The sequence below is a fragment of the Prionailurus viverrinus genome, chromosome B1, assembly GCF_022837055.1.
Source record: "Prionailurus viverrinus isolate Anna chromosome B1, UM_Priviv_1.0, whole genome shotgun sequence".
Classification (NCBI taxonomy): Eukaryota; Metazoa; Chordata; class Mammalia; order Carnivora; family Felidae; genus Prionailurus; species Prionailurus viverrinus.
The window spans coordinates 168,730,379-168,874,557 of NC_062564.1; the positions used below are offsets into that span (position 1 = coordinate 168,730,379).

At 36.4% G+C, this 144,179-nt stretch overlaps 3 protein-coding genes across 7 annotated transcripts; 2 read left to right on the top strand and 1 right to left on the bottom strand.

Annotated features, from left to right (window-relative positions):
* Nucleotides 1-1,155: 1,155 nt before the first annotated feature.
* Nucleotides 1,156-32,044, top strand: GNPDA2 (glucosamine-6-phosphate deaminase 2). 2 transcript variants are annotated; one of them, XM_047855038.1, is made up of 7 exons: nt 1,156-1,287; nt 4,409-4,570; nt 11,503-11,604; nt 13,073-13,255; nt 19,335-19,519; nt 25,408-25,582; nt 31,026-32,044. In XM_047855038.1, exons 2-7 carry the CDS (start codon nt 4,447-4,449, stop codon nt 31,085-31,087), a joined length of 831 nt encoding a protein of 276 aa, XP_047710994.1. In that variant the 5' UTR covers nt 1,156-1,287; nt 4,409-4,446; the 3' UTR covers nt 31,088-32,044. The 2 variants fall into 2 exon arrangements, with proteins under 2 accessions (XP_047710994.1, XP_047710995.1); XM_047855039.1 differs by lacking the exon at nt 1,156-1,287 and adding an exon at nt 2,631-2,772.
* A 3,165-nt stretch (nt 32,045-35,209) lies between these two features.
* Nucleotides 35,210-57,592, bottom strand: GUF1 (GTP binding elongation factor GUF1). Of its 2 annotated transcripts, none has more exons than XM_047855033.1 (17): nt 57,233-57,592; nt 55,662-55,773; nt 55,179-55,327; nt 54,827-54,907; nt 53,895-53,972; nt 52,520-52,603; nt 50,624-50,688; nt 49,412-49,615; nt 47,438-47,577; nt 45,811-45,934; nt 45,324-45,456; nt 44,351-44,494; nt 43,320-43,453; nt 39,950-40,051; nt 38,409-38,528; nt 36,782-36,818; nt 35,210-35,543 (listed from the first exon to the last, which is right to left on the bottom strand). In XM_047855033.1, exons 1-17 carry the CDS (start codon nt 57,395-57,397, stop codon nt 35,406-35,408), a joined length of 2,010 nt encoding a protein of 669 aa, XP_047710989.1. In that variant the 5' UTR covers nt 57,398-57,592; the 3' UTR covers nt 35,210-35,405. The 2 variants fall into 2 exon arrangements, with proteins under 2 accessions (XP_047710989.1, XP_047710991.1); XM_047855035.1 differs by lacking the exon at nt 57,233-57,592 and adding an exon at nt 57,091-57,228.
* Nucleotides 57,593-57,684: 92 nt separating this feature from the next.
* On the top strand, nt 57,685-104,230 carry YIPF7 (Yip1 domain family member 7). Of its 3 annotated transcripts, XM_047855036.1 has the most exons (9): nt 57,685-58,005; nt 68,812-69,029; nt 70,187-70,327; nt 73,191-73,297; nt 79,238-79,354; nt 88,065-88,223; nt 95,965-96,112; nt 100,471-100,652; nt 103,820-104,230. In XM_047855036.1, exons 4-9 carry the CDS (start codon nt 73,200-73,202, stop codon nt 103,980-103,982), a joined length of 867 nt encoding a protein of 288 aa, XP_047710992.1. In that variant the 5' UTR covers nt 57,685-58,005; nt 68,812-69,029; nt 70,187-70,327; nt 73,191-73,199; the 3' UTR covers nt 103,983-104,230. The 3 variants fall into 3 exon arrangements, 2 of the variants coding, with proteins under 2 accessions (XP_047710992.1, XP_047710993.1); XM_047855037.1 differs by lacking the exons at nt 95,965-96,112; nt 100,471-100,652; nt 103,820-104,230 and having other exon boundaries at nt 88,065-89,203; XR_007151444.1 differs by lacking the exons at nt 57,685-58,005; nt 68,812-69,029; nt 70,187-70,327; ... (2 more) ...; nt 88,065-88,223; nt 100,471-100,652 and having other exon boundaries at nt 92,920-96,112; nt 103,820-103,955.
* The last annotated feature ends 39,949 nt before the right edge of the window (nt 104,231-144,179 follow it).

Genomic DNA, 144,179 nt, shown 5'->3' on the forward strand with positions numbered 1-144,179 from the left:
GATTGTATTATTCCTAACAGAACCCTAAACAGTGTTTCTAACGGGACATTAATAAGGCCACCCAACCTTCTTTTGAGTGATTGCTGTCTTAACAACAGCTTCCCTATCTGTGCTTCCATCATTCCCCATCCTGAACAAAGATCTATGATACCCAGTTCATAGCTGATTCCACTTCCTCTACCCCTCTTAGAATGATTCAGCACAAGTCCATATCCTATTACAGTCTTGTAGGAGCCCAGGACAAGCCGCCTGGAAATGTACCACAATGGTATATTAATTATTTTGAATTGAAGCTACTTGGGGAAAAATCCAGTGCAAGGATACTGAGACCCTTGTGTATCACCCCCAAAGCAGGAAACCACTCTGCCATACTCCTCCCTGTACTAAGAAATAAAAAGACACCTTTATCCCCAAAGATAGGGACTTTAAAGTAGAGAAAGCTGCAGAAATAATCCTTGTTACATTTTGACCAATCTACTACCTCAGCCCCTTAGTAAGCTCCCAAACTCCTGTTTTCCTTATTCTGTAAATTCCTGACAATTTTATTGTGTTTGTCTAAAATGTATAAAAACTGCCTGACTTGGTCATTTCTTTGGGTCCCAATTTCTGTGCATGGGTAATAAAACTTTTATTTTTCCTCCTGTTATTCTTTGTCACAAAAATTGAATTCTTAAGCCAGCTAGCTGAAAGACTGTGAAGGGTAGAGGAAGAATTCTGCCCTACAGTGTCCTACAGCTTATTCCTATTGAGCCACTCCAAGGCTTCCCAAGATATACGCTTCGCTTTTCTGCAACATGTAACAAACTTAACTTTGATGAGCTTATTGATAAAAGGCTCTTAGCTGTGCGTGCACAGTAAACATTCAATAGCTTAGAGATGAATTCATATTGCCATTATAAGCGACAACTTAAGTAATGCTTATGTATGAGCACTGCAGCCCTACATACTAAGTTTCATAAACCCAAAGAATCTACCTCAATTCAACCTCTGAGAGTTGATAAAAAGAATAGCGGCAAGGTACTGGCCCAGGAACCGGAGAGTCCCAAGTAGGATGGGGCTCCTGCCTCACGGAAATCGTCAGGACCTCAACACAGCTCATCCCTAGAGAACTAGAGGCACGCGCATGCGCAGCACCCTCAAGCTGCGCTGCCGTTCCTTCAGCGCCTTGGGTTACATCCGGGTCTTTGGGCTTCGCGCTACTCTAGCCGGCTGGGGTCGCTCAGGGTTGCTGGGTGTTGGTTGTTTCCGCTGTTCCAACGTCGGAAGTGCGGGTGGGTGGGCAGACAGGTGAGTCGGGGCCGGGGGGGGGGGGGGGGGCATAGAAGGGTAGTCGGGGCGGGGGGGGTGGGTCGTTGCTCCCCTGAGTGGGCTTTGTGCCGAGACGGGGACGCGCGGCCCGGCTGATTGGGGTCCCGGGAGCGTTGAGGCGGGGCGGAGGGTGGGCCGAGGCTGTTGGTGCTCTCCGGAATTGGGCCTCCGGGAGGGGCTTCCTATCTTTGTTTCTCTGGCGGCTTTCTCCTGACACTTGTTAAAAATCAGTAACAGCCATCCTCATTTGTATTCCTTATAGTTTGCGGACAGATAGGGCCCAGCAGGCATGCAGTTGAGGTGGGTTTGCAGCCCTGGCCTTCCGGGCAGGGACCTCAGCCTTCTCTGCTGCTTCTCCCCCATCAGGGATGCGGCTTCCGCGTCCTGCACTTCAGCGACCTTTTCAGGTCAGGTTGTAGGAAACAAGCACAGAGCAGGGATTTTGTAAATTTAGATGCTAGTGTAGATTCTAGACTAACTGTGCAGCCTAAGTCGTGTGGAAGTTCCCATCCAGCTCTGAAGTTCTGAGATTTGTATTCAGCTGCCCAGTCTCCAAGTTAATGCACATTCAGAATGAATCAGCACCAGAGGAAAATGAGGGAATGGAGGGGGTGCCTTGTCATTTTTTGCGTGTTATCTGGATTTGATGTCGGAGAATTGCCCAGAGCCACAGCAGTTTGGATTGATGAGGATTGTCAAAAACTGGCAAAAACACATTTTTTAATCTGCATTAATGTGACAAAAACATTCTGATTTCCTCTGCTTGGGAGGTTTTATTTGAGACTTTTGTAATGAACTCGGAGCTGTCTGAGGAGTTTAAAACAAACAAAACTTGCCTGTACCCGATCTAAGAGACTTAAGAACTTCTTTTAATGAGGTCGATTCCTGTGGTGGTTTTTTTTTTTTTTTTTGAAATTTAGCCTGATTTTAATAATCAACCTGTGAGATTTCTAAAAGTGCAGATTCCCTTGATCTCATTTCACATCTGTTGAAACACTGTGTCCAGGGAGAGGAGCCTGGGAAATCTAGATCTTTAAGGAGCATCCTAAGTGATTCTTACATAGCACATCTGGAGCAGGGATCTTTCCGTCAGAAAGACCCTCTACCATTAATAGCTTTATAACTTAAGCAATAAATTTCTGAGTTGCAGTTTTCTGTATCTGAGAAAAGAGGATGATAATTTCTATCTCACAGACTATTCAGTGATCCAGGCCCTTTAATAATAGGGCCCATATCTTAATCATTTTTGTGACTACAGAACTTGGTGGTTGGCGTTTAATAGGCCCTCACAAGTATGTTGAACTGAGAAAAAGAGATCGTATTCCCAGAAGACAGAAAACACTTGGAAAGCTCTAATGCCCTCCCTCCGTACCTTACAGGTTTTTTTTTTCCTTTTTATGAATAATGAGTATGCTGAATATTATTAGAAGTAAGTGTATCTCTTGATGGTCATACTTGTTAGAAGTAAGTATACCTCTTTATGGCCAGAAAATATTTCTGATTCTTGGTGTAACTTTGAAATTGTTTCTAGCATTAGATCATTAATGAATTTAAATACAGGCGGAGTCCATTTGTTAAAGTGAATTTATGACTTACTATGTACATTATTGTCTGTAAATGCTATTTGTCTCTTGTTACTGTGCCAGAATTCTATACCATAGTGATCATAATTTCTTGTTACTATTCCAGAACTCTGAATCATTTTGTTCTCAAGAATTTCATTCAGATTTCATATATTCACTGTATATGAGTTGTATATTCATATGAATTGTATTTTCATATGAATTGTATATTGTATATTCACCTACTATTCCCATTAATTTCAGGAATTTGATTTATTATCGTATGGAAAGTGTATGGGAACTCAGGATTGCTGAAGCCATTTGTAAAAGGATTGGTGTGGGTGACAGATCCATTTAAATATGAAACTAAGAATTAAATTCTGGAAACTATGGTTATAGAACACAGTGTAAATATTACAAATCTTGTCGATGTAAAAATAATACATTTTACAGAAATCAGGGGTTGTGAGGAAGTGTAAGAGTACAATTTTCATATCTCTCATGGTAGTAGGTCAGTCTACATTGTCTGAAGTGGAATCATAGTTTTTAAATGACTCTGATCTTTAATATTTGTGCAGCATTTTGTCTTAACCTTAGAGTACTCTCTAAGGAACTAAAATTGCTTTTTTTGTTTTTAAGGAACTAAAATTGCTTTTTATGAAGAATTTATTTTTTCTTCAGAGAACAGCAGTTTTAGTTCACTTTTTCTTTTGTTTAAATTCAGAAAGAATGAAATGTTATGCTTTTTATTAAAAATGGCATGTCTATTATGATCTCATTATTAAAAATTATTTCTATACATTCTATTTATATGTGTGCATTAAATAGACATCTGGAATGTTATATACGTAATGATAATAGTTTTTTAGTTCTGAGTTAGGATTTGGGTTGATTTTTTTCTTCCTCTTGTACCTTTCTATATTGAAAGAAATTTTTAAGAAGTGCAGGCATAATTTTTATAAAAACATTTAACACAGAGAGGTTTGGTTATTACGGTATTTACAGAGAAAGTTCTGGATTTTAGTAAGTAACCTAAAGGTTGCTGAGTAATCATTATTAACATTAACTTGCCTTTAAAAAACGAGAACTGCTTTGTTTGCCTTTAGGTTTGTTTCATGTTGCTTTATATAATATCTGTCAGGACAGTGTGCTATGCTATCTTACAAAGACTTAAATTTGCGTTGATATGAATTCTTTGTCATTTAGTAACTATGTGACCTCAGTTAAATTGTGTGAGCCCTTCTTCTCATCTAAAACTGGGTGTTGTAAATATTTACTTTAGAAGATTGTTGTATGCATTTAAATTACCTAGCCCACTGCCTAGAACCAATGTCTGTTCAAAAGAGAGCAGCTGTTATTGCTATTTTAAAAGTACATATTGTATTTATATATATATATATATATATATATGTATGTATATATATATATATATATACGCATGTCTTTCTTAAGTAATGTTCTTAAAGTCATTAGTATATTACATTTCTGTTTGAATATCTGCAAATTACTTAAAGTGTTCTACAATGGAATTTTCTCAGGTTAGAACTACTTGTCCTGGAAACTGTTCATCACCATAATGAGGCTCGTAATTCTTGATAACTATGACTTGGCTAGTGAATGGGCAGCCAAATACATCTGTAATCGCATCATTCAGTTCAAACCTGGACAGGACAGATATTTCACACTGGGTTTACCAACAGGTAATACACCATTTTTTCCATTTTAGATACTGAAGGTCATGGGATTGAAGGGTTTCCTTTAGTAAAATATGTTTCCCCTTTATTTCTTGCCATATCACTGATTGAACATGTTAGTGTATACAGCCAGAAATGTGTATATCTATCTAGTATCTATGTTTCATTATTGTTTCTTGTATGAAAATTGTATATCACTTACCACTCTAAAATGCAAAAGGAAATTTCTTGTATTAAAATTATACATCACTTGCATCTCCAAAATGCAAAAGGAAATATCCTAAGTGATGGTCATAGTATTTTTTGTACCTTTTTCTAGTAGTCTTTTGTTTTTAGGGATTTTTTTTTTTTAATTCTCAAGTTAGTTAACATACGTACATACATGTAGTCTTGGCTTCAGGTAGTGATTGATCTCTTAAATATGACACCCAGTACTCATCCTGAAGAGTGTCCTCCTTAATGCCCGTTACCCATCAACCCTCAGTTTGTTCTCTGTTTTCGAGGGTCTCTTATGGTTTGCTTCCCTCTCTGTTTTTATCTTATTTTCCCTTCCGTTCCCCTATGTTCATCTCTGAAGTTTCTCAAATTTCACATATGAGTGAAAACATATTAGTCTTTCTCTGACCGACTTATTTCATTTAGCATAATACCCTCCTGACCCATTCACATTGTTGCATGGGCAAGATTTCATTTGTTTTCATCGCCAAGTAGTATTCCATTCATCAGTTGATGGATATTTGTCCATCAGTGTATCCATTCATCAGTTGATGGATATTTGGGCTCTTTCCATAATTTGGCTGTAGTTGATAGCACCGCTATAAACATGGAGGAGTATATGCCCCTTCAAGTCAGCATTTTTGTATCCTTTGGATAAATTCCTAGTAGTGCAATTGCTGGGTCTTAGGGTAGTTCTAGTTTTAATTTTTTAAGGAACCTCTACACTATTTTCCACCATGGTTGCACCAGTTTGCATTCCCACCAACAACAGTGCAAGAGGGTTCCCCTTTCTGCACTTCCTTGCCAACATCTGTTGTTTCCTGCGTTGTTAATTTTAGACATTCTGGCAGGTATGAAATGATTTCTCACTGTGGTTTTGATTTGTATTTCCCTGATGATAAGTAATGTTGAGCATCTTTTCATGTGTCTGTTTGCCATCTGGATGTCTTTAGCAAAGTGTCAACTCGTGTCTTCTGCCCATTTCTTGACTGGATTATTTGTTTTTTTGGGTGTTGAGTTTGGTAAGTTCTTTATAGATTTTGGATACTAATCCTTTATGCGTATGTCATTTGCAAATGTCTTCTCCCTCTCTGTCAGTTGCCTTTTGGTTTTGCTGATTGTTTCCTTTGTTGTGCAGAAGCTTTTTGTCTTAATGAGGTCCCAATAGTTCATTTTTGCTTGTATTCCCCTTGCATCTGGAGACATGTCTAGTAAGAAGTTGCTGTGGCCGATGTTGAATGAGGTTTTTGCCTGTTTTCTCCTCTAGGAGTTTGATGGTTTCCTGTCTCACAGGTCTATCATCCATTTTGATTTATTTTTGTGTATGGTGTAAGAAAGTGGTCCAGCTTCATTCTTCTGCATGTGACTGTCCAGTTCTCCCAGCACCTTTTGCTAAAGACACTGTTTTTTTCCATTGGATACTCTTTCCTGCTTTGTCAAAAATTAGTTGGCCGTATATTTGTGGGTCCATTTCTGGTCTCCCTATTCTATTCCATTTATCTGTGTCTGTGTTTGTGCCAGCACCATACTGTCTTAATGATTACAGCTTTGTAATACAGGTTAAAGTCTGGAATTGTGATGCTTCCTGCTTTGGTTTTCTTTTTCAAAATTACTTTGGCTATTCAGGGTCTTTTGTAGTTCCATACAAATTTTAGGATTGTTTGTTGTAGCTCTGTGAAGAATGCTGTTTTTACTTTGATTGCATTGAATGTGTAGATTGCTTTGGGTAGTTTTGACATTTTAACAATATTCTTGTGATCCAAGAGCATGGAATGTTTTTCCATTTCTTTGTGTCCTTTTCGGTTTCTTTTATAAGCTTTCTATAGTTTTCAATGTACAGATCTTTTACCACTTTGGTTAGGTTTATTCCTAGGTATTGTATGGTTTTTGAGGGATATTGCTTTTCCTATTCATATAATTAGTAGAATTAGTCTTTTCAGTAATCATTAAGAGGTACCAAAAGTATGTACTATTGTCTCTTCATTTCATCTTCTCTGCCTCATATACTCTTACTATCTTATTAGCCCTTTACTATTCCTGTGTGTATTTTCTTTTTATTATAGAAGTATTAAGAGTGAAAAATTGAAGACTGATATGTTTTCATGACAATAAACATTAAGTATTAATTTCATGTTTTATTGTATTTAGTTCACTATTAAGGTTTTTCTTAAAAATTAACCAAGTAGTGATATTGATCTCATGATCTCACTTAATTTGATATTGTTGACTTCCACAGCAAAGGGTATTGGACCTGGAATCAGAGCTGCTACTTTCTTGGTGACTGCAAGGCATATATTCCTCAGCCCTGATCTTTGGTTTCCTTACCTTTAAGAAAGATGAGGCTATTAATAGCTGATAATGCTGTTTGAGGCACAGATAAGGTGGTGCTCGTTCACTCCTTTGTGTACTTTAATACTATGTGAATTTAAGGTTCCCATAAGTGTGTCTTATTTAAAACAGTATTTTTTTCCTTCTGCTCCTTCCCCCATATGTGCTAACTACATAAAAGCTACAATCATAATTTTTTCCATTTGTATAATTTTCATGAAAGGTATTGTTTAGCTCATTCATTTGTTATTTTGCTTTTGTCTTTGGTCCAGGCAAAGGAGGCTTTGTAAAAATTGTACACACCAGACTGGCCCCCTCAGCACCCACATTTTTGATACATGAGCCCCAATGGTTGAATATGGCCTCTGTATCTGTTTGCTTACTGCAAACCAGGGCTACACTCAGGCTAGTTGCTTTGATTATTCTGTTTTAAATACGATGTATAACTAAACAGTAATTTTAGCTTAGGGGCAGGAAATCTTCAAAGTCACAAATGCAAGCAGTCCTAAACATGCTTTTGTGTGTTTAGATCTACAACTTTTGCTTTAGTTCTAGATAGTCTAACTGCCTAGTAGTGCACTTGCCAAGGAGTATTGTGGAAAACCTTTGTGGATGTTTTTCACTTTCCTCCTTCGTTGACCATTGTCAATGTTAATCATGCTCTCTTCTCCTCCTTGCTTTTGAAGTTTGAATATACATTTCTTTTTTTCTTTTCTTTTTTTTTTTTTTTTGAAAGAGAGGGTATGAGTGGGGTAGGGGCAGAGAGAGAGTGGAGAGAGAGAATCCAAAGCAGGCTCTGCATTGTTAGAATAGACACTGATGCAGGGCTCAAACTCACAAACCATGAGATTGTGACCCGAGCTGAAGTCAGACGCTTGACCAGCTGAGCCACCCGGGCAGCCCTGAGTATACATTTCTGTAATTGCAGACAGCAGTATTGTAATTCTCCCTCCACAAAGCACAGTTTCTGGGGAATATCTACTTGGTATTTATTGATGTGATCTTAACAAGCTTCACATGTAAGGGCCTGCATGCTTCCTGCCTCTCAAACTTATTCCCTGATTCTCTTACTCTGAATCATGATAGGATAATTAGACTGCTTATAGTTCAAAGAATAGACCTGAACTTGCTGGCTTTACTTTCACTCATGTTGCTAGTATATTAAGTAATGAAAACTATGTGAGCCTTGGAACCAGACAGAATCTCTTGAACCTTTGGCCTCACTGCCATGTGATAGTTGGCAAATTCCTTAATCTTTTTGACCCAATTCTTCAGTCCTCAAAATGGGAAAGATCATGCCAATTTCCCAAGGTTGTGTGATTTACATGAGCTGATGTGTAAAAATACCAGTATAGCTAAGGGGTGTTTGGGTGGCTTAGTCAGTTAAACGTTCAACTTAGGCTCAAGTCATGATCTCATGGTTAGTGAGTTTGAGCCCCGCGTCAGGCTCTGTGCTGACAGCTCAGAACCTGGAGCTTGTTTCAGATTCTGTATCTTTCTCTCTCTCTGCCCTTCTCCCACTTATGCTCTGTGCCCCTCTCTCAAAAAATGAATAAACACTAAAAGAAAATTTAAAAAAAATACTAGTATAGCTGTCATAAGGTAAGCATACAAATGTTATCTCTCAACCTCCTCCCTCTTTTATCTGTTCTCAATTACAACTCAACCCTATCTTTGACTATTGGAATTCTACCCCTTCTTCAAGACTGATGAAATGTCATCTTGTTTAATCCTTCCTCTAACAAACAAAACTGTAATCTTTTCTTCTTTGATTTACAACAGTTCTGCAAACTTCTTATAAGTTATTTACAACATTTTTATTTGTTATGGTTATTTGTATTTGCCTAATCTTGTGAGTTTTTTTTAGGATAGAAACAGTTTTAATCTTTGTTTTATCTGTATCATAGTAAACACTTGATAATAATTATGTTAGTAAATTTTGCAAAGTGGGCACTAAAATGAAGTTTCTTTAACCAGTTCACTATGTACCAATATATTTCATTATTTTTTTCTTCAGCCACTTTGATTAAAAACTAGAAAGTGAGGGACGCCTGGGTGGCGCAGTCGGTTAAGCGTCCGACTTCAGCCAGGTCACGATCTCGCGGTCCGTGGGTTCGAGCCCCGCGTCAGGCTCTGGGCTGATGGCTCAGAGCCTGGAGCCCGTTTCCGATTCTGTGTCTCCCTCTCTCTCTGCCCCTCCCCCGTTCATGCTCTGTCTCTCTCTGTCCCAAAAATAAATAAACGTTGAAAAAAAAAAATTAAAAAAAAAAACAAACTAGAAAGTGAATGTGTTATTTTTTGTCATCACCATTGTGACTTTTTTTTTTTTTAGTTTTTTTTAACGTTTATTTATTATTGAGAGACAGAGACAGAGAGTGAGCAGGGGAGGAGCAGAGAGAGAGAGGGAGACACAGAATCTGAAGCAGGTTCCAGGCTCTGAGCTCTCAGCATAGAGCCCAACACAGTACTCGAACTCACAAACCACGACGAGATCATGACCTGAGCTGAAGTCGGAGGCTTAACTGACTGAGCCACCCAGGCGCTTCTCTTTTTTTTTTTTTTTTTATTAAAAAATTTGTTAATGTTTGTTTATTTTTGAGAGAGAGGAAGAGTTGAGTGAGAGAAGGACAGAGAGAGAGAGAGGGAGACACAGAATCTGAAGCAGGCTCCAGGCTCTGAGCTGTCAGCACAGAGCCCCAGGTGGGGCTCAAACGGAAAACCCTGAGATCATGACCTAAACAGAAGTCGGACACTCAACCGACTGAGCCATCCGGGTGCCCCAACTTCTTACTTTTTTTATTCATATATTCTTAAATTAAGGAAGGAATCCTATAATTATTCTCCTGACACCGAAACAAACACAGATTTGTTTATGCTTCTAGAAAGGAAGAAAAAAAAAGCAATTTATCCATCTGTTAGATAAGTTTTATATTAGAGGGCCATAGTTCTTAGAGATGGAATTATGAAATTTGACCATTAAATTATTAATTAGAGTTGAAAACAGTATGTTTTCTTTAGTTTTAAGAAATTCTTTTAGACTTCTGTTCTCTGAACCTATACGATGTATTATTTGCAGCCACTTGTATTATTCTTTCATCTCAAGTGAAAAGCAGTCTTTTTACTACTCTAGAATTCGCTTTGTATTTTTTTTTGTTGAAGACTGATTACTCCTGTCATATTCTGTCTGCCACTTTAGCAGAAATTTTGTGTGCATGCGGTTTTTGTTTTGTTTTGTTTTTTGTATAATTTGTTTTATGATGATGAATAGATTAGGAATTAATCAATACTCCAGCTAGGATTGGGAGGGCCAGGTCACTTGTTAAGGATGCAGTCAATCTACCCTTCCAATTTGTAGTTAAAATGAAAAAATACAGCAATTTTAAAAACAGAGGCTGTCTTCAAGTGGCTTAATTTATTTTTCTTTATTGTCCATGTCATGTAGCACTATCAAACTGATTTCAATTTTATAAAACCTGTAAAACAATCACATTTATAAAACAATAAAATCAAGACTCAGATGAAGTATCCAAAGCCAAGATCCCATTTCCCAGAAGTCATTTTACTTTATACATTTTAGCTAATACATGCTGAAGATAACACAAAATAAGACACAGAACCTCCAGTTAAAATCATAAAGGCTAAGGTTCCTCAATGAGTCCTTGCCAAGTTCTGAGTCTATTTTGAAAGTGGAGGCAATACTTAAATTTAGCTCTGGTTTCCCTTTTGATTTCATTAAATGGTCAACTTGACCTATTTATATATCATTCATGCTACAAATCCTTCTCTAAAAAAGCTTTTTCTCAAAAGGTGGGGTGTTTATTTTTCTTTTTTTTTTTAATGTTTTTTTTCAACGTTTATTTATTTTTGGGACAGAGAGAGACAGAGCATGAACGGGGGAAGGGCAGAGAGAGAGGGAGACACAGAATCGGAAACAGGCTCCAGGCTCTGAGCCATCAGCCCAGAGCCCGACGCGGGGCTCGAACTCACGGACCGCAAGATCGTGACCTGGCTGAAGTCGGACGCTTAACCGACTGCGCCACCCAGGCGACCCTATTTTTCTTTTAATTCACATATGCTTCCTAGAAGTTTCTAATCTTGGAGTATCCATTATTTCCAAATATTCAACAACTCTAGAATCATTTTCCAAACTATAATTTCTTTTGACAGATTTCTAGTTTTCTTTAGCAAATTCTACTTTACTAAGCCTTAAGGTACTTTGCAAATGTGTGTATAATTCAAAAAATATTTGTTAATTGAATATGTATTTAAATGAATAATGGTTTCCCTAGTAAATTAGAAATAGAGAATATCATTAACAGAATAAAGTTAATATAAATATTTTTAAAATATATTTTTCATGTTAAGTTGGAAAATGGAATCTTTATCTGTTTTAGGGAGTACACCATTAGGATGTTATAAAAAACTAATAGAATATCACAAGAATGGAGACCTTTCTTTTAAATATGTGAAGACCTTTAACATGGATGAATATGTAGGTAAGCTGTGTTTGAATATATTATTTGAATATGTTAAATAAAAAGAATATAGTTTGAGAATTAATACATTATTTGAATTTATGTTTTGAATGTAATATGACTATTTCTAGAAGATAATGTGCTGCCTTTTGGTGCGGTTGGGGGTTTATATTAAAAACATCTATATTTTTGGGGGAGGCGCTTGGGTGGCCCATTCGGTTAAGCATCCAGCTTCGGCTCGGGTCACGATCTCACGGTTCGTGAGTATGAGCCTGAAGTCAGGCTCTGTGCTGACAGCTCAGAGCCTGGAACCTGCTTCTGATTCTGTGTCTCCCTCTCGGCCCCTCCCTTGCTTGTGCTCAGTCAGTCTCTCTCTCAAAAATAAATAAAAACATTAAAAAATCTATTTTTGTGATGCCAGCATGATATAGCAGAAGGAATATGGGACTAGAAATCAGAAGATCTATATTCATCTTGGGTTCTGCCACTCATCAGCCATGCAGCTTTGAGCCAGTCCCTTCACAGTTCTTACTCTTTTTTTTTTCTTTTTCATATTTTATTATTTATTTATGAGAGAGAGTACAAGCAGGGGAGGTGCAGAGAGAGGGTGACAGAGGATCCAAAGCGGAGTCCGTGCTGACAGCAGAGATCCCAGTGCAGGGGATCTCTGAAACTCATGAGAAACTCATGAACCGTGAAATCATGACCTGAGCTGAAGTCGGATGCTTAACCCACTGAGCCACCCAGGGTTGCCTCCCCCCGCCCCTCTTTGTTTTTTCCTAAGGCAGAGTTAAAACTGGTTTTGTGGAGATGGATTGAGTACCATGTATGTAAAAGTAATTAGTAAAATAAAGATTTTTCAGATATAAATGTATTTATATTTATGGCTGTGAAGATTTTATGATTCATTGTTAACTTGCTTAACAGGGAACACAAGAATACATTTTTAATGGTAGCCCAAATGATAGTCAAAGAACTGTTAGGATTCAGTATACTTTGCTTGCATGCAGGAAGAATAGATTAGAAACATAGACCAACATTTCAGAGGTATGGCAGATTAATTTCTGTGGAGCTTAACACAAATCAGTTCCATTGGTAAAATTTTCTGTGTTTGAGAAGTGAAGTACGGTGATTAAATGCATGTGAACTAGACTTCTGTGTTTGAATTCCAGCCTCTCTGTGAGCTGTGTGACCTTGGGAAAGTTTACTTAATTTTTCTGTGCTTTTGATGTTCATCTATAAAATAGGAATGATAACAGTATTTCCATAGATGTTGTACAAATTATTTGAACTGATACATACATGTAAGGTGGTTAATACAATGTCTGGAATATAATGAGCGTATATTCCACATAAAAATGCCTTTAAATTGAATATGGTTGTAGAAAAGTTATATATTTTAAATAGCATCTGTGGCTTAATCAGAAAAGCAAACTTTGGATTTATTCCTAGAAATACTTACATTTTTATATATTAACTTTTAATTTAGGACTTCCCAGAAATCATCCTGAAAGCTACCATTCTTATATGTGGAATAACTTTTTTAAGCATATTGATATAGATCCAAATAATGCTCATATCCTTGATGGGAATGCTGCAGATTTACAAGCAGAATGTGATGCTTTTGAAAAAAAAATAAAAGAAGCTGGAGGAATTGACCTTTTTGTTGGAGGTATGTAAAACATTTTGTCATTACTCTTTGTGTGATGTGGGGAACACCTGTAACTGTCTATAATATCCATACTGATTTTTATTTTTTATTTTCATCAACAGTAATCTTAAGGTTCTAAGTTAGAATTGTTTAAATTATATCTTGAGAAATAAGTCCCAATGCCTGCTAAACTTTTCTATTATCTGTTTAGAATTCACAATTAATCACATCTTACAAAATGCATGCTGTTTCTTTAAATACTATTCTTACCTTTTACAATTTCTTTACAATTCCAGCCCAGCTTTCTTACCAAATTACAGGGTTGAGTCTCTAAAAGTTTGCATGTGGAACAGATAGATTTTGGCATTTCTGTACTGATCACTTAAATGGCTTCATCTCACTTAAAAAGTCAGTTAAGAATGATATAAGACTTTATTATCACCCTTTAGTTAATATGAACTAAGCTGTATAATTATCTTTATAAACTCCAAATAAATAAATGTTTAATTGGCTAAACTCCACTTAAAATATGTATATATGTATGTATACATATATGTGTATATACATATATATACACACAAACATACATATATAATATATACACATGCGCATGCGTGCACATGTGTGTGCATGACATACCATTGAAAATAGGAGGAATGTTTTTTCTTTAATGTTTATTTATTTTGAGAGAGAGAAAGTGTGCCCACTCGCGTGCATGCGAGTAGGGAAGGGAGAGGGGCAGAGAGAGGGTGAGCAAGAATTCTAAGTGGTGGAGCCTGATGTGGGCCTGGATCTCATGACTGCAAGATAATGACCTGAGCCAAGCCAATATCAAGTGTTGGACGCTCAGCCAACTGAGCCACCAAGGTGCTCCAGAAGTGTCTTTCTTTGTAATGACAACATGTTTTTTTTTTTTTTTAATTTTTAAATGTTTTTTTTTCAACGTTTATTTATTTTTGGGACAGAGAGAGACAGAGCATGAACGGGGGAGGGGCAGAGAGAGAGGGAGACACAGAATCGGAAACAGGCTCCAGGCTCTGAGCCATCAGCCCAGAGCCCGACGCGGGGCTCGAACTCACGGACTGCAAGATCGTGACCTGGCTGAAGTCGGACGCTTAACCGACTGCGCCACCCAGGCGCCCGACAACATGGTTTTCTGTAATTATTATGAAGCCTGTGGGACAGCTAATTAATTACCATAAGAATAACATCAACTAAACTGGAGCTAAAATTGATTTGTGCCGGAGTTTTTATTATGCAATTAAACATGCCAAAGCTCTAAGCTAACATTAAGTTCTCTGGATATATCTTATATTTAATTTACTAGAAGATTGCTTAAAAGTACATGAATTAGATCTTTAGTAGAGCTGTACGTTGACGTTAATTTATGGTTGAGGTGGCCAAGTATGGTTGAGGTGGTTGATTGCCCTTGGGGAAAATTTGGGTGTTACAGTCAGGCATAAATTTGCATTCTGTTTTGGCCACTTATGATCTATATGACTTTGAGAAATTTATTGAAGTTCAGTATAATTAAGTCATTTGTAAAACAGGAATTAATATTAACCATTCCAAAACTTGTGAGAACTAACTATGTTATAACATGTAAAACGTCTTGCATAGTGGTTGGTATCAGTCCTCTCTTTCTGAACTGTAGATGCTGAAATAATTGTTCTGTAGTTTATTGAATTTCCTGCTTTTTTACTGGGTTACTTCTAAGCGTATTGAGTGAGATTGAAATTTTCTCTTTGAGGAAATTTTTATCTCCACATAGCAGAGCTGGTATCATTTACTTTCTTTTATAGATGGGATGGTTGTTCTCTGAGCAAGAATCCAAGCTAGGCTGTTTTGCTTTTCAAAATTGAAAGTTATCTATGTTTTAATAAAATTTGCTAATATTTCAGTATTCCTGGAAAGCATTTGCATTCCAGTTTTGTCCATATGGCTTAATTCTGAGATAAATTACCATTTGTACTTGTCAGTATCAAGACTAAGGCAGTTTGTATTGGGGAATGTTGAAGGAATGCATTCCCCATGCATTCTTCATATTTTCTAAACTACATACCAAAATCAAGTAGAATTACTATAATGTATACCTAATTACTGTAATATAATTATACATAATGTGTCTATATTTTAGTTATATCAAGACATATTTGCACTCATTTACCGTCATACAAAAAGGCATGGTAGTTATTAGAGGTTCATTATTAAACATGGCTTAATGAAAAATATCTTGTTTACTTTTTCATTTGAATATCTTTTTTCCTGTTAATTTATTTGCCTTACATAAGGATCCATGTGACAAATCCCTTGGGGATTCAATGCTAGGAAATAGAATTTACTGGGGTTGGGGGGAAAACATAAGAACTAAACTCCATTTTCTTTTTCTGTCCGCTTCTCAGAAAGCATTTATAACTTAAAGTGATGTGTAAGGTTGAATGTCCCTTGTCAAAGATTTTTATTTTTTTAGGTTTATTTATTTATTTTGAGAGAGAGAGAGAGTGGGGGGGAGGGGCAGAGAGAGAGGGAGAGAGAATCCCAGGCAGGCTCTGTGCTGTCACCTCAGAGTCCGACGTGGGGCTCAATCCCACGGCCCATGAGATCATGACCTGAGCTGAAACCAGGAGCGGATGCTTAACCGACTGAGCCACCCAGGTGCTCGTATCAAAGATTTCTAGTAGGACTTTCTTCTTTCCCCATAGCTTTAAGTCATTTCTCATTTCTTTTTAGATTTTGGTATATTACCTTACTATAAGTCACCTTAGTTTTCCATTTGGAACAGATAGAGTATAAATTATAGTTATTTATGTTTATGACTGACTCTTACTTCTAGAAAGAACCTGTTTTCTAACCAATTTTTGTTCTTAAGCTTCCTGTAGTCATTCTCCCCTGACATATATATATGTATATAAAAAGATGATTTCCTTCCTCTTACATTAACATCTTCACTGTAGTCATGTCATGGTCAATTCAAAGGACATAATTACTCTGTGTATACAGGGAGGAGGGTTAGCTTATTGCATTTTCTTTGAACTTTTTCCTATTTGGGGGTACCCTATTATTGGATGTATACTCATGAAAGAATCTCATTTGATTCTTTGCTTTTGTTGATCAGGGTTTGTTATTGGATTTTCAAGATGAGGCTTGGTATCTGGGTCTTATCACTTACCCTTCTTTTGTTCCAGGGTTTGTTGGTTAATAAAAACACTAAGAACTGAGCCAAATGGGATCAAAATAACAGCCTTAATAAAGGTAAAGTTGGATTAGAGATTTCAGGTTGGGCTTGAGGCCAAAATGGGTTTTCCTATTCCTTACACCTGAATTTGAAATAGTAGGATAAGAAGAGCTTAAGACTATCAACACATCATTTCTTACTCCTGGTAAATAGAATAGGAATTCCCTTTCCTCAGTAGAAAGGAAAAAAGGAAAATGTATAATCTCTGAAGTTCTCATTCTTTCTGTGACGACAGATTTGTTAAGAGAAAGAGCAAAGTGTGTCGTGTAATCCCTTACCTACCCCCAGCAATAAAATATACAAATATGAAATTTTATAAATAAACTAAGGTATTACTAACTTTAAAATTATTTTAAGGTACTGTTTTTAAAAAAATAAAAATAAGACAGTGGGGAAAACTTTAACCTTCTTCTTTGGTTACATGATTAGATTCTTTGGTTTGAAAGTAACTGTGACTTATTTTGGGACCAAAAGTGAATTAATTGGAATGATTCTAGGCTAACTCACAGAATTTGGAGACGGGTTGAAACAGCCAAGTCTTTGGAAGAACAAGAATGAAGGAGCCTGAGATCTCCAAAGTAGGAACTCATGGACCCTCTCCTGCAGTGCTATCATCAAATACCTCAGCTCTAGATACCTTTTTTCTTTTCTGCATCCTTGCTCAATTTTCAGAATTTCCTGAGAGAAATTCTGATTGTTTCAGCTGGGGACAAGTATTTATCACTAGACCACAATCATCCTCCCTCAGAGAGATACAGAGTAGATTAAGGTCCCCTCCATTGTGAGGGAAGCAGAGCAGTGTAGGAGGAGGAGGGAGAAAGTATACTGAGCATACCAAAGAATAGCAACCATCTGTTCATCTCTTCAGCCATTATTTATTGAGGGCCTCCTATGTGTCCTGTATTGTTCTAAGAGGTAAGGATACAGTAATTAAGTAAGTAAGTAAGGTTATAGAGAGAGAGTCCTTACGCCAGTGAAATTTACATTCTACCCCACAGAACTTTAGGGACATAGGAAAGGCATGTAATCTAGATCGTGAGGTTTTAGAGATATTTCATAAAGGTGCTAATGTATTAGGTTGACTTAAATACTGAGAATTTGCCATGGTTGTTACATTTCATGATTATTTTAAAGAAAGTTTTGTAAAGCTTTATGAAACATTCTGAACGCTTTTAAAATATATCAGGAAGCTCAATTTCTGATAGTTACTCTTGGTTAGTAAGGGGCTGTATTGACACTACTGATAATTTCAGCCGTACTGTACACTTTTGTATGACCCACATCACCACTGACAACACTGGTGTTGATCCTTGAGGACTTCCTATTTTTTCTGGAACTTTTATTTTCATGGTTCTATCCTTTCTTCTTTATACATAAATAGAAAAATGTAAATATTTGCACCGATGTACACTTAAGAGGAGAAACAGAACAATTTTACCAATCTAGAGAGAAATTCATATTTTTAATTTAAAAATTTTATTAACAAGCAGATATACACTAATGGAAAAAGTCCATACATATTAACCACATGTAGGTCAGACTTTAGGTCACCACATTAAAAATTTCTAGAATGTAGTGCTTTGGTAGCTTATATCTGCTCCCTTAGATTTCATTTCTTCCATCAAAACCAGGTTATTTGTTGTCATTTTTGCTTTGTTGTAATCTGGGAGAAATTGGTTAGACTTGTAGGTTAAGAGTCAGTAAAATACACATATCTATCATTAAAGTTAATATGAAGAATATAAATGTAACAGATATTTTGACTCAGAATGTATGAGTTTATTTTTTCATTGAGGTTGCCAGAAATCTATTAGAGTACCCATGTGTAAAACTTGATTTATTCATGCTATAGAGATTCTTCATTTTACAAAAAGATTTGCTTCCAATTTCATTCAAATAAGGAATGTCATGTTCCCATCTATTATTTAGAGGCGATCCTAGAATATTAGAACTGTCAGTATGTCTGTTTAAAGCAGTGTTTTCAAGTTGTAGTTGTCACCCATTATTAAGTCATGAAATCAATATAGTCATTCACATTTAGCATTTCCCTTTTGTGTGTTTTGCTAATGAAATAGAATTAAATAGAATGGCTCCTAGCAGGGTAAGTATTGTTTCATGCATTCTTGTTTTTAATTACTTTGGTTTGTGTTTATGTGTTTACATGTGTACTACTAGATTGCAGTGTCAAATATATTTCTAGTCAAAAAAGTCTGAAGCAAACTACTGCCCAGTATTATCCGTTCTAGACATTTTTGTAAGTGAGGAAACTGCTACAGGGAGGTCCAGTAGTTAATGGCCCCATCTAGACTAGAACCAAGCCAAGTTAAAGTATTAAACACCACTGTGTTAGGCATCAGAAGATTTAGATTTCAGTTTTGTCTCAGTATTTACTAAATTGTTATCTTGAATAAGTCATGTATTACCCTTGAATGCCAGAGTTTCTTTGTTTATTTTTGAGAGAGTGCAAGCGGGAGAAGCTTGCACTCAAAACAAAGCGTTGAGCTCAAAAACAGGTGGGGAGATGAGGCAAATAGATAGGCCTAATAAGACTATCTTAAAGATTTTTAAATATGTGTTGTTGAGATGCAAAAATGCTTTATAAACTGTGAAGTGTTATGCTGATATAAGGTAATACTTAATTTTACTGATATTACAATCGTTCTTGCTCAGTGCTAAGCATGTGGAAAACATTGAAATACTTGTTGAATCAAATACAGGAACAAATATTTTCATGCAGCATTAGATATTCGGCTATCAAATAAAACAAGGTGAGCGTGTTTATGACTTTGCTCTTTAAAACAACTTGAACTTTGGGAAACCTTATTTACTTTATGTGTATATGTGTATGTATACTTCTTTTAAAAGGAATTGGTCCAGATGGCCATATCGCTTTCAATGAGCCAGGATCCAGTTTAGTGTCAAGGACAAGATTAAAGACTCTAGCGATGGACACCATTTTGGCAAATGCTAAATATTTTGATGGAGATTTATCGAAGGTGCCAACTATGGCTCTAACAGTTGGCGTGGGGACAGTGATGGATGCAAGAGAAGTAAGAATTAAATATTCTTTGATGTCTATAGATTTTGGAGGAAATACAGCACCAAATAAGTGATATTTTGGTTACATCCTATTCACAATGTAAATTGTTTTCTAGCTTTCAGTAGCTTCTGTAAGTCTCATTGCAGTGTTTAAAATTTAAATTAAGTTTTTGTAGCTTATGTAAACTAAGAATTAGGTACCATCCCTTTTGGAGTACTGCTTCATGTGCCTATTCCTTGCGTTACAGTTTGGGTTTCTAAAATTATACTGATCAAATGGTCTGTTTCTAAGTGAAATAATCTGGTGAAAGGACTATGAGGCTAGTTACAGCCCTAGGCTGTAGATAATTTTGGAGGCTTGGGATAATTCAGTGTAAAGTACATCTTGACTGTAGGAGGATAGCCAGTTAGTTTCCAACAGAAAAAGAACCCGTCTAAGGCTGGATCTGTTCTAAATTTGGTATACTTAAAAAGACAAGAACTCTGCACAGACCTTCCCTCCTTTTTAATTTTTTTTAAAGAACCATCATGTTTTTTAAAGTTTATTTATTTATTTTGAGAGAGAGAATCCTAAGCAGCCTCTGTACTGTCTACACAGAGCCTGACATGGGCTTGCACCCACAAACTGCAAGATCACGACCTGAGCCAAAATCAAGAGTCAGACACTTAACCAACTGAGCCACCAGGCGCCCCCTAATTTTTTAATTTTTAATTGGGCTTTCATTTCCTTCCCTGAGAATAAGAGAAAAAATTATAGTCAGCTCATGATTCTAAGTGGCTACATTATATGGAAATTCTTTTGTGGCAACAAGATGGGATAGGTTTTGAGTAAAGTGTACAGAAAAGTTATGATGAGTAAGTAAATGATCTTAATGTAAATATGTCTAGACTTTAACGTACACCTAGCAACTATCATTCAAAATGTAGTTTTTCATGTGGAAGTTATCACTTCCACTATATGAAGAAAGGCCTTTCAAGGATTGAAATTTTATAAGTTGAAAGAAGATTTTAGAGCAATTGTATTTCTAAAATATGGAAGTTATACAAATAGATTCCTTCCATTTAAACAGATTAAAGTTATAACGTACTTACATTAATTCTTAGAATGACCAGAGGGTTGTTCAAGTATTGATTTTCTTTTGGTCAGTTTTTCCAACAAGATTTTATGATGCCACTCACTCACCTCACAATTTTCACTCCTAGCATGATTATAAATCATTATGGCAGAACTATTGTAGGACTCTTATTTTCCCAGGGGCCTTAGTACTTTGATTTTTATAGCATTCTTTTGAAATAAATATCATGTCATGGTACTTAATGATCTTCTTATGTTTAATTTTAAGGAGCTTAATGTACAGCTTTTCATTTGCCAGTGGTATTAGCTATGATGTAAGCTGCTCTTCAATTTCAGTTTCATTAAGAACAAATACATTTAAGGAGTGCCTGACTGGCTTGGTCAGTAGAGCATGCGACTCTAGTCTCAGGGTTGTGAGTGCAAGCCCCACGTTGGGTGTAGAGATTACTTAAAAATAAAATATTTTAAAAAATACAGTTAAGGGCGCCTGGGTGGCTCAATCAGTTAAGCGTCCGACTTCGGCTCGGGTCACGATCTCGCAGTTTGTGAGTTAGAGCCCTGTGTCAGGCTCTGTGCTGACAGCTCAGAGCCTGGAGCCTGCTTGTAATTCTGTGTCTCCTGCTCTCTGCCCATCTCCCGCTTTGTGCTCTGTCTTTCTCTGTCTCTCAAAAATAAATAAATAAATGTAAAAAAAAATTTTTTTTAATTAAAAAATACACTTAATAGAACTTTGAATCAATGTATGGGGCAGATGCTACTGTTAAATGGAAAGTACATTTGAATAGGAAAGTAAATTCCTAAGTGGTTAATTAGTTCATCACTAAGCAGCGTCATTTTGGCAACTTGGTTAATGAAGACCTCTGTACACACCCTGAAGGTGACACCCTGGAAGTTATTACAGGTTTCTTTAAGATTGGGAATTGTCAACTAGATAAGGAACCACACCCGTCACTACTTTATCACTCTTTCCTTGGCTTGAGGCCTTCACACTAATGGTGTGTGTGAAATGCTCTACTTTTCTGGACCTTGCTTAGGTGAAATGGCACCTTGCAGTTTTCAACATTCAGAAACCCCTTTCTTAACCATAATCCTCATAATCAGAGTTACTTTTTTCTATTTTCTCTCAGACCATTTTTCTTTTCCTTTATTTGCACTTTTCACAATTTCTGATTGTTCTTGTATGTTTACTGGTTTAATATCTTTTTTCTTACTAACTTACAATCCTGTGAGTTTATAGGTCATATATATCTAGTACCTTACAATGCCTGCAATATAATAAGTATTTAATAACTTTGGGGAATAGTTTTAATGCATTATGTTCATGATTCATGTTAGACAAGGTTAGTTCTATCCACAGCTTGGTTATTTACTTGAACCATCAGATCTGATTTTTATTGACTTTTGGCTCTATGTCAAAAGCTAAATCTGCCTTCAAAGGATTCAAATTTGTTTTTACTGAGGTATATTTAAAGATATTGTCATATGTTCTAAAGGTAATTTCAAAAGAAAAGATAAATTTTTTTCACCGTTGTAACATTTATATTTGTTATATTATTGTAATGCTTTAGATATTTATTCTTAAGATGACATAAGAAAAACTAATAAAACTTAAAAATCTGCTTTTGATTTTGTTGCCTTACTGGAAACCACTGACGTCACCAATGATTTCTTCATTGCTAAAACTGGCATCTTCTCTGCAGTTCTGGTCCAACTGGGTGTCTTTTCATCATCTACGACTGTTGACCATTCCTTCCATCATAAAACTCTAGCATTCTTCTTTCTTTCTGAGCATTCCTTCTCAGTCTGCTTCCCAGGCTGTTCTTCCTTCATCTGCGTCTTGAATATTGTTGTTCCCTAGGGTTTCATCCTGGAACTGTATATCCACTCTGCATGCTTTAGAGCATGACTTTTTTTTTTTTAAATAAGTCAACAGCAGTAACTTTTTGTAACATTCTTTCTGTAGTTTTATTACTATTCCAAAAAGATAAAGTACTCTCAGTACAGTAATAATAATACATATCTTTATCTTAACTTTCTGAAGGTTCAAGTTTCATATTTCCAACTTCTAGCTGACATTGAGATGTTTAAAGACTCCTTATATACTTACACTGTCCAAAATTTAAATTTATCTTCCTACCAAATTTGCCTTTCTCTTCTGAATATTCCCTCTCGGTGAATAACAGCACTCACCATGAAGATTATCTGAGCTTGAAACATGGGTCATTCTCAGCATCTTCTCTACATCTAATGAGTCACCAAAATCCAACTATTTAATAAACTACCTAAAAGTAAATAAGGATCCTGCCCTCCCTCCATCACCACTGCCTATTAAGCCTATATCAGTTTTTTCAAGAATTACTGCAAACCCATTTTAAATCATGGCTATATCCATTCTTTATCACGTTCTGTGTGTTACAGTCTGAATTATTTTTTTCAAAACCATAGTTCAGTTTATTACTTACCTATGTAATTAAGAGTCTCTGATGCCCTATTATTCTATCAAAAAATGAAGCCTAGCCTCTCTGCCATAAAAAGATTCTGTATTATCAGATCTCCACCAGTGTTCAAGCATTTCCTTTCATTTTCCTATACTCCAGCCTTATCAAATTTCTAGCTTTTTACTGACCACCCCATAACTGTCTGACATGCCCCCTGTGTGGAGCTTTCCTGCTTATCTTTAAAGACTTGGTTTCAGATAGGAGCTACTCTAAAGCTTTTTCATGTGAGAAATACTTTCCTTGAGAATACTGGAGTGCGTAGAGTAAAACTAATCACATATCACCATCAAATTACATTCCGAGAGCAACATTTTTTTCATTTCTTCTAGATATATCTTCTTAATTCTCAGTTAAAGGTTATGTATGTCTTAGGCTTGCTTGCACACACACTAATGAGTAATTCTTCATCCCACACCGGACTTTCAGCAGCTTCCTTTCATTTCACTCTTTTCATAATACTCTGTATTTACCCTTACTCATTGGTAAATGTTTGTCTTTGTTTTTTCACAGTATACATTCAACATAGAAATTTGTTGCCACTTCTCCCATTACTATTTTACATTATTTGCTTCAGTAATGACAGTTAGCTCATATTGTCTAATTGGCAGACCTTTTAACAGTTTCCTTATTTCTCAAGAGACAATCTAATGTAGTTAAGGATATAGACCCTGGAATAAGACTTGTTTATATCTTAGTCTTACAGGAATATTGGGCAAGTTACAGAATATCTGTGCTTCTATTTCATTTTCTGTAAAATGTGAATAAGAACAGTATCTCATGCTGTTGTTTTGAGGAGATAAATGAGGTAATTCAAGGAAAGTGCTAAGTTCAGTGTTTGAACTTTGTAACCACCAAATCATATTTTGATGGTGTCTTAAAATAAAACTTGAGAAAGTATCCTTTATGCCGTAATCACTAGATTTAAGAAAGCATGAAAGAAACTTGGTAGAGACTTCTCAGGTGTTAGTCTAAGGACTTCTGCCAGATTGCTGAATAATCACTTAGGGGACCCTGGTTCCTGGGTCCTAACTCCAAACATTATAAGTTGAAAGGATGAAACAAAGAACCTGTATTTTTTTTTAATGCCTCTATAACACATATATTACTCTTAAGAAACAAAACAATACAAAACACTGGTTAATAATATCTAGCAGGGAAAACTAATTAACAAATCTGTTAATCTGTGTTATGCTTACCTTATTATATCAAATACAGTTTTTTAAAAAAACAAAAGCTTTTATGTGATGATGCTATAATGAATTTTCCACTAGCCTAGATCTTTATACTTAAGAACAAGAAATCTCAATAAGAACATTTGTAGAAATTCATACATATCTCTCAGTTCATGGGCTCTAATAGTAATGAGTATGTATAGCTTCAAAATGAAAAGTATTAAATCTTGATAAAATAAGTATAGTATCTGTTTCATTAATCTTTAATTTCTTCCTAGTTTAGAAGTGTGGTTTTAAAATAGGCAAAGCAGAATTTTTATGTTGTTACAATATTTTTGAATTAAAACCACCTTAATATTCATTTTTTAGTTAACCATTACAATGAAAAAAAATCATGTTTGAAAGATTACATATATTGTTTAGATTAACTTATAAAATAGAATTGATTTAGTGCTAAAAATGGTAGGGATTCATTCTGATGCATAGCCACTTTCATTTGCACATGTTCTTTGAATTATAGGTTGTAGGAATTGGGGACCAAGAGCTTGGATTTTCTATAGTTCATAAGGGTATTCTCAGTCATGTGTGCTTGAAGGGCAGTTCTTGCATTTAAATAGATCCCTAATCCTTTTTTTAAATCTAGTTTTTGTTTCAAGACAACTTTAGATAGCACATGTTCAATGAAATAGTCTTTAGGCTTCTTTCTCTTACTTTCAAAGTAATATCTACTGTATTGCTTGTCTGGACTAGAGCAATTGGTATATCATTCTTGGTTATATAAATTCTTTGCTGACTTGTAATTTTGCTTTTGCAAAACAGCCCTTTTCTTTCTTCTTCATTCTCCCAGGGCTCTTCTGCACGTCAGTATTTAATATACTAATAACTATATGCATTATGGTATATTCAGTAATACTCATTATAGAGATACTATTTTACTTTCATAAACCAGAAGAGAGATACAGTTTATGCTTTCCTTTAATCTTGAACAGAAATAAAACTCTTGAACTGTGAAGAAATATGTAGCTATTTATTTTTGTTTTGCCTTCAGAAGAATATTGGTGCTAGCATCTTTGTTTCTTAAAAAAAAAAAAAAAGCTTTTTCGTCATTTGAAACATGTTTTAAGAATTAATATGTAATGGTCATGATTTTCCAGGTAATGATCCTCATAACAGGTGCACACAAGGCATTTGCTCTCTACAAAGCAATAGAAGAAGGAGTAAATCACATGTGGACTGTTTCCGCTTTCCAGCAGCATCCCCGAACTATTTTTGTGTGTGATGAAGATGCTACTTTAGAATTAAGAGTTAAAACTGTGAAATACTTTAAAGGTGAGCATTGAAATTTCAGAATCAGATTATGAGGACGTTCCATTATAGATGACAGTTAAAACTTAATGAGACTGTGGAGTTACATCCTGCACTGTGCCTATTGAAAACTGGCTTTTTACCAACACACTAGCCAGTTTTGTTTTGTTTTTTAAGGAAAATAGAAAAGTCTCACTGCAGATAATAGTTGCTTTCAGAATATTTTCCTATTTTTTTCATGAAGAGAATCTCTTCAATCTGTATTTTCAGTGAACAATATTTTTCTTGAATCCAAATTTAATAAAATATTTACTTTCATAATTGTATATGCAAAATTAAATAACCCAAAAGGAAATGTATATATGTTCTGATTTTTCCATTGTTTCCCTGTTCCATCTCCCTCGCCAAGCTATGTTTAAAATAGAACCTAATCAGCAGATAGGTTGGGTCACCCACTATCTCATCTAATCTTCACAAATTCAAATTATTCCCATGTAGTAATAATGGTTCTATGTCAACAGTATGGAATAAACTCTGCAAGTGAGCAGGGTTTGACTGCCCAGACTTCTGCATGTAGATTTTCCTTTTGACTCTTCCTGCAGTCTAGTTCAGTAATTCTTAAACCTTGCTGTACCAGGTTTTATATATGAAACCACAAGTGCTTGATGTAATGGGTGATTTAACAGGTTTTCAAGGACTATACTGTTTAGAACCTGTTCTGTGCTTAAGAGTGAATTCCACATATACACATAAAAAGCTGTATAAATAGGTGCTCTTTATAAAGTACCTGTAGCTGATACGAAAATATAACTGGTCATATATATAGAGACACACACGTCAGTAATTCACAAAGTATGTAGTTATGTGTAATACTGTTATTACATGAATGAATATGTATTTTTAATTTTCTTACTCTAGTAACTAGGTATTTATTTAACATGTATTAGAAAAAATATACTGAACCAATCAAACCTATATTTCATGAATATAATTGCTTGACAGGGCTAAAGAAGTTACCATATTTTATTGCCTCCAAGACACATCTTTTTTCATGTTTTGTCTGAAACTGGGATGTGTTTAAAATTCGTGTCACTGTCAGTTACCTGGTAGCATTTTTTTTCTTAATGGTACATAAAATAATGTGTGTCTTATAGTCTTCAGTGTCTCATTTATGAAATATAGTATGTAACTTAAATCATGTCAATTTAAAGGAAATTTTTAAATTAACTCCATAGTTCATGTAAATGTGTGAATGTGGCAGAAATCTTGAAGGTGATGCACAAATGATGGAAGTTGGATGAACAGTAAAAAACACAATTTTGATGTTTATATGGTTTGTATTTGTACTTAACTGTTGTGAGCATTTTCCTATTTTACTAAATATTCTTCAAAAGTAAATTTAATGACTATATAATAGTCAAGTAGATGTATCATAATTCACTTCAACATTTCCTTATTATTTCCAGTATTTATATTTTCATCAAAATTACTTTTTTTTTTTTGCCAAGCCACACAGATATCAAATTAAACTGAAAAATTTCTGTTTAATAAGTTGAGAGGTAAAAGCAGAAATATCTGTCATGAGTTGTGAATATGACAGAGCTCTTGGATGGAGTTTTACCCATGTATGTAGTCTTTTGGATTTCATTACAAATACTAGACTCCTTGAAAAAATTAACAGGAGGAATCCCCATTATCCACATATTTTATTTAATGCCGGTTTTAAGGAGATTCTTTTTAACATTCTCATATTTTAATATACCAGCAATCCTCAAACCCCTGTGCTTATCAGACTTTGTCCATTTGTTTTTTATAGAAAAAGTTTACATTTTATGTGAATATTTAATAAAATACTCAATAGCCTATAATAATTAAATGACCAGTCACTATTCTAAATGGATTATACTTGATTTACTTAATTTGCACAATTCTATGAAGTGGATACTCTTATATAATCCCATTTATAGATGAGTTAACAGGCTTAATAGAGATATTGTCACCCAAAGTCAGTTTGTATTTGTAGAGCGGGTTAAGTGATACCACGCTTATCTGGAGTCTAGGCTTTTGTCCACTCTTATGCTACCTCATAGAATAGGTATAAATTGGCTATCTAAACCATATTTCTGTTTGTTTGGGTTGTTTTCATACTATAACAACTGCTTCCAAAAGCAATTTTAGTTTTTCATACTAAAATAATTGCTTCCGACCTATTTTAAAGGTAATTTAAAACAGGAGGTAGGTGATTATATATATTTTGTTCTTTTAATTCATCTATCAGATTGTAAGCTCTTCTGAAACATCTTGAAGTGTAGACTATGAGAAAATCACCGCACTGCTCTTTTGAAGACACTGTATTTTGTACCTCAGGGGAGCTGCATATATTTCTGAAGAGGTTTAGGGTATCGGCCTCAGTCAGGGTGCCTCCAATATGGAGAAAAATGGAATTGAGATCTTGTTCATGTTATATCAGACCTCATTTCATAGTACGGTATTTTAATACAGGGTAGAACTGAATATTCATAGGTTTATGCATATTCAAATGTAGTTTTATATATTTTCCATATCTTCATTGAGTCATTCTATCACTTCAAGATGTACTGGAGAATATGAATCTTGTGGTTACCGTCTATAATTCTTCGTATTGTGTTCACATCACTACTTTTTCTTCTGCCATCACTAAAAAGTGCCTAAAAGGGTTCTAATTATTTAGCTCTCTATGAAAATCTAGGTTAACTGCATCTAAAATAAAAATCATTAGTTAATGGAAGTTTATTTCAGTATACAGGTATACCTTTTAAAAGATAGCAGTAAATCACAGGAAAATATAGTTTAACATTGAATGTTTTCTGATTTGTTTTTGCTAATTTTATATAAAACTTATTTTATGTTAAGAGAATATATTTTCAAGACATCATCATCATAGTGAACATTTTTTTGGCTTCATCCTTTGTAGGCCCTGCTCCAATAGATTGACAGAGGTCGAATGAGTTCAGATTGAGCCAAAACCATAAAACTGACATTTAGAATCTATGGCATTTCACTTCTTCTGGCAACATGTCAGGAAGTCTATACGTTTTAGTATTCAATTTATTTTTGTCTGTTAGTGATTTAAATAGCAATGATTTGTTTCTATCAAATTCTTGTATTGAAAGTTGTCAGTTTAACCTTAGGTCATAGTAAATTCTTTGTGTCCTCCAAAATGCAAGTAATAAAATTTTCAAAATAATTTCTAGTTTGGAAACAGCCTTAAGTTTAAAAGTTACAGCCAATATATAGTTAAATCTTATAGAGTTGAACTTTTGTTTATTTTGTTTTGTGTTTTAAATCTCTAATGTATTATCTCCATGATCAAAGCTGTAAGTAAATGATAGATGAATTGTATCAAGTAGAATGAACCTTATTATAGCTACTTCTCCATAAGAGAATACATCTTCTAAACAAAGTGGCTAAAATTACCTTTGTCTTTATTGTTCCCTCTCCTCCTGGCTTTCTCTAGTCCCCATTTTACTGCTCTGTACATATTGGTTGTTGAATTAAACTTTTCAGTTAAATCCTATTTTAAATAGGAGATATCATCTGATAGTTTTTATTAGCAAATATTTCTTCTGCACTATACACATTACCTTTTAGTGTATATTTTTGGTAAACATAAAGTATATTTACCAATTAGTGTCATCAGCCAAGGGGCTTAAGTGCCTTCAAATACATAGTCTCCCATAGTGTTAGCAAAAAGAAATGTAACAAGTATCCCTATCTGCAAGTAGGTGACTCAGTATCATAACAAGTTGGCTCATTAAGTGATTTGAGAAAATAAAATGTATTTCATTAAAATAAAAGCTCCATAGAGGTGGGGACTTAAGTTTTGTTCACTGCATTATTTCACTGTCTATAAGTTTGCTTGGTATACTGGAGGCATTTGATAAATGGTGGATAGTCAGATAGGTAGATAGATGGGAGAACACAAGACTATGAAACCATCTAAGCACTGAATTCTATAAATAACCCCATGAAGTCCAAAGGATGTTAAATAAGGAGAAAGAGTTAAATAGCATAGTTTAACTTCTAACTTGATAGGATTCAAAGCCCCAGAAAATGGATAGTAGCATTTAGATTGGGAGGAAATGGCAAAAGCAATAGCACAAATGTAAGGAAGAGCTAACAAAGCAGCAGAAAAAGTTCCTGTTAATAGAACAGAGAACCATTAAAGTGTATTGATAAAATAGGGCTAGATTATACTTTTTTTTTTTAATCTCTACCCCCAACGTATGGCTTGAACTAAACCCTGAAATCAATACTCACCTGCTCTTCCCAACTGAGCCAGCCAGGCAGATTATACTCCAAAAATTTTAAAGCAAAATGGAAGGTAGGGGTTAAGAGCAAAAAGAAAAACCAGCGTTCATGTCATGGCTCTTCACTTTCTGGGTCATGGGCCACTTTGAAAATATGGTGAAGAGACTGTCCTCAGAAAAAAATGCACACATGCTCACACACATTCGTATATTAATGTGGGAGATTCAAAGACTCCTTGAACTGTCTCTAGCTCTGTTACATCCTAAGAGTTGGGGCTGTACTTGATTTCTGCCAGGTGGGCAGCTTCCAGTTCTCAGCATTTGGGAGTCAGAGACGGCTCAGTACTGACTGCTCTATTTTTTCTTGTATTCTAAGTTTAACTCTTTTGTTAACGTTTAAATATGGATTGTCCAACTTTTTTTTTTTAATGTTTATTTATTTTTGAGACAGAGAGAGAGTGCAAGTGGGGAAGGGGCAGAAAGAGAGGGAGACACAGAATCTGAAACAGGCTCCAGGCTCTGAGCTGTCAGCACAGAGCCCGACGCGGGGCTCGAACCCACGGACCGTGAGATCGTGACCTGAGCCGAAGTCAGATGCTTAACCGACTGAGCCACCTAGGCGCCCCTGGATTGTCCAACTTTTTAATAGTACCTTGGATTTTTTTTCACTAACTTCCTTCAGTGTGGCTTATTACTGTAAACACACACGCCAAAATAATGGAAAATAATTTGCCAGACGAATGAATAGGGTAATACTATCCTAGTGTAACAACAGTTCGGTCCCTAGCTGGAGTCTGGTAGAGGAAATGCCAGAGGATCAAATTCAACACACTTACAGATACAATTAAAGTGTATTCATCAAGTCAGTATTCACATTTGTTAGTTTTGTCATACTGAAGATCTGAAGGCAAGAACTGCTTCTACTTCTGGTTACTCCCAAAGAATCTGTACACATCCTAGATCTACAGCTCCATAAATACTGTAAATTGCTGTTTGCTAGGTAGTTACAACTAACCATTATAGAACATTTCTATTTTCATTTTTCAATAAAACTTTATTCTGTATCAGACAGGAAATGATATACTTATTGTGTCTTATAAACTCTTCTATTTTCTAAAGTAAATGAGATATAATTCAAAATTAAAAATAAAACTAGAACTGTGCTTTTTTTCTTTAAGGTTTAATGCATGTGCACAATAAACTTGTGGATCCACTATACAGTATGAAAGAAGGAAATTGAAGGAGATTGGAGCAAAATTCTGCTTGAATGAACAGAACACTTTTATAAGTAGATGAATTTTCAGCTATGCAATATGATAAAACATGGGGATTTTTTGAAGACTGTCATTTTTGAAGTCCAATACCTATATGTTGAACATTCCATATTTACAATGTGTCCATTTTATACTAAGGTTTAGGAGAAGTAGTTGGCTCTCACAAATAGCTGTTATTGTAAAGTACAGAAGCCACACAGCCACTCTATAAAACAGTGCAGAAATGAAATGTCTGTTTAAAAATTTCAAGTCATTTTAAATGTGAAGAATATACATCAAGTATCATTCATATGAATCTGGTGGCATTCTCAAGAATTTTATTTTTTAATCACATAAAGACACTCCACCTTTCAGATTATCAAAAAATCATTGCAAACCTTTAGTTTTGGAATGTAATCTTTGTATTTTCTGTGCATTACACACAAGCTTTTCTGCACGTGGTTGCCTTAGCCCCTTCCTGCAGTGGCATCTGGACATGAAAAGTCCTGCTGTATATTGTTGGAACAGAAAATCTGAAGAAATGACAGTGCCTAAAAGTACAGTTTACGTCCTTTTGGAAAGTATGTATAAGTGCATGATTTTTGTGCACCACCTTCTACAGCACTTTTTTTACAAATGTGCTCTTATTTTTATTTAATGACTTGGGTTCATGCTTTTAATAAGTATTTTGGCAATTATGAACTTTATACCTAGCAACACTCTTAAGGAAATTCTTTTGAAGACAATTTTCTGATTATTGTTAAACTTCATAAATGATTAGCTTTATTCCTTACTTATATGTCTAAAAAGATAACATGATAAAGTATATATAAAAGGAATTACTGTAAACTATTTTAGATTGCCATTAACAACTTGCATCATTAAACTGCAAATAAAACTATTGTTTTCTATCTTTAATTCAAATAAAGCTTATAATAAACAAATGCTATCTAAATTTTATTTCCAGAAATGAAACTGAATACACACATCTGAGAGATTCCAACATTAATAGTTGTATTGAGCCTGCATTTATTTTTGTTTGTTGCCATCATGCATTTGGGGAGATCTAAGTGAAAAGGCAATGATTCTACCTATAATTTCTTAGTCACTCCTTGGGGAATAAAAAACGCTCCCTTCTGCATATTTTGCACCTAGAAGAACATTATTTAACATACTTAATTAAGCATACCTTAATTGAAATGTGATTGAAATGTATTAACAAAAATTAAACAAAAATAAATATAATGTTTAAAATAAAATATGCTTTAATTACAGGTAATGCAGTTATAATAACCTTAAGTGTTACAAATGGTCTTTAAATGACTAGTATGTCAGTATAATCTTCCAGTCACACACCTGGTAATAAAATTGTACCGTTTACTACAAACAATCTTAACTAAGAATGTCCTAGTATTATAGAGAAATAGCTAAAGATACCTGTTTTAGTACATGGTTCAGTAGTTAACTTTTGTGCTTTAAATGGCATAGCTGAAACACAGTTTAGAACATCTTACCATCACTGCCCCTGATGTTAGGTGCTGGTTTTAGGTTCAGGTCCTCAAGCAAACTGATTTCTGGTGACTCTAGCTCCCTAGCTCAGAGGCCAAGCTGCTGCTAAGTAAAGAACTAAGAAGGCTAATAGATATTTCCACAAGGCAATAAAATATGGTAGCTAAGACCTGGTGGGGTTTGGATAAAGAAACCACTGTTGGGGCGCCTGGGTGGCGCAGTCGGTTAAGCGTCCGACTTCAGCCAGGTCACGATCTCGCGGTCCTTGAGTTGGAGCCCTGCGTCGGGCTCTGGGCTGATGGCTCAGAGCCTGGAGCCTGTTTCCGATTCTGTGTCTCCCTCTCTCTCTGCCCCTCCCCCGTTCATGCTCTGTCTCTCTCTGTCCCAAAAATAAATAAACGTTGAAAAAAAAAAATTTCAAAAAAAAAAAAAAAAAAGAAACCACTGTTTAAATCCTAGCTCTGTCAATGACACTGGCAATGTGGCAGTCTGAGCTTCTTGCCCTGTAAGATAGGATGGTAATAGTATCTGTATCTTGACTGTAGACTGAATGACGCAATGCCTATGGAGCTCAGCTCAGTGGCTGTCACATATGAAAATCAATAAATGGTGGCTATTCTAATACTCATTTACATTATTGTAGTATCTGCAAAAATCTTAGTATAGCAAGGTCCTATCAGGGATACACTTAGAAGGCACACAACTCTAAACCATGAAAATCATCTGTTTGGTAGAGTGACCAGGGGAGAGAACTTAAGCTTACATTAAAAAATTTGAAAAATATATTTTATTTAAGTAAAATTGCTTCCTAAAAAGTCAGAGCTTAAAGGAAGAAAATTAAATGTGTCCAAATTCTATGCCTGCTAATAAAACACAAATATTACATAGTACACACATGGTGTATACTTCATGTCAAGTACCAACTTCTTTCTCCTGAAAGTAATGGTAGAACAGAACACTCTGTATTAGAAATTATATGTAAATGCTCTTCTAGTTTCAAATATACTGCCATTTTCCAAAATACTGTTACAGAATTTCATATTTCATCTGTTCTAATACAGCTAGAAGAGATAGGAAAGATATCTAAGGTTATATAAGGATGAAATCACAGGTAATTAACTTCTATACACAATTTTAATAAATCCTATCTTTTCATAATGTAATAACCTTAGTATAACGTATCAATAGTCTTATCCCCAAAAGACATTTACGTCATTCAGTACATTCAAGGTAGAGGACAAAATTAAATAGCTAAATTATTTCTCTTACTGTAATACCATCTGCCCTCTCATTTGTTCATTAACTTGGTAAACATGGTAGTTAAAAGGACATATTTATTTATTTATTTTTTATTTTTTAAACGTTTATTTATTTTTGAGACAGAGCATGAATGGGGGAGAGTCAGAGAGAGGGAGACACAGAATCGGAAGCAGGCTCCAGGCTCTGAGCCATCAGCCCAGAGCCCGACGCGGGGCTCGAACTCACGGACCGCGAGATCGTGACCTGAGCTGAAGTCGGACGCTTAGCCGACTGAGCCACCCAGGCGCCCCAAAAGGACATATTTTAAAGCATGACAACCATTTACTGCCTGTGTGACTTCAACTAAATTAACTAAAGCTCAAATTTTCAATTATGAAATCTAGCAATTAATAATATTAATACTGCTTGCTAATACCAAATACCCATCATTTTGCAACAATGCATTTTAATTATAAAATTAAGACAGTTCCTACCCTTAATTTTAATTTAGATGTGTATATAAATTGTCTAGTTCCAAATATTTATAAAGATTTTAACAAAAACTAAACAGTGCATGTCCAGCTAGTATGCTATTTGACTTTATTTAATAACTCCTATAAATCTAAATTTATCCAGCTAACAATAAATTGATAAGGTGATTTTGAGAATATCTTGGGGTTGAACTAGAGAGAATCTTAAGTATGGGGCCTTTCAGTGTAAGAAAAATACTCATGGGGCATCTGGGGGGCTGAGTCAGTTAAGCGTCCAACTCTTGATTTCAGCTCAGGTTATGATCTCAGTTTGGTTCGTGAGATGGGGCCCCATGTGAGGCTCTGCCCCAACAATAAGGATCCTGCTCAGGATTTTCTCCCTCCCTTTCTCTCTGTCCCTTCCCTGCTCATGTGTGCTTGCTCTCTCAAAATAAACTTAAAAAAAAATATGCGTGAAAACAAAATAGTTAAGATTCACTAAGTACATACTATTGTGTCATACACTCTTCTGAATATTCTAAGCATACTATCTGATATAATCTTTCCAACAACCTATGGAGGTAAATAATAGTATAATCCTGGTTTTACTAAAGAGTAAACAGAGATTAAGTAACAATCTACCTTGCCAGTGAGTGGTGGAACAGAAGTTTGAAACCAGACAATATGGCTTCAGAATCCAAGCTCTTATCCACCTACTACTTCCTTTTCAAAGAAAAGCTAATAGGTTATTTTTGTTTATTTTTGAGGGGGCGGGGGTGGGGAATGAGTGGGGAAGGGGCAGAGAGAGAAAGAGAATCCCAAGCAGGTTTTGAGTCGCTAGCACAGAGCCCGATGTGGGGCTCGAACTCACAAACCGTGGGATCATGACCTGAACCGAAATCAAGAGTAGGACACTTAACCGACTGAGTTACCCAGGTGCCCCTGCTAATAGGTTATTTAAACCCAAAAACCCTGAAAGCAACAAGCAAGTTTTATAATTTTCACTCTGTTGTCAACATATACAGTTACTAAGAAAAAAGATACACAAATTTTAATTTATGAAAATTCATTATATTTTTTCCAACAATTACTTATCAGATTGTGTCTTTAGAACTTTTATAAAAGCATCTCTTGGAACTTCAATGTTGCCAACTTTCCTCAGTTTTTTCTTTCCTTCTGCTTGTCTCTTCAAAAGTTTCATTTTTCGGGTAATATCACCACCATACTGAAAAATATTTTTAAAAATTTGAAGTCCAACAAATTACTCCATAGAAAATTAATCATACAATTACATACAGACATCAACACAACTACAATAACCTTACAATTATTACCCATGAGATACACATCTGCAGTTACCTTTCTAATCCTTTCATAGATCTTAATTTAACATCTTCTCAAAGAATGATAAAGGCTTTATTTATATTTTGGATGAGATGAAACTCACCAGTGAAATCTAGTACTATGTTATGCATGTCAAAGAAGAATTATCAATCCTCTTACTGATTCAAGTCTTGAAATTTTGCATCATTTATCTATAGTCCAATAAACTCACATAGGCACAAATGTGCCAGTCCCTATGCTAAGGATTTAGAAAAGGCATTTACTGGTGAATTCTCATAACTGAGTTAAGAAAACGTTTTAACAGAAAAGACACCTCAACAAAGCAATATAAGAGAGGTGGATTTCAAACTGCCATACTCTTCCCACAGTCATTGTCTTCAAAATCTCTCCTTGGAAATTAGGTCAATAATGTTATCCTGATCTTAACTGTTACAAAATACTATCTTACACAGTACTTAATATAAGGAATTTTTTTTTTAATTTTTTTTCAACGTTTATTTATTTTTTGGGGGGACAGAGAGAGACAGAGCATGAACGGGGGAGGGGCAGAGAGGGAGAGAGACACAGAATCGGAAACAGGCTCCAGGCTCCGAGCCATCAGCCCAGAGCCTGACGCGGGGCTCGAACTCATAGACCGCGAGATCGTGACCTGGCTGAAGTCAGACACTTAACCAACTGCGCCACCCAGGCGCCCCTAAGGAAATTTTTATAAATAAGATGGAATAAGAATGTTATCAAAATGAATATGTTAGTCAACCTGAGATTTACCTATTTAAAAAGAAAACTAGGGGACCCTGTGGGGCTTAGTCGGTTAAGCGCCCAACTTCGGCTCAGGTTATGATCTCATGGTTGGTGGATTTGAGCCCCACGTCCAGCTCTGGGCGGAAAGCTCAGCGCCTGGAGCCTGCTTCAAATTTTGTCTCCTTCTCTCTCTGCCCCTCCCCTGCTCACACTCTTTCTCTCAAAAATAAATAAACATTAAAAAACAAAAACAAAAACCTAGAGATGAAATAAAAAGTTATTGTAAAAACAATGGAAACCAATATATTTATACTGCTTTTGACTTTAAACCCATAAAATAGATCTATTATTCAAAGTAGAATACAGGTCGATACGTACACATTTTGCCAAAACATTTTTCCTATAGGCTTTCACACTGTAAAAGAGGAAATTTTATATAAAATTACATAATTTCATTACACTCTTTAAAAGTACTTTATTTTCAAAAACAATCTCTCCTTTACTAAAGATTTAAATGATCATGTTATACGTAACTAAAATTAGCTCAAATGCTCTAGTATCTATTTGGGTGTATTTGACATAAAATAGAAAATGAATTCAGCATGAACATCAACATAAATTTTATTAAGAATAAAAAAAGGTCAAGGCTTGTGTGTAGTCTTGATTAGGCCAAATTCAAGCCTTAATTATATGACCTTAATTATAAGAATTACACAAAGTAATTTCTGGCTCAACCTAAAACTACTACTAAGCACTACTACCAAAAAATTTAAAAATGGTTATCATCGCATCACTAACTCTACAAAATGGGGGTTAAGAGTGACTAGGAATATAAAGAATATATTATTTTTATAAAACTCTTTTCTGGGAAAACTAATTTTAATATATCCACTCAAGCAGTTATAAACTAATCTTTCTATAGGGCTTCTAAAAGGATAAGAATTAAGAAATTTCTATAGCATTTGGTGGAAGACAGGAAATTTGAAAAAAGCTCCATTTATATATATTCGTAGGATATAAAAATCTATTTTTTTCCTTTAAGGTATTCTACTTCAACACACTTACGTTAGAATTATTTGATATTTTAAATTGCACTTTCCAGGATGTTCCCTGGTTATCAATTCCTGACCAATCTCCGGGTATTCATGAAACTCAAAACAATTAACTAAAGCAAAATTGCGTTAGGAAAGAAAAATTCGTTACAAATACAGGCATAAAATTTATCCAAAGACTATATAAAAATGGTGGTTGTCACTTCACCACTACTGACACATGCAAGTTTGGGTTTAAACCACAACTGAATAGCAATTTCCAGCTAAGGAAAGACTTCTGATTTCCCAGAAGTCAAGGAAAGAAATATGCTACCAGATAGTTCTTGCACTTACTGTTACTAGTAGAACAGCTTATTCCATGTCCCAATTTATAGACCACATATCATAAAAAAGACCAGTTTCCTACATCAATTAGCCTATTTTCCATGTCTACTGAATCACACAATCAATCTACAATGCAAAGCTTAATACATTAGCATTCTTCTCTCATCTTTCTGATTTATAATTCTGCTAACTCTGAGGAAGTAATATTAAGTGCTTTAAGTAAAAATCATAATTTAATTTTGTCTTTTGGAAGAATATCTCCAACAATTCTTTTTTTTCAAAACTTCTTCAAAAGTTTCAGTTGCTAGTAGCTTATACACTATTCCTAACTCAGGAAATTCAGTAGTCATTCAGTAAAATGAGTGGAAATAAAGCAATTCCTCAAACCAATGTCCATTATGTTAATAATTATACATAATATAGCTTAAAATGTTAAATTTAAGTAAATCATTATAACAGTCATCACTTAATTAAACGGAATTAAAAACCAGTTTAGTATTTCCCCGAGTAGGAATAAAGCTTAGGCCAATGAGAAGTTAAATTTTTCAGTATTATTTCATTCTTAAGTCATATCATTTCTAACCATTTATCATTTCTAAAACAGGGAACAAAAATGAATTTCAACTCACGTTTCTCTTGCAATAATTTTACTTCCAATAGCAGCTTGAATTGCTATCTCAAACAGTTGCCTAGGAAGAGAATCCTTCAGACGTTCACATATGTCTTTGCCAACAGAGTGTGCTTTGTCTCTGAGAGAGAAAATGCAACTATTTACACATCCTAAATACAAACATTTAAAGTAGCTTTCTAGGGGTGCCTGGGTGGCTCAGTAGGTTAAGGGTCCAGTGTCAGCTCAAGTCATGATCTCATGGTTCACGGGTTCAAGCCCTGAGCCCTGCATTGGGTTTTGCGCGGACAGTGTGGATCCTGCTTCAGATTCTTTGTCTCCCTCTCTCCCCGCCCCTCCCCAGCTCATGCTCGCTCTCTCAAAACTAAAAATAATAACAAAGTAGCTTTCTAGACTATATGTATAATAAACATAAAGGTGATTTCTTTCTTTTTTTTTTGTATTAATCCATTTCTTGTTTTAAGTAGACGCCACGCCCAGTGTGGAGACCAATACGGGGCTTGAACTCACAACCTGAGCTGAGGAGATCAAGAGTTAAGAGACTGACCTTGGGGCACCTGGGTGTCTCAGTTGGTTGAGCTTCCAACTTTGGCTCAGGTCATGATCTTGCAGTTCACAAGTTTGAGCCCCACATTGGGCTCTGGGCTGACAGCTCAGAGCTTGGAGCCTGCTTCGAATTCTCTGTCTCCCTCTCTCTGTCCCTCCCCTGCTTGCACTCTCTCTCTCAAAATAAATAAATAAATAAATAAAAATAAAAAAGAGAGAGACTGAGCCACCCAGGTGCCCAATAAAGGTGATTTCTTCAGGAGGTTCAAATGGAACTCATCTGTCATAAACATCGCTTCTCTGTGAATGATAGGACTTCTCTGATTGCAAAAATAACATGACCTATTACAGAAAATCTAGAAAAACATACATAAAAACCATTCCCCTCACCCATAGAAAACCAATGTTAAACATTTTAGAATCTCTGTGTTAAACATATATCCGTCCAGCTATTTTTCTGCATACATATTATATTTGTTATTTTACAGTTTGGAACATAATGTATATATGTTTGGCTTTTTATTTAGTAGGCATTTTTGTCACTTAACAGTACTCCACAATATAGTTTTAGAATGGTTTAACATAACATGATTATTAAACAAGTGCTCCATTATTTTTATCAATCTGCTATTTGTTCAATGTGTAAGGTATTTCATTTTTCATTATTAAAAATTTTTTATGAAGATAAAAACTTGTTCTCAATTTTAAACCTATCATGAAGTTTAAAAATCATTTATTTTGTCCTATTTTGGTAAGGAAAACATTTCTTTCCATGACACTATCCTTTTTTACTATAATTCTCTTCTTTCATATTTAATAGCTTGGAAAAAAGAAGCATGGAAAAAGAATGGAAGGAGAAACTAGTACAAGGAAATTTAATTAATTACTTTTAAGTTTTCAAAATGTCATTGTCAAATAAAAATGATCAATAATTTAAAAACATGTCAAAAGTGGTAACTTTCACATTCCATGAATGCTAATTTCTATTCAACTTACTTGTGAACAATAGTTACCAGCTCCTCTACAATATTTCCGTTCAGCAGAATATCCATTTTTACAAGTTCTGCAGTCTGGTAGCCTGCATCTTCATAATCAAAACTATGAAGGAAAAATATCCAAGTGGTAGATAAACGTTATACTTCCCAACAGATTATTTCTCTTTGCAAAACATCTTTTTTCTTCCCCTATCCTCCACCCAACTTTCTATCAAAATATTAAACATACATTTCACATAAACAAATCTAAATGACCAGAGTGAGAAACAAACTCCCTCATCTTTTCACATTTATGAAATGAGAGGCAAAAGCAAGGGGAACATGCTTTATGGGGGAAAGGAAAATAAATTGGTAAGCCAGTCTAGGAAAATGGGACAATGAAGGCAAATGTCACATTCTTCCCAATGTTTCCTCCCAACAGCTGCTTGCTGGCTGTAGACAATAGTATATATTAATTCTCAGAATTTCACTAAGTTTGGGTTTCTGTTTAGTTTTCTGTTGCCAGTTAAATAAATGTTATGGCTTTGATAAAGAGTCATCATAAATAAGACTTCCGGACTTCATATATTGCTATTCAGTTTGAGTTTGCTTTTTTAGGGATGAAATGAATTAATACATATAAAGCATTTGAACAGTACCTAATACAAAAAAAAAAAAAAACAAAAACAAAAAACAAAAAAAACAAGCTATTTAGAACAGAGCCTAGCTTAGCACATAGAAGCACTTGGTTAGCATCAGCTGTTTACTATTAAACAATATGGTCAAAGCTTATCATGCCAATTAAAACCGTGTTAACTTACAAAACTGAGGTCTAATGAGAAAGAAAACTTTAATTATGCTTGCATGTCTTTTCAGTTATGGATAAGAACGTGGATAGTCCTAAACTGTCTTAACTGGAAAACGAACTCATGCCTAGAGTTGCAAATGTTTGGTTTCTAAAGCTTTTAGCAGGAAGGTGACAAGTTGATACTCATACTCTCTAAAACCAGATTATTATCAAGTTTTGCTAAATCCTTTTTCTTCAACAAACATTATTAAGCATTTATTATATACCATCATAAGTACTATGCAGAACACAAACAGAGGTAAGAAGACCTAGACATAGTCCCTAGATATCACCTGTTTACAACTTCAAAAATGTTCTGTGCTCCAAAAATTTACAATTTCTTCACTCATTTTTTCAAAAGAAGCCATTATACAAATGTCTGTATTTCTAAGCCAGCCCAATGGAAACCTAACCTCTATTCAAATATTCATTCAAGTGTACCACTAGAATGAAGGAAACACATTTAGAATTCCAAAAGGCTACTTGGGGTTTGAGGGCAAACAGGTCTATCAAAGTAAGTGTCAGAAGCAGCTTCAATATAGTCTTTATATAAGAAAGGAATTTCCTCTTCTGACCCAGCTGCAGAAGATTCTTGCCACTTGGTTTAAGAGAAATTGTTCCTAATCTCAATCCACGAGAAGCCGATAACCTAGGCTATGATGGATTTTTTTTTTTTTAAGTAACGAATTGACTGCATATAAAAAAGATACATTTTGAACATAAGAATTACCTCAATTCTGGAAGCTGGCATTATTTTATTTTTACATAGTTCAAAATTAAACATGTTCTCTCATTTAATCTGAAATTTAAGTTTCTAAACTAAAAGATTTTAAGATCACTTAATTCACACAGTGGTATCCAAATGCAAACTACAATTGACAGGCTTTTGTTTCAAATGTTATTTATAACCACTTAGCTTAGTGATCTTTTAATTACAGTAATTGTTTAATAACATGCTGCCTCAATTCATTTTAGTTTAAATCCCATTGCCACTTATTTAAGTTCTTGTCTGAAAGAAGACAAAGAAGAAAAATATTGGGTGACAAAGCAGAAAAAATAATTTCTCAATACAAACGCACACAAAGAATACTCCTTTGTATCAAGGGTTATAATGACTTTTTCATTAAAAAGCTCCTTTCATAAAGCTAAATTTCCAGGTCACTGTAGCATGTTCTTTGAGTATTGTAATTTTTCTTTGAATGTGTTTTTTACAGATGTGAATATTCATTTTCCCTTCTACTCCCCCAGCATATTCTATATTTTCTTTGTATTCCAATATATTTATATTCCAGTAATTTATATATTTATAATTAAGTTAAATATATTAAATTTGGGGCGCCTGGGTGGCGCAGTCGGTTAAGTGTCCGACTTCAGCCAGGTCACGATCTTGCGGTCCGTGAGTTCGAGCCCCGCGTCAGGCTCTGGGCTGATGGCTCAGAGCCTGGAACCTGTTTCCGATTCTGTGTCTCCCTCTCTCTCTGCCCCTCCCCCGTTTATGCTCTGTCTCTCTCTGTCCCAAAAATAAATAAACGTTGAAAAAAAAAATTTTTTTTTTAAAAATATATATATTAAATTTATTTTATATTTAAATAATTTATAATTTAAATTAAACTTATATTAAATATATACAAATTAAATGTATATATATTTATAAAAATATATTTATATTCCAGTAATTTAAGATTTCAGGATACTCAGGGCATCTAGAGTTATTTACCCCAATATAAACTATTCCTAAAATGCTATGCATTGAGTTGTTACTTAGTATTAAATCTTCTTTCACTTCTAGAGGGCTGTTGCTCCATGTACTCCTGGGGATGAGACCATGGTTTTCACAATGTGGATCACTTATTCCAGGGAAAAACAAGTTATTAAAGTGTTCACAGATACAAGGGCACACCGACCATTTTTTACAGACTAAATATGTACTTCTGTTTTCCAAATGTATAGAGGTGCTCTTAGGATTACATAACTACAAATACATATTAAATGTGCCACTGAGATCACAGTAGCTTTTTTTTTTTAATGTTTTATTTATTTTTGAGAGAGAGAAACTGAGTATGAGCAGGGGAGGGGCAGAGAGAGAATGAAACACAGAATCTGAAGCAGGCTCCAGGCTCCAAGCTGTCAGCAAAGAGCCCGACACGGGGCTCAAATTTACGAACCTCATGACCTGAGCCAAAGTTGGACGCTTAACTGAGCCACCCGGGCACTCCATCATAGTAGCTTCTTGAAATTACATATAATTCTAAGGGACTGGGGGAGTACACTCTTTTTATCAAGGGGATACTACAATATTTTTTTTTTTTTTTCCTAAAAGCAGGGTAATAGCTTGATGAATCAAAGGAACTCATTCTTCCATAAGCAAATTATGAGTACTCCCTAACAATTACAAGGTTGCTCCAAGACTTTCTATCCTTAGAGTGGTTTCCAACTATCCTCAAGAGAGCAGAGATTATTAAATAAATAGAATATTAGAATACTCATGCTGGTCAATATTTCAAACGAATTGTCCAGGTATCTCAATTTCTCATTAAATTTTTACCTAGCATATCCAGAAGACAGGGATTTCAAAGAATCATAAAAATCCACCACAATTTCATTCAAAGGGAAAAGATATTTAAGCATAACTCTATTTTGATCAATAAATATCATATTCTTCTGAACTGCTCTTCGAGCCTAAAAAAGAAAAAAAATGTGTTTAATGATAACCTATTTAAATGGTTTAAAATGAATATAGAAAGAGGTTGATTACCAATTTAAAAATTTCCTTACAAATCCTAATAAAGAGTGGCAAAATGAAGGAATATTTCTTTAATGGTCTACTAGAATTCTGAAAACAATACTTATAATACAGAGGACTATTTTGTATATAACATATTTATTACTAAAGCTTTTAATCCTTTGTCTTTATCTAAGAATTTTATCTTTTTAAAATTACATAGTATGCAAAAATAAACCAAATGTAATTATAGATAAAGTAAAAGTTCTAATTTCTTGGTTTACAAATAAAAAAACTTAGGCCCAAAGAAATTAAGTGACTGACCAAAGTTTTCTAGTTTGTGAATACAGAATTAAAGTGCAAGTCCACTAGTAATCATTTTAGAATTCTTTCCAGTACAGGTCAGAGTATTTCAATAGGTTTGTTTTGAGGACTGTGATTTGTGGATTAAGTCATTTATTACAATGTGGCAAAAACTTGAGTCAAAAGTCTCAAATATTATAGTTATCCTTCAAACTATCCTCAATTTCAAGTACTAAAAAGGCTAAATTATTCTTTCAGCTAGTCAGCATAAATAAGCATCAAGTTTCTTTCCTTTGCTAAACTATCAACTCAGTAAATTAAGACAGATGATCAAAATTGCAATTCTATTTTATCTTACTTAAAATCACTGATTTTAAAAGTATAGATATCTATACACCTCTCTCTTTATATATACACATGTAGATAAGACCTTTGTGAAAATTTCTTATAAATTCAATGTGCTCTGCAGAAGGAAACCTTTCAAAACCTGAGCAGGAACCAGTTAGGGAGGACTAAATTTACTTTTATATTAAATTGTATTACATTTATACCTGGCAAAGCATCATTACTTTCCCAGTATATTCATCTGGTGTGATAATGGTACCCAAAACAACTGGCTCCAAATATTCTGTTACTTTTGATTTTTCAGGGAATTGTGCAGGATTGATGATTGTAATTTCCTTTTCTCTGTATTCCTAAAAATAAGAAAACCACCAATAGCTAAGCAAGATCTTAATAATTACATTTGAAAATTTTCAATTTTTACAGTATATGCTAGCATTTACTTTGTTATTGCACTTGTTGAATAAAAACAAAATAATTCCTCAAGGTTAGACTATTAACTTAACATGCTTTATATTTTAAAACTATCGAATTATAACCACTTAGTTTTTCATAAGTAATATATTGTGTTCATCGACATTTACTAAACACATCTCATGTACCACTTAGAAATAGTATGATGTAAAAGTACATTTTAATCTGCCCATTATAAGGCATTAGCTTCCTAAGTTAATTTTGTAGGAAGATATTTACAGATGCCAATGTTAAAATTTGTTTAGAATGAATATATTGCCACTTAGATGGAATACAGTATTGTCTCTATCATTAACCTGAAATCTAAAATTTCCTACAGCCAGATAGCAATAAATGCTTCACTTTTCATAAGATAAACTACTTATGACCAAAATTATATTCTTCATTTTTGTGCTAGATTTTGAACAGTATTTAAATTACTAATTCTACTTTTTACTCTCAGTAACAGGCTAATATTGACAATATACAGATTTTTATCAGGTTAAGAAAAATACTGCATGGATTAGTTAAGCGGCTTCTTTATCATTAGTCATAAGGTAATTCAATTTTTAATGTCTACTAATCAAGAAATAGCTCACATAATAGCTACTCAGCTAATGGTGTACTAAAAAGTTTCTCTTGCATCCCGCACGCACGCGCGCGCACACACACACACACACACACACACACACATTTAGTTTTCCCATGTATGCTGGTTCACAACAGTACCTTTATCAATTTTGCTGATGAAAGAACAGCTTTATATGGAACAGTAGGGGTTGTCAAAATTACAGAAGCATTATATTCTTGTTCTAGTCGCTGGTTGAAAACTTCCATGTGCAAAAGTCCAAGAAATCCCAACCTGGGGGAGAAAAAGCCAAGCTCCAAATATCTATGTCTCAGGGGTCTAGCTCCTTTGATGAACATAGTCTTACTTTGTGGAGGAAGGGTAGAATCAAAAGTCATTCAAGCAATTCACATCATAATTAAATGCTGTTATTAAATAGGACTCAAAATTTCCATTGGGATTCTATTTAAAATTGCTATAAAATTTACCCACAGGACATGAGTACAGGGTGAAATAGGCAGATGGTTGTTTTAGTTAGCTTGACACTAACAAGAACTTATCCTCGGTAATCAAATGTACAGGAGCAATACACCACTTAAACTTCATTTTTCAATAAAAATCTGACACTACGGTGTAATAGAATCTTACCTCCAGCCAGCACCTAAGGCAAGGCTACTATCTCGATGAACCGTCACACTGGAATCATTTATAGTCAGTTTTTCTATAGCACTCTTCAGATTATTATATTCAGATTGGTCTATAGGGTACATTCCTAAGGATACAATGATTTCTAATTATCACATGTGAAAATATGCCTAAAAGCTAAATATACAATGCTTCCAAGATCAAAATTAATCATTTACCTTTTAAATTACTTCCCTCCCTATATTTCACTGACCACAAGAACTGGCATGCTAAAAAAACTGAATGTTAAGTTACATTGGCTTTAAATATCTTTAAGTTTCAAAGCCTTATGAATTTACAACTGGATTCACACTACAAGTGATTTTTTTATGTGTTTGCACAAATATAATTAAAATAAAGAAGAACCATGAAAAATAAACCTATTGTAAGAAAAATATATTTCAAGAAACAAAAGTTAAAGACATTCCACAGCTACAAATGAAACTCCATTAGTAGATAAAAAAACAAGTAAAAATAAAAACTACACCAAATCCTTAATTCTTCAGGGCAGATAATCTATTAAAACCAAAGATATGATTGACTTTGCCTAAAAGTGGGCATAAACAAACTTCCTACTTCCCAGTGCAAGATCCTAAATGGAGAAAACCAAATGCTAGATACCCAGCATAGAGTAACTTAATGACGTTCAATCAGGTGTTTCTTTTTTAAACGTCTGTAATACCACACAGTAGTAAAAGGTTGTGAAGTTATACACAGGAGGGGTAACACTATCCCCACTATCCACTATCTACACTAGCACTGTACAATATATTTTTTTTAAGTTTATGTATTTTGAGGTGGGGAAGGGGCAGACAGAGAAGGAGACAGAATCCCAAGCAGGCTATACGCTCAGCATGAAGCCTGATAAGGGGCTTGATCTCATAAACAATGAAATCAGGACCTGAGTGGACATCAAGTGTCAGATCCTCAACCAACTGAGCCACCCAAGCACCCTCAGCACTGCACAGTATTAAAGAAAGTCCAACTAACAGGAAGGCACTCAGTAAATGTCCACTGATAATTAGTGATAAAAACATCCTAATTAGAAAAATATTCCAGGGGCTCATGGATGGTTCAGTTAGTTAAGCATCCCACTGTTGATTTTGGCTCAGGTCATGATCTCCCAGTTTGCGAGTCCAAGCCCCGTGTCAGACTCAGCACTGGCAGGCAAAGCCTCACTCTCCCTCACTCTCTGACCCTCCCCTACTCATGTTCTCTCTCTCCCACTGCCACCAGCAAAAAGTAAATAAATACACTTAAAAAAAAAAGAGAGAGAAATATTCCAAATGTAATGACTTACTCTCTAGGAAAACAAGAAGGAGATTCATATTACTATGTTCTTTCATACATCAGGTAGCTTATTTCTTAAGCGCTTGTATTTTTTAAGTTCTAAAAGTTTAGGAAATGATTTCCTACATAAAGTTTCACTACACATATGAAATTAACTAATACACATGAACAGCACACAAAAAATCTAAAAGAAGCAGAGAATTCTAGTTTAGCTGTTATTTAAAATGAGTATTTCTAGTAATTTTTATTTCAGTTTACACAACAAATTGGCCCTCATCCTTTGAATTTGTGAGCTCCTCACCTGCAAATACCATTGGTTTCGCTGATTTAAACCCAGGCAAGGGCTCCACTGGTTGTTTATGTAAATACAATGTATCTCCTATTTGTGCTTCAGTGACATCTTTCATCCCAGCAATCAGATAGCCCACCTGTCCTGCATATCTAAATAAAATTATTATATGGAAATATTGACTGCTTTAGTGTTTCAAATGCAAACTCATAATTAGCTCCACCTTTCCAGGAAATTATTACACTTTCCAAACAAAACCTTGTCTAATTCAAAGTAAGTATTACATATCACAATTCTCAACGCTAAGGATTGTCAGCAAAAAAAACATACCATGCTTTACAATCCATTATCAAGGACCTCTGCAACACAACAAGTCTATGGTCTTCTTCATGACTCTGCCCACCTTTGCAAATTAAACAACAGCTTCTAAAATATAATGTAAACACAGTAAAACTAAGTGCAAAAACACCAAATGCTTCCTATAGTGTAAAACACTTTTATTAGTGAATTGTGTCACAAATGTACTTAAAAAAAAAAAATAGATTTTTAACCAAGCAGAAAAATGTGAACTCTTAAATAAATCTGACGTCAATTTGACGTTCCTGTTATAGGAAAAGAGCAGATCCCAAAATTTCAGAGTTTTTACCTTAGTTCTAGTTCTTTTTTTTCTTTAAGAAAATTTCCTACATGATAACAAACTAATTTACATTTAGGATAAAGTACCAAAATCTTTAGTGAAGATACAGTAATAGTCAATGTTATGATCTATATGATGTAACTGAGACCTCAATTTGAGTAAAATTAAAATAGATTTTATGACTAGGGGGGTCATGGGTGGCTCAGTCAGCTGAGTGTCCGACTTTGGCTCAGGTCATTATCTCATGGCTCGGGGGTTCGAGTTCTGCGTCTGGCTCTGTCTGAGTCTGACAACTCAGAACCTGAAGCCTGCTCCCAATTCTGTCTCCCTCACTCTCTGCCCTTCCCCCGCTCATGTCCTGTCTCGCTCTCTCTCTCAAAAATTAATAAACATTCAAAAGAAACTTAAGGGGCGCCTGGGTGGCTCAGTAGGTTAAACATCCAACTTCAGCTCAGGTCATGATCTCACAGCTCGTGAGTTCGAGCCCCACGTCGGGCTCTGTGCTGACAGCTCGGAGCCTGGAGCCTGTTTTGGATTCTGTGTCTTCCTCTCTCTCTCTACCCCTCCTCCGCTCATGCTCTGTCTCTATCTCAAAAATAAATAAACATTAAAAAAAAAAAGAAACTTAAAAAGAATAAAAATAAAATAGATTTTATGACTCAATTAAAAAATGTAACGAGCAAAATAGTGCTAGTTTTAGACATACAAGATTAAACGATCAAGTGTGACTATATACCCACTTAATTTACTACCTTAATTTTTACAGATGAGGAAACAAAGACCTTAGAATGCTCCAAGTATGTACTAGGTGATTTATCCCATCAGTACCCAGAATACTGATGGAGTAGGCAGGCAAATATTTGTAAGTGAACTCAGAATTCAGTTTTTCGCTAAACCCCACATGCCATGGATCCCAATCAAAGTTTTATCATGAATTCCATACTAAAGAAAAGAATTACCAAATTTTCTTCACTACTTTTATGTTGAAAACTCTAATTATAAAAAATTAAGTATCAAAACTGATACCCAGTATAATGTGGATATATATGGGTGACAGAGCCATCTCTTTCATTGTCTCATCAAATATATCAATATAGGACCCAATGTGCACTAGGATCATAAAATTTGTCACAACTAGTCAAAGGGAATAAAAATACATCAAATTTATACTGTCCTTCACACATGAAATTCCTTTTGCAAAAGCATTTAATATTTAATTGCATTTAATGGTAAGTTTTTTGTTTTTTTTTTGTCTGAGTTACAAAATTGGGACTAAGGATACCAATCTAAGAAAGGCAGAGATAGAAACACATACAAATGTATTTTAATTACTATTGTAGATTACTTACAGTTTATGTGCTGGCTGCTCATTAGGATTCAGAACTCCTACTTCATTAACTTCATGTATCTTTTTAGTATGTGCAGATACAATTTTATCTCCTTTGGAAACCACTCCATCAAATAACGCTACATTGGCTATCACGCCCCTATACTGGTCAAAGGTGGAGTCAAATACCAAAGCTCTCAGGGGGTTTTTGCGATGTACTTTGGGACTATTAAAAATAAGGAAAAACACACACACATAACAAATTTAAAATCTTAATAAAATGTCTATTTTCAACTCAAATATTATGCTTAATTTACTCTTATACCTGGGAAAGGCTGATAACTGTCAAGATAAAAACATCTTCCCATAAAGTACAATGCCTATTTTTAAATCAGTTTTAATTCAACCTTAAGTTTTAATGAATGTTTTAAAATGATTTATGAGGGGATGCCTGGTGGGCTCAGTTGGTTAAGTGCCTGACCCTTGAGTTCAGCTCAGGTCATGATATCACAGTTAGTGGGGCTCATGGGATTGAGCCCTGAGTCAGGCTCACAGCATGAAACATGCTTGGGATTCTCTATCCTTCTTTTTCTGCCCTTCCCCAGCTGGCATGCACCCTCTCTCTCAAAATAAATAAATATTTCTAAAAAAATAGGGGCACCTAGGTGGTTTAGTCGGTTAAGCGTCCAACTTTGGCGCAAGTCAAGATCTCACAGCTCAGGAGTTCGAGCCCCAGGTCGGGCTCTGTGCTGAAAGCTCAGAGCCTGGGCCCTGCTTTGGATTCTGTGTCTCCCTCTCTCTCTGTTCCTCCCCTGTTTGTGATGTTTCAAAAATAACTAAACATTAAATAAATGATAATAAAATTAAATAAATAATAAATAAATAAATAACTTATCCTCTCCAACCACAAGAATGGGCTAATCTAAAATAACACATGGGTGGCACCTGGGTGGCACCTGGGTGGCTCAGTCGGTTAAGCGTCCGACTTTGGCTCAGGTCATGATCTCGCGGTCCGGAGTTCAAGCTCTGCGTCGGCCTCTGTGCTGACCACTCAGAGCCTGGAGCCTGTTTCAGATTCTGTGTCTCCCTCTCTCTCTGACCCTCCCCCGTTCATGCTCTGTCTCTGTCTCAAAAATAAATAAACGTTAAAAAAAAAAAAATTTAAAAGAACACATCAGACTGACAGTCTTTATACCATTAAAGACAAACTATAGAAAAATAGCAAAATACTTACGGAGGTATTCTTTCAATGACTGCCTGAAGAACTCTTTCAACATTTGTTCCAAGTTTAGCAGAAATCTAAATTTAAAAAAATAAGCATTTAAAGACTATTTTTCTGCCTGGTGACTGAGTTTTATGATCAGAAAAAAGAAAGAATTCTAACAGTTATCAATTTAAAGAAAGTAGTAAAAGGAAGCACAAAACTTTTACTATACGTCAAGTGTCCTTCCATTACAGTTGGGTGACTCTATAGTTCTTTAATTAAATTACAAAAGCATTCTGATTATGGTATTGAAAGAACAGCGGTCTAAGTGTTTTAAAAAATCTGAGTAGTTATGACTCTGTATGGAATGCATGACTTTGACCAATACGTATTTCTTTGAGCTGCAAGTTCCTCATCTAATAAATGATTATTTATATTTTTCCTAAATCTCAAGATTGTCACGTGAAGAGAATAAACAATATATGTGGATGATAAGTATGGCATTCCACCTAAAACACCACAATTTGTTAAACGAATATCCATGACAACACCTGTCTTATTCAATTATTTACTATGCTTACTACTTTCTTTACTTATTAAATGACTGTCTCCCCAAGGAGAATGTAAATACAATGAGACATTTTTCTCAGAGAGATGCTATGATGCATAGTAACTTAGGGAGGCCTCTCTGATGAACTGAGACAGGGGTCTTGTCTATTCTGCTCACTGCTGTGCTCCTAGCTGACATCTACCAAATAAGTACCTGAATAAATTTTGTAAAGATGCATTAAAATCAGAATAGTTGATTACACTATAATAAAACATAACCCAAGTTATGAAACCATAATTCCAGGACTGCTTTATGAGGTCCCTCTTTATAATAAAAAACATTAAATTCTGTGTATGTGTATCTGTCTCTAAGGAAAAAAAAAAATACTGCTTTTCAGTTATTACAATGTTGTATGTAATCAACCACTGTGTTAAGGTTAAGTAGATAAAAAACAGTTATCACCTGAAATATGCCTTTTCAAAAATCAAACAAGACTGAAAGTGGAAGCTAAACATTACATTGTTGCACTAACATAGTTACTACACAAGCACTAGCACAACAGTTTGGTTGTGGCTATTCAACACTTAAATCATCATTTGAAAATGAAAATTCAAATTAACTTGGGGCACCTGGGTGGCTCAGTCAGTTAAGCATACAACTTCTGATTTTGGTTCAGGTCATGATCTCACTGTTGGGGAGACAGAGCCCCAGGTTGGGCTCCACAGAGCATGAAGCCTGCTTGAGATTCTCTGTCTCTCTCTGCCTCTCCCTGATTTGTAACACATACAAATGTCTTAAAATTGGTTTGAACCTGCTCATCAAAGGAAGTATTTCGATAGGGACAAAATGGCTAACAAGAAATACTACTGCAATCAATTGCAGAAGGCCTACATTTTAGTCTTGGCACATTAGCTCTCTAGATCTTACTCTTAAGAATGGGATAAAATCTTTGACCCTTAGTTCTTTCAACTGTATCTCAAGTGGGACGCCTGGGTGGCTCAGTCGGTTAAGCATCTGACTTTGGCTCAGGTCATGATCTCACAGCTTGTGAGTTAGAGCCCCACACTGGGCACTGTGCTGTCAGCTCAGAGCCTGAAGCCTGCTTCAGATTCTGTCTCCCTCTCTCTCTCTGCCCCTCCCCCCCCCAAAAATAAACATTAAAAAAACATTCTTACAACTGTATCACAAGAAAATTCCTATCTGTCATAACCATGTAACAAGGATTTCTGGGAGGATCAAATGAAATATGAAGAACTTTGTAAAACTATGAAAACTTCAGGACTCTCAAATACTATGAAAGTTCACTAGGCCAATACCTGAGATTTTTAAAAGTATAACTATGTCTTCACAAAAAAAAAGGGGGTGGGGTATCTTACCTTAATACATTCATCACTTGGAATATCAAACACTTTTTCAATTTGTTTTTCAACCCTTTCAGGATCAGCATTCTTCAGATCGATCTTTAAAAAAAAAATCATTATGCCTTACTTAATGCAGTAAAAATAAAATGTATTACATATTAATAGTATTTGGAAATATTTAAAAGCATACTTATAAGCTAATTGATCCCTCTATTTTTCTTTTCAAAAGGGTTAAAATAACCTAGATACAGGCAATACAATTTTAACAAGTATAGCCATTGAAAAACAAAGGGCAGATAGCAGGGCGTGCAAAAAATTTAGGCAGCTGGCAACTCAAGGCAGGAGAAGTGTTCAGTAACAATTTGTCAACCAAACTGTAAACTGACTTTATAAGTTAGATATAACTTATGGCAACAAACTGTCTTACCTGTAAGGCAACTTTGCCTCTTTTTTTTTTTTTTTTAATTTTTTTTTTTCAACGTTTATTATTTTTTTTTGGGGGGGACAGAGAGAGAGACAGAGCATGAACGGGGGAGGGGCAGAGAGAGAGGGAGACACAGAATCGCAAACAGGCTCCAGGCTCTGAGCCATCAGCCCAGAGCCCAACGCGGGGCTCGAACTCCCGGACCGCGAGATCGTGACCTGGCTGAAGTCGGACGCTTAACCGACTGCGCCACCCAGGCGCCCCAACTTTGCCTCTTTTAAATTTAACTCCAATATCAAAAAATTCAACTAAATGCAATGCAGATTTTTAAATTAAGATTCTTTATTAGTTTTAAAACATAAAAGTTAAGGTTTAATAACAGTGCTCAGTTTAGCACTTATGTTTCATGTATTACATTATTTCCCCAAAGATTAGAAGTGCCTTTTCTTTTCCTATCCATGCTTTATTTTTTTTATATTTATTTTTGACAGAGACAGCATGAGTCAAGGAGAGTCAAAAAGAGGGGTAAACACAGAATCCAAAGAAGGCTCTAGGCTCTGAGCTGTCAGCACAGAGCCCGACAGAGGGCTCAAACTCACAAACCATGAGATCATGACCTGAGTGGAAGTGGGAAACTTAACTTACTGAGCCACCCAGGCACCCTTCCTATCTATGCTTTAGTGTAACAGACATATTTTGGCTGCCCTGCCTATATTCCTTTCCTGCAGAAATAGCCCTCAATCCCTCCATGTAATTCAGGGAGAGTTTCTTCTAAACTACATGTAAGGATACAGGAATTTGAGCTGCAATTCTATTCTGTGCAAATTCAAAGAAGTAAATCCTACAAATATATTTAATATAGAGTTGAAGATCCCTCATATTAAAATAGTATACCAAATAATCAAACACTAAATTTACTTTTAGAAGGTAAAATAGTAAACAGCACTGTTGTCTCATTGGAATTACCTTGTTTATAACTGGAATTACCGATAGCTGTGCTTCAAAGGCAAGAAAGAAGTTTGCCACAGTTTGGGCTTGAATACCCTAGAAATAATAAGACACAAGATACTGATATGACCATCTACCAACTATCATAAAACTTGTAATATAATACCATCCCACACATTTTCCCCAAAAGCAGAGGTATAAACTATGGTATCTATACTTCCATGCATCTGGATGATTCCTTGTGAAAATTCCTTTCATTTCAGGAAACGTTTACGGGAGGACACTGTTAGGACTAGGGACAAAAACGTGAAACATGAACCCTAAAAGCTTACCAAAGAACACATTCATGCAGTGCAGTTTATAAAACCCAGTACTATACATATAAGGTAGGCCTTGACCTTCCCTGAAAAGATCAAGAAAGGTCTAACACAACAAAGACATTCAGGTTTAGAATGAAAAGTTTATGAGAAGCTGAAATACATCAAAAGCTTACTTTAAATAGTATATCACAACTCTTACATCATCACTCAATATGTTTTTATGTTTATCTTTATACCACAAAAGAACTTAGTAATGTTATTGGCATGTTTCTTTAAACCTAGCATTTCCCAAATTATTACCCTAAAATTATCCAAAATGACTTCTAAAATAAATTCATTTTCAAGGTCTGCTAAAAATTAGTATTAAAACCCCAAACTGAGTTTTTGGAAGGATAAATCTCTTAACAGTTCTGATCAGCATAGAATGTTTAAAATATGGACTAGTCCATTCCAGACTGCTTTAGTGCAATAAAACTTCAAATTAACAGGACCAAAGCATATGATTTTGGTTAACTAATATAATAAATCTTATTTTCAAGCGTAAACATTCTATTTCCAAAATATATTTTAAGGAAAATCTCTTGAACAACCAAGGAGCATGTCACACCACATAAAATTAAAAGTACCTACCTCATTTGCATCAACCACAAGTAAAACACCCTGGCATGCAGAGAGGGACCTGGATACTTCATAACTAAAATCCACATGGCCCTGAGGAACAAAAATCATTGATACTTCTGAAGTTAGCCATAATTATTTTTTTATGCCAAACCTACTGACTCCTCTTGATAGAAAGTTAATAGGTTTCTTTTTTTAGTGGATGCTTGCGAAACAAGTTACTCAAACATAAGAATACTGAGAAAACAAAAAGCAAAGTTAAGTGTTTATTTAATGTTCAGTTCAAAAATTGAACAAGGATTTGTTTGCACTCATAATACAAGGCTGACTTTAGTAATAAAGACAGAATTAATTCTCAACTTACCGGTGTATCAATGAGATTTAAAAGGTACTGCTTCCCTTCCCAATTATAGAAAAGAGATGCTGTCTGTGCTTTAACAGTGATTCCTCTTTCTCGCTCCACTTGCAATTTGTCAAGAACCTGCTTATTATTTTTTGTTTTATCAATTGTGCCTATAAATAGAAATAGTTATTGGTACCTCTAAGAGCTTTTAAAAAGACACAATACTGGATACAAAATTAAACCAGGTGGGGCACTTGGGTGGCTTAGTCAGTTAAATATCCAACTCTTCATTTCAGCTCAGGTCATGATCTCACAGTTTGTGAATCCCCACTTGGGATTCGCTCTCTCCCTCTCTCTGCCCCTCCCCTGCTCAAGCTCTTTCTTTCTTTCAAAACAAATAAACACTAAAAGTTTTTTTAATAAAAATTAAATTAAAATAAAACTTCAAAAAGCATGGTAAAAATAATGATTAATCACTCATGGCCATTTATAAAATGAAAATACCTGTTAGTTCCAGGAGCCTGTCAGCTAAAGTACTTTTGCCATGATCCACATGTGCAATGATACTGAAATTTCTAATATTTTCAACAGAGAATCTAGACATGTCAATTTTTTCCTAGAAAGAAGAGAGAAATGAAACATTTATGAGTATACATTTTGCATGATAGGAAACAAACATACTAATTCAAAAATGTTCCTTTTGTCTTCTTTGAACAATTTCATTTATAACATTTATATTATTCCTCTGACAATAAAGAGATATACAGCTAAACTCTTATTACAAACAATTGACTAAAATAGCACTCATCAAATACATGAGTTTCACTGTTAAGGTGATAACTTAGCTAATTAAGAGTCCCTTATAAATATTCCCACCACTGAGAAAATGATTTTCATGAATGAGGAACCCAAGACACCTAGAGCTCCTGAAAAAGCTTAGAGCAAGCACCTTGTCTAACAAAACCTCTTGAGGCCAAAAACAAAAACATACAAACAAAAGCTACAGAAATGTTTTAAGGAGAAAAAAAAAAAAAAAAGGAAATTCTTTGCCCCCATAATACATTTAACCAGCAATCATATCTAGTTAAAAACCTGTGCTCCTAATATTATCTTCAAAAGTTTTATTTAAACAAATTTTTGTTGTTGTTTGGCAACTTATTTAGACAGAGAAAAAAGTTTTAACATCCGCAAAAAACTCTCAAAAAACAAACAATAAAAACTCTTATCACTTAAAATTTAAAAACATTTTAGAATGTGACTCCTGAGTTTTAGTTGCATACATCATCTTTAATGCTTTAGGAAGCCTCACTGCAACCTGCTAAAAGTGGGTATATAAGTAGAGTATGTCTGGTTTTTTGTACCCTAAATATTTTATTTTTCCAATCAAATCTGTACTTCATAACCAGCATTAAAAATTGGAAAATTACAGTGAAATCCACAATAGTCGTGACCTTTATAAATGTTCTAATACAAAGCAGACAATGAAGGTGCAACTTACATGTGAAAGAAATTCTAAGAAAAAAACTAAACCTAATTTTTTTGCCCAGTGGATTCCTCCTCCCCCTCATCTTTCAACTGGCATTCAATTAAAAAGATATACAGGACCATACCACTTTTAAGAACTTGAAATTGCAACATAAATTCATTTTACATTCCCCAGGCATTTTAGAAAAGGGCAATTAATCATATTTGTCTTATTTTTTCCAATTACTCATAACTTGCATCCAGCTACTCTATTTCTCTGCCTACACTGTATTTCTTCATAGTTATCAAACAGTGCCTCCTCCACCAGAACAAAGGCTCAGAAAACAAGTTTGTTTGGGGTCACATAAAATAAACAATAGTTACCACATTACAAACTAGGAAAGTCAGAACGTGACTTGTCCAAGGTCACATTGGGGGAGTGGTGGAGGATTCAGAACCCAGAGCGCACCTTGAGCTCTCAGCTTTGCCGCCTTTAAATAATCGCAACCTGCGTCCACAGGTAGTTTAGGAAGCCCTTCACGCCTCCAAATCCGCCAGGAGGGCCCTCCCATCTTTTAAAACAGAGTTAATCAGAGCCGAACGGCGGTCACCTTGCGCTCAGCCGAGCTGTAGAGCCTGTCCCAAGCCCTGAACTCGGCAGGGGCCCCACGGGTCGGCGTGGGAAGAGGCTCCAAGCGCCCCCGCTGTGCGGTCGCTGCGGCCCACACTGCCAGCGCGCGGCCGTTCGACCAGCCCCGACCCACAAGAGTCCACATCCCTTCGCGCGACGGAGGCGTCAGGTCTGCACCTCGAGACAGTTCTGCGCCATCGCCGGTAGCGCGATTTCCTACAAGATGCCCCCGGCTAAGATCCGGCGAAAAAGACCTAAACCGTTTCACACCGGCGGAGAAGAAAAGCTGCCGGGGACAACTCCGCCCAACTAGTGACTCCGGTGCGACACAGGGGACGCAGCGCCGCCGTTCGGCGCCTGCACGTCTCCCGACGTCGTGACGCCGGCGTGCCTCCGCGCGGGGCTGTAAGGGAGTCACGTGAGGGGAAGCGCTCTCCAGCAGTGTCAGTCTGGAGCTCGAAACAGCGTTGACATTTAGCTTCCTATCAAATGGCAAATAATATTGCAACTGTTTTTGAAAGTCTGAAAGTCGAAATAGAGTCCCCGTGTTGTTAGTGATATTGCTAATATTTTAGTGCACCTGTAAGGAAACGGGTGGTAAAATTGATTGCAATAATGTATCCTGGGAAAGTTTGGGACAGGAGAGAAGGTGAAAAAAAGTTACACACTGAACTCCCAGAAGTCTCCATCATCTTCAAGTTACGATGTCAACAAATACTGACCTTGCAGAGGGCAGAGCTCTGGCTAAGTAAGGTGGGTGGTAATGATAAGAGATAATGAGACCAGTGTCTGTCCCCCACTATCACCTTTGAGCTTTTTTGGACTATCTAGTGTTCGATACAGAGGAATGGTAACAGCAGCTGTGTTGAGTTCACCGTTGTATTGGTTCTAGTTTGTTCTTGGACTCCTATTAATTAACCAAAACAGTACTTGTTACAACACTAATTACTACTGTCACCTTTGTTAGAGAATAAACTTTACAGGTACCTTGAAGTACAATGAACATGATAATTCATGGTACTTTACAGAAATCAGTGTTGCCCAAACAGCAGTAATTTGAATATTATTCTCATCGATTTCACCATATCTTTATACTCCTTTTATATACTTAATATTTTTCTTTAAATCAAATTACCTTTGATAATTTATTTTAAAAGAAAAATTTGTATCATTACTATAAATAGAAAAAGCAGAATGACCTGTCATAAATTAAAACAGTAAAAATAAGTGTAATTAATTTTTTTAAAAATGTGATTCAATGCTAACATCTTACCTATGAAAGGCTCTGAATCTCTCTTGATTGAAAACATGGATTAGCAGGCATTACAGAAGAATTTAGAAACATAGCACTAAACAAAGATTTTTCTCCTTGACTTAATTAGCAGTATTGAAATAAAATTGGAAGAATTTTCTCTGTATGATTCAGTGTTCTGGATGCCATGTCTGTCTCACCTAAAGTCATCTTGGTACCTCCATTAGTCCCACATTCTGGGAACACTGCAATATCTTATGGGGTTGATGCTACATTCCTAAACCCACGGATGTGTATTCATTAGAAAAATACTCAGTGAGCATTTGTTGTGTCAGGTACTGGACTTGATATGGGAACTCGAAGAAATTAAGCAAACTGTCTGAAATCACATAATAGGTAAATGGAAAAATCTGTATTTGAAACCAGAGCTCATCCCTCTGCAATATCTTTGACAGCACAAGTTTATTTAGTTTTTAATCTGGGGAGAAAGGGAAGGTTGAGTCAATAAAGTTTCAAAGTGGAGGTATATTATCCTCTGAGCCTGGAAGGATAAAAAGTTTTACTATAGTTTAACCAAGCAGAGGGATTGTGGACAACATAATTGTACCCACTATGTTCCCAGTACTACTCTACACAACTTTGTTTTTATCAACTTGTTTAAGCCTTACAGGGCCCTGGAATGCAGGTATTCTTGTGACTATTTTTTACAGACATCTGAGAAAAATGTGGCTTTTTAAGAAACTTCCCACAGTTACACAGTTAGTGATGAAGTGGGCTGTGACCCCAAACAGTCTAACTCCAGAGTCTGCACCCTTAACCATTCCATTAAAGTCTGTTGAGCAAGGGAAAATAAGTAAAAACATATGAACTATTGAATTCATGGTCGGTAGAGGGAAATGGGCAAGACTTGGGACAGTGGCATTTTGAGGCAAGGACTTCTGAAGAACTCACATAATTAAAATCTGACAAAAATCAAGAATCCTCTCCCCCATGAATATATAATAGGGAGATTACATCCTTAGTATTACATCATTTGGTTACATTGGATTGGTTACATCAATCCACAACTATTGTATTTATGTATATTGTATACATGTATTTTAAAACATGTTTAAAGGGCTTCTCAGTGTGCTAGGGCTGCAATAACAAAGTACCATGGACTGGTTGGCTTAAACAATAGAAATGCATTTTCTCATAGCTCTGGAGTCTAGAAGTCAGAGATCAAGGTGTGTCAGCAGGGATGGTTTCTCCTGAGGCCTCCTCTCTCCTTGGATAATAGGTGATTGTCTTCTCCCTGTTTCTGCATGGCCTTCCCTCTGTACCTCTTTGTGTCCTTATCTCCTCTTATAAGCACACCAGTCATTTTAGATTTGGACCAGCCCTAAAAACCTCATTCTAAATTACCTCTTTAAAGATCTTATCCTCAAATAGAGTCACATTCTGAGGTGTACTGGGGTTAGAACATCAACATATGAATTTGGAGGTGGGGGAGGGGCAATTTAGCCCATAATAAAGGGAATAATAAATAAAATCCTAATACGTAAATAATTCTAGCACCTCTAAATTTGCTTCAAAGTTACTGTGAAGCATTTTAACCCTAGCATACTGTTAATAATGTTTAGGATGACATCACAGCAGTCCTCACAAGCACATGCACAACTTTAAAAGCGTATTTAGGGGATGTTAACAAAGGACCTCCAATACTGTTAGGCAGCTAAAATGGTGCCACCGTGTGTCTCCAGTGAAAACTACAGCTTAGAATTCATTTTTTAAGTCAGTTTTTAAAATCTGTGATAATTTTTAGAGTTTCATGTATTTTCGAATTAGGGCTTTATAAATACTTTCATATTACAAAATAGAAGTTATTTGAGGAAAAAGGGAGAAAAGTGGCAGGAGTTATGTGTGGAAAAAACAATTTCAGTCAAGTTGGTGAAGAACTTTGAAAAAGGTCTTGCTAGTTAGCATTTCACCATTTTCCTGCCCAGAAGCTATTGTACTGTATGCAAGGAAATAACACATCAGGTTTTTGTTTTCAGAAGCCTATTGTAACAATGGTGTGTAAGTAGACTGAAGAGGAAAGCAAATGAAGTGATGAGAGAGAAATGGAGACAGAGAGAGGGGAGGCTCCGATTTTTATAGTCTAAGTGAGACAAGCTAAAGGCCTGAATGAGTCACTGGCAGAGAACAGGGATGAAAGAGTAATTGGTGGGTATTTTGGAGACAGAATTAACAGGGTTAATTTGATGTAGAAAGAGGTAGGAGTCCAGGATGACTTCACATTTTCTAGCTTTGGTATATTGGAAAATGAATTGATGTTTACTAGAATGTGACACTTAGATATTCAGTATCTAACAGGTGCTTGGGAAAAAAGTTCAGGGCTAGAATTTTGCAAACCATACATAAAAAGATGATGACAAACACTGTGGGAGTTTTTGAAGTCAGAGGGTAGTAAATAAACTAGTTGAGAAAATAACTTGACACACTAGGATACTCTTTTGTTAAATGAGAGAAATAGTTCACAGTCATGGAATAGTATGTGAGGTGCGCATTTACATTTTTTTTAGAAATTCCGGTAAGTATCCAAAAGCACAGTATTAATTCAGGGTTGCAAAAATGAAATACATGTGGTTATGGTACTGAAAGGATTCACCATCAAGGGAAGAAAGTCATTATATGAAAGATAATTGTATTACAATATTGTAATTGCTATGATAGAAATGTGGATTGGTTGTTGCAGGAGAATGGAAGGGAGGCACCTTTCATAGTCAGGGAGTGGAGGTCTCAGAAGAGTCTTCATGTGAAAGTGAATTTATACACACTATAAGGACTTAGTATGTGCCACATATTCCTCTAAAAATTTTATAAATACTCTCTCAATTAATCTTCAATACAACTCTATAATCAGTATTATATCCCCTATATTAGAGATGGGGAAACTGAGGCTTTAGCAGGTTAAATAGTTTGTTTGAATCCACATACATAGTATGTAACAAGGGGACATTCAAACACTACTCTGACAGATTTCAAAATCATTCCATCGGCCACAAAATTATGCCACCTAAGTTGGTGTTCCGATCTTAGCTAGGCTGATAATTCAAAGTGGAGGTTGGCATTCCAGATCCTATGTGAGGAAAGGCATGATACATGTAGGAAACTTCTAGCACTTCTAGGTTGCAGAAGTTTAGAATTCAAAAAGAGATGAAGCTTGAAAAGAAATCAGAAGCCAGACCATGGAAGGAGGAGTGTGGCCTTCATGTTGTAGGTGGTTACAGCCACTGCTGGTTTGGAAAGGTTTTAGGCAAGGGGAGTAACATGGCTAGATAGTGTTTCATATAGGTCAATCTGACAGCTGCTGGAAGGCGGGTTAGAAGATAGGTTTGAGAGATAAATGATGATGGCTTATTAGGGCAGTGGTAGGGTAGGGAGGGAGAAGAAATAAATTTGACTAAAAGATAAAATTGGCCTGCCTTGAAAAGAGAATTGAATATGAAAAAGGCAACTTTTAGAACACCAAAGTAAAAAAAAAAAAAAAAAAAAAAGATTTTCCTATTTCACACTTGAAATGTATCAACTGGCCTGTGGTTTTCATTCATCACAGATATCATCTATTGGTTTAGAAGATTAAATAAGAATACAAGGGAAGAGGCACCATTTTGTTTTGTTTTGCCCCAGTGAGACTCTTGTGACTGCCTTTACAATTCAACTACTTCATGGTGTATTAGTCTTTATGATTTAAAAAAAAAAGTTGGGAGTGGGGCGCCTGGGTGGCTCAGTCGGTTAAGCATCCAAGTCTTGATTTCTGCTCAAGTCATGGTCTCAGAGCTCATGGGTTTGAGTCCCACGTACCACTCCATGTTGACAGTACAGAGCTTGCTTGGGATTCTTTCTTGCTCTCTCTCTGCCCTCCCTCCCCTGCTTGCACTCTCTCTCCCAAAATAAATAAACTTATAAGAGGAAAAAAAAAACACCTTAAAAGCAAAGCTTCTGGTTCACAAATTCCTCCATGAAACTTACTGATTCAGGGATTTAGAAATAACTGAAATGACTTGTCTTTGGATTCCTATATTTATTGTTTGGGTATACAAAAACCTGTTTGATAACCTAGCCTAATGTCTTGACCTACTGGAATGATATAGTACTCATGCACCAAATTATGTCACACATGAATAGCCTGGCTGCTGTGTCCTTCAGGCATGTAGCTTTCATAACTACAAGGGAATGCTCAACAATGGCTGTACTCTTTGGAATATCATATATTTGGGAGCACAGATCTTCACTAGTAAAACTATGAAAGCTATGTCTTTTTCCAAAAGCTATATCAGTGAACATTTGTATTTTACTTAAAGAAAATACTGAATTAAACATTTTAATCGATTTTGTTATAAAAAGTTAAATTCCTAAATAAGTAATTTATTATGGATGTTAATGTGTAATTTTTATCCTCCTAAAATATGGGGAGGCATAAGGTTGGAAGTGCAAGTGTTATGCCCAGAATTCGTGATCTCCAAAGACCACCAGGGAGCCGAGTCCGATGCAAAAGCAAAGAGCCTTTATTTGAGCTAGCACGAGCTCAATCCCCTACCTGCACCGACACATCGGTGAGATGCCAGGGAGAGAGAGCGAGTTTCAAAAGCAAAAAGGTTTTATTGGGGCCTAGGGGCAGTTGGTGAGGTAATGGCTGTGGCCTCAGCCAATTAGCTGGGGAAGGGTCGGAGTCCTGTTACGCAGGTCGCCAGGCGTGTTTTGATCGGGAAGTTTGAATGGGTGAGCAGCAGGTTACTCAAGGGGAGGAGGCGTGGTCAAGGTGAGGGACACAGAACAAGGTGGAGTCAGCCGACGTAGGCCGCCGTTTCACAAGCACTATGCTCAACGTGTGGCTTGAACTCATGACCTTGAAATTAAGACTCATGTGCTCTGTGCCCCAAGATTAGAAGTGTTGAAGAGAGTATCAGAACCCAAACTGTACAGCAATAGCTAAGTGAAGGTTATTGCAGTGTTTCTCCCAGAGAATGAGCTGTCATTCTGGTCAGAACCACGTGGCCCTCAAACCTCAGCAGGGTGTTCTCCCAAAGAAAAACTAGGTGCTGACAGTAAATGAAACAATGGTGAATATTGGTGTTAATAATGTCTCTATAGGTATTAAAGGATTAGTAAACAATCCTGGAGAGTGCACGTCTACGAGCAAGAATGCCAAGGAAAAATAGATTTTTATTCCTTAAGGGAATTAATTTTTTGTGACTTCATTTGTCTTTTAGAAAATCACTTTAGCATCTGCGTCTTACCTATGTTATTTTTTGCTTCTCTGATTTTCTTTTGTAAATTATTTGTACAGTGCTGATTATTTTTCCTCTTCTAATTTCTCTGACTTTTATCATTAGTTTTAGATTCATTAAACACCTCATAAATATTCATTTATTTCAAAGTGCGTTACCATAGGGAGTATCATTCAGTTTTGTGCTTATTTCTCTTTGGCAGTTGTGGAATTTTTTTTTTTAATCTTTATTTGTTTATTTGAGAGAGAGAGGGAGGGAGAGGGAGGGGCAGAGAGAGAGGGGAGAGAGAGAACCCCAAGCAGGCTCCACACTATCAGCCCATGACCCAACTCAATGCTCAGTCCCATGAACTGTGAGATCATGACCTGAGCCGTAATAAAGAGTCAGATGCTTGAGTGACTGAGCTGAGCCACCGAGGTGCCCCTGTTGTGGAACTTTTTTTTATTTCTTTCTTGCTCTGAAGGAAAGGAATTGTCACTTCTAGAGTAACAAATATGAGGAATAATTACTTTTTTTTTTTTACTAGTTTTATTTATTTATTTATATTTGAATTTACATCCAAATTAGTTAGCATATAGTGCAACAATGATTTCAGGAGTAGATTCCTTAGTGCCCCTTACCCATTTAGCCCATCCCCCCTTGAACAACCCCTCCCATAACCCTCAGTTTATTCCCCATATTTATGTGTCTCTTCTGTTTTTTCCCCCTCCCTGTTTTTATATTATTTTTGTTTCCCTTCCCTTATGTTCATCTGTTTTGTCTCTTAAAGTTCTCATATGAGTGAAGTCATATGATTTTTGTCTTTCTCTGACTAATTTCACTTAGCATAATAACCTCCAGTTCTATCCACACAGTTGCAAATGGCAAGATTTCATTCTTTTTGATTGCCAAGTAATACTCCATTGTGTGTGTGTGTGTGTGTGTGTGTGTGTGTGTGTGTGTGTATATATATATATATATATATATACCACATCTTCTTTATGCATTCATCCAGCGATGGACATTTGAGCTCTTTCCATACTTTGGCTATTGTTGATAGTTCTGCTATAAACATGGGGGTGCATGTGTCCCTTCAAAATAGCACACCTGTATCCTTTCAATAAATGCCTAGTAATGCAATTGCTGGGTCATAGGGTAGTTCTATTTTTAGTTTTTTGAGGAACCTCCATACTGTTTTCCAGAGTGGCTGCACGAGCTTGCATCCCCACTAACAATGCAAAAGAGATCCTCTTTTTCACATCCTCACCAACATCTGTTGTTGCCTGAGTTGTTAATGTGAGCCACTCTGACAGGTGTAAGGTGGTAACTCACTGATGGTGAGTGATGTTGAGCATTTTTTTATGTGTCAGTTGGCCATCTGGATGTCTTCTTTGGAGAAATGTCTATTCATGTCTTTTGCCCATTTCTTCACTGGATTCTTTGTTTTTTGGGTGTCGAGTTTGATAAGTTCTTTATAGATTTAGGATACTAACCCTTTATCTGATATGTCATTTGCAAATATCTTCTCCCATTCTGTCGGTTGCCTTTTAGTTTTTCTGATTGTTTCCTTCACTGTGCAGAAGCTTTTTATTTTGATGAGGTCCCAGTAGTTCATTTTTGCTTTTGTTTCCCTTGCCTCTGGAGACATGTTGAATAAGAAGTTGCTGCGGCCAAGATCGAAGAGGTTTTTGCCTGCTTTCTCCTCGAGGATGTTGATGGCTTCCTGTCTTACATTGAGGTCTTTCATCCATTTTGAGTTTATTTTTGTGTATGGTGTAATAAAGTGGTCCAGGTTCATTCTTCTGCATGTTCCTGTCCAGTTTTCCCAGCACCACTTGCTGAAGAGACTGTCTTTATTCCATTGGATATTGTTTCCTGCTTGGTCAAAGATTAGTTAGCCATATCTTTGTGGGTCCATTTCTGGGTTCTCTATTCTGTTCCATTGATCTGAGTGTCTGTTCTTGTGCCGGTACCATACTGTCTTGATGATTACAGCTTTGTAGTATACCTTGAAGTCTGGGGTTGTGATGCCTCCTGCTTTGGTTTTCTTTTTCAAGATTGTTTTGGCTGTTTGGGGTCTTTTCTGGTTCCATACAAATTTTAGGATTATTTGTTCTGGCTCTGTGAAGAATGCTGGTGTTATTTTGATAGGGATTGCATTGAATATGTAGATTGCTTTGGGTAGTATTGACATTTTAACAATATTTGTTCTTCCTATCCAGGAGCATGGAATCTCTTTCCATTTTTTTGTGTCTTCTTCAATTTCTTTCATAAGCTTTCTATAGTTTTCACTGGATAGATTTTTCACGTCTTTGGTTAGATTTATTTCTAGGTATTTTATGGTTTTTTGTGTGAGGAATAAATACTTTTAAAGTTGAACTAGGAATATGAAAAAACAAGTGTCCAAGAAAACACAAAAGCCTAGAGGCTCTACTCGAAAGAATCTCTGTGGATTGCAGAGGCTTTAAGTTTGCAATAAAATGTGTGAGCATAAATTGTTGGCACATTCAGGCTGTACATCCAACAACTTTGCATTAAAGATTATAGTCTCTTATCAGAAGCTTCTGGAGTGGCCACATCAAGAATGTAGCATCTTTTTAGATGCACTTATTTGCAATATTTTAGTAGTTATGGGAGGTGTTTTTATACATCATCATATAATCCAAAAACTTCATTTTATTGATAAAAAAATGGAGATCCAGGGAAGCTAAGTAAATTGCCTGAGGTCAAATGGGGGAAGAAGCCATCTTACATTATTGTATGTACGCTTCTGTGTCTGAAGGAAATGGTGACTAGGGAAATCTCTGACACAAAACTCTGTGGTGATCTTAGTGAAGGAATTTGATACTGTCCTTCCCTCTAGAAAAAGGTGAGCTGTAGGTCCTCTGGTATCATGTAGGTTTTGTTGGATGAATCTCATATCTCCCATTTCCCTTCTTCATCATAACAGATGATTTAGGGAGAAATAGCATGAGTGTCTGACATCTAGAAGACACATTATAGTAGATACTGTTTTGCCTTGCCAGATGAATTATATGACTTTCTTAGAAAAGGAGAGTTTCATAAAATTGGCATGATTTTTATGAAGATGAGTTTTGTTCATTTAATTAGTTGTTTTTTTGTTTTTTTTAAGAACTTACATAAAAGCAGTTTTACTGAAAAGGATCTTTTATTATCTATTGTTACAGAGCAACACACATTCATTATCTCATAGTTTCTGGGTCAAGAAACCTCACATGGCTTATTTGGGTCCCCTGTTTTCACAGCCTATGACAAGGCTGCAATGAAGGTGTTTGAACTAGGAATCTCATCTGAACTAGCATCTCATCTGAAGTTGCAGCCAGAGAAGGGTCTGTCACCAGGCTCACTCAGTGACTGTTGGCAGCATTCAGATTGGGTTGACTGAGATCCTCACTTCTTACCTATTTACTGGAGCCCTCCCAGTTACATGCCTCCTGGGCCTCTCCCACAATGCAGCTCATATCATCAAAGTGTGCAAGCCATGCAGACAATAGATAGAGTCTCCCAACAAGACAGAAGTCACAATCATTTGTAACTTAATCGTGGCCATTACGCCCCATGACCATTGTCATGTTTTACTGATTAGAACCAAGCTACTTGTCCAGATTACACTCAAGGAAAGGTATTATACAAAACATGAACACCAGGATGCTGGTATCAATCAGAACCATATAAGATGCTTCCTACAACAACTGTAAAGCAACCTTTCCAATAAGATCTCTCAATATCACTATTATTCTGTGAGAACTATAGTATGATATCCACAGCCTAAAATTCACAGCTTTAACAGTTGCTTGGCAGGATATTTCCATATAAAAACACTGTCCTGCAACACTTGGAGATCACTGGTCTTTAATGTGTTCATAGTTTTGCTTTTTCTAAATATCATATGGTTGGAATTATAGAGTATATAACCTTTCCAGATTAGCTTCTTTCACCACGTAATATATATTTAAGTTTCCTGCATATCTTTTCATGACTTGATAACTCCTTTCTCTTTAGTGCTGCATATTTCATTGTATGGATGTATCACAGTTTATTTATCCATTTGCCTACTGAAGAACCTGTTGGTTGCTTCCAAGTTTTGGCAGTTAAGTTGCTATAAACAACGTGTAGCTTTGTTATAGACATACATTTTTCAATTCCTTTGTGTAAATGCCAAGGAGTATGATACGTCTATTTCTTAATAGAAATGTTTGTCATTAATATTTCCTAAGCAATTAATTTATCACTATGTTATGCTAATTACTGTGAGCTATTACTGTTTCTAACTTCATGTATATAGGAACATATATGTAAAACATATATAACACTGTAATATATGTATTTAACTAAAATGAACTCATGTAAGTTCTAAAGGCTATTACACGATTTGAGGAATATATGTAAAATGGTCAGTCCTGAAAATCAATTCTGCCAAATGAATTTGAAAGTATATTTCTTTTTTGAAATGTTAGTTTATTTATTTATTTATTTATTTATTTATTTATTTATTTAGAGACAATGAGTGGGGGAGGGGCAGAAAGACGAAGAGAATCTTAAGCAGGCTCCACACTCAGCATGGAGCCTGACACAGGTCTTGATCCCATGACTCTTGGATCTTGACCTGAGCCAAAATCAAGAGTCAACTGCTCAACCAACTGAGCCACCCAGGTGCCATCTTCCTCACTAATTTACTACCCTAAGCCCAGACTTCTTTGTCTCATCAATTCTTCACAAATTTATTTTTTTTGGCTTATGTCAATTTAATTATTAGACCAACCAAAGCATCTGGAAGGAAGAAGAGAATTTTCTGCCCCTATACCAATTCCACACACCAAATCATGTTCTACTTATTTATTGCTATATTACAAACCACTCCAAAATGTAGTGGCTTAAAATAAGAACCATTCCTTTTGCTTATCTATCTGCAGTTTGGGCAGGACTTGGCAGGGATGAGTTCTTTCTGTTTCCTGATAACTGTGGCCTCAACTGGGATGACTGGAAAAGCTGGAGACTTAAAATGCCCAACATCTCTTTTTCTTTTGGTTACAGGACCTCTCCATGTGGTGTCCTCACACAGCCTCTCCAGCATGACAGCCTCAGGATAGCTGGTCTTATTATATAGCAGGTGGTCCAAGAACGAGTGTTGCAAGAGACCCGAGCGAAGCTGAATAGCTTCTTCTTTATTACCCAACTCTGAGAATCTGAGAACACCACTTCTACCACATTTTATTGGTTAAGCAAGTCACTAAGGCCAGCCCATATCCAAGGTGAACAGAAATAGATCCCACTTCTTAATAAGAGGAGTGTCAAAGAATTTGCAGTTATCCTTAATGGGCCTCAAACCACAAAGTGTTCAGTTGCAGAGGTGTATCATGATTTATTTAACTAGTCCCTTAGACATTCAGGCCAGTAGGAGATTTTACTTTATGTGTGTCCCTGATTACATTCTTAGGATAAATTCTTTCCATTGGATTTGATAAGTCAGGTAACATACAAGTTTTATAATGTGTTTCAATGCCTAATTACCTGCTATGGATTTTTAAATACGATGTACAGTAAAATAAACTCTAAGAGAGTTCTGATTGCCTTCATATTTACTAAAACTAGATGTTTTCACTTAATTTTGTCTATGTTAATTTGATGGGTCAAAGTTAATTCTAATTTTAGTTTAAAATTATTAATACTTTAAATTTTTGCCTGTTATTAATTGCTCATTTCTTTGCTATTCTTTTCTCTTTCGTTTTAATCTCTTTGTCCTTTTCTTCTGAATTAGAAGGTAATATCTTAAGTGTATTCTCTACAGCCCTGATTAAAATTTCTGAACTATCATTTATACTCTATCATTTCCATTGAGGATTTAAATTATTCTGTTTTACTAAATGGCTTCTTTACATGCTTCCTAAATAACCCAACTCCTTTTTGGTATCAGCTTCCTCCTCTTATGTTTTGTTCTAATTTGTTGTCTTCTCATTTAATCTGTTCTCTGACTTTGACTTTGAAGACATGTGTGATCTTATGAGGAAAATTTAAGTTAAACACAAATCCAGTCCATTACTCTATTTAGTGAGCATTTATAAACCACAATATGTTGCTGTCCTGCAAAAGGGAAGGGATGAAAACGGGCACTCCTGTCAACCCCTCTAAGCTGTGGGCTCCGACTCTTCCCTCAAAACCTCACTAACACTGCAGATGAGCCCTGGAAAAGAAGGAGGGTACAGTATAGATTTGTATACAAAATACTGGTAAAGCTTAATGTTTGTTTTTCATTGGATAAGAATAAATACAAATGGTAGTGTTTCTGTTGGATTTTTATAGTAGGCTGGATCATCAGATTATTCAGCGAAAGTACTGTGTGACATGAAAAGCTCTATTCCCCCAATATAAATTGTCACTAAATACCTCTTATCTTTGACACTACCAATAGCCGCATAGAGGGGAGACGGTAGTTCCAGGATGCATCAACCTTGACAATCAACAACTTCCACCCCAGTGCTACTGCTGCAACTCCTCTTCATGGTATTCCCCAACACCGAGCCTCCTTCTCACTAGAAGAAGCCTTCTTTAAGTATGTATCAGCATACAAGCAGGTGGCCAGATTTTGCCACTGGCACTCAAGCAGAATCCTGGGGTCCCTGGGGCGGCTCAGTCAGTTAAGCGTCAGACTCTTGATTTTTGGCTCACAGTTGATGAGATCTGGTACCGCATCAGGCTCTGCACTGATAGTGTGGATCCTGCTTGGAATTCTCTCCCCCTCTCCCCTCCATGTATTCTCTCCCCCCTTCCTCACTCTCTCAAAAATAAATAGACATTGGGGAAAAAAAAAAAAGCAGAATCCTTACCATAATGGCATGGCTGCTTTTTCTTCTAATATGTATAAAGCCGATGACTCCAAGGATCTCAGGAATCTACCTCCTTCTTTTCATATGAATGACTGTTGTCCTGCGTGATGCGAAGAATGTGATAGAAGTCATTTTTCTCACTGCAGACTCATCAAGTTTATCATAGAAATTCTACCCAGATGCTGGCAGTAGGCTGATTCCCAACATCACTTTTTCTAAACCCCCATGAGCATCTTCTTTAGAAATTGTGGGGCAACTTTCTAGCCTAGTGCCATTTTAAACCAAAGACCCAAAATATTTTTTTAAAAAGAAACAAAATTGTATTAAAGATATTGTTTTGTCATTAAGTACACTAACTTGCCTAGCTCAAGTTTGTGAATGAAAATATAAATACTTCAAAGTACAGAGTTGTTTGTAAAAGGACACCTATATATTAAGGCAATGCTTGACTAAATGTCCACTAAATTAAAAATTTAAGCTGTAGGTAATGAGTGATATCCTAGTGCCAAAAAGTGGAGCTACTGTTTTATGAAATAGAATTTCTGTTAAGAATTACATTTAAATATATATGTATATATACATATATATGTATATATACATACACGCATATACATATATTTATATATATATATATAAAATATTTGGTCAATTTTTCAAACTGCTGCAACTCCTTTTACCCACTCAGTGTGATGGAATACCTTGAAAAAATTTAATGCTACAATTGCAAAGGTAGAATTATGGCAGAGCATGGGATAGATTTTGCCTTTCATTGCTGAAAGAAATATAGATAAAATATGCTTGCATCATTACTGATTGGTATCTGAGTGAGTTTAATCAAAATAATAAGTGGTATACTGGCAAGAAAGTCCATTCTTAGTCTGTCATTAAAATCTTTATTTCTTTCTAAAAAATAAGAGATAAAAGTTGAAGTAATCTTTCATGTGTAATCACTATTTGTGTACATAAGATACCCATCACCTTCTTTTAGTGAGATGGATTTTTTCATGTAGATTTATGTAATAGCAAAGAAGAATTCATTAATAAATATTTATGTGGTGAATTACTATAAATATTGGACAGAGAGTGACTATAGTTACCTGTTATTCTCCAACTTTATTTCCACCTAGAAGCATAATCATAACAGATAATATTACTGAGCATTTACTATTTGCTCCACATTGTGTTAATTATTCCTGTTACAAAAGCCTGTATAATTTAACTCATGTTTTATACACAAATTTATTTATACTCACACATATATACTAATGTGTGTTACATATGTGTATTCATTTTAATAACTTAGGTATATTATAAAACATGGAAAAATAAAATGAATTTGATAAGATAAAATAAATAGTCCTTAACAGGTAGGTATAAATTCTATTCATTTTTTTTTTTTGAGAGAGAGAGAGAGAGAGAGAGAGAGGCAGATTAAGGGGACGGGGGACAGAGGATTTGACTCGGGCTCCTTGCTGACAGCAGTGAGCCCAGTGTGGGTCTTGAGCTCACAAACTGTGAGATCATGACCTGAGCCGAAGTCAAACGCTCAACTGACTGAGCCACCTAGGTGTCCCTAATTGTATTCTTATTTTTCAGGTGAGAGAACTAAAGATCCATGTGGTTAGATACCTTGTGGAGGAATTTACGTAATTAGTAGGAAAGATTTCCTATAAAAATTAATTTTATTGGTCTGCTAAATGTATATAAATTGGATTTTGTTATTACATTTTAAAAAGATTTCATAATAATATGGTTACTAAGAATGTATAATTCAACTACTACTCACATCAACTTTCATAATTTCAGATGCAAATTATCTTTTTGCTAGTGTTTAATTATTACCAAACTAAAAACCTCATGCGTTCAGTAATAATTCTGCTCGATTCCATTTTTTCTCAGACAAAAGTGGAAGCTAACAAGAAATAGCCAAATTGGAACACAACAATAAATTATGACAACGTTAATGAGGGAAAACCTTGTAGTTCTATCTTCTTGCATAGAACACATTGAGCTCTTTAAAATTCATGCATTGGAACAGAATTTTATGCCCATTTTCATTTGACTATGTAATATTCAGGGCTGTGGTTTCAGACATAAAATAGAAGCAGCATGGTTTTTAATGGGAACATGATCAGAAACAGATCTTAGGTGGTATTAACAAAAGGAGCATGTAGAGAATACTGACCAAAATATAGTTTTTAAAAGAGTAATGGAAATAAACTAAAAAAACAAAAACAAAAACAGGAGTCTGCTGGGTGCCTCAGTCAATTAAGTGCCCGACTCTTGGTTTTGGCTCAGGTCATGATCTCATAGTTGGTGAGCCAGCTTGGGATTCTCTCTCTCTCTTTCTCTTGCTCTCTGCCTCTCCCCCACACTCCCTCGCTCCTGCACAGGTGCTCTCCCTCAAAATAAATAAACTAAAAAGAAAGTAATGGAACACAGATTGTATCATATTATTTCTACCTTAATAAGAATAGTAATTTATGGTTACAATGGAATCATTGTACACTAAATTGCAATACAGACTGCCAAAATTAAGTAATTACTTGATAAACACTGGTAACAAACAATCCATTTCTTTGTCTGCAGGGGTAGAAAATGATGATACGTTTTTCTCGAAGTCATTCAGTGGCAGCTCTGTTCTGCCAATATTTTTTGAAGGCTGCACATAAATATCATTTAGTGTTTCCAAAAAGGTACGTTCCTAACAACAGTATTTTGGACAGCCACAGACAGTCTTTTGGGAGAAACAGTTTGAGAAATGAAGGAAAACAGGGCTGGATGTGAGAATTGGTGGTCCAAGCTAGGTTCTGTCACATACTAGGTGTGTGAGTTTGCAAGAGTCATGTAGCTTTCTGAGCCTCTGTTTTTATACCAAAGGATCACAGTAAGGATGTCATAATCTTATGTGATTCTTAAACTGATACACACCATTAGAAATCCTGGGCTCTAAGTATGCAAATTTAAAAGTAGTGATTGTTATCCATCCAAGTATTTATCTTCTAATTTAACACATATATGTTTGCCTAATTGTCAGATACAGGGTGAATTGTTTCAGGTAAAACTGTTGATCATCTCACAATCTCTTTAACACCTGACAGATCACCAGAAACAGAATAAGAAATTATGGATGAAAATTCTCCTTATTCCCACTGTTAATTGCAGTCAGAAACAACCAAAGAGACCCCTCCACCCCCCCTACCCCCCCCCCCCCGATTTTGGCAAGTCACTATGCCATTAAAGGTACAATTTCAATAGTCTTTATGATGTAAACTTATTTACAATCTACAATGTGATATTTTAAAAGGGACATCTCACTTTTTTGTGTTTTTTTTTTAATGTTTATTTATTTTTGGGAGAGAGAGCAGGAGCAGGGAAGGGGTAGAGAGAAAAGGAGTCACAAAATCCGAAGCAGCCTCCAGGATCTGAGCACAGATCTGTCTTCCAGATCTGTCCGCACAGAATCTGACATCAGGCTCCAACTCACAAACTGTGAGATCATGACCTGAGCCAAAGTCCGACATTCAACCTACTGAGCCATCCAGGTGCTCCATCACTTTTTCAAGTAATTACAAACAGAAGTCTAAGTGGGAGAACATGGTGGCTTAACCTATAGTGATAGTGGAGATGGAGAGAATTGGTTAGTGGAAGATATATTTTAGAGGTAGAATCTGTAGCATTCATTGAAGAATTAGATGATTTCAGAGTTAAGTGAGTAAATGGTTTGCAATTCCATTTCTTGGAATGGAGGAGAGAGTATTCAGTTGGGGAGTGTAGAGATTTTTAAAAACGAGTTTGGCTAAAATCGGTTATGGCTATGAGATAACAAATGGTCTGGGGCTGTGAAGAAAGGTGAGCGCTGTGTATGACTTCAGGAACTGTCTATACAGAGATGATGTATAGGGCCAAGGAAGTGGATAAGATCACCTTAGGAGAGAGTTTAGAGAGAGAAGAGAGGAAAGGGAGGGAAGGATGGAGGGAGAGAGAATGGGAAAAGAGGAAAGGAAAGGAAAATAATTGCAAGCAGAACATAGTGCTCTTTGCATCAGGTAAGAACTTTTTTCATATTATCCCATTTTTTTGATCACTCAGAACCCAGAAATAATTACTTAAGTAGTTGAATTAAAATAATTAACTGATGAAACTGTGACTATTTATAATATTGATTTAAATGTTCTCTCTGGGCATCTGGATGGCTCAGTCGGTTAAGCATATGACTTTGGCTTAGGTCATAATCTCACAGTTTGTGAGTTCAAGCCCCATATTGGGCTCTCTGCTGTCAACACAGAGCTCATTTTGGATTCTCTGTCTCTCTCTCTCTCTCCCTCTCTCTCTCAAAAATAAATAAACATTAAAAAATAAATAAAAAATAAAATAAGCTTTCTCTCTCTGTATTGGAGATATGTATATATACAAATACTCTATATATTAGATGATTCATTAATGGAAAAAAATTTAAATGCATATTTTATGCACATACAATGTTACATTTATAAGAGTAGCTTCAAAGTATTCTGGCATATGTATTAATGGTTCATTAATGCAGTTACCAGGAGAATGAAGTCATTTGGTTTATGTTTCATGGCTTATAGTTCACTTGAGGCTTAGATTAATTTCATTTTTATATGCCATTTTTGGTCTATGTATTTCTGCAGTTCATTTAATCAAGCTGGTTTTTCATGAAGGAAAACTAACTTGAAAAGCACAAAATCACAAAATAAGTTTAAAATTTAAATGGACTAAAATTGAAAATGTTATCTTTGGTAAACTTGTCAGTGAATTTGTATGTCAGAAAAAATAATACACTCTGAGTCCTTGCTGTTACAGGAGGGAACTTGCGTTCTCACACAAAGAACTTTGAAAGAAGGAATAGAAAGCATGATGATCTAAATTTGGCTACTATATAACAATTTGGCCTTTTCCTATGACATTAATACATTAGTACGAGGAAGCTGTCAGAATTCTGATGTCAGAAATCATCTTCAACAATTGTCCCTCTCTTTCCCCTCCTTTTCAGTAGAAGTTGAACCCTAACAAATCTTTCCACATCTTTTCAACCTGTTCAGTCCTAGCTCCTTGGGACCTTATCCACTTAGAACAGCTTATCATTTCCCCAGAATGAACTTACTTACATGCCTGCTTCACCCTTGGCCCCTCCAATTCATCCTTCCCTCAGCTGCCAAGAATCTTCTATCAGTTTCTCCCGTGCCCACTGCTGTCCTAGTCCAAGCCACCTGTGCCTCATGCCTGTGTTACTGCCACAACATCCTCCTAAACAATTTCTGCAAAAACAGATCATATCATCCCATTGCCTAAAATCCTTCAGTGGCATTCCACTTCAAGTTTAATACCATCTAGACTCCTTACCATGTCCTCTATGATCTGGCCTCTGCCTATGCCACTGACTTCGTTCCATCTCCTTCAACTTTTCTCTAATTCAAAATGACTACCACCTGGCTCACTTTCTAAACCACAAACTGCAAAATTCCTTGCCACCTCAGAGAATTTGCTTTAAATCCTCTTCACATAGTCTTTCAAATGGCTTCTTTCTTAACAACCAAGTCTCAATCCAAATGACCTTTTCAAGATGCCTTCACTGAATACCGAATCCCTCTCCCCTTTGCACTTTCCATCTTAATGGCATATGCTAACTTCTTGATAGAGTTCAGTTGATTCCTGAAATTATCTTGGATAATAATGTGGGCTCTGAGCTTAGCATAACAGGTTTCAAACATTGGCTGTTCCACCTGCTAGCTTCCACCCAGGAAAGGTATTTAATGTCTATTTCTTTTCCTCTAAAATGGGATAATAATACTTCATAAGCTCGTTGCAAGACCTAAATGATTTAAACCTAAAGTTCATAGAACAATGCCTTGCTAGTCATTTTTATTTATTGCAGATACAGTAGAATCTATACTAAACTATATCTCTTTAAAATACAGAGTCTAGTCTGTCCACTTCTGTATGACATCTGGAACACAGTCTGGCATTAAAGAGTAGATCCTCAATAAATGTGTGAGCTACTGTTACCTAAGTAGAGACCTAGTAAAGGGCGGCTCTGATCAGAGAAATTCAAACTCCAAATGTTTTAAAATAGTGTGGGGAAAAATTATTTATTTACCATTCTTGCCTTTGGCTCTAGTTGAAAATTTCTAACTGCCAAATATATTTACCCTTGAACACCAGATTTCAGTTACTGAGGTCTGGATACATGTGAAGTCTCAGTCCTAAAAAGAGAAATCAGCACGAAGCAGATCGTAAACGAACTTGACCTCCAGCCATGAAGTTGATATTAGAAACAAAACCACCAGGTCCAGATAGAATTGGGGAGTATTAGCCAGGTTACCTGGGTCAGAACTAGGGAGAAGGTTCCTGGATATGACCTGCAGACATAGAGGGAACCAACCCAGGTAGCTTCTCGGGATGGAAATGGGTCTGATGCTTTCCGGTGGTCAGGATTGGCTCAGAAATGGTCAGGATTGGCTCAGAACATGCCCTGCAAATAAACACTAGTGGATCACATTAGTATATCCATGATGGGCTCTGCTGGAGAAGTAAGAGAGAGGGAAGAAATCAGATTACAGGGAGCTTTCTTAAATGTTGCTTATATAAATTGGTTCAGATGTGGATAAAATTGACAACACCCCATTTTCCGATTGTTGCTAAGATTGCTAGTTAAGGTATGTAGTATGTATTGATTTTTACTGCTTATCATTAGGAAATTGTGACTAGGTTAAACGTGTTATATAGGCCATGAAGCAGGAGGATTATTACAGCCTCTTGTTTGCCTCAAATTAATGATCTTAAATCAGAGTTTGATGGCACATGTACACAGGAAAATTGAATCTACCTTTTCACTTTATCAAATTGTATGTCCCTATACCATTCACTGTGTTTGTAAACTTTAACAAGTTCTATAAGATACCTATAAGATACTGGATACTGTGTTTGGCCTTGGCAGGCTTTTTTTTTTTTTTTTTTTTTTTTTTTTTTTTTTTTTTTTGGCTGTAGCACCTGCTCAGAGTGTCAGAGTACAAATTTAGAAACCTGTAGAGAGCCAGAGGGTCATCATTTCACGAACTGATTTGTTACAAATTTCTCAAGTGAAACTACGTTTCCTGGAAGACCTCTTGACATAAACAATACAAAGGTATGTGTCTAATCCTTCTGAAAAACTTGGCATTTAAACAAAACAAGAAGCTGAGTTACATAAGGACTCCAATACCAATAGCCATGTTACATAAAGTGTTGCATGTTAGGAAACCTTAGTGTATTCTCCTATGAAATTACTCTCTATGCTGCATAATAACTTGTTTTCATGGACTGAGAAAGTTATGCTATTAAATTTTAAGACCTTTAAATTATAAGTTGTTAAAAGATTTAATATTCTTCTAGTCTCGATTTTGGTTTACATAATTCATAGCTACTTTTATACACATTACTAATGAAAAATTTTGATATATGAAGTCAGATGTATGAATTGCTACATCTAATTTTAGAAAGGCTTTCTGTATTTCTACCAAACTGAAAACAATTTGATGTATTTGACAATTACTTGAATATTTGTGAGTAATGAAGCCCTTTAGAGCTAAGGCTGTTTATACAATTTCATTCAAAACTTATTAATAGCAGTATTCTATAAGTTATTATATTGTGTGGATTGCTCCTCATGATATTTAAATTCACTCCTTGAAATAAAATGTTTTTCAAAGAAAAATAAAGATTAAAATGTTGAGTTGAATAACCCTATCTGTCCACTGGAAAAGATTCTTCATTCTGTAGTTTTTATCCAAAGAGCCCCTATTACTTTGCTATTGCTTTCTTCCCCACCTTTTTCTCCTTTCAAGTCTTTCTTTCTCTCTCTGGTATTTCTAGCCATTCGGTCTAAATCAAGATCACACACTCTACTTTGCTCCCTAAGTGAGTGGAAACTATATAGAAAGTGTGTATAGAAAGATAGACTCCTCCCTTAGCAGAACTGAGCCTTTCTCCCTTTTGCTCAGCCAGAAGCCTAGGAGTAGCAGGAAAGGCAGAAGAAAAAGAAAAAAATGTTCCAAATACATTTAAGGAATTGGAAAGCAGAACTAGGAAACTGGTTTGTAGGATTTGGGTGTTTTGTTGTTTGTTTGTTTGTTTGTTTGGCAGTTGGGTTGGGAAGGCTATTAACACACTTCAAAACTCTAAGGAAAATAAATGAAACTCAAATAGAATTATCAGTCATTTGTTTTCTGGCTTTACAACATGGTTGCATGCATTTAAAATGAGGAACTAACATTGTTTAAGAGAAAATCTAGATGTATACCAATTTTAAAACTTTTTCTTTTAAATTGCTAAGAATGAAGAATTTGATGAAAAATGCTAGTTCTTTCACATCAAAGTCAGTTTGGTTGAAGTCAGAGTCCTAGTAAATGAAAAAAAAAAATTCAGAAAAGTTCATTGAAGATACACATTTTTAAATGACTTTCTAAATACATTTCCACCCTCTTCCCCAATACTTAATTTAACCCATCCAAAGAATACGTTACTCTGTAATAGGAATCCAGCCATAATAACATCATCAGTTAATCCTTGCTAAATATCTCAAAAGAAATTTTACAGACTCAAAATTCCCTGTAAAAAACTTTCTTATTTTTCAGGATGTCAAACTTGGGACAATTTGACTCTGATTTTTACCAATCTAATTATACTATTGATAATCAGGACCAGAGTTCTGAAGATTCTAATGCCTATGGAAATCTTTATGGATCTAGACAGTAAGTACGCTTTCACTTTAAGAAGTCATAATATTTTAACAAGGGAGGGCTTCCTTGGGGAAAGCCAAAGCTCTCTCCAGCATATCTTGGTAAAATACCCAAGAAGAAATGCCAGGAAAGGTCAGGGAAATTAATTCACTTCACTGCAGGCCCATTTATAGGTGGGTGGCTTGTCTCCTGTTTTCAAAATATCACTTAACAGGGAGCCTGAATACAGGCCCTGGACAGAACAAAAAACAATTTTCATTTTACATGATATTTTCTGGGACACTGATCAAGAAGTAGATTTTATTTAATTAATAAACATGTATCAAGTGCCTGCTTGTGTGTTAGGAATTAAGAAGGATGCTACGGACCCAAAGATAAAAAAAAAAAAAAGTCCATAATCTTTTCCCTCATAAAATTTAGGAATTTATGTTGGAGAGAGGGCAATTAAATATGCAATCATAATACAGTGTGAAAGCTCTTAAATGGAATTAAAATACACATATTTCAGAATGTGTTAGTTATTTGAGTTGACGGTTTAACTTGAGTTGAAAATTAAAAAGACTAAGAATTTAGTATTTACCCTCACTAAGGTAAATAGGGCAAGAGCATTTAGGGTAAGAAGAATTTGTTTCAAGTTTTGGCCCTATCCTTTGTTCTTTGTGATATTGGGAAACACTTTAACTTCCCTGAGTATCTTAAACTGAGAAATAAGGGCATTAATAATACCTATTTCATGAAATTATCATGAAGAAGAGTTGTGATAATGTGTAGGAAATTGTGTTGTATGGTAGAACCATAAAATAAATATTAGTTTTTTCTGTGACTATAGCTTGTCACATCAATGGACACTTTATTGTCTAAAGTCATTTAATCTTATTGTATTTGTTTTTACAGTTGCTTCTTTGGATGTTCTTTTGTAGTCTAGATTAGGGAATTGTGAGAGGCATCAGACCTTTCAACTTTCAAGATATCTAAAAGTTATTGAACTCTTACTGTGTGTTAGGTACTGTTGTGAACTGTACATGAGTTAGCTTATTGGATCTCCAAACAATCCTGAGATGAGTGCTTTTATTTTTCCCCACTTTACTTATTTTTCCCCTGTTTTACTTATGAGAAAACAAGGACCCAGAGAAATCCAGGAACTTTTCCAAGGTCACACAACTAGTAAGAAATAGAGTTTGAATTTTAGTCCAAGGTTATTGATTAGACCCATAACTAAGGTGGGCACGCAATTTATTATAAAATAAGAGTAAAATGCATGCCATTAATAATAATTGTGGTACAATGGGATTAAAACTGGACCATCTTAGGTGAACTGGGACATGTGGTCACTGTTTCACTCCAGCAAGTTTAGGCCAAATATAACCTCATAAGAAATATTTTTAGTTTATTAATTCTTGAGTGTATTTTTCTAAAAGCAGATAAGTATCATGAAAGATCCAGATGAAGGAGGAAAAGATAGAATAAATACAACAGACAGTGGGTATGCCCAGAACAACTTAGAAATTGTTTCCACTGGATGATCAGTCCTGAAGACAGACAGATAGGTGCTGTTTTCTACCTACTCCTGCTGAACCACTTCTCTAAGGCAATAGGGAAAGGTATTGGTATAAATGTTTTTAAAACTGTTGAAGTTTAATATCTGGAGTTTTATCTCATTCACATCCCTATTCTATGTTATCCAGCTTCAGTCAGGTTACCATAAGCATTCCTTAAAATGAAAACCAATCTATACCACTCCCTCCCTCCTTCTCTCTCTGTGAATATTATCATTAGGCAAATTAGGATATTTAAAAAATATTTATAAGAAAAAAAGGACAAAAGGATAAAGCTATAGAATTGGCTCTATCATTGCAGAATCTACAAAAAATAACTTGATTTTATTTAATTTATGATTTACACTTTGGAAGGCCAAGAAAAAGTGTTTGGTGTCAGAAAAGTGTTAATCAGGCAGAGGGAGTAGCTTGAACATTAAAGTATTATAGGATGGTAACTCAAAATACATAATCCACAGTGAGAGCCATCTCATAGGATTTTTCTGCTGTGTTCTCCTATTTTAGTGACAGAAACGAGTCACCTTCTGTTTATTTTCTCCTTTCTCTTCTCCAGTTGGAATAAAACACCTGGATAGTATCTACAGTCTACATTTTCAGACTAAACTAAAAAGCCCGATAAAAGTGAAGCAAAGCTTTCTCCTTATGCAGGGACTCATGGACCACAGCTTTCTTCCTGCCAACACCACCCAATTTTCTTTCTTCATTTGATTACATGTGTCAACATTGCCCAGAAATCAAGATGACAAAGAGATGGAAATTAACATAACCACATGAGAAAACTCAAGATTATATTGTATTAGGTTGATGGCCTGGCCTGCTTCAGTTGCTTTGCATTTAAATCCAAGTCTTGATTTGGCTGCAGTAACATTTAAATTCCAGTCCACACTGCAAGTCTCAGGAATTAGAAAAGGGCATATTAGGTATGGTAGTTTTATGAGGTACATAAAATATGGAGTCAAGTCAGCGACTTACTAGTGTACATCAAACTCCAGAGATTTGATCTTTTATTCATACAGTGAATTGTTCAATTAAAATACACCCCAAATCACAGTAAAGATGCTGACCATCCTGGCAAAAGACACAGGAGTCCAGGGGATAGCTATAATCAGTTAGTCTCCTTCTCTCTGTCTCTGTTCACCCCTTCCCCCATTAATGGAAACTTGTTTTAAAAAGCTTGCTCAGTGGCATACTCATCTGAAAGCTGGTTGACTATGCTTACTAAGACAATAAAGATATTTGTATTTAAAACAAAGTTTCTTATTTGAGAATGAACAAGGAGTTTTCTCATCTTAAAAAACTATTCAGTCAGGGGCGCCTGGGTGGCTCAGTCAGTTAAATTTCCGACTTCGGCTCAGGTCATGATCTCAAGGTTCGTGAGTTCAAGCCCCACATCGGGCTCTGTGCTGACAGCTCAGAGTCTGGAGCCTGCTTCAGATTCTGTGTCTCCCCTTCTCTCTGCCCCTTCCACACTCATGCTCTCTCTCTCAAAAACAAGTAAACATTAAAAAATATATATTTTAAACTAATCATTCAGATAGGCATTGTTTCCAATCACCTCTCACCAGTTATCTAGGCCATATTTTCCCACTATATTTTTCTTTTTTTTTTTTAATAGAAAATCTATTCAAATTATTTAGAGCAAGAAAGAGCTACTTCTGCGGAAAAGGTGACAACTAGACAACTCCCTCTGAATGTTTTAGTAGGGCTCTAACAGATGGACTGAACCTCAGCTTTTCTGAATCCCCAGACCTGATCTTCCTCTAGTATCTCTAACATAGTTAGTGGTACTGCCAGTGGCACAAAGTCACTGCACCCAACAGCTCAGCCAGAATCCGGGAATGTGGTATAAGTCGACTCCCCTGTCCCCATTCCTTAAACCACACCACCATCCAACTGATCCTGTATATTTTGTACTAACCGAGATTATTTGTTTGTTTAGTTAGTTAGTTAGTTTATTTATCTATTTTGAGAGAGACAGAAACAGTGCAAGTGGGGGACGGCCGGAGAGAGAGAATCCCACGCTGGCTCCACACTGCCAGCGAGAGCCCAATGCGGGGCTCAAACCCACAAAGCCATGAGATCATGACCTGAACCGAAACCAAGAGTTGGACAGTTAACCGACTGAGCCACCCAGGTGCCCCTGTTCTTACCAAGGGTATTTAGAATGCCTCATTTTACTGGCTCAACTGGAGACTTACATAGATAAAATGATTCTGGGAGTACAGACCAATTTTTTTTTTTTTTAAACCAGCAGGGTATTTTCATTGTAGATCTGTCATATTGTTGTCTCAGGCTATTTCAGGTGATAGTATTACAAATTCTGAAACCTTCATTGTCTCAGGTCTTTGGAAGCGTGCTGTGTCATCTGGCTCTATGAAATATACCCATACCTGAATATTAGTTAAATGTGCAGTTAGACTTCCAATGAATTGTACTTACCTGTTGATACATTTTTTACCACCTGATTTATACTCTAACTCTCCATATGGCACTGGGAGCTCAACATCTACATGCCTTCAGGATCAGACTGACAAAGGAAAGCAGCTCAGATGACTGTTGTAATGAAGTCCATACCTACAGTTTTGGAAAAATGAAACTTAGTAAAATACGTAGCTAGTGACTGTGTAACAGGATGCAGAAAACATATTGCTGGAATCACAAGAAATTATTACTGAGTCTTTTTTTTAATGTATTTTTTTTTTGTTTGAGAGAGAGAAACAGAGTATGAGAAGGGGAGGGGTAGAGAGAGAGGAAGACACAGAATCTGAAGCAGGCTCCAGGCTCTGAGCTGTCAGCACAGAGCCTGATGTGGGGCTTTATCCCATGAACCACAAGACCATGTCCTGAGCCGAAGTTGGACGTTCAACCGGCTGAGCAACCAAGCACCCCTTACTGAATATTTTACCAATGATCTTCTATTTTTATATTGCAAGGTGAATGTTAAGTCCTGTTTCCTCAGAGGTAAAATATTTTCCCCAGCTGGAGACCATGCCTTAACATGACATCATCCATCTGGAGACTAGTTGGAAGTTTATAAACCCAGGTATGGGTGGTGAAAAAGGAATTACTGAAGAGATGGTGAAGATACAGAGGATTTTTATATAGACCAGGTGTGTGGCCATTGCTTTATTGCTTAGAGACAGATGTCTTGGCACGCATGTAGTGGAGATTCTCCTGGTAGGAAAACACAAGACTGGTGGGGTGTTGGTGAAGTCAGTTTGGGTGTTCCAAAGAAGCCAAAATGGTGAAAAGCTAAAGGTGATTAGCACAGAAAGCCTCTTGGCCTCCTATTAATGTTGTCTTCTTTGAGAAAGACACAACTATTTACAAATAGAGAAGGAGCTCTTCCAGGATGTGTGGAAGGAGTCTAGAATGCTTTAGTGTAAGCCTCAGGAAGAAAACAGCATACAAATACTTAGCTAATGCTTATTGATCATGTTTTGGGTGCCCAATATTATTCTAAGTGCTTTACTTATTTCAGCTAATTTAATTCACAATAACCTTATGAGTTCCATTATTATTCTATTATACAGCACTTTTTTTTATGGCTTGGGTATACTGGTAGAAGAACATTGAGCCCTGTTCAGCTTTGGTATTGACTAATTTTTTTTTAAAATTGCTTCTTAATTGGTTCATACTTTTTGAGGTATAATTGGCATACAATGTTATATGTTTGAGGTGTACAATGAAGTGATTAGATAATTCTATACATTAAAGTATGCTCATCAGGATAAGTGTAGTTACCATCTGTTACCATGTGTTCTTACAATGTTAATGAGTATATTCCCCATGCTTTACTTGGCATTCCCGTGACTTATTTATTTTATAACTGGAAGTTTGTAGGTTTGAATCCCCATCACCTATTTTGCCCATCCCCCAACCTCCTCCCCTCTGGTAACCACTACTTTGTACCATGAGTTCTATTATTATGCTCATTTTACAGATGAGAAAACTGAGGCACAGATGTGATGTAATTTTCCTAAGATAAGGAGACTGGGACTTGAACACAGGATTTTACTCCAGAGGCATGTTTGCTAACCACTCTACTTGGTTTGGAATAAATTCTATCATTAGATTATTTCTGCAAGAGAAATGTAATCCCATGCAGTCAGGAAGCAAAAGAAGAGTCATGTGACTAGAATGTTGCCAGTGGTTCTAAAGGGATTTTTTGCAGTCATCTGACAGTTGTTTTAACTTTTTATTTAAGTATTTATTTTTACAGGAAGAAGAGATGCCTGCTAACAAAGTTAATGTTTAAACTCTACCAGCCGGAGTCCAGTGTTTTCTTGGTCTAATTTAGTTGACATTTGTTTCATCTGGAATAATGTGCTGAGTTAGAAATCATCAAAATTTCAATATGCATCTTCTCATAGAGCTAATTAAGATGCTGTGTAATCAAGGAGAAGAGGAATATTTTGTTGATACACTCTGCACAACTCCCATTGCTATATGGACTGTAGATAGGATAGACCCTTACCGTCTTAACTATTGGTTACACTAATTTAACTCATGCAATTGCCTTTAATAGGTTAATAATTCAGTGCTATGGGCTTAATAAAGCAATTAGGAAATTGTCCAGTCCATTCTCCTTGAATGACTTTCATGAAAGGATACTGTAGGCTTCAAAGATGTCACTGAAAATATAAGAGAATTTTGTTAGCATAGCCATCAGAGTTAGCACCATCTAATATAAAAGGGTAATGCTAGAAAATGTGGGATTAAGTGTACATTCAATATATATGATTAAGAGTACACTTATGATGAGCACTGAGTAATGTATAGAGTTGTTGAGTCACTGTAGTATACACTATATGGTTACATGAAATTAATATAACACTATGTTAACTATGGAATTAAAATAAAATAATAAAAGAAAAAAGGACGTATGGTTAAATAAAATTAGCAATTTTAAGAAAAAGGGCATGAGAATTGGGTTATGTACAGAGTTTGTTGGGTAGAACTGTGAACTAATAATGCAACTATATTGGTATCGCTTAGATTTTATTGAGATGTAGGGTTAAATCTCAGAGTCAACATGTACAAAGTTATAAAAAGAGAGAATTTTAAATCAGATAGTGATAGGAGGTGACCATGGTAATTTTTGTTAGATAAAAGGTTTTGAGGTTTCCTTTGTAGGACATATTTTGAAATTATACTTTCTTAAACAAGTGGTGGGAAAATTTTAGTATTATGCCAAGGACAACAGAGGCCAAGCTCCTGATGAAGAAATTTTCTGGATGAAGGAGCAGAGAGGGAGGAAAAAAAAAGGGGGATGGGATTTAGCTGGTAATGGGCTCTTTTTTTTTTTTTTTTTTTTTTTTTTTTTTTTTTTTTGGCAAAATGTTTTTCTCTTTGCAGGGATTGGGTCAAGGTAGCCAGCCACCAATGCCAAATTTCCCCCCATTCATGGAGATTGCTTTCCAGGGAGTAATTGTAAAAGTTACCTTTCCTCAAGCCTGGTTAATCACACCTGGGTATGGGTTTTAGTGAGGCCAGGACAGTTTGTCAGTGAAATAATCTTGGTTAGATGCTGCTCCATTAAGTCCGCTCTATTTTCCCCTTTTATTCTACATTAAAAACTGTATAGATCAAGGGGGGCTTTCATCAACCAGCATGCCCTTCAGATTATTATAATTCATTTCTACCAGTACTTTAAAAAAAAGTTTCTTTATTTTGAGAGAGCACACATGTGAGCAGGAGAGGGGCAGAGAGAGCGGGAGAGAGAATCCCAAAGAGGCTCCATGTGGACACAGCACGGATCTCACAAACCGTGAGATAATGACCTGAGCCAAAATCAGTCGCTGCTTAACCCACTGAGCCAGACGGGCACCCCTTTGCCGGTAATTTTGATAGTGCATCTATTTTGGTGAGAAAAGAAAAAAAAAAGATTAAGAATATGCCTCATGGCTAAGTGAACAGTAACAGTAATCAACATATGCTGTTGGGGATTCGAGAAGTATTGCACGAGGTCCTGGCCCTAAGGAGCTTACAGCTGAGTTAACGAATGATTAAATGCATGTATCTTTATTTTGGCAGCTTTTTTTTTTTTTCCCCCAGAGAAGGTTATTTTCTCTGTCAGACTTACTCGTATAAGGAAAGTTAAATATGTTATTCTTAGACTTCATATTAAGATTAATGTTGGAAGGAAAGTACCAAAATCCATTCTGTAAATATTTTAACACAAAGAGATCAGGGAGCTGCAAAGTTCAGAATCCTGGGCTGTATTTTTAGCTTAACGTAAGGGGCTCTGATGAAAGAAACTTAAACATGTTAATAAGGACAGCTCTTTATGTGTCTCCCCCTTCCTTCAGGTAAAAACAATTTTAAATGATCAAATAACCTCATATAACTCTTTTTCCCTTCCTTCTTTTCTCTAGCTCTAGTAAGTTATGTACTAAGAGCATTGTTTTCCAACTTTCTCATACAAATGGTGAAATAAAAAACAAAAGCATGGTCAAAGAAGTATTGAAACATTATGTTTCAACAAAACTAAATTGCACATTTGGAAAGAAGGACATTAACCCAGCCATAGAATCCTTTTAGTGAGTTATTCAAAGATAATTCAGTTGGCAGTAATTGTCTGGGAATGGCCAGAGCTAGAGTGTCAGTTTATATATTTGTTTTTTCATATGAATTGACTATACCATTAAAATTGTGAATTTTACCCATTGCTTCCACAGATTTGTAGGAAATGTCATGTTTGGTGATTGCCCCTGAACAAAGTGAAAAAACAACATCGTATCAATGGGCAGAGATGCTGGGACAGTTTCATTTAGGAATCCAACACCAGCAGTGCTGCTGTGTGACCATGGACAAGTCCTTCAGTCTCCATGAACCTCTATTTTTTTACCTGTAAAATGGGATTAAAGTTACAATTTCTACCTTACAGAGTATTAATTATGTGGGAAAATGTGGGGGAAAGTGTCCAGCACTTGTACACAATCAATAAATATTAGTTGGTATGGGGATCTTTCTTCTAGAACCTTCTCACGACCAGTTACTTCATTTGTTTTTATGAAAGTTAAATTTTAAGCAAGTTCTGTCTTTCATGGGTAAGTACTCATAAAAATTAGGAGAACTCATAGAAGAAAAATTGTAGCTTCCTTCAGTGATTTGTCATGATACACTCTCTGTATATATATAAATCAGTATTCTCCTTTCTCTAGACAGCAAGCCAGTGAGCAACCCCAGGCTGCCTTTGTCCCACAAGAGATGCTCATGTCATCGGGTTACGAGGGACAATTTTTTCAGCCAGCATCCAACCCGGATTATTATTCACAATCTTCTTACATTGACAGTTTTGATGAAGAGCCTCCTTTGCTAGAAGATAAGTTAAGGGAATGCTATTAATGTGTGTACAGCTAGAAGAATAATAGCAATAATCAGCACATAATGTGCACTGTCAGCATGCTGTATACTGTGTTTTATGTGTGATTATCCCATGTTTAAACAAGAGTCTGCCAAACAAAGGTGCTTAAACCGTTAAAAGTTTGTCTCGTGTGTGTGTGGAGGGGGGGTGAACTGGAAGTAGATCTGTACTATTGCCACACTATTACTGCTGTTATTAAATGTTTCTTCAGTGTGTTAGAGTACAGACTCCCTTACCATGTGTAGACAATAGTGAACATGTGTTTTAGCAGAGTGGTTATAGCAATGACCCTTTCCACCCCAGTTAACTTGTATCTTCTGCTATGATGCCTGGGAGCCAAGGGGGTAGTTTCTCAATATTCTTTTATTGTCATGGATACAACCCATTTTTCTTCTTTCCTGGGTCATATGAGTCCCCTCATCTCAGCTAGGTATGGCTAAGTGGGGAGGAATAGAATTCCAGTAAATAGCACTGTTCATGGCAGGAAACCAGTGGACCCTTGCAGTTGAAGGTCTCAGGTATTTCAAGGGATGTTCCAGCCATTGATTTTTTTTTTTTTTTTGGTTCAGCCACACTACATCTGCTGCTTTTTGCTCTTGAAGAAAATCAACATATGCTAGAAGCATAGAGGCTAGAAAACTAAAACTCAAGTAGATTTAAATTTAACCACAGGGAAATACTAATAGGTTAACTATTATGCTCTAACCCCTTTATATGTAGTCAAGTGAAAAGGGATAGATTAAAATTCCCAATATTTTACATCAAAAGATAAGTGTTTGTCTCGTATAAACACAGCCAACCACTTGGCATTAAAGCATTCCCTCTTTGTCTTCAAAATTCAAAAAGGGTGAAAGAGGGCGCCTGGGTGGCGCAGTCGGTTAAGCGTCCGACTTCAGCCAGGTCACGATCTCGCTGTCCGTGAGTTCGAGCCCCGCGTCAGGCTCTGGGCTGATGGCTCGGAGCCTGGAGCCTGTTTCCGATTCTGTGTCTCCCTCTCTCTCTGCCCCTCCCCCGTTCATGCTCTGTCTCTCTCTGTCCCAAAAATAAATAAACGTTGAAAAAAAAAATTTAAAAAAAAAAGGGTGAAAGATTTAAACCACTTAGAAAAGCATAGGGGCACATAGGTGGCTCAGTCAGTTGGGCATCCAACTTCCACTCAGGTCATGGTCTTGTGGTTCATGGGTTCAGGCCCTGCGTTGGGCTCTATGCTGACAGCTCAGAACCTGGAGCCTGCTTTAGATTCTGTTTCTCCCTCTCGCTCTGCCCCTACCCCACTCGCCTCTGTCTCTCTCTCTCAAAATTAAACATTAAAATAAGAAGTTTTAAAAGAAAAGCACAGAAAATTATGTCATAGTTTTGTTGGCTCTTTAGAAGCCAGTTAGATTTGGGAATCAGTTATGTTTAACCAATTCATTCTAGTTTGCCTCTGAAATAGTAATCAACACATGAAAGTTATAAGCTATCCTCATTACACATTTTCTTTGATTCCACCAACATATCTACTTTAAAAAAAAAACTATCGGTTGTGTTGTTATAAAAGTTATCTATATTCAACATAGAAATTTTAAAAAGACAGAAACATATGAATAAAATTATGAGAACCACCTAAAATTTTGTCTGTATGACATAACTACCATTAATGATTTGATGTATTTTCTTCCAGCCTTTATTCTATTTTTCTGAGTGTGTGTGTGTGTATAAAATGCATTTATGTATGGTGCGCCTGGATGGCTCAGTCAGTAAAGCGTCCAACTTCGGCTGAGGTCATGATCTCACGGTTTGTGAGTTCGAGCCCGGCATTGGGCTCTGTGCTGACAGCTCAGAGCCTGGAGCCTGCTTCTGATTCTGTGTCCCTCTCTTGCTCTGACCTTCCCCACTTGTGCTTTCTCTCTCCCTCTCTCTCTCTCTCTCTCTCTCAAGAATAAATGAAACATTAAAAAAAATTAAAATGCATATATGTAAATATTTTACGTATGTATGTATATATTTAAGCATATATGCTTAAAGTGAAATGCTATATTTTTGAATATGTATTTATGAATACTCAAAAATGAAAGATCATACAATGGCTATAAAGTTTTGTACTTTTTTAAATGTTTATTTATTTTTGAGAGAGAGACAGAATGCAAACCGATGAGGGGCAGACAGAGAGGGAGACACAGAATCCGAAGCAGGCTCCAGGTTCTGAGCTGTCAGCACAGAGCGTGACACAGGGCTTGAACTCACAAACCGCAAGTTTATAACCTGAGCCAAAGTCGGACACTTAACTGGCTGAGCCACCCAGGTGCCCCATAAAGTTTTGTACTTTTTAAAGTTATCTTATATCAAAAGCATTTCTCTACATGCATTCTTTAAAGTCATTGAATATTACTTCAAAATATGATTTAGAATGGCTTAATAATATTTTGCCATGTAAAAGTACTATAATTTAAACTCACCTAAAGGTTGCTCATTATAGTAAATAAGGCTTTGTTGAACACCATAGTGAATAACTTTGACCTCTACAGAGTTGTCCTTGGATTGGTTCCGTAACTGGGATTACTGGATCAAAAGGTACTTACATTGTCAAACTGATCTAGAAAAAGGATGACCTACTACACCATCATCATAGAACATGAGATGTCTTAGTTAATTTGATGGGCAAAAAGGAGTGCTTTGTAGTTCTTGGTTACTAGAAATGTTAGACATGTTTTTCCATGTTTATTGACTGTTCTTCCTGTTTTTCATGTTGTCAGATTTCTTATTGTAATCTTAAGATTTTTCCTTTCCTTGTTTATTTATAGGGATATTTGCATGTTTTTATTATTTTTATTTTTTTATTATTTAAAAACATTTTTTAACATTTATTGTTGAGACAGAGTGAGACCCAGCACGAGTGGGGGAGGGGCGGAGAGAGGCGGGGTGCCAGGGGAGACACAAAATCCAAGGCAGGCTCCAGGCTCTGAGCTGTCAGCACAGAGCCCTAACCGGGGCTCAAACTCACGGACTGCACGATCATGACCTGAACCGAAGTTGGATGCTTAACTGACTGAGCCACCCAGGTGCCCCTAGGGATATTTGTATGTTAAGGATATTTAATGATTGCCTGGAATATGTGTTGCAAACATTTTTTTTTCCTAGATGGTGTTTGCCATCTAATTTGCTAATAGAAAATTAAAGCATATTGGAATTTTAATATTTATGTTTTCAAGTCCATAATATTTTTCTTGGTAAATTTTCTTTCTGATTGCTCTTTTGTTTATAATGTGTTTCTCCAGCTCCGAGTACTGTTTATATCCTCTTGTATATTCTTAATTTTTTTAATGATCTTTTTTGTTTTGCACCTAAATTTTTGATTCAATAAAAATTATTTTATGTTTGTATGTGAAGTAGGATTCAGCCTTATTTTTTCTTTAATGATTAACCAATTTTTCCTGTAACATTCATTGAAAATAATCTTTTCTACTTGTCTAAATGTATCTATTGTGGTATTCTAAACTCTAATGCATCCTTCCTTTATGTCTTCTCAAATTAAAATAGGAAATACCCTAGATTTCCCCTCCCACCTTATGCAGCTTAGAGAAAATTCTTAGATTTTTTTTTCTTTTTGTGATTATCCCCACCGAATTGCTAGGGTATTAGAAGAGATTGCACCTAATATAACTCGGCATTTTGAATCTGTGAAATTTCTAGACTCTGATTCAATATGTTCCTCAGGCTGGGTGACTGAAAGCTTTCAGCTTCATCTGTCTCAAAGATATGTAAAAACCGTAGGCAGGGTTTCTAGGATAAGGTGATAAATGGTGCTCGCTAGTTTTTATTGAGCATACACCAAAACAGCCTATCACATTATGAAGCTATAATAATTAACAACCCTTGCACAAAATATGTTATTTGAAAATGTGCTTGTTTATTCCTTAAATACTTTGTTATCTAAAAGACTCATTTGGTGGTTTTATGTAAGAATGATAACTTTTGCAATTTGATAATGTACAATTAATATGTTAACAAATGTATCTCGCAGAGTAATAGTCAATTCAAGTCTGTCAAACCAGAAGAATTACTGTGATATTCGGTACTTATATATGTAGCACAGCCTGATGTTTATATTTGAAAGGCCAGTGCCACAATTTGCATACAAAACAAAGATATTAATTCATTTTTATAGCATATATATCATATACTTTACTACCACTAGATGACAGCAAAACAATAAACTTTACATTCAAATTTCACAACAGCTTCATCTTTTATCTGTATAACAAGGTATTATATTAGGATATCTACAATTAATAAATACTTATAATCTCATTTGCATACATTGAAATAAATTTGGAAACAAAATGTTATGGGGAAACAAAATGTTATATTTTGGTAGAAAACACATAAACTCTTTTTTGGTATGAAAGAATGTAGCAGGTCTTATGTTCATTCACTGGGTTAATGATTCGATGTTGAAACATGTGCAGAAGTTAATTATGCCATAAAATGTCTAAAATCAGTAATAATGTCTCATAAAGCATTTTTCATCAGAGTTTCCTCAGGAATAATTGTTATGCTTTTTGAGGAAAAAAAGGTATTTTGAATTAAAGGGCACTTTGTTGTAAATACTGAAAACATATTGCTAACATAAATGTCTTAATTGAAAATATAGTTTGAAAACAACATAAGGCTTAGATGAAATTAATTTAAACTATAATATTTCTCAAATTTTAAAATCTGCTAATTTAAAAAATCATAGTAGACATTCTAACCTCATTTTAAGCTCATCTTCTCCAAAGTGTATGTTCATTAAGAAATATATAAATAACAGTGTGATAGCAAAAAGGATGCAACATGGAAGTTGAAACGCACATGATTTACTCACCATTAACCAGTCAAATTCTTTTCAAACTAGGGATAGCAACTGTCAACCTGACTGTCAAATGAGTGAAAAAATATCCTTATTATCCCAGTGTAGACCAATGTCTGGCCAACCTTTTGAAAATGTCTAGGTCCCTGTTAGAGCAAGACCCCTCTTATGTCATGGAAGTCATTAAAAGTCCATCTGGTATTCTGTGTATAGAATGTCAGATATGCAAGATGTTAGGTGTTATGTGCTGCTGTAAAAGAAGTTGAACTATGCCCTATATGTGATCAAAGACAGTTACTAAATCCTAGGAAGGGAAGTTGAATGCCACGTACAGATGATTTAGGGAGAGAATCCTTCACATGGGAGAATTGAACTTAATTTAAAAAAATACAGCTATTATGAAATGAGATGCACATTGAGAACCATAGCTATATTATTAAAACTAAAGGGTTTTTTTTTGGCTTTTGTTTTTTGTTTGTTTGTTTTGTATGTGGTATGTGTGTGTGGGCAGGCATGTGCACTTGCCTTTATACCAGTCTCTTCCTATTTTTCCCACCCTCAGCCCCTAGCAACCACTTTTCTACTGTTTCTATGCATTTGACTTCTTTTCTCCTTGACTTTAGAATCCACATATAAGTGATTCTGTACAGTATTTGTCTTTGTCATAATGCCCTCAAGGCCCATCTATGTTGTTGCAAATGGCAGGGTTTCCTTCTTTCTCATAAATGAATATTCCGTTGTATGTATGTATCACGTATGATCATATGTTTGATAGATCTATCCATTCATCCATTGACGGACACTTAGATTGTGTCCATATCTTGGGTATTGTGAAAAATGTTGCATTGATCATGGGAGCATAGATCTCTTTGAGATACTGTTATCATTGCCTTTGGATATATATCCAGAAGTGGGATTGCTGGATCAAATAGTAGTTCTATTTTTTTTCTCTTTTTTTCTTTTTTCTTTGTTTAAACTGGCCAGGTTCAGTGTTCAGGTCATAGCCTCTCTCTGCCATGCATTGCTGCCCTGGGGATGTATCCACTGGGCTCCTTGCTGTAGCCACTGCCTCCAGAAGCCCGTGCCCTCCAGCTGTAGGTAGACCTGTGGCCAGCTGGCCTGGTGAGCAGCCACAGTGGGAGCAGTGGAAACGCCAGAGCCCTATTTTCCTTTTTTTTTTTTTTAATTTTTGAGGAAACTCCATACTGTTTTCCACAGTGGCTGCATGAATCTACATTACCACCAACAATGCAGAAGGGTTCCCTTTTCCCCACATCCTCACAAACACGTGTTATTTCTAATCTTTCTGATAATAGCATTCTATTATCAAATAGATAATAGGTGTTAGGTGATACCTTTTTGTGGCTTTAATTTGAATTTCCCTGGTGGTTAGTGACATTGAGCGCCTTGTCATGTACCTGTTGGCCATTTGCATGCATGTCCTCTTAGGAAAAATGTCTATTCAGATCCTCTGCCAAGTTTTTAATTAGATTGCTTGTTTTAGGGAGGAAAGCATGGGGTCCTGAGTCAGATTCTTCAGTGTTAAAACCTAGATTTCTGTTACTAGCTCTGTGGCTTTGGACAAATTACTTAATATTTCAAAACCTCAGCTACCTGATGCACAAACTAGGAATAAAATAATAGTACTAGCTTCATTACATGTCTGAGAGACCAATGCGTACAAATCTTGTAGAGCTCACAGCAAAATTCAGTGAAAGCATTCAATAAAAAAAAAAAAAACACACATTTAACTCTTTTTAGTTGAAATGCATGTTCTTTACTGTATTTTATTTCTAGTTTTTCTGGGTCTCTGCCTTACTCTTATTCAAATTTATAATGATACAAGCAGGGTAACCAGCTTGATTATTGGTTCTTAAATAGTAAAGTCATGTTATCCTTTTTTAATGTTTTGTTTTTTTCTACTCAGGATACATCTTAAAGTTTATAGAGGTGATGAGAAAAGAAACTAATGTGGTGTAAATATTTATTTCTGTATTCAGTGAATGTCGAATGGCTGGGTGGATTTATTTTGTTTTTTAAATAAAAATGATGTAAGAGAATCAGGATCTAGCAGAAAGGTCTGTGAGGTGGCAGTCAGAATTATTTGAAAACAAGGTATTGGGGAAAAATAGATATTTCTAAATGAGTTTGGACTTATGGACACTGAGCCCCACAGATTTTGGATATTTTATTCTACCACCACCACTCATAAAAGGGAAAGGTTAACTTGTCTCAAGAATTTAATCTGTGAGTACATAAACTCAACCACAGTAGCACTGACCTTATGAAAATATGGGTGCAAGGAGTCATTCCACTTTCTCCTCTGTGGAGTTTTAGGCAGTTAGCGTAGAATTACTCTTCTCATTAGGCGGGGCGGAAGTAAAATCCCAGATCTGGGCTAAATATCTTTAGTTTAGATAATGCTGCTAATTGAAAAATTATACCATGTTTGGTATAAGCATGATATGATTTCAGAAGTATTATCAAGGGAAAATAGGGAAAAAGGAAATATGTAAATAGGCAATAGAATAGGACCTTTGGTCTGTTAGCTACCATTTTATTTTTTTTACTGTAGAACATCTGTTTTGCAATATTCAGACTTTAAGCTTATATTTAGTGCATAAGGCAGGGAAATTTTTTCTGTGATGTAATTATTTATCTAAAATATATCTTTTAACTCATTGGGAACAAAAAAATCTTTTTTTGTTATTTTTGTTTTTGAATTACTATATATGACATAGAACTTTAGATTTTGAAAATACAATGATCAAAGTGCTAAGTAAATTAATCAGATATGTTAAATTTAATTAAATAATATTATTCATATTTATAAAATGTTATAGTACCTCTTTTTTTTTCTTTTTGCAGAACTTGGAATTAATTTTAATCACATATGGCAAAAAACTTTGACCGTGTTAAACCCACTGAAGCCAGCAGATGGCAGCATTATGAATGAAACGGACCTCACTGGGCCCATCCTGTTTTGTGTCACTCTGGGAGCCACCTTGCTTCTGGTAAGAGACAGCAGCAAGCACCAGATTTTAATGTGTGCCCTTCCAAATGTTGTTTTTGAAGCCAAACAGACTGGCTTTGTTAATACAGAAGAAAATGTGTTACTTTTTAAAGCGCAAATTGTTTAATTCATCACTACTTTTTTTTTTTTTTGGTGAGAGAGATGTGGTTAATTGAATCATAGTGACAAAGTAAAACTACCCTCAAATATTACAACAGATAACATATAAATGTAAGCAGACTTTCAAAACTAAAATCATTGAGCAAATTTTCAACAAAGCAAGAGATCCTTTATGACTTTCTTGTTACTAAGATTGTCAATCTGAAAACGTTAAAGGAACACATGGATTTGGGAAATACAGGCCCAAATTTTATTTCTTGTTTTCTGTGACATTTCTGTTGTGACACCACAGAGATCCCTTCTCTTTGCTCATAATTTTCTTCTCTGGGGTGTATCTCTAGATTTCAAATAGTCTGTGAGGTATGAGATGAGTCTCCTTGTTTCGGGTTAGGTTATGATGGTATATTAACTTGCAATGATAACCAATAATTTGTTTATTCAATCTGTATATTTCTTTATTATTTTGGTTTTCTGCTTTTTGTGAAGGCATTTTTCTCCCCTGACTTTACCATTTGTCTTATGTATCGACCACTTTCATTCTTTAAATCTGGGAGTGATGAAATTGAGTCACCAGAGAAGTAAAGAAAAACGTATTTCCACCTAAATTAAGTTTAGAAGCCATTCTAGCTGATAATTTAGAAAAATGTTTCATTTAAAAAAAAAAAAGGGAAGAAAAAGAGAAAATGAGAAAAGGCCTATGATTTTAAACAAAGGAGGTAATGACCATAAGTTAAAAAAGGGATGAAAAGGATAGTCATGCCAGTCTGAAAAGTATAGTTTCATTAAGGAGCAAAGAGATAAACTTGGCAGGAGAAAGAATACAGGAAATTAAAGATTCTGGGGAAAGCCCTTAAAATAACAATTTAGTCCACTTCTCCTTCTTACAGCTATACACTTTCCATAATTGGTTTTCCTCACTGTAGCCACAGTTCTCAAAAGTAGATGTAAAATGTATTTGCAACTAAGTAAATTTTTACTTTTTATTTATTAATTGACTTTATACCAATCAAAATACTGATAGAAATCTAGTTTCTAGATTTCTAGAATGACACATGACGATGTGGTCACATCATATTTATCCAATATGCTAGTATTTACTGATAGCATCTTATTTCTTCCTTTGAACTACAGCAACTGAAAGTACTCAAGTACTCTGGAAATCAAACACTAGATCAGCTAGAGTTTTAATTAAGTCTCCAACTTCCCTTCCATCTTTGTCACAGTAGTTTGATAATCTTAGCTACGCTAGGTAAGACTACATCAATTAATCAAACAGTCAGAAACAATCCATTTAATATATTAACCCATATTTTCTTTTTCAAGTGATTTATAATATAACAGCTGTTTGTTTTCCTGTAGAAAATATTACCATTACCATCCCTCAAAGGAAAGCATTAATTCCATTAAGATCTTTTTGGGGTGCATAATATTAATTAGAATTATTTAAATATCCTCTTTTTTGTTTTGTTTTGTTTTAAGTACAAAGCAATATAGGCAATGAACTCAACTGGAAGTGAGAAAATTGGATCTACCCTTAACTTAGCCTCTAGGTATGATCTTGAACATTTTGTTCCCTATTGCTAGGCCTTCCTTTCTTCATTTTGAAGCTGAAAAAGGTTTATAAAATATTTCTTAAGGTTCCATTCAGTTCTAAAATTTTGGGAGAATATGTGAAAATGCATATTTCTGAAACTTTTAGGCAGACATTATCATTTTAATTTTACCATTAGACGTGTTTACTTCAGAACTGGTTCTGATACATGTAGAACCATAATGACCAACAACAACAAAAAATTACCCAAGTGTATATTAATGAAGTCAGATTTCACTCAGAATCCATTTGAGGCTAAGCTAACCCTGCCCTGGATATTTAGTGTTAAAATGTAAAGGAGAATTTTGTGGGCTGGTATATGCATTGTACTAGAGAAAGCAAAACTAAATCCAGAGCAATATTCCACTTGTTCATTCATGGTCACATACTTATCACTTTTATAATGTATGTGGACCTAAGGCATGACACAGTATCTTCTGTGGACTTTCTTCATGTAGAAGGAGGCAAACCAAAAAAGACAGCTTCAAATAGTTATTATAAACTTAGTTTTACTTATTCTTCCTCTCAAAACTATTTTCACCCCCCAAACAAGGAAGATGAGTGGCTCATCTATGGCTACATTTAATTTTTCTGGTAGGTCTAAGAGTATGATCTAGAAAAGGACCATGCATGACCAATGTAAAAGCATAGTCAGAAGAATAGTATTTCAAATCAAGATACAGTAATCAGGGTGGAAAAGGAGGACCTGAAAAGTTTTGAGGTTAAAAATAAAGGGAACATTTATTTTCCATTTCAGTTACAAGCCCTTTTTAGAGTTTGAAACAAATCTAAAAACTGACAGTGGCCCCTGCCAAATGGAACTACAGCTTAAATTGGATAAACTAACAGGAAAAGAGATGAAGAGAGAAGTCAGCAATTGATATCCAAAGGGGCAATTTTACTATCGATTAGTTTTATCCACCTTCTATTCACCACCACACCCCGCCCCACCATTTATAAAACTTCTTGGGGTCAGGAAGGTATACCTCTTGTTCTTTGGATGTGGGGAAGTTGCCTTTCACCATTACAACTTTCCCTACCTCAGAGCTATCTCATCCAATCAAAATATTAAGTAGAATCTTTCTCTAATAGATGAAAGTGATTTGAAATTGTCACTATTTCCCAAGTGAGACAAAATCACCCAATAGAGCAATGCATAACTGATGGGGTTCTTTAAACATGTCTGCTAGCATTATTAGCATTATTTCACAAAAGAGCCGAAAACACAAAAGGTCCTCAGTAAGAACTTATTACAGCTAACGCAAGAGAGAATTCTGCAAGCATAGCCCCAGGGACATTTTGTGAAAGGACTTACTTGGTAGTGACCAATCTCCCCAACTGTGCTGAGGAAGAAGAACTCAAAATCGATAGATAGTTTTGAACATTAATATGGTCATAACACTGTCCACTAATTAATTATGAAGTAAATACCTTTTTACTCTGTAAGACATAAAGACTTTATAGATAACAGCCGTGGAGAAGAAAACATGACATCTAAAAAGCTCACTCTCTGAACTTACCAGATCCTTCATTGTTTTGCATAATTCCCACGAAAACCAGAGTCAGTCTATTTAATATTTATCTAGAATTTCTAACCAGCTTAATGTAAATATAAAAATTAAATGTGTTTCTTTCCTGGAGCTTTGGCATCCTCAGGTAGCCAACATTAAAATATCCCCTGTTGAATCAGTAGGAGACTGTGACTTTCCCTGGGTGAGTTTAATGGGAATATTTCTGCCCCCAGTCCATAGTGCCTTGTGGGAGATGGCTATTTTTATGAGTCCTCAGAAAAATCAGTGTCGTATCCTGAACACTACTGACTTTCTTTAACAGTACGTAATTTATGATTCATTGTCAGTTGGTTTAACAAACCAGCTTCTCATGAAGTATGGTCAGTTAAACTGGTAATAGGCCTTATGAAAACAAAGGATTCTGTGGTCAAATAAGTTTGGGATATGCTAGGTTAAATACGGTTAAGCAAGTCCCATTATTTTAAGACTTGTTAGAGCTCCTATAGATATCCAGGATCTACTTTCAGAGCCAGACTTCCTAGGTTCAAAGCCAACTTGTACCACTTAACATTATTTTACTTTGGGCAAGTTACATTACTTTGGTGCATCTTAGTTTCCTCATGTGTAAAATGAGTGTAATAATGGTACCTATCTCATAAAGTTGTTGTAAGAATTAAATAAGCTAATAGACATGATATGCTTGGAATAGGTCCTAACATAGTAAATCCTATAGGTATTAGCTGACATTAATAATTTGCCTTGTAAAATCTTCGAGACTAAATCGGATTTTTTCATTAATTTATTCATTCATTTAATTATTCAACAAATAGGGGGAGAAAATATATTCTTACTTATGTCTGGTACTTCTAATAGATGATCTATGATTTAAAAAAAACAACTAGGAATTTCTCATCTTCTCTGTGGCATGCTTATGCCTCCCCAAGTATAGTCGGGGATGTTTGTTTTCAGGACCTGAATTCATATGACAGCCACCGTTTTCTTCTGGAACTCCCAGTCTCCGATGACATGGAACGGTGTTGAACTGACTGATTCTAAAATGCTCTCTGCTTTGCTGATATTCCAATTTCCACCTGATGTTCCTTGTGTGTTCTAATGGTTTTCTTCCCATCCTTTCAGGCAGGAAAAGTTCAGTTTGGTTATGTGTATGGCATGAGTGCCATAGGTTGCCTAGGGATTCACACCTTACTGAACTTGATGAGCTCTTCAGGGGCATCTTACGGCTGCGTGGCAAGTGTACTGGGTTACTGCCTGCTCCCCATGGTCATCCTGTCCAGCTGCTCTATCTTCTTTTCACTGCAGTAAGTGCCTGTGTGTGCTGACTGCCCCCACGTGCACAGTCATCTGTGAAGCTTGCCACACCAGTGGAACAGTTAACCTCTTTCGGATCTTTCTGGTAGTGGAATGGGGGAAACTATTAACGGCTACAGACAGACCCAGGAAAGTAGGTCAGTTTGGGCTCAGGCACTGTTCCTATTTGGATGATTTAAATAATAAATTCAACCAAGTTATCTTTGAAACTGGCACTTTGTAAGTTGTCACATTCTTCAATATGAACTATTGTCCGGGGTGCTCTAACAACTGCAGGAAATTCACTTGTTTGATTTTGGAAGAGTGAGTGCCTGGTGAACACTGACAAATTGCTTCAGTTCCCAAGCACTCTGCCTTCTAGGCAGGAAGCAACTGTTCTTTCTCAGCTGGGCTCCTTGCAGTGGAAAATTCCCAGGAACCCTGATGAGGATATTTATGCTAGAGAACTTTATAGCATATATGTTCAGCCAATAGATTTTTTTCTTTTTTTACTTCCTGGGCAGATAGTATTTGCAATTCAAAACTATTAATGAGGATCCAGTAGGTATTTTTCTTTTGGGCACTTTCCCAGGGGATAGCACATCACTACCACTGGTTGGGGAGAGCAAGTAATTACATAGTCCTTTGTCCCCTACATGCCCTGAACCCAATAAATGTTTGCCATCAGTGCTCATTCTTCCATATCCAAAGGAGGCACAATTTGCATTTTTTTCTTGGATGATGCACATTTTAGGTTTAACACTATATTGGATAGTATATTACATGAAGAATTTACCAATGCCAAAGGTAGGCATTTTAGGAGAGCGTTTAATAGTTTTGTTTAGATATCTCATATAGTTTTTTTTTCAGAACATTATTGAGAATGACTGAGTTGGAAATGTTTCTTTGTTTTAATATGGTTTCATTTTTAATTTTTGTCAATGTTTGTTTTTGAGAGAGAGAGAAAGAGAAAGAGAGAGAGAGATGGAGTGCAAGCAGGGGAGGGGCAAGAGAGAGAGGAAGACACAGAATCCGAAGGATGCTCCAGGCTCTGAGCTGTCAGCACAGAGCCCGAACTCAGGAACTGCAAGATTATGACCTGAGCTGAAGTCAGATGCTCAACTGACTAAGTCAACCAGGCGCCTCAATATGGTCTCATTAAAAATATATATATATTTTTAATGCTGATTTATTTTTGAGAGAGAGAGAGAGAGAGAGAGAGAGAGAGAGAGAGAGAGAGAGAGAAAGTGAGTGAGGGAGTGGCAGAGAGAGAGGGAGACAGAATCCAAAGCAGGCTCCAGGCTCCACGCTATCAGTGCAGAGCCTGATGTGGAACTTGAACCCATGAACCGTGAAATCATGACCTGAGCCGAAGTTGGATGCTTAACCAACTGAGCCACCCAGGCTCTCCAATATGGTTTAATTTTTAAAGTGTCATTCTTGAGAATAGCTTAGAGCAAACAGTTTATCAACAAGTATTCAACATTAAAGAAAGAAATGTAACAGAAAATGGACACCTTGAATGTGTAAATACAATGTGAGTTACAGGTATACTTACTGAGTTTTATCCATGGAAAAATGCCCCTTTTTGTATATCATGTTCTTTAGCAAGCTTTCCCATTTATTAAGTTGTTTGGTTTAGACAGTTGACAAGTTAATACAGAGTTTAGTCCTGCAACTTCTGTTCTGTTTAATGCTTTTACCAAAGAATGCTATAATGATATACCATTTAAAAAATTTAAGTTTAAAACATTATTTCCAGCAAAGTTGAGGTTTGGGGCATCTGACTCCAGATTATTAGGGGAAGAAAATAAAACTGAAATATTTTGATTTTGAGAATCATCAGAAGTCTGGACTTTTTTTCATTAGATTTTCATTCTGAATTATAAAGGACAATTTAGAAATCTTTTAAATTATATTAAAGGAGAGTAAACTCTCTGACCCCGAGGACTGTTAAACTGAATTTTCCCTTTTGGGTATATTACTATATCACTCAAGTCAATCATATATATAATTTTATACTTTTGTTCATAAAAACCTGTATATTAGATCAACCTATAAATTACTCCTAATAGATATTAATTAAACCAAGGGATATAATATTCATTCGAGAGCATTTTAAATGCTTTTGGTTTATTTATAATCTAAGGCATTATAAGCTACATTGTAGTTTTCACTTATTTTTCTTTGGATCAGTTTTGAAACCTAAGTATTTTTGTCTTTCTTGCAAATAGTAAACAAAATTCTCAACTTCAGCATACCAGGATCGAGTGAGACTGCAGTTCGATGGTGAAAGGAGCTATGTGCCAGTAGGAATTAGGAGATCTTGACCTAATGCCCATTTTACATGCAATTTTCCTCGTGTCACTTCACTGATCTAAAGCTGGGGGCTAGAGATCTCCTGATCTTTCCTAGCTCTTATAGCTTATTTTTCTAAATAACACATTCTGTTTTGCACATATGGAAAGAAATTCACTCTTTACTATCCACACCTCCTCTTTTATCCCCAAGGTGGCTAGACTTAGCCTTATCTGCCCATTTCTTCCTAAAGAGCCAATTGCCTCCACGGTTATTTTTGAAGATACCAACTTGAACAAATGCATTCCAATATTCTAAAAGACCCACAATACACCTACAAAAAGAATCTTCAGAGAAGAGGTGGGAGGCCACATACATATATGTGTTCCCTCCTTGAATTATGTCAGGCTTTGCTGTCTCAGATAGGAACCTGAGAAGTGGACCCGGGAGCAGTGACCGGGCACCTACTGGAGTGCAAATCCAGTTGTCTTTCTGCTCACACCGGGAATAAATTTGGGAAGAAAGTGTGGGAAAAGGAATCTGTAATTATAAAAGAAGACCCTAAACATAATTTATATAAAAGGTTTTCAGGAACTCGGATTTGAATGTTGACAGATGAGAGGGACTGCAGGTGAATTTTTGTATTTCTATTAGTTTAAGCTTTACCAAAACACAAAATGTTTACCTCCGATGGGGAATTTGACTCACAGATTTTCAAGCTGGGCAAGGCCTTTGAGTTCATACCGTTCCTCACCCTCATTTTACAAATGGAGAAAGTAGTTATAAATATTGTACCAAGGACATTTCAGAAGCAGCTCTGATTCAATAATCTCTTTTTCCTCTTGACATAAGGTAATCGTCTCTTTTGTCTTTGCTATAGGGGCACCTTTGGAACTGTGTTGGCACTGGTCATCGTTGGCTGGTGTAGTCTCTCAGCTTCCAAAATCTTCATTTCAGCCTTGAACATGGAAGGACAGCAGCTTCTCATTGCCTACCCTTGTGCCTTACTTTATGGACTTTTTGCCCTCCTCACAGTTTTCTGAGGAGTATTTGAGATGATGTTTCAAGATTCTATTTGTTTCCTGTTCACATTATCCTGGAAATGTGTTAGCACTCATATTTGGTGATGCGATTTCTGCTTTATTACTATTGAGAGAATAATTAGCAAAGTGACAAAACAGCACTTAAGGATGGTGCTCTAATAACTTGTTTGGTTTGAATGATGTTTTTGCTTTTTGCTTTGATACATTAAAACATTTTAAAATACTTTAAAATAAAAGGGGATATTGTTGTTATGGATGGACCCTGCCTTTCTCAACGGATCTATTTTTAAGAAATTTTATGTACATAAAATCATTTAATGACTGCACAAAGCAAATAAATGGTGAGCCTTTTGAGAAACATTCATGACAATTCAAGCTATGTTCACATGGTGAAGGTCATACTGTCCAGTACCTTTGGAGAATTTCAGGGGAGGGTTATATAGGGTTTTATTTACCTGAGAACTCAAAGAACCTCCTGTTTTTCAATTCATTTACTGTAACAACTGTTTTTTTGGTCCCATTTGAACAATCCACTAATTCACCACTTTTCAAGCCCTCACTTCCTTCTTTCTTGGTTTAGATGCCATGGTCCATTATCATAATTTCTTTCTCTCATGTGTCCTCAGTAACCTTACCATTTGCTCTCTAAGTATATAAATGTGATGAGAAGAAATCCCACTTGTCTCACTTTAATTATATTTCTATATCCTAAATGGCTCCACAGTTCTGCCTTTTGAATCCTACTACATTACCCTGCTGCATTTGTTTTTACACCTTCCGAGATGATTATATCACACCATGTCTTCACTGCTTACCTCTCCAATACTCCTTCCTCATTTCTCACTGTTGGTTGATGACCTTTCTTCACATTTTATTGAAAAATTAAAACATCCAGAAGAAAAGTGCTGCATCTTCCTACCACCAGATCTAACAGCCTACATGCAGCTTTGCATATATATGTATATGTGTGTGTGTGTATGTATGTATGTACATACAGAGAGTGTGTACACACACACAAGCGTATTCTACATTCCCTCCTGACACAGTCTCCTCTCTTCACAGCCAGCCTTTCCACCTATGTAACTAATGTTTTCCTCTTGATCTGTTTAAATTCTGACTCCAATTCCAGTGTGTAAGGGTTTATCCCACTCCACCAAGCAATGTTCCAACACCAGCTGGAGCCTTCCAATTTGACTCAGTTCTGACACTATCCACCTGGCGAGAGTGTCAGATCCCATGGGTTATAGGCTCAGTCCCACAAGTCTGCTCTCAGCCCCCATTTCAGATGCCAATTGCAATTCCAGGTTGTCACCTCTGTTTCTGACAAACTGGTTATAGATTAGAGGTTCCAATGATCTCCTCCTTGGGTTTGATTAATTTTGCTGAGCCAGCTCACAGAACCCAGAGAAACATTGTACTTCCTAGATTTACCAGTTTATTATAAAAGGATATAACTGAGGAACAGCCAGGAGGAACAGATGCAAGGAATAAGGAAAGGACACCGAGCCCAGGTGCTCTCTCAAGGGGTGTCATTGTCTCAGTAACTCCACAGGTTCACCAACCCAGAAGCTCCCTGATCCTTTTGAGTTTTTATGGAGGGTTCATTACATAAGCATGATTGATTCAGTCACTGGCCATTGGTATTGAATTCATTCTCCAGTCCCTCTTTCCTCCCAGGAGCCTGGGGAATGGGAAGGACTGAGAGTTCAACTCTCTGTTCACAGGTTTGGTTCCCTTGGCATCCAGGCCCCAGTCTGGGGGCCTCTCCAAAAGTCACCTTATTAACATAACAAAAGACATCTTTAGGAAATTTCAAGGGTTTTAGGAGTTTTGTAAGGAAACAGGGGTAAAGACCAAATGTATGTTTCATATGAGAAATTACAGTTTCATACCTGTCATTCATATCAGAACATAAACATGTCTCATTATCTCTTATCTTTAAATAAAAATCCTTTGAGGGGCGCCTGGGTGGCTCAGTCAGTTGGGTGTCCGACTTTGGCTCGGGTCATGATCTCACACTCCGTGGGTTCGAGCCCCGCTTAGGGCTCTGTGCTGACAGCTCAGAGCCTGGAGCCTGCTTTGGATTCTGTGTCTCCCCCTCTCTCTGCCCCTCCCCTACTCATGCTCTGTCTCTCTCTGTCTCAAAAATAAATAAGAGCATTTAAAAATTAAACAATAAATAAATAAAAATCCTTTGATTCACTGTCATTTTCCAGTTATGATCCATTTCTGTAATAAAAATCTTTGAAAGAAGTGTCTATTGTCTCTCCCACCACCCATTCTCTTTCTTACAGTCCAGCCAAGATTCAGTACCCTATTCGTCAAGGCCACCTTTCTCAAATCAGCAATAACCTCCATATCTTGCAAAATCCAGTGGTCAATTCTAATTCATTTTATTTGGACTCTCACAGGTATTTGATTATCCTCCTCATCAATTTCCTTCTGCCCCTGTGCCAAAGCACTTCTTCACTAGACTTCTGGGGGCATCTGACGTTCTCCCCACCCCCCCTTTATGTCACTGGTGGCTCCTTCTCCATCTCTTTGGGCTTTCTTCCTCTTCTGAATCTCAAATCACTTCTTTATATATACTCACTTACTAGATGAGCTCATTTAATTGCATAGCTTTAAAATCTAATGACTCCCAAACTTCGATCTCCTATCTAGCAGTCTCCCCTAAGCTCTGGACAGGAACCACGAATCACCCAGTTGCTCAGTCTAAAAACTAGTAGTCTGTCTTCATCACCCTGACTTTTACTTCCAACGTGCAATCCAGCAGAACATCCTGTTGACTCTGTAATCAAAATGTATCACTGCATGCCCTATTTCAAGTCATGATCATCTGTTACCTAACTGAAGCGATCTTCTTATTGGTCTTTAGCTTCCATACTTTCTCCCCAATAGACTTTTCTACAAACAGCAGGCTTCGTGGTCCTTTAAAAAGGTAAATCAGTTGTTTATCCCAACTCCAAGGCCCTTTTATGGCTTTACTTCATATTTACAATAAAATCCAACAGTTTTCTCCTATCTCAGAAGTTTATTATTCAAAGAGAGGTCTTCAGAACAGCAGCATTAGCATCCTTTGAAACATTGTTAGAAATTCAGAATCCCAGCCCTTGCCCCAGACCAACTGAACCAGAGTCTGTGTTTTAACAAGATCCTAGATGATTTGTATGCACCACAAAGTTTGCAAAGCACTACTGGAGAGATGAAGGACTTCACTGCATGACCTGATCGTGTTTTGCCTTTCTGGCCTCATCTTCCATTTTCTCCTTTGTTCCCTGGTATTATTGCCACTTCTTGGACCACCATGTTTATCCACCTCAAGATCTTTACTGTTCAGTCTACCTGCAATGTTTTTCCCTCTAAATCTTCCATCTTAGGTCTCTGTCCATGTTTTATTTCCTTAGAGAGACCTTTACTGGCAATTCTTTCTGAAACGGTACACTTCCCCACTTTGCTCAGTCTGTTCTATTGCCTTACACTCCTACAGTTCTTACAATTACCTGAAATTATGTTATTTGCTTGTTTGCTTTCTATCTCTAAACACTTTGAGGCCAGAGACCTTGTCTCTATAAACAACAGTTCCTAACAAGAATAGCAGATTAATACATATATATTGAATGAATGAATGAATGAATCAATGAATCAATGAATGAGACTGGAGTTTGGTATTTATCCTCATAGTAAAGAAGACAACCAAGTTTGTTCCAGCCGTAATAGAAATTACAGTGGCAATGGGAGTGGGGTGGGGAATAGATAATAAACAAGTAAACAATAAATAAACAAGACAATTACAAAGTGTGAGAAAGATACTAAGGTACCTCTTTCTACAAAGAAGGTGGTACTTTAGTAAATGTTGAGCTTTTGTAGTTTATAACCAATTAATGGACCTGTTAGTGAAGTGTGGAATTCTCTTCAGTTCTTGCTCCTTCTATTTGAATTGAGATGGTCCTGCGGACTCTTTGTTTAAGAGACATGAAGTAAGCATGCTGTTTATTTAAATGATTTATTTATAAAATCGACCTATTGCTTAGCGGTGCATTTACATTACAAACTTCAAACTTATTTTTCAAAAGTGCTTTTACTAAAATAAGTTATAGGTAAAAATTGCTCTAAATTCAGGATGTAAGCCGACATTTTTCTAGGCATAGAAACAGTCATACACAGAAAAGGTCTGATGTTTTTACTATGACAAACTATAACCTCCTTATAAATAGCCACAAAACAAAATACTAAATATTTCATAACAGCAAGAAATAAGAATAAATTCTATTTAATAGTTCCTAATGGCAAAATTATGAAATACATGAGAATTAATGTTAAAATAAAAATATATGATTTCCATGAAAATGATTACAAAATACAAGATTCACTTTTTAAGAAGACCAGAATCTGCAGATGGATATGCTATAGCCCAGGACAAGATACTGAACTTCGTAAAAGAATGTCCCCAAAATAACTGTATAGACTTAATATAATTCCAACTAAAATTCCTAGAATATTTTTCTTGGAGGTTGGCAAAGTGATTTTAAGATTAATCTGAAAAAAATAAGCAAATATATAGCCATGAAGAGTTGGAAATAATCCAAAAATGTATTACAATAGGCAGTGAGTTAAATCAATTATTTTTCATCTCTATGGTTGAATGCTAGGTAACTATATAAAAATAATTTTGAAGAATTGTAACATGAGAAAATATATGTATTAAATTCTTATACTTCTGATATTAACTGAGGACTTACTATGGACTGACTTAGATGCTTGACATTATAAACTCACTTACTCTTTACAGTAATTTTATGAAGTGCTCTTATCATCAGGTCCATTTTACAGATGAGGCTACTGAGTTACCGAAAGGTTAAATCACTTGCTCAGGGTTATTTAACCAGCAAGCAGGATTTGAATCAGGGAAGCCTGACTCCAGAGTGCATAACCACAACACCACAACATAATATTGCCTATTACTGAGCAAAAACCCTCACTGCATCTTCATGGTCACCAACATGTCTACTATTTATTCTACTCAGATTTATACTTTCCCTTCAACCTTGGTCAACTAGACAGAACCAAAAACCTTTACCTGATGGAGAATAATAGTACAGAAGAAGAATCCAGAATGTTGAAAGAAGTAAAACATTAATTGCATGACTCCTGGGTCCACTTCTGAACTCTAGCAGGAATATGCTGTGCATATGCAGATCTAGTTAGCATTTAGATAGGAAAATCTCAGAAAACATAGGCCTCTTCCCCCATCCCAAGGAGTGAGTGTATTATATGGATTTGTATGAAATAGCAATATTTTAATTTTCTAATAAATGGTGAAATTTATTTATTTTCAGTAGAGTATATGTTACAGAATAAATGGTAAAGGGAAAGGAAGCACACTCGAGATGCACAACTAGAAATATATGTTTTTAGTTTAATGGACTCTGACAAACCTTTTCACTTTCCCTTCTCGAATGTTTTCAAATTCTTTTATCTGAGAATGTAACATTTTCCCACTTTTCTGTCTTTACTGGTTGGATAAAAGTTACAGACTATGTACTAAGGGTAAATGGCACATTTGGAATCAAGAAATGGCCTTCATTTTTACAGGAATGATTGGGGACATATGCTGAAAATAAAAGTCCTGAATTACTTAGACTCAAATGCCCCAGTTCACAACAGTTTAACTAGGGCAGTGGCCTTTGCAACATTTGAGGGCAGATGTTTTCCTGCTCTGCTCTGGTTCCCAGTGAAGAACGTCAACTGTGAGACCACAGTGACAATCTCCTTCTCCTCTCTTTCTTAGAGCACTGTATGTTTTGTTTTGTTTTGTTTTTTTAACATGATTTATTATCAAATTGGCTAACAGAGCACTGTACGTTCCATACCATTTCTCAGCGACTCAGTCAAGGATTCGCAGCTTTTCAAATCAGTTTTCATTTCTAAATGGAAGTTTGGAATGATTTAAAAAAACAAAGTTTAAAAGCAAACCAGACTATGTCACAGAGAATCCATGATGGTGGTAACCGACTACATATTTTCAGGAAAAAAAAAAGTTTTTTTCATGAATATAGGATTCATGGGCTTTTACACTGCTAATTATCCATGCAAAGTGGTAAAAATACATACAAGGGCATTGATGTCAAAGAAAGAAGAATGAAGAAAAGAGGAAAGAAATATAAAAGGAAAGTAGAAAGGGAGGGAGGGAGGGAGAAAGGGAGGTAATGGGAAGGAAGGAAGGAAGAGAGGGAGGGAGGAATCCTAGATTCTGGTCCTGGTTTCTGCAGGTAAACAGCTTGCTGACTTTTTCACATGGAAAATGGAGTGAATGATGCAGAGTTTGTAAGGTCCTTGTGAGGTCTAGATAAGATGTTGCACATAAATTACCTAACCTGGTGCCAGGAACATAGTAATTAGTAAGTGGATACTTGTGCCGGCTGTAATAGATCCTCCAGGATGAGCTTTTAAGATAGACTATTTGCTTTTCCATTAAATCATGAATAAAATTATGAGTAAAGGAAGATGACCTTAACTGATATACATACTTAGTGGAAAGCTATTGTTTTGAAATAGTAATGCAGTTGATGAGGGGATCATGTCAAGGCTAACTAAAGTTTTTTTTGAAGTGTTACTAGAAATATTAACACAATTTTATGAATTCGAAATTAAGGTCTTTGTTGAAGTTGAATTATTTGTCTACCAAGCAGCTAAACCTCTTTCTTATATTCAAGGTATCCCCCCACCCACCGCCATCTGCCAAAGCAGGCAGTTCTAGCCTCTCTCTCTCACTCCTGGCAGCTAGTGGCAAGTGAGCCGAGATCAGCCAGTTAGATCGTGTTGTTTAGCACTTGGACTCCTGATAAACTGGTGCAAAAGCAGGGAGACAATTAAGGAGTGCTAAAGAACAGCAGGCAAAGGCAGAGCAGGCAGAGGGCCTTCTTGCTGACCTTGTGACCTCATGCAAGGTGTGCACTGCCTCAGTTGCTGCCCAAAACAAGGTGCAGTGAGCTCACTGCCTAAATAGGCCCTGCAATCTGTCTCGCTCTTTAAAATATGGAATCTATGGAATTTATCCCTATTTAATAAAAAGTGAGGGCCACGTAGATAAGTGGCCATCATGAACTCCCCTCCAAGGGTCATCTGTGGAACAGACGAAAATGAGAGAGAAGCCAGTACAAGTACAAGCAAGATTGTTCTTTTGTCAAAAGTGTATTAGAGGAACTTTTACAGAATCTTTCCACATTTCTTGGATTCTCTCAGAATTTGATTATTTGTAGAGGCCTCAAAATGCTGTTTAGTGGTTTTATGTTTGATATTCTTTATTTTCCCAGAAGAACACTGGGAATCTCTACTACTGTGGAGAGTCCAAAAATATATATAGAATGTGCAATGATATTTTTATTCCTAGCATTATTTCTGTAAACACTGACCACAAAAGCATTTATTTTATATCTACTTGAATATGACCCTTGGTTTGTCCCTCTGCAAGGAACCACAGAGGCTGGTGTAATACTCTGAACACCTGTAACTTATACTTACCTTATTTATCTGCTCTGAATCATGAGTGCTATTAAGAAACAATGCTTAATTAAAATGATAAATCAGAAATATAAATAATTCCTCCCTGATACGAATTAGTGCTTACTTATCTTATTAGAAATACCACTTCCGGGAAGATTTCCCAAATTAAATTCCCTGCAGCATACACTATTCCATAAATCTTTTCTCATGTATGAACTTTGATAAAATGGCTCCCTTCAATAGCCATTAGTATTTACTAAAACATTTTATTTTCATAAATTGTCTTAAAATAATGAAAAATTCTATGTGCTGATCTTTGCTGTCAACCACAGTTTAAACTAACCTTGAGGAGATTCTTTTTGAGCAGAATAAACTAATCCAGAATACTTTAACATTGTCACCAGAAACATCCTGGATCATGTGCACAGCTGCACAGAACTTCAGAGCCAGCAGTCCTGGGGTGGTGAACCATCTTCTCTCTTAAGTGACCTACATCCGCCAACACCAGGTCTCCATTGCAACTCGCATCTCTAGGAGTGGGTCAGTAGAGGTGTTTGTTTGTTTATTTTCCAGATTCTTCCACCCTGGCTTTCTACTTTTTTTCCTTCCCTGGGTAGAAGAGGAAACAATATTATGTATGTATACAATAGACTGGAAGTATCTTGAAGAACTAATATATGGTGGGCATCTATTATATTTCAGTGTTTTATATCTGAAGTATATATTTATTTATCATCAGAAAAAGCAATAAGACTTTATGCTAATAAAAAAATATAAAGTAAGAGAATCCAAGCCATTTTTATGTTTCCATGGCATCCTGTATCTACTCCTGTTGTAGGTATTAAAGATGCATGTTTATTTGTCTATATCTTCAGTGGCGTTAAGTGTCTTGAAGATACTGATTGCATTGCTTTGTTAGGGTTGCTATCATGAAGTTGCACAGACAGGCTGTCTGAAGTCCAAGATCAAGGTGTTAGCAGGTTTGGTTTCTTCTGAGACCTCTCTGGTTGGTTTTCAGGTGGCTTCCTTCCCCTCATGTTCTCACATATTCTTTCCTTGGTCTGTTTTCTATGTTTTAACGTTCACTTCTTTAAAGGACACTAATCATACTGGATTAAGGCCCACCCATGTGACCTCATTTTACCTTAAAGGCCCTATCCACAACTACATTCATATTCTGAAGTTCTGCATTTTAACACTTCAGCATATAAATTGGGGAGAGGGGAGCACAGTTCAGTCTACAACACTCTCCATGTCTAATCATTTTTATATCCTTGTATCATTTTCTATGCCAGAAAGGTAGTGCTTGTTTCTATCATACCATCTTCTCATCCAAGTAGTTTTCTAATCTTCTCCTCAACCTGCTAAGAACAACTATTTTTCTATACTCCCTATAACACACCCCTTCCCCATCATCACCTCCCCCTTTTATAGGATCTTTAAGGAAATATGGCCACTGCCAACAGTTCCTTCCCTCTCTGTACACATGTGTTACTTCACGTCTTGAATTTGGGCTACTTGTGACTTATGGTGGAAATGACCATCATGGTTCTGAGCCCAAACTTTAGGAGGACTAGCTGCTTCTGCTTTCTGGCTCTTGAAACCTTGAGCCACTGTTCAAGAAGTTCAGGCTGCTCTGTTGGCATAAGACACTACACAGAAGAGCACTGAAGTCCCGAAATGGTAGTGATGAAGATGTCTTGGACATATAGCTCTAACCTTGAGAATATGCTGATAAGAGCTCAAACTAAAAGCACTGTCTCTGCCTGACCACTGTCTTTTGAGGCCGTAACTGCCTTTGTGTATGTTTGATTCACTGAAGCCCCTGCCCCCATTTGACCACTTTGAAAATGGATGGATTACCATTACCTTGGAGAATTACTTCACACGAGCCCAGTACACAGAGGAGGCAATAAAGGCAATCTTGCCTTCTGTCCCTACCCAAGAAGTTAACTGACTCTGTCCAAAGGGAACTCCAAGCCTCTAAACAATTTAATAAAATTAATGTATTTTTAGGACAAACTCTTGCACTTTTAACATAAAACCAATTTCACATAATTTGAAATCTATTCACTGGAGCAACCATCCACAGAATGGTTCTCAAATATCCTTGAACCTGAAATGCCTGTTAAGGTACAATTGGTTCTGTCAACATTCCCTGCACAATTTTAATGAGAAAAAAAATTAAAAGCACACTTCTCTGTATGGCCAGTCATTAATCACTGCAATGATAGCTGGGAAGTAAATTAACTGATAGTATAACCTCTTCCCCTTCAGAAGCTAAGTAATCATAAATGTACCGCAGGAAAATTGGTTACATCTGAACAAATCTTTTAAGAAGTGATGATAATTAAAAATGTTAAAATCAAACTTGTTTTTTTGTTGTTGTTTTGTGGGTTTTTTAGTTAAAAACAGAACTCTGAGGACTTCAAATATGGAGGCAGCACTGCAATTCTTGTCTTTTTCCCACTGTCACATCCTGCATGCTTCTCAGGCCATGCCTTTACCCTCTTTCTTGTCACCCTATCCTCCAGGGGACCCTTTTGTATCCACTGAGGACTTAGGATCCTTACTGTGTCCTGCTCTTTTCTCAAGGGACCTACATACCCACGTAGATGGTGTATCCTGGGCTCCAGCCTCTGAGGTCCTGGATCACTGCCCTAGCCTTTATTTTTCTTCTGTCAAGTGTGTTACTATTACAGCCACACTTTAGACTTTGCTGTCACCAGAATTGTTCCATCTCAAAAGAAAAACTTCATTAGCGTCATCTGTTCTTCAATTCTTTCCTTTTGTATTTCAGTATGCTTTTCCCATCCTGAGATACTTCACTCTGGTTACTATTCAGGCCAGATATCAGTGTCTCACCCTCAGCTCCCTAAGTTCTCTGCACCTTCTGCGAACTTGCTTTGCTCAGCTGCATACAACCTTGGTTCCACATCAACTCTTGGTTTCCTATTTTCTTACTTGGTCTTGTGGGAGCAGCTAGAAAACTGGAGAATCCCGCAACTACATTGATTAGTTTGGTTTCAAGTTTATAAACTAAAATATCAAATGGGTTCTCAAAGCTACTCAATTTTTGTAAGTGTAAAACATGTTTATTACACAACTTATGAAAATAAACCAAAAGCAAACTGTGGAGAGAAAATCAACCTATAATATCGCACAGAAAAACTGCCATTAAGATTTTGGTGTCTTTCCTCCCAACCTTATTTCTATGTACATAAAAGACAAATGGTACATATTATTTTCACAAAATGCCCATAAAATGCATTTAGTCTATGGCATGGAACTTATTTCCAATGTCTAACTTTTAATGATATCATAATATCCTGCCTTTTAGACATGTTACAATTTATTTTTAGTTTTCCCTTACTGGTGGATAGTTAGACTGCTAGTGACCAGCAACGCAAAGTTTTTCTCTAGAATGAGTTCCAAAAAAAAGAACCTAGGAGCTAAAGAAAATAGCAGTTTTGATGTTCTTAATGTACTTTGACAAATTGTCTTTGAGAACATTGAGAACAGTAGATACCAGTAACGGTGGAAGTAACAACTATTGTCCTACATTTGGGACACTGAGTCACATACATAAAAGTAGCACTGAGAGCATCTAAAAGGCTTTGTTAAATTAAGTGACCAAAATTTATGTGTATTTCTTTGATTATTAGTAAGATCCAACTTTTTACTTTATAAATTTCTTGGTATCAATGAATTACCTCTTCCCATTTTCCAGACAATCATTTGGACTATTCCTGGCCATCTCACTTTATTATTCCTTTTAGTCTCTCTAAATAGTCATTGTTGTTGTCCAATAGTCACCCACTCCAACTCCACACCTTCCCAATGTTGCTTTTAAATTATATTGAGTTCACCTGCAAAAATATTCCTTCCACTTTGCCCCCACACTCTGTCTCATGTAACGTGTAGATTTGTTTACTGACAACTCAGGACCATATTCCCCTTTGTGTGTGTTACTTTGCATCCCATGGGCTAGAAACCTTGGAATTACATTTACTGAAATTCCCCAAGAGTATTCCAGGTAAGATTCCAAAAAGTCTTTCATGCAAGATGTAGCAGGCTGAAAAGAAGCAGAAAGCATCATTTATCTTAGGCAGTGGTAGGCAAACATGAGCTTTGGCAGAAGACAAATACAGATGCTCCCCAACTTAGGATGATTTGACTTACAACTTTTTGACTTTAGGAAAGTGTGGAAGTGATACACATTCAGTAGAAACTGTACTTCAAGTTTTGAATTTTTATCTTCCCAGGCCAGCAATATGTCTGCAGTACAATACTCTCTGATGTTGGGAAGTTGCAGCAAGATGCAGCTCCCAGTCAGCCTGTGATCGTGAGGATAAACAACTATATGCTTATAACCTTCAGTACCCATATAACTACTCTGGTTTTCACTTTCACAACAATGTTCAATAAATCATGTGAGATATTCAACACTAATATAAAATAGGCTTTGTGTTTCACGATTTTACCCAACTGCAGGCTAATACAAGTGTTCTGAGTACATGTAAGGTAGGCTAGGCTAAGCTAAGATGGCAGATGGGTTAGGTATGTTCAATGCATTTTCAACTTAGGATATTTTCATCTTATGAAGGGTTTATCTGGACAAAACTCTATCATAAGTTGAGGAAGATCTGCATGAGGTTTTCCCACCTTCGGGGTACTCTCTCATCAGTCATCCAATTTGATGCTATGGGCAGTAAAGGTTATTACTGGCATTTTCCCACAATACCCATATAAATCAAACTCTCAAATTCTAGAGGCTTTCTTGTTAGGTATCCAGCTCCAGACCAAAATCCTATGTGATTATGCAGGCTGGACCCCAGGCAATTACAAGGCTTTGCCAAGCAGGCCTCTGAGGGGGAAGCTGCCCTGGTCATACCAGGCTTGCTGCATAGCCAGGGCATTGAAGTTCATTGGACGGAATGATAGTCAAGAAGTCAGGCTCCTCTGGGCCAGCCAATGTTCATATACATATTGCAGACACTGTTATCAGGAGGTGTAGGGTGTCTCTGCACTTTCCAGACTTTTCCGCTGCTAGCTCTTCCCTAAGTCCTGCTTGCCAGCTAACGGGTCCATAAAAAAGGTAAGGCTTTTTGTTCAGGACTCCTCAGTAGTGCCATCCTTATCACATCCACCTGACCCCTGCCCAGTGCCAGTCCTGGAGGAAAAATAGAACGCTGGGAAGCCAGTGTCTCCTTTTGTTTCTGGCTTGCACTTGTGGTAACAAATGAATAAAGGCTTGACTAATTTTTCAGTTTGACTTGTTGCCATAATTGATCATATCACACCTGATCACTGGACCCCCACATCTTTGCTCTCCTGGTCCTAACACCCTGTGTTAAATCCCTTCCAACATCAAACACCTGGGGTTTCTTCTTTTGTTCTGACAGAATCCTTACTGATACATGTAACCAGTTTTATTCTTTCTCTCCTGCTTTCCAGGAAGAAATGTTACATTTCCTGCTCAGGGTTAATAGTTCCCTTTCTCAGTCATTTATTAACTTTATCATTTAATCATATTTATTATGCATCCGGTACTGTGTTATCCCTGGCACTGTGTTAGTTCCTAAGAATATAAGATGAAGACAGTCTACACCCTCAAGGAGTTCATTGTCTTAACTCTATGACACAAATGGACAGATGATTGCAATTCAAAAGTAATCACAGGGTACTATAGGGAAGTGTAGTCAATAGTTATATAGTCAATAGTTATGTATTCACACAGGAGGTGATATCTTGGGTTAGAAAAAAATCATATAATAAAAATTTGTTGAATAATTCTGAATAGAAATGGAGGAAAATAGGAAGGGGGAAAGACACCATGGCCAGAGGACAAGGGAGATCTTTATCTAAGAAAAAGAAAAGAGAAACACTGTGTGTGTAGAAAACTACAAGTAGCCATGTGTTGTTTGATCATAAAGTGTGAAGGAGGGAGGGGAGGAGATGACCTTGGAAATCAGGTGGTGGTCAGCAAATATAATGATTGTACTCACTTTAAGGAGGACTTTGTGCTTCATCTTGAAGGGAATCAGGAGTTATTGAAGAATTCTATGAAGAGAAGTTGTCAACTAAAAAATTAGTTCCTTGAGGAATTTTATGCACCCATCACAATTAAAATCATTCTGTAACATGGTCTAAAACCTTTCAAATTCTTGGAGGCTTCTTGGCAGCTTCCTATGAAGAAGCAGAGGCATATGTAAGCATGTAAGCCAAGACATGTATAGAGTAGATAGCCAAAGACCTTGCTTTCAGATTCATTGGTAACCAAATAAATAAACTAAAATTGCAATTCTATGCTATATTCACTACTAATGTAGCAAAGATAAAAATGAATGTTAACACTTATGAAGGTGTGGTAATGCAGAAGTTCAACTGTAGTAGTCTAAATTATTACAGATTTTTCTGGAACTCAGTTTAACAACATTTGCCAAAAGCCTAAAAATGACCGTATGTTTTGACTCAGTAATTCCACTCTTGTGGATAATAATTGCAGACAAGAATTATATTAACACTGGAAAACAAAATGGCAACAACTTATTACGCTGTGAAGAATAAGTGAGATAGTGCTTGTAAAACACCTGTAACACTTCCAGAACATAGAGGAGTTCAGTAAATATTAGGAATCAGTCTTATTTTGCACCTTGATTTAAAAGATGCTTAGGCAATAAATAGATGAGTGAGCAAACCACAGTATGTGTTGACTTCCCACTATGTGCCAGGCCCTATGCTTATTGCTGAACATACAGTTGTGAATATTGTGGCCCTGGTTCTTACATACACACATATACACATACATAAAGAAATGAACATGGTACAGTAAGAGAAAAATAGGAGATTAAATTTAGAGAGGCAAAGTCAGGACAGTACTTGCAGATCAAGTGAGCCTTAACCGAGGACCTTATTATGGTCTGAACAGTTCCCCCACCCCCCACTGATTCATATGTTGAAGGTCTAAGCCCTAATGTGTCTGTATTTGGAGATAGTGCCTTTAAGGAGGTGATTAAAGTTAAATGAGGTCATAAATGTGGGGCCCTAATCCCATAGGACTTCTGCCCTTATAAAAAGAGGAAGAGGCAACATTCTCTGTGTGTACACAGAGAAAAGGCCATGTGGTGACACATCAAGAAAAAGCCATCTTCAAGATGAGAGTGGTGTCACCAGAAACTAACTTTGCTATTAACCTCAGTCTTGGACTTATAGCCTCCAGAAATGTGAGTAAATTAATTTCTGTTGTTTAAATCTTTTGTTATGGCAGCCTGAGCAAACTAACACAAATCTGAAGGATGGGAGGAGATGGCCATGTGCAAGGTAAGGAGACAAGCATTTCCAGGAAGAGGGAACCATAGACACAAAACCCAGGAGGCTGAAAAGAGCTTGATGTGCTTGGACAACCAGAGGAAGAACAGTGTGACTGGGGTCCTATGGATCTGTTGTGAATATTGCTTTTTTTTAAAGTTTATTTTTATTTATTTTGAGAGAGATAGAGAGCAAGAAGGGGTAGGGGAAGAGAGAGAGAGAAGACAGAGTCCCAAGCAGGCTCCGTACTGTCAGCACAAATCCCAATGTGGGGCTCAAACTCACTAACAGTGAGACCATGACTTGAGCCGAAGTCAATAGTCAAATGCTTAACCAACTGAGCTCAACCCAGACACGCTTCTCCATCATGAATATTTCTGAGATATCATTGTGAAATGAGGCTGACATGACATGATGACTAGTTATGGAAATCACAAATGGATTTGGGGTCTGGTAGACCTGAGTTCCCGTTCTAAGGAGTAAAATGTGATTGATGTCGGAGAAGAGTCTGAAGTTCCACATGCCGGCAGTGCCTGGGGCACTAGGTACCACTGGGTATGTTCAACCTTTGCATGTGACAAGATGTCAAAACCAAAACAGAGAGCAATGAAGACTACCAACAGGGATCAAAGAGACATGCAAGATGCTAGCTAATGTCAGGCACATTTAAGAACCTAGGTCTCCTATATCCATTTCAAGTGTTTTAAAACAACCCCATTAAATGAAATATTTCTCACCTCAAATTGATATGTCATAATTGGACAATGTCACCAATCCTAGATTTCTAGAAAATCAGTCTCCATGGTATCTGAATAATTTTAAGGAACATAGAAACTGCAAGCTAAATGCATTAACTGTTAATGCTCTCAGCAAATGTATTTGTATCTATAATCTTAATAGTACTGACCAGGCACTGTTTGAAGGTATAGGGTGTGCAGGTCCTGGATCTGCTGCATATGTTGTTTATTCACATTGCACTATAATCTCCAAAAAAATCACTTGCATAATTGGAGTAAATAATAATATAATGTATATTTATTGACTACTTATGATATACCTAATAGGTGGCTAAATGTTTTATAAAACATATTTTGTCCATAAGGTAGGCATTTTTAGGTCCAACACATGAAGAAAGTAAGGGAATATGTAGATAAATTACTCAAGGTTATCCAGCTAAAAAAATAAAGTTGCTGAAAATGAACTGGCCTGCTGATAAATGCTTAGCAATTGGGTCTCTGCTAAAACAGGGAATCATTGATCGGTAGCATTTGTGAATTTCTGTGGTGTCAATGCACTCACCATGGTTGACTTCAAGCTACAAGGTGATACCACTGAGTTGGGAACAGACACACGGTAGCACATCATTATACAGCACGACCACCATATCCATCCATTCTCACAAGCCTGGGTAAGCCAATTCCAGGACACCTCTGTCCAATAGAAGTGTGACTTCTAAGAGTTTGTACACGTAAAAACCCTGCTCTATTTTCTCTCTTTGACACTGGGCTTTAAAGGTAGTACAATAGGCACAATGGGACAGGTATTTATAAGAGACTGGTTTATGATTGTTCAGCTTTTTTTCATGTTCCATCTCTTCAACTTTACAGCAAGAGGTATATAAGTTTCTTTCTGACTGGTTGGTAGTCAAAAATTGGATCCAACTGGAAAGACATTGGCTTCCTTTGTGAATTCCCAGGACTTCAGAGAGTAGATTGGGAAATGGACCAAAAAAGGTCAATAATCATATATTTAGAAATGTATGGGGTCTAGAACACTATTTTTTTAGAGAGTATGTAGGTAAAACAGGTACTTGCTCACCCAACACTTATTGCCAATCTTCTCCCTGAATGCAGAGCCTGAATTTCACCTTTCCCCATATACTTTGGTACATCTTTGTGGATCAAGCCAATAATCAAGTCCCATAACTTTTGCCCATGATGGATTTTGGTTTGGGCACATCACACATTTATGGTCAATGAGATATGAAGGGATGTCTGTGAACCTCTGAAAAGACTTCCTAAGTCTTTAAATGCAAAGACAAAGAAAACATAGTCACTTTTTCCACTTTCCTTTAAAGGCATAGGGGTATTTGATGCCAGGAGATACAGTTGTGTTACAATAGTGAGGCAGGCTGACTAGCTGATTATGACTGAGTAGGAAGATGGCAAAAACCTGATTATTGCTGCTAAAATAATAACCCTGGAGGGGCACCTGGGTGGCTTAGTTGGTTAAGCATCCAACCATGATTTCAGTTCAGGTCATGATCTCACAGTTTGTAAGTTGGAGCCCTTGTGTAGGGCTCTGCACTGACAGCCTGAAGCCCCCTTGGGATTTTCTCTCTCTCCTCTTTCTCTGCCCCTCCCTCACTATCACTATCTCCAAATAAATAAATAAACATTTTTAAAAAGAAAAAAGAAAATAATAACTCTGGAGTTTCCCTTCCTCAGGGCTTCCTGCTCTGTGAACTAATAAAAATCCTTATTTGTCATTTGAATGGCTCTTCCGTTTCTTGTACCCTTAAATCTAGCCCTGTACTATCTTTCCATCCCATTTTTTTCAGTCTCTTTCTTCTGGATTATTTGTTAGATCCTATATTAAATTTTCATAATTGAGTACTTGGCTTAAATTTGACCAAAGATTTGTGAAACTTGGAACAAACTAAGAAAAGAAAAAGTTTACATGAAGTTTAATAGTTTATTTAATAAAAACTAAAATAAAAAAAAACTAAAAAATAAAAGCCACAAATAATTTTCACCTCTCAAGAACTGGAGGCATCAAAAATCTTTTAAAATAAATTATCCTTAATTTAAAGAAAGTAAATAAATGGTATGAGTATTTTATTTACATAATGTAAAGGCAGTAGCCACCTTTATTCTCGGGATAAACTAAAGAAACAAGTCATTTGTATGTAGCTCTTTTAAACTGAAAATTCTTTCTGTAACATAAATTGTTATTTTGGATGAATTAATACTGTGCCTACATAGATTTGTTTGTTTGCTTGTTTTGGCTTAATTTGGAAGTGGGAGGATTATCTCCTCATTTTTTTTTTCCCTTTGTGAGTGTTGGATGCACTTGCATTTAAAGTTTTGCATGCTCTTATGGAGATGTGTGTGTGTGTGTGTGTGTGTGTGTGTGTGTGATAACCAAGTACTTATAAAAATATAAGTTAAGATGTAGAGAAGTACTGGAGGACCATGTGAGCCTGAACTTCACCTCGTTCTGAAGGAGGGTATATAAAAAATTTGTCTGACAAGACAACTTGCCTAGAATTTTCTCAAATGCCAATATCCAGAAGGACACACATACACACATAAAGGATGAGGATCTGTCTTAGATTAATGGGAGAAAAATGAGACATGACTGTTAAATGCAATGTGGGATCACCAATCACATTTTTAAAATCCATGCAGACCACTCTTGAGACAATTGGCAACATTGAATACAGACTGTCAAATTTCCCAAATGAAGTAAGTACATTGTGATTTTGTCAGGAAATGCCTTTGTTCTTAGGAGGTATATCCCAAATGTTTAGAGATGAAGTGTTGTTTACTGCCTGCCATCAATTTCCAAATGGTTAAAGAAAAAAAATTATATAGAGATAAAAAAGAGTTGGCAAAATGTTAACAGGTATATCTAGATACAGGGTATATTGATCATCGTACTATTTTATAGCAAATTTTTTTGTAAGGTTTGAAGTTTTTTAATTTAAAAAATTGGATAAAATATACATATAATAAAGGGACTTGAGTTTGTGGTCACTCCACCTGGATTAACTGCTGATATTTTATACATGGTGAATAACAGAGGATATTTCACTGTGGGGAATAAGCTTAGGAATCCCCCAGGCTTACACCAGTGGGTTAACAAGGCATATAGAAGTACAAAGCCATAGGATGCTCACACCCGAGTTTGGGTAAACAAGATTAGGTGAATAAGGATAGAGAAGGGGGGCTTAGGCCCCAGAATAGAGTCAAGAGGGGCTGGCGTCCCCAGAATAAAATAGGGAGGTACAAATTCACCCAAAGTAGGGAGGGGCAAAGGCCCCAATATAGAATATAGGTATATGAAATAAACAAGATTAGATATTCAGGACGGAAGTGCCCTCCAATTTAGTAATATACCAGAAAGCTGCTTTCACAGGAAGAAAGGACCAAGTTAGGTAAACATGTAAATTGGGCTATGAACTGCTGCTCTGCAATGCAAGGCGAAGATGCCCAGGGCTGAGATGATTAACAAAAGAAAGGTGCCTTGTTAACTCTGAGGTCACGTGTCCTACCTGTCTCATCTCCTAGGCTAGCTAAGATAAACAGAGGTGGTGCCTTATGTCTGCTGTAAACATCCTTCTGCCTGACCACCTGGCTCTAGGATTTTATTTTGTATTAACCCAAACCCCTAACCCCAAATATCTTCAAGACCCCCTTTCCCTCACATCCACAAGTTAATGTTCACAGATTCATTGTCTCTTTGTGCATGTCCATCACCATGTTTGTAAGCCTTCTGATCCTAATAAAAACAGGGCAAGGAGACTTATTCGGGGCTCTTGTCTTTTCCTGGATATTAGCCATCTCTCGCTTTTCATCTTGCATCCCGCTCTCTTGCTAGACAAGAGAGAACTTTAGACTTAGAGTCTACAACATTGAACCACCGTGGTTTGAAGTGATTATCTAGTTGTGAATATAGAGGAAAGACACATTATTTATGATTCTAGGGATGGTATTTTCTCTGAACAGAGCAAATAGCTCCTCTGTAAGTTTTCCTGGAAAGAAGTGTAAGAGAGGAGAAGAAACGAGAACTTGGAAGACAGACCGTCCAGTGGGAAGGATGAATATGGGAGGTAGGATCTGACATTTTACAAAAGGTGGTACTATAAGCAGGTGTTCATGGGGTGAGATTACACTGGCTCCTGCCACAAGGAATCACCCTTCAGCCAAGCCTGGAAGTGCTGTGTGAACTGTGAGCTTATGGGTCTGAGAATATTTGCCTCTAGTATTAGTATTACTTTCCTTAAAGGCTCATGCAAAGCCAGACTGAGTTCTGCTATGAAAATATATGGGTAGACCCTTCACACCTCACCCAAGCCAAGTGGTGATCGTAGTAGTGCCTGAGGAAGATCATGTACTCTCAGGAAGGACGCTGGAGGCCATCAGGCTTAATGCTGGTGCTTGGTTTCTGTAAGAACTCACAAAGAATGGAAGAAGGGACCACCTCCACTAGAAACGCACCAGAGATGATGGGGAAGGAATCCTTGAAAGTTCAGGCTAAAGTCTACCATTCAGCCCAGTAGGGTTTTAGGGCCTTTGTGATTTGGCCATTAATGTCAATATGATTTTAATAGTAGTGTTAGTCTTGGTTCATATCTAATGTTTTTATTTAAGCAAGTGTCCTATCTCCCCTACTAGAGTATAAGGTTCTTTGGGAGAGCAATCACCATTTATTTTTCTTCTTATCTCTTACTGCTATTGTTTATTATGTTATAGCAGCTATACATTGACAGATTATCTCCTTGACCAAACTTTAGATAGGATCCTCTGAACCATCTTCTCAACTAGGTCCTGGGCTTTGGGCTTCTCTGTTCCTCTTTGCATCGCCAAGTTTTAGCAGAAATCCTGCTAAGTCAGTTTATCCAGAACTCACATCCTCCATACCTGATCACCTTGAATATCTAATCATATTCCTCACCCCCCTCAACTCCTCAGGTAATATATGATCACCCTGGCCTGCCTTCATCAAGAATCCCATCAGGTTGTTTAGCCAGAATCCCTCTTTACCCCTGACTTTTCTCTTGGTAATTTTCCATCCACTTACTACCACCCTGATCCTTGACTATAAATGCCTATGTGTTCTTGTTGTGTTTGGAATTAAGCCCCTTTCTATAGTGAGGTGTCTTTTCCCCTATTGCAGTAGTTCCTGAATAAAATATATTACCACCTTAACTACTGTCAGGCTCTGTTTTTTCTTGTTCAATGAGCACTGGTGATGAATGGAAGTGTTGAATCACTATATTGCACACCTGAAACTAATATTACTCTGTATGTTAACTAACTTGAATTTAAAGAAAAACTTTTAAAAAGCATTAAATAGGTGCGCCTGGGTGGCTCAGTTGGTTAGGAGTCCGACTTCAGCTCAGGTCATGATCTCACAGTCTGTGAGTTCAAGCCCTGCGTCGGGCTCTGTGCTGACAGCTCAGAGCCTGGAGCCTGCTTCAGATTCTGTGTCTCCTCCTCTCCCTGCCCCTCCCCTGCTCATGCTCCATCTTTCTCTGTCTCAAAAATAAACAAAAACATTTAAAAAGTATTAAATAAATATGTGTTGAATCCACATTACATGTCATAATAATACCACTTCCATGATAATTGTAATGTTAAAGAAAGTTTGTTCCAAAACTTTTTGACAAAAAATTCTTAAAATTTATAGAAAATTATTTTTAAAAATCAACATGTTAACCTCCACTTTGCATTTATTACTATCCATAAATACTATTTTAAATAGCATAACATCCTAAGCCATCTTCTTTTCTCTGAAAACAATGCCTGGGCCTCACTGCCATGCAAGTAATCATATTCTGATTTTTCAGCCTATACCAACATTTTCTGAATAACAGACTCTGGAAAGGTGGTTTTCTTTCATACAGAGTCTCTACCTATATCCCTGAGTTTGCAAACTGAATGTTGATGGAGACTTCTAAAGCCTGAATGAGAGCTGAAATGTCTGCATTGATCAGGACGCCTTTTAGAGTGCATTTACTGTTTCCTGATGACCTTGTTGGCAAGGTATCTCTGTGTTTGAATTATGAATAGTACTTATATGAGAAACCATGCCCTTTATTTATGAGTTGCATTTCAGCGGGGGTATAATAAATGTAGGATTTGGCTTGGTCATGCATGGTATTTCATTGAGGATGATGCAGAGAGCAATCACTTCCAAATTTGGGGTCAGTGTCAATACTGTCCCTCTGCCAAAGGATTCTCGTATCTTCTGCAGGCTATAGATACCAGATGATGCTGTTAAGAAGTGCACTTGCACTAACCCACATATTCATCCAAGTTTTAGTTGTAGATGAAGCAGAGATAATAGTATGGCCTAATCCTGGCATATATTTGGACGTTATAACTATAAACCCTTAAACAGTTTCTTTCTGTTCAGTACTTTCTACTCTAAGATTGACTGAGAGGCCCTTAGCATACACATTTTACGAAATTGGTCAATTGGCATTAAGCTCTTCAATATGCCCCAAAGTTGGAAGTACAGATTCTGCTCAAATTCCAGAGGGGAGACAATATTCAGTTGTATCTCATTCTATAATCTAGCTTTAGTTTTAATAGGATTTTGTTCTCTTTGCGAAAAGATTGTGTTTCTGTGAACTAATGGTGGAACTTGACAAAACCATGCTTATTTTCAGAAAAAGATAACCTGGATCAATCCCACCCTATAAACCTCAACAGTAAACCTCGACAACCAAGTGATTTTAATGCAGACAAAATTACACGGAGCATTTAACTTGAGAAACATACGTTATAAACTTCCTTATATAGTGATTCTAAAAGGAGCATTCACTTGACAGGCACTGAAATTCTGATTTCTTTTTGTGTGAGGACAGGGTTCCAGCTTGTGTATGACTAATTTTCAGTTTCTTTCCTTTTGTTATGGGAACACTTTCTTCAAATAGATTCTTTCAAGTGGTGTCTGATTTAATTCATGGATAAGAGCTCAACTGTTTAGATACCAAGTAAACAAAGTATGTGTATGTTTGCATCTCTATCTGCCTGTCTATCTATCTATCTATCTATCTATCTATAAATCATCTATCTATCCTCTATCTCCCATCATTTCCAAGGTCAAATACTGAGTAATTAAAGTGTTATAAAGCATGATGATATAATAGCAATTATACATATACAAATATATTTATAATAAATTTGTTTAAGAAAAATCTGTGCATGCTAGAAAATTTTTGAAATGTTATTTATCAAGCAGAATGCCACTAATATACTACATAGAACCAAATAAATTTTGATTATGTCATTAAAATCATACTTCAGAAATGAGAGTATCGATTTGAAATAATTGTACCATTAATGTAAGAGAAAAGGTAAATACGCAAATCTTATATCTCCATTTATAATTTGTGTGTTTCTGACTTCTGAGAAGATAAGACAAAGGAGAATATGGAGAGATTACAAAAAATACATAGTACTATGTATGTGTTTGAGTGCATAAAAGAAAAAAGACATAGTTCCTCCCTGTAAAAGGCTGACAATCTATGCAATGGATTCTTGCTTATAAATATAGAATTATTTGATTGGTTGTGTGAAATATAACACTATATGAATTACTTAGCTGGTTGTATGAAATATAACAGTATCTGATGACTTTGCCACTACCTATTCCTAAGTGAAAATGAGGGATTCTCTTCTGACTTTCCAGGCTAAATATATATTAGTTAATTCACTGAGATTGATGAATTAGATAGAATTCTGCAGATGTTCTTTAGTTGAAGGATCTTTTAGTTGAAGGAAACAGAGACTCACTCAAGTTGTCTCAATAATGAGAGATTTCTGGTAAGGAAACAGGGCAATTAGAGAGACTGAACTGGAACAAGATTCCAAGAATGGAAACCATAGTTCAGCTGGCCATCATGCAAATGGAATTTGATCCAAAGCAGCACTAATAACTTCAGCAGCTGAAGTTCATGAATTGTCAGGAGCTTGATAATGATGCTTGTTCTTTGTATTGACTTGTGTATTCTTTCCATTACTCTGTGTTCTAACTGCTTCCTCAAAACTCTGGCTATGACCCTTGATAACCCTCACTCTAAATTCTGACTGGCCCCATCTAATCTTCATGGCTTCATTTTCTTCTTTTCAACAGCTATAATTCTCAGGGTTAATTGCTTAATTTTCTTAGAATTTAACAGATAAAATTCTTGAAATATAGAATTTTATATGACTTTTCTACTAGGATGCTTATTTTTCTTTTATTGATTTTAAAACATTTTAGTATATCAGAGTAAACCCAGGCTTTGATTTAAAAATAGCTTTCCTAGATGCCTGGGTGGCTCAGTCAGTTAAGCTTCTGACTTCAGCTCAGGTCATGTTCTCATGGTTCTTGAGTTCTAGCCGTGCATCGGGCTCTCTGCTGTCAGCATAGATCCCACTTGGAATCCTCTATCCTCCTCTCTCTCTGTCCCTCCCCCACTCTCTCTCAAAAATAAACATTTAAAAAAATAAGTAATAAAAATTAAATAAAAACTGTTTTCCCAAGACAAGTACCATGTGATTTCACAAATGAGCAAAAGGTAAAGAGAGAGCGAGAAAGAGAGAGAGAGAAACCAAGAAAGAGACTCTTAACTACAGAGAACAAACTGATAGTTACAAGAAGGCAGGTGGGGGTGGGGGGATGGGTGAAACAGGTTATGGGGATTAAAGATTACATTTATCACGAGGAGTACTAAGTAATGTATAGAATTTTTGAATCACTATTAGGAACACCCGAAACTAATATAACACTGTATGCTACCTATACCAGACTTAAAATAAGAAACTTAGGGGTGCCTGGGTGGCGCAGTCGGTTAAGCGTCCGACTTCAGCCAGGTCACGATCTTGCGGTCCGCGAGTTCGAGCCCCGCGTCAGGCTCTGGGCTGATGGCTCAGAGCCTGGAGCTTGTTTCCGATTCTGTGTCTCCCTCTCTCTCTGCCCCTCCCCCGTTCATGCTCTGTCTCTCTCTGTCCCAAAAATAAATAAACGTTGAAAAAAAATTAAAAAAAAAAGAAACTTAATAAAAATATATATTTTTTAATGAAAAATAGTTTCCTAATTTATTATTTGTTTTTTAATTTGGATCAATGTTTTCTGCCATACTTTAGTTTTAAATTTTTGTTAAACATATCCATCTCTTCTTCCTAGATTTTGCTTTCTTATCAGACTCAGAAAGGTCTCTCCTTGTACAGCATAATGTGATTATTCTCCATCATCTCCAACATCTCCAACATCCATCTCCAACATCGCCAGTGTTTTTGAATTGTGGTCTGCAGACAACCTCACCAGAATCACCTGGTTTTACTTAAAATGTGCATTCCTGGTCTTCTACCCTAGGCTTATTAGATTTCTTTTCAAAGATTTATCCTTTTGTATATTAGTTGAAATATTTTTCTAGTACTTCATTAAGATTACAAATTACTTTTAAAAAATTATAAAAGGATGTTATTTGGAAAAGTTCTGCAAAACAGAAGTGTATTAAAAAATGTGAAAGTTATCTTCCAGTCCTTTCTCAGGGGATATTAACAACTTTGCTTTGAATGTTTCATGACATGTTTTCTGTCACAGTGAAATTTTGGTTATGTCTTACAAATTGAGACTATATGATCTTGCAGATCAGTACTTTGTAAACTTACATAAATTCGTTTTTATTTTGACAGAGAAATCTAACAAAAATTGGAAAATGGATTATTTAATCTAATGTAAGTTTTTTCTCCAGAAATAATACTATGTTCTAAAGCTAATAATAAGGTTATTTAGGTATATTGCATAAAAAATTTTAATGTAGGTTGCTTATTTTATTTAAAAATAATATATATGCAAAGAAAATATTGCAAATTATTCATCATAACATGACTTGAAACTTAGTAGTAAAGTTATCCATATTTTATTTTCTGTCATGCCAAGTTCTTTGCAAATCGTTTAGGGTATAAATTACTTTTAAAAATTCTGGTCTTGTGCAGTTTGATGTTGTTGATAAAATTTTCTTTTTTTTTTTTTTTCAACGTTTATTTATTTTTGGGACAGAGAGAGACAGAGCATGAACGGGGGAGGGGCAGAGAGAGAGGGAGACACAGAATCGGAAACAGGCTCCAGGCTCCGAGCCATCAGCCCAGAGCCTGACATGGGGCTCGAACTCACGGACCGCGAGATCGTGACCTGGCTGAAGTCGGACGCTTAACCGACTGCGCCACCCAGGCGCCCCAATTGTTGATAAAATTTTCAAAAGACATTGAATGTCCTCAGAAGTGGCATTTTCATGTCAAGTGCAAAAAAATACATGTTAATCTTAGATGACAGTTTGTCTTTTATCATGGCTTTCCATATATTACTGAATTTGAATTTAAAGATGAGTAAGCTGTCTTATGCTATTGTTTGAGTAGGAATTTACAGTCATTAAGTACAGAGCAATGAATTTTTTCTTCAAAATTTAATGTAGGCTTTTGTTTACATATTTAGTACTATTTTATTATAGTATTTAACTGGATTCTGTGATATTGATTTTCCAGTGATGTATAATCAACTAATTGAAATAATTTCTTCATTTTCAAAAATGTAGTATCTTGCACCTAATCTCTATATTCGTTAGAATACATGTTTTAATTCAGGGACTTCTGACTATTCGCTGAGACTGTGGAATTTATACAAAAGAGAACCCATGGTTATTGTCCTACACCAAATATTTATCTACAGATTTTTCTGTTCTTACCATTGGGTTACATCCTGATAAATCTATTGTAAATTGAAAATATCAAGTCAAAAATGCATGTAATACACCTAATCTACTGAATGTCATAGCTCAGCCTAGCCTACCTTAAATGTGCTCAAAACACTTAATATTAGCCTGCAGTTGGGTACAATCATCTAACACAAAGCCTATTTTATAATAAAGTGTTGAATATGTCACGTAATTTATGGACTACTGTGCTGAAAATGAAAACCGGAGTGGTCGGGTGAGTACTCACCCTTGTGATCTCTGCTCACTGGGAGCGGTGGCTTCCTGCTCCTGCCCAGCATCACAGAGGCTCCTCAGCCCTGCACTTTGCTAGCCTCGGAAAAGATCCAAATTCAGGACTCCAAGTGTGGTTTCTACTGAATGAGTACACTTTTGCACCCTAGTAAAGTTAAAGAATTGTAAGACCATCTTAAGTTGGGGACTATCTGTACTTACAAATATGGTTGTGTGACCAAGGGTTCGTTGTTTAGATTTTCCACTTCAGTGTCTATACTTACTCCCTAGGTAGTAATCTCATGCAGCCCCAGGGGGTTAGATTTAGTTTATGACTCCCAAATTTCCCAGGCAATTAAGGGCTGAGTAATAAATGCTACATTCTACTCTCCCCGCTCCCTGGGTAAAGGACCTCAGCGAGAGCCCTTCGTGAGAGTATTGCTGAAGAGGCAGAAATTTGCCATTGGAGCTGCAGGTGAAAAGTAAATGAAAAGCTTCTAGGGATTCGCCCCGCCCCACACCAGTCCTCTTGTGGGGAGAACTGACTGAGAATGAAACCAGCACAGGGAAAATCACTGCGGAGAGGTGGATAAAGATGGATTTTCGATTAATTCATTTGAGCACATAAGCCCAAACAAGCTTACTCCTGGCCTTTTCAGTAACCTTTTTATTCATACAACCCCCAATTTACCTTTATTTGCTTAAGCCTCTTTTAATTGGTTCTGAGTTCTTTGCAAATAATCAATGACACAAAAGATACTTAAATAATTGTAACAAATGGTAAAAACTCACACAATTTTAAAATTTCTAATATTTCAGATAGCAAAACATGCAAAGAAAAAATTTAAAAATGTAATTCTCTTTGAGAAATATAATTATGAGTGCTTTTAGTTAGTGGCTTTCTTAATCTTCAAATTTTCTACAAGAAGTATCTATTATAATTGGAAAAACTGTAAATCTACTTTTATAAAAACTGGTATTTCCATTATTATGGATGGTGTTGTTTCCTCAATATTATTACTGACAAATATTATCTGTGCTTAAATATGGAATTGCTTCAGAATTTAATTGAACAGATTTATTTTTATTGGATTCATGATTTGAGTTCATTTTAAAAGAAGAATGTATACCGGGTGAATGGCTTTATCTCAATTCATAAAGATTTTTGTTTCCTATTTTATTTTATTTTTATTTTTTTAAATATGAAATTTATTGTCAAATTGGTTTCCATACAACACCCAGTGCTCATCCCAACAAGTGCCCTCATCAATACCCATCACCCACCCTCCCCTTCCTCCCACCCCCACATCAACCCTCAGTTTATTCTCATTTTTAAATGCTCTTATGTTTTGGCTCCCTACCACTCTAACCTTTCTTTTTCTTTTTTTCCTTCCCCTCCCCCATGGTCTGCAGATAAGTTTCTCAGGATGCACATAAGAGTGAAAACATATGGTTTCTGTCTTTCTCTGTATGGCTTATTTCACTCAGCATAACACTCCCCAGTTCCGTCCACATTGCTACAAAAGGCCATATTTCATTCTTTCTCATTGCCACGTAATATTCCATTGTATATATAAACTACAATTTCTTCATCCATTCATCAGTTGAAGGACATTTAGGCTCTTTCCATAATTTGGCTATTGTTGAAAGTGCTGCTATAAACATTAGGGTACAAGTGCCCCTATGCATCGGCACTCCTGTATCCCTTGGGTCAATTCCTAGCAGTGTTACTACTGGGTCATAAGGTAGATCTATTTTTAATTTTTTGAGAAACCTCCACACTGCTTCCCAGAGTGGCTGCACCAATTTGCATTACCACCAACAGTGCAAGAGGGTTCCCGTTTCTCCACATCCTCTCCAGCATCTATAGTCTCCTGACTCTGACTGGCGTGAGGTGATATCTGAGAGTGGTTTTGATTTGTATTTCCCTGATGAGGAGTGACGTTGAGCATCTTTTCATGTGCCTGTTGGCCATCTGGATGTCTTCTTTAGAGAAGTGTCTATTCATGTTTTCTGCCCATTTCTTCACTGGGTTATTTGTTTTTCGGGTGTGGAGTTTGGTGAGCTCTTTATAGATTTTGGATACTAGCCCTTTGTCCGATATGTCATTTACAAATATCTTTTCCCTTCTGTTGGTTGCCTTTTAGTTTTGTTGATTTTTTCCTTTGCAGTGCAGAAGATTTTTATCTTCATGAGGCACCAATAGTTCATTTTTGCTTTTAATTCCCTTGCTTTTGGGGATGTGTCAAGTAAGAAATTGCTGCGGCTGAGGTCAGAGAGGTCTTTTCCTGCTTTCTCCTCTAGGGTTTTGATGGTTTCCTGTCTCACATTCAGGTCCTTTATCCATTTTGAGTTTATTTTTGGGAATGGTTTAAGAAAGTGGTCTACTTTCGTCCTTCTGCATGTTGCTGTCCAGTCCTCCCAGCACCATTTGTTAAAGAGACTGTCTTTTTTCCATTGAATATTCTTTCCTGCTTTGTCAAAGATGAGTTGGCCATACTTTTGTGGGTTTAGTTCTGGGCTTTCTATTCTATTCCATTGGTCTCTGTGTCTGTTTTTGTGCCAATACCATGCTGTCTTGATGATTATAGCTATGTAGTAGAGGCCAAAGACTGGGATTGTGATGCCTCCCACTTTGGTCTTCAAAATTACTTTGGCCTTTTGTGGTTCCATACAAATTTTCGGGATATTTTGTGGTTCCACACAAATTTTAGGATTGCTTGTTCTAGCTTCAAGAAGAATGCTGGTGCAATTTTGATTGGGATTGCATTGAATGTGTAGATAGCTTTGGGTAGTATTGACATTTTAATAATATTTATTCTTCCAATCCATGAGCAGGGAATGTTTTTCCATTTCTTCATATCTTCTTCAATTTCCTTTATAAGCTTTCTATAGTTTTCAGCATACAGATTTTTTACATCTTTGGTTAGGTTTATTCCTAGGTATTTTATGCTTCTTGGTGCAATTGTGAATGGGATCAGTTTCTTTATTTGTCTTTCTGTTGCTTCATTGTTAGTGTATAAGAATGCAACTGATTTCTGTACATTGATTTTGTATCCTGAAACTTTGCTGACTTCATATATCAGTTCTAGCAGACTTTTGGTGGAGTCTATCGGATTTTCCATGTATAATATCATGTCATCTGCAAAAAGTGAAAGCTTGACTTCATCACTGCCAATTTTGATGCCTTTGATTTCCTTTTGTTGTCTGATTGCTGATGCTAACACTTCCAACACTATGTTAAACAAAAATGGTGAGGATGGACATCCCTGTGGTGTTCCTGATCTCAGGGAAAAAGCTCTCAGTTTTTCCCCATTGAGGATGATGTTAGCTGTGGGCTTTTCATAAATGACTTTTATGATGTTTAAGTATGTTCCTTCTATCCCGACTTTCTCGAGGGTTTTTATTACGAAAGCATGCTGAATTTTGTCAAAGGCCTTTTCTGCATCGATTGACAGGATCATATGGTTCTTATCTTTTCTTTTATTAATGTGATGTATCACATTGATTGAGTTGTGAATGTTGAAGCAGCCCAGCATCCCGAGAATGAATCCCACTTGATCATGGTGAATAATTCTTTTTATATGCTGTTGAATTTGATTTGCTAGTATCTTACTGAGAATTTTTGCCTTCATATTCATCAGGGATATTGGCCTAGTTCTCTTTTTTTGCTGGGTCCCTGTCTGGTTTAGGAATCAAATTGATACTGGCTTCATAGAATGAGTTTGGAATTTTTCCTTCCCTTTCAATTTTTTGGAATAGCTTGAGAAGGATAGGTATTATCTCTGCTTTAAATGTCTGGTAGAATTCCCCTGGGAAGCCATCTTGTCCTGGACTCTTATTTGTTGGGAAATATTTGATAACTGATTCAATTTCCTTGCTGGTTGTGGGTATGTTCAAGTTTTCTATTTCTTCCTGTTTGAGTTTTAGAAGTGTGTGGGTGTTTAGGAATTTGTCCATTTCTCCAGGTTGTCCAATTTGTTGGTATATAATTTTTCATAGTATTCCCTGATAATTGCTTGTATTTCTGAGGGATTGGTAGTAATAATTCCATTTTCATTCATGATTTTATCTATTTGGGTCATCTCCCTTTTCTTTTTGAGAAGCCTGGCTAGAGGTTTGTCCATTTTGTTTATTTTTTCAAAAAACCAACTCCTGGTTTCATTGATCTGCTCCACAGTTTTTTTAGATTCTATATTGTTTATTTCTGCTCTGATATTTATTATTTCTCCTCTTCTGCTGGGTTTGGGGTGTCTTTGCTGTTCTGTTTCTATTTCCTTTAGGTGTGTTGTTAGATTTTGTATTTGGGGTTTTTCTTATTTCTTGAGATAGGCCTGGATTGCAATGTATTTTCCTCTCAGGACTGCCTTTGCTGCATCCCAAAGCATTTGGATTACTGTATTTTCATTCTTGTTTGTTTCCATATATTTTTTAATTTCTTCTCTAATTGCCTTTCATTCTTTAGTCGGGTGTTCTTTAACCTCCATGCTTTTGGAGGTTTTCCAGACTATTTCCCTGTGATGGATTTCGAGCACTGGTTGATTTCATAGCATTCTGGTCTAAAAGTGTGCATGGTATGATCTCAATTATTTTATACTTATGAAGGGCTGTTTTGTGACCCAGCATGTGATCTATCTTAGAGAATATTCCATGTGCACTTGAGAATAAAGTAGTGCTTTATTTATCTGTTGCTTTATTTATCTGTTGCTTTGGGATGCAGAGTTCTAAATATATTTGTCAAGTCCATCTGATCCAATGTATCATTCAGAGCCCTTGTTTCCTTATTGATCCTGTGTCTAGATGATTTATCCATTACTGTAAGTGGAGTATTAAAGTCCCATGCAATTACCACATTCTTATCAATAAGGTTGCTTATGTCTGCGATTAATTGTTTTATATATTTGGGGGCTTTCATATTCGGTGCATAGACATTTATAATTGTTAGCTCTTCCTGATGGATAGACCCTGTAATTATTATATAATGCCATCTTGATCTCTTGTTACAGCCTTTAATTTAAAGTCTAGTTTGTCTGATATAAGTATGGCTACTCCAGCTTTCTTTTGACTTCCAGTAGCATGATAGATAGTGGTCCATCCCCTCACTTTCAATCAGAAGGTGTCCTTAGGTCTAAAGTGAGTCTCTTGTAGGCAGCAAATAGATGGGTCTGGGCTTTTTTTTATCCATTCTGATACCCTATGTCTTTTGGTTGGCGCATTTAGTTCATTTACATTCAGTGTTATTATAGAAAGATATGGGTTGAGAGTCATTGTGATGTCTGTAGGTTTCATGCTTGTAGTGACGTCTCTGGTACTTTGTGGTCCTTGCAACATTTCACTCACAGAATCCCCCTTAGGATCTCTTGTAGGGCTGGTTTAACAATGATGAATTCCTTCAGTTTTGTTTGTTTGGGAAGACCTTTATCTCTCCTTCTATTCTGAATGACAGACTTGCTGGATACAGAATTCTCAGCTGCATATTTTTTCTGTTCATCACATTGAATATTTCCTGCTGTTCCTTTCTGGACTGCCAAGTTTCAGTAGATAGGTCTGTCACTAGTCTTATTGGTCTCCCTTTATATGTTAGAGCGTGTTTATCCCTAGCTGCTTTCAGAATTTTCCATTTAGCCTTGTATTTTGCCAGTTTCACTATGATATGTTGTGCAGAAGATCAATTCAAGTTACATGTGAAGAGAGTTCTCTGTGCTCTTGGATTTCAATGCCTGTTTCCTTCCCCAGATCCGGGAATTTCTCAGCTATTATTTCTTCAAGTACACCTTCAGCCCCTTTCTCTCTCTCTTCTTCTTCTGGAATTCCTATTATATGGATATTGTTCCGTTTGATTGCATCACTTAGCTCTCTAATTCTCCCCTCATACTCCTGGATTTTTCTCATCTCTCTTTTCCTCAGCTTCCTCTTTTTCCATAATTTTATTTTCTAATTCACCTATTCTCTCCTCTGCCTCTTCAATCCAAGCTCTGGCCGCCTCCATTTTATTTTGCACCTCATTTATAGCATTTTTTAGCTCCTCCTGACTATTTCTTAGTCCCTTGATCTCTGTAGCAATAGATTCTCTGCTGTCCTCTATACTTTTTTCAAGCCCAGCGATTAATTTTATGACTATTATTCTAAATTCGTGTTCCATTATATTGCTTAAATCGTTTTTGATCAATTGGTTAGCTGTGTCTACTTCCTGGAGTTTCTTTTGAGGAGAATTCTTCCATTTTGTCATTTTGGATAGAGCCTGGAGTGGCATGGAACTGCAGGGCTCTTCCTCTGTGCTGTCTGGAGTGACTCGTGTTGGTGAGCGGGACCGCCGTCAGACCTGATGTCTGTCCCCAGCCCACCACTGGGGCCACAGTCAGACTGGTGTGTACCTTATCTTCCCCTCTCCCAGAGGCAGGACTCACTGTGGAGTGTTGTGGCCCCTGTCTGGGCTACTTGCACACTGCCAGGCTTGTGGTGCTGCTTCGATGGGATCTGGCATATTAGCCTGGGTGGATCTGCAAGGTGCATAGGGATGGAAGGGGCAGGTTCAGATTGCTTTGCCGTAGGTGGTCCCCTGTGGGAGGGGCCCTGCAGCACCTGGAGGGAGGCCGACCTTTTGGAGGGAGGGATGAATCCACCGAAGCACAGCGTTGGATGTTTGTGAAGTGCAAGCAAGTTCAGTGAACTAGTTCCCTCTGGGGTTTTGGCCTCTTCCGTGGGCCTCTTGTCTATGCTTGGCTCCAGAGAATCTGTTCTGCTAGTCTTCTGGTGGTTTTCTGGGTTATTTAGGCATGTGTGGGTGGAATCTAAGTGATCAGCAGGATAAGGTGAGCACGGCAACCTCCTACACTGCCATCTTCCTCCAGCTCCTTTGTTTCCTATTTTAATTGTGTACTTTTAAAATGTATAATTCTTACCTCTAAAATTCTAAATTTTCTCCTCATTTAGTTGCCTATCGATTTTCTTTCTACTGTTTGTTTTGGGACATTCTAGTGCATATATTTTCTATTTCTCTTTGCCTTTTAGAATTGACACAAATGTACTTTCTTTTAACTGTAGCTTTAAGTGCATTGAAAGCAATATCTTGTGAATATCCACATGAATAGTTGTGATTGAAGTGGACAGTAATTGCTATTTTAAGTGCTCATACTACTGTCTGTGTAAAAAAAAAAGGTTTTCAAGCCTTTGTGTTTTGAAAAGATTGTAGCAGATCCAAGCATGATATGAGTTGGCTCCTATTTAGCTGATAGCCACAATTTACTTAAAATTATCATATTAAAATGTAATCTAATATTGAATAAGTTTTATATCTAAATAGATGGAGACTGTATGATTCATTGTAAATGAGGTTTGTACACTATGTAGGTATTAGAAATTGCAGTATGTGTTTAGCTAATACATAAATGTCTGTGAAGCATTAATAAACATGAGGCATTTTGATGTTAAAATGCCATGCAACAACAGAATTGTTTTTCTTTCTAGTATTGGGAAAATAGTTTTATTTAGCTTATGAGTTTTTTTTCTCCCAAATACCTTCATACCACACTTACGAAAGGAGCTGTCTCTGGGTATTGTCAGGCAGCTGCTCAGGAATATTTGGCCAAGGTGGAATTGGAAAAGAATAGCATCTATGGAGAATTTGTCAATCTACATATCTATGTTAGGGTTGCAGGAATGCAGCTGAGGTTTCCAGAGCAAAGTCAGTTGGATCAATTATAGAAGAGACTGAGAATTCTCTGAAATTTGTATAGAAGCTCTTATACAAGGAAGTAATTAGCCTGACATGAACCAGTTTGGGAACAGAACAGGGTTAGTGGGTGGTTAGGAAAAAAAAAAAGGATAAAAATAGCAGAAGCAGATCTGGACCAGACCTGGGACAGAAAGATTTGCTTGAGGGCTCTTAAGAGTTTCACTGTGTCTTAGAACCCAGGGGCTGATCTTTCACGCTAGAACTGTATACTAGTCTTAACTGTTTTGATGTTGTTATCATTGTCATGCTTAAAACTACACAGTGTGTTTCTTAATAGTTGTTCAGTTCTTCTCAACTTCCCCTCACCCCCAACAAGTTAATAGAGCTTCAGAGAATGCTACCGGAACAAAAAGAACTTAAATTCCATTCAGTTTAGTAGAATGATATTTAAGGACCTAGTAAATGTCAGGCACAGTACTCAGTGAGGAAAGTGAATAAGATCACTTCTCACGTAGGGACACACAAACAGCATAATGTAGTAAACTAAGTAGTATGAAAATGAGCACTGCAAGGTCACTCTATCCAGACCTCAGTGAGGCAGAGGTCAAGAGCTGGGGGACAGGTGAGGCTTGCTCAGGAGGTGATTCTAGAGCTCAACATTGAAGAAGAGTAGGATTGTGTTATGCAAATGGTAGAAATTGTCATGTTTCAGATTGCAGCAGGGCAATGGGTAGAGGAATATTTTAGAATCAGAGAATGGGATTAGTGAAGGCATGTCATTGGAACACAACAGATTAGCAGCATGGCTTCTGTGACTCTGTTTCCTAATTTTTAAAGATGAGGAGCATTTATTCATCTTGATTCAAGCTCTATTAATTTCTAATGTTAGAAGTTTTGCTCTTTTTAAAAATAACATATTTCTTACATATTGGAAGCCTCGATTCAATAAAATATTAATGGTTTATAATCATTTGGTCATAAAATCACCTGCAGTTGAAGATTCCTGGTTAATATCTTTCTTATTTTCTTGAGGCATGAGTTATTTTTCTAATTTTGTATTTTTTAAGTTGTGCTTCATATGTTTTAGCCCATTTTATTGTAATGTCTACAGGTCTTTATAAATCAAAGTATATGCTTTAAAATTTTGTCTTTGGGGGCACCTGAGTGGTTCAGTTGGTTAGGCATCCGGCTTCGGCCAAGGTCATGATCTCCTGGTTCATGAGTTCCAGTCCCACGTGAGGGTCTCTGCTGTCAGCACAGAGCCCACTTCGGATCCTCTATCCCCCCCCTCTCTCTGCCCCTTCCCTGCTCACATGCTTTATCTCTGTCTCAAAAATAATAAATAAAAAGTTTAAATCTTTATTTTTTTAAATAAAACTGTTGGTTAAACTTTCAGAATAAACACATTTGCAAAAGGTGTTAGAAGCTTAACAGATAAACCAATTGCCCAATAAATATAAACATTTACCTGTTTGAAGTATAATTTTGTACCTTCAAAAATGTGGAAATATATTCTTGATGCCATATAATGTATTTTATTTTTTTTCTCAATATAAGAAATTTATTGTCAAATTGGTTTCCATACAACACCCAGTGCTCATCCCAAAAGGTGCCCTCCTCAACCCATCACCCACCCTCCCACCCCCAATCAAGCCTCAGTTTGTTCTCAGTCTTTAAGAGTCTCTTATGCTTTGGCTCTCTCCCACTCTAACCTCTTTTTTTTTCCTTCACCTCCCCCATGGGTTTCTGTTAAGTTTCTCAGGATCCACATAAGAGTGAAAACATATGGTATCTGTCTTTCCCTGTATTGCTTATTTCGCTGGCATCACACTCTCCAGTTCAATCCACGTTGCTACAAAGGGCCATATTGCATTCTTTCTCATTACCACGTAGTACTCCATTGTGTATATAAACCACAATTTCTTTACCCATTCATCAGTTGATGGACATTTAGGCTCTTTCCATAATTTGGCTATTGTTCAGAGTGCTGCTATAAACATTGGGGTACATGTGCCCCTATGCATCAGTACTCCTGTATCCCTTGGGTAAATTCCTAGCAGTGCTATTGCTGGCTCATACGGTAGGTCTATTTTTAATTCTCTGAGGAACCTCCACACTGTTTTCCAGAGTGGCTGCACCAGTTTGCATTCGCACCAACAGTGCAAGAGGGTTCCTGTTTCTCCACATCCTCTCCAGCATCTATAGTCTCCTGATTTGTTCATTTTGGCCACTCTGACTGGCATGAGGTGATATCTGAGTGTGGTTTTGATTTGTATTTCGCTGATAAGGAGCGACATTGAGCATCTTTTCATGTGCCTGTTGGCCATCTGGATGTCTTCTTTGGAGAAGTGTCTATTCATGTTTTCTGCCCATCTCTTCACTGGGTTATTTGTTTTTTGGGTGTGGAGTTTGGTGAGCTCTTTATAGATTTTGGATACTAGCCCTTTGTCCGATATGTCATTTGCAAATATCTTTTTCCATTCCGTTGGTTGCCTTTTAGTTTTGTTGGTTGTGTCCCTTGCTGTGCAGAAGCTTTTTATCTTCATAAGGTCCCAGTAGTTCATTTTTGCTTTTAATTCCCTTGCCTTTGGGGATGTGTCGAGTAAGAAATTGCTGTGGCTGAGGTCAGAGAGGTCTTTTCCTGCTTTCTCCTCTAGGGTTTTGATGGTTTCCTGTCTCACATTCAGGTCCTTTATCCATTTTGAGTTTATTTTTGCAAATGGTGTGAGAAAGTAGTCTAGTTTCAACCTTCTGCATGTTGCTGTCCAGTTCTCCCAGCACCATTTGTTCAAGAGACTGTCTTTTTTCCATTGGATGTTCTTTCCTGCTTTGTCAAAGATTAGTTGGCCATACATTTGTGGGTTTAGTTCTGGGGTTTCTATTCTATTCCATTGGTCTATGTGTCTCTTTTTGTGCCAATACCATGCTGTCTTGATGATGACAGCTTTGTAGTAGAGGTTAAAGTCTGGGATTGTGATGCCTCCTGCTTTGGTCTTCTTCTTCAAAATTACTTTGGCTATTCGGGGCCTTTGGTGGTTCCATATGAATTTTAGGATTGCTCGTTCTAGCTTCGAGAAGAATGCTGGTGCAATTTTGATTGGGATTGCATGGAATGTGTAGATAGCTTTGGGTAGTATTGACATTTTGACAATATTTATTTTTCCAATCCATGAGCAGGGAATGTCTTTCCATATCTTTATATCTTCTTCAATTTCCTTTATAAGCTTTCTATAGTTTTCAGCATACAGATCTTTTACATCTTTGGTTAGGTTTATTCCTAGGTATTTTATGCTTCTTGGTGCAATTGTGAATGGGATCAGTTTCTTTATTTGTCTTTCTGTTGCTTCATTGTTAGTGTATAAGAATGCAACTGATTTCTGTACATTGATTTTGTATCCTGAAACTTTGCTGACTTCATATATCAGTTCTAGCAGACTTTTGGTGGAGTCTATTGGATTTTCCATGTATAATATCATGTCATCTGCAAAAAGTGAAAGCTTGACTTCATCACTGCCAAAATTGATGCCTTTGATTTCCTTTTGATGTCTGATTGCTGATGCTAACACTTCCAACACTATGTTAAACAAAAATGGTGAGGATGGACATCCCTGTGGTGTTCCTGATCTCAGGGAAAAAGCTCTCAGTTTTTCCCCATTGAGGATGATGTTAGCTGTGGGTTTTTCATAAATGGCTTTTATGATGTTTAAGTATGTTCCTTCTAACCCGACTTTCTCGAGAGTTTTTATTACGAAAGCATGCTGAATTTTGTCAAAGGCCTTTTCTGCATCGATTGACAGGATCATATGGTTCTTATCTTTTATTTTATTAATGTGATGTATCACGTTGATTGATTTGCAAATGTTGAAACAGCCCTGCATCCCAGGAATGAATCCCACTTGATCATGGTGAATAATTCTTTTTATATGCTGTTGAATTCTATTTGCTAGTATCTTACTGAGAATTTTTGTATCCATATTCATCAGGGATATTGGCCTGTAGTTCTCTTTTTTTACTGGGTCTCTGTCTGATTTAGGAATCAAAGTAATGCTGGCTTCATAGAATGAGTCTGGAAGTTTTTCTTCCCTTTCAATTTCTTGGAATAGCTTGAGAAGGATAGGTATTATCTCTGCTTTAAATGTCTGGTAGAACTCCCCTGGGAAGCCATCTGGTCTTGGACTCTTATTTGTTGAGAGATTTTTGATAACCGATTCAATTTCTTCGCAGGTTATGGGTCTGTTCAAGCTTTCTATTTCCTCCTGATTGAGTTTTGGAAGCGTGTGGGTGTTTAGGAATTTGTCCATTTCTTCCAGGTTGTCCAATTTGTTGGCATATAATTTTTCATAGTATTCCCTGATAATTGTTTGTATCTCTGAGGGATTGGTTGTAATCATTCCATTTTCATTCATGATTTTATCTATTTGGGTCATCTCCCTTTTCTTTTTGAGAAGCCTGGTTAGAAGTTTATCAATTTTGTTTATTTTTTCCAAAAGCCAACTCCTGGTTTTGTTGATCTGCTCTACAGTTTTTTTTAGATTCTATATTGTTTATTTCTGCTCTGATCTTTATTATTTCTCTTCTTCTGTTGGGTTTGGGGTGTCTTTGCTGTTCTGTTTCTATATCCTTTAGGTGTGCTGTTAGATTTTGTATTTGGGATTTTTCTTGTTTCTTGAGATAGGCCTGGATTGCAATGTATTTTCCTCTCTGGACTGCCTTCGCTGCATCCCAAAGCATTTGGATTGTTGTATTTTCATTTTCATTTGTTTCCATACATTTTTTAATTTCTTCTCTAATTGCCTGGTTGACCCACCCATTCATTCTTTAGTAGGGTGTTCTTTAACCTCCATGCTTTTGGAGGTTTTCCAGACTTTTTCCTGGGGTTGATTTCAAGCTTCATAGCATTGTGGTCTGAAACTATGCATGGAATAATTTCAATTCTTGTAAACTTATGAAGGGCTGTTTTGTGACCCTGTATGTGATCTATCTTGGAGAATGTTCCATGTGCACTCGAGAAGAAAATATATTCTGTTGCTTTGGGATGCAGAGTTCTAAATATATCTGTAAAGTCCATCTGATCCAATGTATCCTTCAGGGCCCTTGTTTCTTTATTGACCGTGTGTCTAGATGATCTATCCATTTCTGTAAGTGGAGTGTTATAGTCCCCTGCAATTACCACATTCTTATCAATAAGGTTGCTTATGTTCGTGAGTAATTGTTTTAAATATTTGGGGGCTCCCGTATTCAGCGCATAGACATTTATAATTGTTAGCTCTTCCTGATGGATAGACACTGTAATTATTATATAATGTCCTTCTTCATCTCTTGTTACAGCCTTTAATTTAAAGTCTAGTTTGTCTGATACAAGTATGGCTACTCTAGCTTTCTTTTGGCTTCCAGTAGCATGATAAATAGTTCTCCATCCCCTCACTCTCAATCTGAAGGTGTCCTCAGGTCTAAAATGAGTCTCTTGTAGACAGCAAATAGATGGGTCCTATTTTTTTTTATCCATTCTGATACCCTATGTCTTTTGGTTGGCGCATTTAGTCCATTTACGTTCAGTGTTATTATAGAAAGATATGGGTTTAGAGTCATTGTGATGTCTGTAGGTTTCATGCTTGTAGCGATGTCTCTGGTAATTTGTCTCACAGGATCCCCCTTAGGATCTCTTGTAGGGCTGATTTAGTGGTGGTGAATTCCTTCAGTTTTTGTTTGGGAAGAGCTTTCTTTATCTCTCCTTCTATTCTAAATGACAGACTTGCTGGATAAAGGATTCTCAGCTGCATATTTTTTCTGTTCATCACATTGAAGATCTCCTGCCAATCCTTTCTGGCCTGAGGAGTTTCAGAAAAGAGATCAGTCACGAGTCTTATAGGTCTCCCTTTATATGTTAGGGCATGTTTATCCCTTGCTGCTTTCAGAATTTTCTCTTTATCCTTGTATTTTGCCAGTTTCACTATGATATGTCGTGCAGAAGATCGATTCAAGTTACGTCTGAAGGGAGTTC

Coding starts and splice junctions, on each gene's coding strand:
- GNPDA2 (XM_047855038.1), top strand. CDS start 4,447: ATGAGGCTCGTAATTCTTGATAACTATGACTTGGCTAGTGAATGGGCA. Junction 4,571..11,502: donor CACACTGGGTTTACCAACAG/GTAATACACCAT, acceptor TATCTGTTTTAG/GGAGTACACCATTAGGATGT. Junction 19,520..25,407: donor CAGTGATGGATGCAAGAGAA/GTAAGAATTAAA, acceptor ATGATTTTCCAG/GTAATGATCCTCATAACAGG.
- GUF1 (XM_047855033.1), bottom strand. CDS start 57,397: ATGTGGACTCTTGTGGGTCGGGGCTGGTCGAACGGCCGCGCGCTGGCA. Junction 38,529..39,949: donor CTGGTAACTATTGTTCACAA/GTAAGTTGAATA, acceptor TTTCTCTCTCAG/AGACAAAGCACACTCTGTTG. Junction 36,819..38,408: donor AAAATTATTGCAAGAGAAAC/GTGAGTTGAAAT, acceptor CCTCTTTTACAG/TGTGAAAGCCTATAGGAAAA.
- YIPF7 (XM_047855036.1), top strand. CDS start 73,200: ATGATGATACGTTTTTCTCGAAGTCATTCAGTGGCAGCTCTGTTCTGC. Junction 79,355..88,064: donor AATCTTTATGGATCTAGACA/GTAAGTACGCTT, acceptor TCCTTTCTCTAG/ACAGCAAGCCAGTGAGCAAC. Junction 100,653..103,819: donor TCTATCTTCTTTTCACTGCA/GTAAGTGCCTGT, acceptor TCTTTGCTATAG/GGGCACCTTTGGAACTGTGT.